The sequence below is a fragment of the Prosopis cineraria genome, unplaced genomic scaffold (genome assembly GCF_029017545.1).
Source record: "Prosopis cineraria cultivar Desert tree isolate PC_DT_omini unplaced genomic scaffold, ASM2901754v1 PC5, whole genome shotgun sequence".
In the NCBI taxonomy this organism is placed as follows: domain Eukaryota; kingdom Viridiplantae; phylum Streptophyta; class Magnoliopsida; order Fabales; family Fabaceae; genus Prosopis; species Prosopis cineraria.
The window spans coordinates 6398484-6513460 of record NW_026555336.1 but is presented as its reverse complement, the minus strand read 5'-3'; the positions used below and the strand labels follow the sequence as shown (position 1 = coordinate 6513460).

The following is a 114977-nucleotide window of genomic DNA, read 5'->3' as shown; positions in this document are numbered from 1 at the left end:
AATAAACTCTTGATAAAATCATCAATATAGAGTTTATCTACCACAAATAACTCCCATTAAATCCCATTAAATCTAGTTTAAGAGTCTCAACATTTAACCCTCTCCTATATTCACTCAATATAGGAGAAGATTATAGAGTTGCCACATGAACACATCAATTTCAAATCAAAGAATTTGTTTGAAAAGTTTAGGCCCAAGACTCATATGAAACTATTCAAATCACAATACAATAAAAGCAATACAAAGGGAAAGAAAATCATATATTTATCTATTGCATAGTGGACACAATCCATGAGCATTCTCATCTCAATTGCATGCATTTTCATCACAAAAATAAGTTAGGAATTAGTCCGTGGCCCATGGTATGCAGTGCATGTGCCGCGGCATATGACACAAACCACATGCTCAGCTTGTTCTGTGTCATGCGCCACAGCATGTGACACCATGCGTCACAGCACGCTTGTCTGAAATTTGTTGTCATTTTGACAACAAAAATGATGAACTTTTAGCATACGTCATTTTCACATATGACATCCGATCAAAATGATTCAAGTGCCCATAAATAGCTTAACTCATAAGCTAACTAATAAGAAAAGTTTGGACACAATCTAATAATTCGATTAAATTTTAGACATTTGAGTGCAAAAAATTACTTTTCTGAAAAATTTGTGCACTTAAGCATTCAAATCAATCCCTTACTCTCATTAAACCACACAAGATCTTGAATCAAGTTCAAAAGGACCTAATACGCCTAATTGACCATAATTTATCACAACCATACATATATATTGAAATTTGACGTTCTACGGCCAATTTCCACATTTCATATTTTCACACTACTCTGCATGACATGCCATTTCTTGGCATAACACAGCCTGTTGGGCCTTTTTTCAACACATTCATATATACTCATATTCATAATACATTTAATACTCAATCTTAGCCCTAAGTTACTCATTTTATCATAATTTCTCATTTAGGCTTAAGACTTACCATCATTCACAACAATTTCACACATATATACACAAATCATAACCCCTTAATCCATTTCATCACACATATATATAATTAGGCTAAGATTCCATAAAATAACTACTCAATTCATGCATGCAACCTTGTGGTAACTCATTTACACATATTTATACAAGATCTTATCTCAATTCATCATAAATTTCGAGTATACATAGCTTCACAACTCAAGCTACTCTAGACTCTCTTCTCTTACCCTGATCATTGCCCGGTCTTGTAAACATGTAACTATAGGGTGAGATAAAAAATCTCAATAACAAAATAACTTATTCTTATTGATTATCACTTGCGATAATATAGAAGTAAGGCATAGTATATCATTTAAATCTCATTAAAATAGCATTTATATTATATATCTCATTTCCATTCCTTTTCACCACTTTCACAAAACATTCATAATATCTCATAGCATCTCATAACATCATATCACATGATATAGCATGATCACCACCGATCGAACCTCCAAATCACCCCAACACCAAACTATAAGCTTACTTTAAACTAACATACACTCTCATTAGCCTTGAGCTCACCTACAGTGGTAGAATCACTTAGCCAAAGATGTTATAGTGCATATACAGACTATGGTTTCTCCCAATACACATAATGGGGTATCGTTGACTCTAACATCATATCACAAAGACAATAAAGAGTCTAAGATATCTCTAACACCACACCTCAATAGGCACTAAGGAGAACTTCTCCAACACCATACCTTATGAGGCACTAAGGAGAATTGTTTCCACCACCACACCCTGTTAGGAACTAGAAAAACCTTGCCATATGGTCTTTATTATGTCCTTCACTCGGGTAAACTCTCACCTTTATGATTATGCTTTTTAAATTATTTAAGGTTCCCATTCACTATTTTACTCATTTTCTCATACATATCATATATATGTATATATAAGCACATCATTTGAAATCACATTTTTGAATGCTTTTCTTCAATTAAAAGGTATTTCATGAAACATTTACACAATGCTATAAAATATGCTTAACCCAAAACAATTTCATGCACTACATAGCATACTAACATACATTACAATAAATAGTTAAATAAAAAAAGTTATTCGGTTATCTCAACCCTTTTGTCAATAGAAAGGTTATTCATGGATTCCAACTATCACAATAACTTATCTCAAGCTTTCTTTCTACTCACGCGTCCAATATACTAATCTAAACACATTTGGCACATTTTAATCATTTCATCTATTTTGACCAAAAACTCATATTTACTACCTAAGGCTATATTTATCCATAAACTCTTTTCATTTATCCATTCTAGGTCTATTACTACGCAATTACTACTTTATATCACCTAATCGGTCTTATTTCATTCAAATCAGATTTTTGCCCTAACTTTCTCTCTCTAACGGCCTAAATTGAGCCTACGAGTTTAAAGCTCTACCATTCAACTTTAAACCAATTGCGAACCTTTAATTTAAATTTCAAGAACCTTTTTATTACTATTGGAAAGAATTAAACCTCTCAAATTCCATCGATTCAATTTTCCTATAACTCATTTTTAGAGAAATTTATGTAGAATGGAAGGTAAGAGTTGTACGTAGCTTACCTGATAAGTTATTGATCAGAATCAACTTCTACTAGCCTAAAATGGCTTGTCCTAGCTCCTCAACCCTTCTCCTCTCTTTCTCTCATGTGTTTCTAAAATTTTACTTCTGAAAATCACTAGATTTCAAGAATTAAGAAGTGATTTTTTAGTCCATGCACTGCAATGCTTGTAGCACAAGCCACGACACGTGGCACAGTAAGATTTATTCTCACCATGCACACTTGCTTCAACCTAAAATGCACTCCTTCCACTCGTATCTATTCACACGACACACCAAAAAGTCAATTCGCCAAGTAATCACTCAAATCTCTAATCCCACACTAATTACCACTTCACCTTCAATTAACCACTAATCAAGGGATTAAGAAATTTAGGATGTTACATAAAATATCACCAATAGAAACCAATGTTGTGCCCTAGCAGAGCCTTTAATGTGTTCTTCTTGTTTTCTCCTTCCTTTGCTTTATTTTTCACATGTAGAATCATAACTGACAAATCAGATTTTTAACCATATACTGTGGTGCACACAGCCTCCTACCGTGGTGCGTGGCATAAAGAGGCCCATTGCATTTAAATCTACCTTTATGCACTGCAATAGATTGACCATACACTGCAGCATGTGGTACAGAGGGCATTCCTTCACTTTTTCTTTCTCTTTCCTCACTCGGGTAGCTCGTTGTTGATCCAGACCTACTTCTAGGGTTGAAATCATAGTTAATTACACTAATTAGGCCCTTTTTGGCCACAGAGCTCATTAATTTACTAACTATACTCATTAGATTAACTAATCATGCTTAATGTTCTTCGGATGTTACATCATTCAAGTACCGAATTAATCTTTTCCTTTTTGTCATCCTACTTATTTTCATGTGCTACTGTATAAACCTTAAAGAAGGGTCTGTCTTTTTTGTCAGAGTTATATAGTGAAATTTTAATTCATGTTTTGTATAGCCCTTAGGATTAATATTATTATGCGAGATGAACTCTCTTTTATTTTTGTGTTTCTTGTGCTCAATGATAGCCTCATGATTGGCCATCATATAATTAGTATTAAGATATAAGTAATGGATCAGGATGACTTATTGTGAGTCTATGAATTTTTAATTTTCTTGAAATGAATATCTTAGATGAAACCAAAGATCTGGCTAGTTAGAAAAAGGTGAAACTAGTCAAATGACAATAAATAATTAATTCAAAAATCATTCAATATTGGTAAAGGAATAATTACTTCAAGGATTGAGAATGCCACCCAGCTAAATTGGCAGTTTCAAAAGAGCATCTTTCTATTTCTTTACCTTGTATTGATTGTGCTTGAAACCTCTCTTATGTTTTGCAAATGCCTCCTGTTAAGTCCCTTTTTGCTTGTTTATATATATATATATATATGTATGTATGTATGTATGTATGTATGTATAGTACCGTAGGAAAAGAAGTTGAAAATTTTATATTTGAAGAACTAAGTATTGGTTTTGAATATAGTAGTTTATAATATTCCTAGAGAATATTAAAAAGGTTTTTTTTTATGCTTTCATTTAAAACTTGGATTTCTTATAATTATAATTCTAGCAAAAAGTTTCATCTTTAGACAACTTATTAGAAATTAGTGTATTATGACTCTTATAACTTTGAGTGAAATTCACATTACTATTTGTATATTATTTTTCCACCTATGAGTTTGAACACTCAACACATTTCAAGTCACTCAATGTACTAGAAAAGAATATGCATGCTTCATTTCTGATAAGGGTAGGCTAAGGGTGATGCAAAATGAAATATCGCCCTTACCTAATCACATATAATACTTAAATCCAAGGCATTATTTAGATTAACCCAAATTATATTACTAAGTTATATAATTTATAGAAATGGGATCCCAAGTTTTCATAGATTAAAACAAATCAAAATCATTTATTAAACTTCTAATTAGAGCAAAAATAATGTTTCGAAAGCATGTGATACCTCAGAGGAGTGAAAAAACTTAAAATCCATTTGAAAAATATTAGGAATTCAGAAATAGATGGTGCACCACAGGCATATAGTCATGCGCCATAGTTGTCCTACTTTGAGCCATGCACTGTGGCGTGTTGCATGTTGCAAATAGCAATTCTGACAGCAATTTTAGGGTATCTTCTGACGTGCCCTATTTCTTCGTCTGACATCTGAATGAGATGATCTAGGTGTCTACGAAAAACTCTTTTCATAAACTAGCTAATTGTACAAGTTTTACTTCCAAACAAAATCACATAAGGAAGTTGGATACCTAAACATATTTTTAACTATTTTTACAACTTAAGGGTATCCAAAACCCCACACAAGTGTCAAATGCCATTCCAAACACCAAGACCATACTCAGTGAATTCAGGACTACTTGTATAACACCACACGCACACAATTCCAATCATAAAAAATTTTCACCCCCTTAACACTTATAATATCAAAAACAGCAGGGGGTTTTGACCTTGCATTTCATAAACAACATCGCTAATTATGGTCAAATCATAATTCTTATACTTACACTAGTATTTTGGCCCTTATTAAATACTTTGCCATCTTACAAACAACATCTCAGGGCTCAAAATACATCTCAAACTTATTAATCAATACTATAGTGTAAGTGTAAACAAAATGCATCCAAATTGGTAATATATTATCTATTACACAAAATAAATCTAGGTAAGAGGCTTTATAGTAGGAATCCCATATTCTTAAGCCTCTGGAGCTTTTTTCCTTTTCATATCGAATCTAGAACCTTTAAAATATTAAAAGAAAGGGATAAGTCTAGATACTCGATAACCAAGGTACACCTACTCCATGCAAATGCATATCAATTGATTTTTAAAAAAACAACATAAGAAGTTGAATTCTCAAATTTTGTATTTAAATATGTCACAAGTTATACTTTCACTTATTAAGTTCATTTACATATTTCACAGTTCAAATCATGGGGTACATTGCCATCATACTCACAAACCTATGACAGCGACCCAATTCACAACTCCATGCACATTACCACAATGCACATAACCATGTGGCAATGACATACTTAATATCACAACTTGCCACAAATTTAACAACTATGCAACACTTCAAATGTACATAAATGCATGATCAATTTCCCTTATACCTTTCTTACATCTTTCAACTAAAATTGTAAACTATAATATCAAACAGGGCTCCATTCGTGTGTCTAGACTAGCTAAGCTCACTAATTATGAGATGTGACCTGGCCAAAAATCACATAAATTATTCTCAAGCCATGGTTTTCCCCACTCTTGAATCCGTAGGGTGTCATATACCCTAAGCTGATCTCGATAAATAAGTGGACAAATCTAATTTATAGTCCCTCGACAAATAGTGGGACAATCCCTCAATAAATAGTAGGATAAAGCTATGCCTTTGTTATCAAAAGGTAGCCATAAATAACATATGAATTTTTCTATTCCTCTCCTTAGAAAAACTCCTACCGAATGATCATGCAATATATGATACGCACACAATTTAGAATTTCATTTCTTCAATATTAACATATTAGGCTTATGATAATACGCTACTTAAGTGAGTATCAGTATTATTTTCATAAACCTTCTTTACTTAAACTCTAAATCTTATAACACATTTCAAATCCTCGTTAGGCATAAATATAGAAATCATATGTCTATATTACCATGTAATTATCACATCATATATCACAGACTTTTCATTTCAATTACATATCATAATTTGAAAATTATTTGAGTTCAACTCCACCTCTTAGTCAAATTAAAGTTAATGCACTATTGTAGGGTTTATGACATGATTTTCACATTTACAAACTGAATATAGGTTTCATCTGATTACCTCAAACCTTTAAAAGGTTAAATGTTTATCCCTTAATATAGACTTCCAAGCTTACTTTCCTAAGCCAAAATAGTGCTCAAATGATTAATCTACAATTAATCAAGTCCAATGTATTAACATTATCAAAAACATATTTCTAACTCTCACATTTTCATTTCTACAATACCCAATGCCTTTACTTCTCACATTTAGGCCTACTCATTGAGATTGTTAAGTCCCTTTAGCTCACAGTTTCATTAATGAGTCATTAAACCTTCATTAATGGCATTTTAACTTATCCAACTACCTTCATTAATGCCATTTTTAAATATTTATGGTGTTCACCAACCAACAACCTTTAAGACCATTAATACTAAGTTCAAATACTCTAAAAAAACTCTTATTATTTCTATTTTAACCAAATTCATATATCATATGGAATGAAAATCATCATCCCAACTAAACACTAACTTTAATCCTCATTAAAATGGAAAAGAAAGGGTGTAAAGGGGCTTAGGAACCTTACTTTAAGTAATTAGAAGCTCCAAAATGTCCCTAAAAGTCTAAATCCTCGAGCCCTAGCCAAAAAAGAGATGTTCTCTCATTTTCTCTTTCCTTTCCCTCTTTTGATTTTAGTCTATTCGCGAGCCACTTATTAAAAATTTTGGCCATGCATTGCATAGAGAGGCCCTTCTTCTTTATGTGTCACTTGTGCGCCACAGCAAACATGCTGCATGCAGTAACATGTGGCACATAGGTATACCCTTCATATTTCCTTACTTTTTGATGCTCAGGTGGCTCGACTTCACTTCAGACCTAAATTTAAGGTTGAAACCACAATCAAACATGCTTGTTAGACCTCTCTAGTCACACACCACATTAATTGACTCAATTACTCTTCTTTACTTTACTTAATTGAATATTAAATTTCTAGTATGTTACATGTAACATCCAAAAAAATTTAGCTTAAGGATAATTGGGTAATTAAGAATAAATTAGATAACTGAGAGTTAATTTAGATCAAAAAGTAATGTATGAATGTCTAATGAGTATATTAAATCCTAATTAGGGCCTAGAATTGGACATTAGGTGGTATAGGGCCACATTTGGGCCCAATTAGATATATAGTGGTTTGAAATCTAGAATTTTGACCTTTGGCTGCAACCAAAAATCAATTTTTAACCTCCAGACTCGCATTTCACTTTAAAAAAAATTTTGAGTAGGAGTCCTAATGTGAACGAAGAAAGCTCTGTGAGGATTTATTGTAGGCATCCAAGTGAATTTATTTAGAGCTTCTACTTAGTTAGATAAGTACTTATAACCTCTTTTCTTCCTCTCTTGTGCATTTTTATCATGATTTTTAGGTAGTTTATTTGAGACTCTAAAAATGGATTGTGAGTTTACCTAAAATTCTAACTTTAATAAGATTAATAAGTGTTTATTTAAGTGTCTAACCTGTAGATTATGATGCTATTATTGTTTTAGGATTTTAAAGTGGGGTTTGCGGTAAATCCTAGAGCTAATTAGTTAAGGAGGCTATGGGTTATTAGTGGTGTTAATTAGACTAATGAGAGTCTAAGTAAACTAATGAAACCTAAAAATGAATTTAGTTATGGATAGATGATTATAATAGAATTTTGAGGTGTGAGCTTTGATTAGAGTTAATTAAGGATAATTAGTAACTAATAACTATTGGTGTATTTTATTGTAGATTAACCATTGTTAGTACTATTAAGCTTATTAGAGGTTTTATTTAATATTCACGGGTACTCTTGATTGGTAAATTAAGAGTTGAGGTAACTAGAAATTTTAATTATTGTATATATAGTATCTGCAACTGTAAGTCATGCTAAATTACTATTGGCTTGAGATGGGTAATATGGACATGTTGGTTAATATGTTGACTTTAAGCTAATGTTATACGATAAACATGTCTAATAGTGATAAAGATGCTTTATGGCTATGTGATAACCTACAAATTTTGTTTATAAATGTGTTGAGTTATTGAGATATGTATGAGTATATATTTGCAAACGTTGACATAACTTGCATGATCATGAGGGGTAGGAGTTCAACATAGAATAGTAGAAGATTAGAATGGTAAATCCACGTGGCATGGCCTCTACTGAGTTTGTGTATAGTGGTTGGCATATTTCATTACTATATGTGCTTAATATTGTTAACAACCTACAGGTGTGGCATGGGTTAGGCACGATGCTCAATATCATTAATCCTAGATTGGATAGTGTGAATCGAGCACTTATGATACCCTAAAATTTAAGTAAGGGAACCCATGGTCTAATAATGAGTACAAAAGCCTTTAGCTGGTGGCCCCTCACAATTGCAGAGCGGGGCTAATTTAGTCGAATGGACTAGACCTATACAAGCTGTTAGCCCATAGGTTCAGTTAGAAGATATAAGGAGGGATATAAGATAGTTGTATTGATCATGTGGCATAATATTATGTGGTATGATGTTATTAATGTGTGATTGACCTATATGATACAAATTGCCTATTCATTTATATGTGCCATACTTTAATATGCTTTAATTAAGTTTCTTAGTTACTGGAATTGTTTAATCTCATTCTCATGTGTTAATATCATTACAGGAGATGAAAAGGTTAATGCAAAAAGGGGAGGCATTGACGCTACAAAACTAAAGCTTATCTTGTAAAGTCTCTAGCTAATTTATGTGTAATTGATATTATTTTCCCAATATTAGGGGTTTTTCATGCTGATTTATGTTTATTTGAAGTTCACTTGCAATAATAGTCTTAAACTTTGATTTTAGGCATTTTTAGATTGTCTTAGCTATAGTAGGATCCCAACCCCTAATCTGACTATGGTAGTATGCTATGATAGTTTGATCAAGTATATTTTAATAAGTTAAATGAGTTTTACATGTTTTGGGTGATTATTTAGCTTGAATGAAAAGAATTTCATTTTCTTCCCCATCATGTGTCTTATAGAGGTTGGGTGGTCAATTCTTATATTAGGAGTTGTTTGATGCTTGTGACTATTTAGACAAGTGTATTAGGATTTATTGAGTATGGTTCAAGCTCTTATGTGGGCTAATAGCTTATGGTTTGAGACTTAGGCACTTAATTGATAGTTTAGAGGTAAAAATATGAAATTATGGTTTTGGGTGTCTAAATTCTTCAGATGATGTCAGATTGACATGAAACTAAAACCATTAGATAGATTACGAAATTTTTGACTTGTAGATACTTGAATCACCTATGTTAGATCATATGTTTTGATTATTACAAAACTAAGAGAAGGCGTGTTTTTATGTGTGTAGATAAATAAAGAATCATGGATGAAGACAAAATTTCAAGAGCATGAAGAATTAAGAGGACGAAGATTTATAGGATAAGTTAGTTAATTCTCTTAGATTCAATGTGAAAACTTTGAGAGATTAATCACATACCATTATCATTGAAATGAATGCATCATATCTAGCTCATAAGTCTCATTTATGCATCTTAGAACTCATCTTAGTACATTCAAGCTTGCAAGTTATGTCATTTTATCTTGTAATAGTTCATATAAGTTGAGCTTTTCATTGTCTGATGAATCACACGTGATTTAGTATGGTCACAAGCGTGATTTGTCATGTTAGGCACGTCAACTAACGTTTCAAGCCTGAATCAAGAGTGACCCATGCATGATTTGTTACTTGTATTTTTGTAATGCCTTGGCATTACTTCTGTGCTCCATTTCACACAAGCAACCCTTAGGTATACATACTTGAATTATCATCTTGTGTTCTATTGTGTTTTATAAAATGCCATTTCATACGTGAATCAGAAGGTAACCATGCATGATTTATCATAAACTCTTTTGAACACATTTTGTCAAATTAAGTCTGAAGCCATTTCAAACCCAGTTTAACATTATATGCTTATATGATCTATCATCTATTATTTTAAATCTCTCGATCATGCTTTCCTTGCTTGAGTTTATTTTGGTCCCACACGTGATATGACTTATAGAATAGTTTAAATTTTGCAATTTGCCATTTCACACATGAGTATTATAGTATTCCATACGTGATCTATCTTCTTGAATGGTCTGAGTTTTGAAACAGCCATTTCACGTGTGATACTTTGTTGGTTTCATGTGTGATTTATCTTACTGAATTTGGCTTTAGCATTTTGCTATCCAAATCACATGTGAGAACATGAGGGTCATATGCAAGTTTTGTCACATAGAATATGTTGCATACTCTTATCCTCCAAAATACGCATGAGACACCCTAAGGTTCATGCTTGAATTGTCACACATGCATGCTTGGAACTTAGATAGCTCCATTTCACGCATGATACATCTTGCATGTAGGAAATGTCACTAACAGCTAGCAACACTATTCTAATGATCTGTCAACTACCAAAATTATATATGTAATACAATTGAAGTCTAGAATAAAGATTTTCATATTTGAGTGAACTGTTCATTATTTGAGCATTCTAAAAAACTTTCAAATTTTGCATAAACATTTAGCATTCATTTATTATTCTTAATAAAGTTTGTGAAAAAGTTCTCACAAGTTTGTAAGCTTTCATTTGTAATCTATCTACTCTTCAAGAGAGTTTTTCAATGAAAGTTTTTATAATTCGTTTAAAATCTTGAAAATGATTTTTTAAATGATTGTAATAACTTGCTAGACTGTAATAAGGTTTGTTGTTGAATTAGGACAAGAAAAATCTTAAAAGTTATACTATGATAGCAAGCACCTATTGAATCTTGTGAGTTAGTTGAAAATCTGAAGTGTGATCTTGAGGACTGAATGTAGGCTAAGTTTAGGCTAAATTAGGATAAATCTCGTGTGCATTATCTCTTTCCTTCTTGCTTAAGTCTTTTCACTCTTTAAGCTTTCAAGAAATTTTTAGTGTCACCCAATTCACCCCCTTTTGGGTGCCAGCCTATCCAATAACCTCAATTGAAGGTCCTAGTCAAAAGTTATGCATGTCAGAAGTTTATAGTTGGAAGTTGTCATAATAGTTGCTATCATGGAATTTTAGCCATGGCTTATAAATCATTGGCTATGGTCAAGGAGTGGCTAAGACCATTTGGCTGTAGCTAAAACGAAATTGGCCACAGGTAAAACTTCACTGGAATTGTTTGCCACGGCTTAATATGCTCTATCAACAGCTAAATACCCTTGTTAAGCTAAAATGACCCTTGTTATCGTATTTTGACTTGTTTTCAAATCTAATTAATTTTCATTCTTCCCAAACACTTATTACTCTAATTTATAATGGTTAAATGACCTTTTAAACTCAATGTTTAGATTAAATGATTCATGGGATCCGATCTCTATAGAGTTTTCCTTACTTAGCCTTTTGAGTTTTTATATAACTAAGGTTAATCCTTTTCTTTCTATGATATCTTTGATTATTGATTAAATTAGTTGGAATTATCATGGAAGCTTTACCTTGAGGTTAATTCTATGCTAATTATGTGTTTAAGTATTGGAGGTATTACATTACACAAAATGCTTACTTTAGCTTGTGTAATTGGTTTTTATATGGTAGAAACACTCTTAAAGTAAGGCCTACCCATAGATGACTTCCATGATTCACGCGAAAGCATGATAATTTTAAAAATCACAAGCTTATTCATACTAGTATTTGCTAGCTCTTAGCGAATCCTATATAAGTTCTTTTAAAGTAAATTATCTTTTCATCATATTCAATTATCTCTTTCTTTCGGGTCATGAAGTTATTTTCTTCTTTTTTCTTTTAAAAAAGTTGTACATTATAAAATTTACTTTTAGCTTTATCATCACTATCAAGAGATCATATTTTGCATATGATGTTTAGCTCATCGAAGATGTTGACAGTTGATCTAAAAGAATCTTGCAATAAAGTACTTATTTTGTTCTTGAAATAGTTTTCTTTTTTCTCCATTGTTACATAAACTTGTTTGCCTTTCCTCCCTCCTCCTGCTCTTATTTGGCATCTAATGTCATCATTTTATCTGAATTTGAGCTTTGTAAGGTCCAAAATGAGAAAAGTTCCCCTTATAAGGAACACTTAGATGACTATCATTTATGTATATTATGCATCTTGCACCATGCATAAACCCCCTCTATACAACAGCCATATGCTATAAAGACCTACTCAAACCTATTATTGTAAGCTATTTTTGGGTTTGTTTCCACTAACTGGTCATAAATCTATGGAATTAATATATAAGATTGGTTGTCTACCATAGATCTCTTCCAAGGCCTTCACTTTGGCTCTATTTGCTGTCAATATATTAGATTGACACCATATTCTATTTGCAGCTCACTCCTATTGTCATTAAGACGCTTGTTTACATGAGACCTCACATCTTTAATTACAATAGGCGATATTAGACTTGAACTTCTGCTACGGGTAACCATCAAATTGTCTTGTACATAATGTATATGTTCATTTTTAAATGTCTTCACACGTAGAAATGAAGTTTCCTTTCCCACTGCATATGCTGTGATCTTCTAAGGGCAACCTTCAATATCACATATTTCTGTCATCTTCTTTGTACTATTGTTCTTTGTTTGTGTGGAAACTTATGAGAAATGCTATATTTGTACAATGTTTTTCTAAAGACTTCAGCATGGGGAAAGGTCTGCCCTATGTCTGACAACAAATCCCTCCACTTAGAAGAATCAAGCTTTGACATCAGTGTAGGTGCACTTTGTACTTCATATGGTAATGTTAGAAATTCTCTAAAAGTTTGGTGGGCTGGACATTCTCTATCGCTTTTAAAGGCTATATGTTCAAAATCATGATCTTTAATAGCATGAGAAAGAGAGTTTGGATCTGAAAGTGATAAGAATTACTCCATGCTGCATTCATAATCCATCCAACTTCATGTGTCATTTACATTTACATTTACATTGACAATCACAATTTTGGTTATTAAAATAACAACTATCCTATAGCAAATGACAACTTTGTTTAGAGGAATTAACATAATAACTTATATTGGTGCTTACTCAATTATTGCTTCTCCACTATCATTTTCTTTATAACCTATATATACATGAATGCTTCCAACATTATACTTAAATAGAGTAGAAATTTCACCATCATCAACAAGGTCTATAAGGGTCATTTCATTAAAGCACAGTGTATTTCATGTCACTTAAATTAGTGTCAATGCTAAAACAAGATGATATTATTATTTTGAATTCTTGAAGTGCCTTTCTTATTATTTTTACCCTCACACTCTGCCCATTATATTGTATTTTACCTTTAATATTTTTTTACAAATTGTCCCTTATGTGAAAAATAAGAAAATAGTTCTTTAAGCAAAAGAAGAGGCCGTTTCTCATGCCATCTTGAAACAATGAAACAGCTATTCATTAACATATATATTTTCCAAACATCATGATCACATATATGTTATGTTTTATCCAACAACAATTATTCTTTTTATATTCATTAATTTGTATTAGTTATTCACAACTTTGGTTTATGTATTTACAACGGAACTGAAAATTATATATCATTTATCATTTATCCATGTAGAGTCAGCATCCATACCCACATTATTCTGGCTTACGCATGAAGAGAAAATGAAGACCTTAATCGTTTAAGCACATTAACCCACATCAACTTCAATTATCATAGATGGGAGAAGAAATTTTCAAGTAGGAGAAGAAATTTGCCCACATACAGCAAAAGAAATTTCCTATACCCCAATGTGAGCCAACAAAGGAAGAATGGTCATTTAATATATATATATATATATATCTCTGTTGTTACCCATGTACAACAGCTCAAAAAAATTAAGACAGAGAAGAGGAGGAGGAAGACCATAAAGAAGAGAAGAAGAAGAACATGAAGAAGTAGAAGCAGAAATGTATGCCAATTACTTTGTGTTGAGGCTTGTGATTTTTATTTTAATCAAGGGTAATTTGGTCATTTCTTTTAATTTCTTAGTAACAAAAAAGACCCTTGAGACTATAAGAAAATTATGTCATTTTGTGGGACTAATATGTCATTTAGATATTTTAAAAGGATTTTACTATCATTTTTTTAGAAAAAAAATTAGAAAGTTTGTCGATAATAAATAATGAGATAAGGATTATCAAAATATACAAAGTCCATCTAATTATAGGAGCATTATTTTGTTTTATCAAAAGCAGTGATTTTTTTTTTAGTTGTTGGTATTCTACAACCAAATTCGTTTTATTTCATGCATTTTTTCTTCAAGTTAGCTTTTTAAACCTAAATGTAGGACCTACGCCTTATGTAAATTGAGTTGAAAGGTAAATTTGTCCCAAAAATTTTATGCAAAGTTGAACTAGTATTCTTAAATTTTAATTGACACAATGCTATTTGGAAACGGTGCAATGTTTTAATGTTTGATCAATGTTGATAGTTTGTTAAACAATTTTGACCTAAATTAAAAGGTAATTTTTTTTTGGAAGTTTTTCAAAAGAATAATAGGTATCCTTGATTTCAATTAGTGCAATATTTTTAGGTTATCAATGTTTTAAATTAGAAGAAGGATTCAACCACCTCACCCATCATCAATATTAAAACATGATTTGTATTTTTGAATTTTGATTACAAGCCTTGATCAAGATTGAGTAAGCACAATACTAACTCCTATTCAAGCATTCCATGGACTTGCCCTTGAACAAAGTTCGAACTTGCTCTTACTTTACCCATAAACAAGTCTACACATGTGTTTGTGGGTAGATTTGGGCTTGCATGGGCTTAATCATGACGAAATACAAACTTGTTTGAACCTGCCCATGGACAACTTAAACTAGCCCAAGATAAGAAGGATGAACTGAAGTAACTTAGATTGAATATTTGTAGATCATGGTAACAAGGTCACTTTACCACTTATAATATCCATTTGCATATTTAAGTTATTAGTTAATGATTCTACTTGTAGCTCCATGGCAATTTTTTCAAGGCATCCCTTACAACTTATCCTTTGTAAGGATAAAATTGCTCCAATTAGAAATTTAGGATACCAATTGTCCTTCAAACAAACTTCCAACAAAACTACTCTTTAATTCTTAAAATTATTTAATTAATGATCAATGTTAGTCAAATCTTACTATATGGCAACATTGTATCATTTCTTAAACTATTAAAGTAACATTGTGTCAATTGAAAGTTAAAGATACTAGTTGAATTTGGTAAAAATCTTCTTGGACAAACTTTCACTATAACCTTATAAAATATAAAGTGAATCCTAATATAAATATCTTTAAAATAATATAATGGGGGTTGGATTTAGGCTAGTCCTTTCTAACATGATGAACCTAGAGTTGAATCTCCGCAAATGTCCATATTTAATACTTAATTATATTTCAAATGAAAAATTCTTGGATGAACCAACTACATATCATGTAATTTATGTTCTGTCCAATGAAAACATCCCAGATTATACTAATTCAATCAAATAAAATCTAACGTGTCACTATTTTTAATGACTTTACTTTTTGAATGGAGTTCCTCCTTAATTCCTTTTCTTTTCTATGTCTATTATCATCAATATTAGGAGTGTTCAATCTGAACCTGTACCGATTAGCCTGATATTGTCCCGATCATATCGGGACGGGACAGGAAAGGGGTCGGGACGGGATGGGACACGAGATTACTATCGGGACGTCCTGTCTCGTCCCGAATATTATATATATTATTTTTTATTTTAAATATATTAATTATATTAATATAATTTATACTTATATTAATTATATCAATTATAATTTTAATACTTACAATTCTTTTTTAAAATTAAAGTGCTTTTATATTGATAATTTTAATGGTATGGAGTAAACATGGCGATATCTTTTTTATAATATATTAATTATATTAATATAATTTATTCTTATATCTATCTATTTAATAACTTTTATTTATAACATATTTCTTGCTTATTTTTAGAAGAGTAATTAGCTTAGTACATCTTCACTAAAGTAGAAGAACAATTATTTGATATTGTGTTTGACTTGCTTGTTGTTGCTAATCTTATAGCATAAAGATCACTTATATTTTTTATTATAATATGTAGTTGTGATTAATATAATTCAATAATTAATTTTAAATTATTGTTATTTATGTACTTGTGTTATTTTGATTTTAAGCTTAATAAATTATATAATTTAAAATTTTAGTGAACATTATTATCCAGATCTTTTTTCGATATTATTTCATTTATCGGGACGGCAGGACGTCCCGATCTTGTCCCGGTCTCGTCCCGACTGTTAACGGGATGGGACGATTTTTCGAACGGGACAGGACACAGGACCAAAATTCAGTCCCGATTTTTTTTTCGGGACGGGACACGGGACGGGGGTGTCACAGTCCCGTCAACACCCTTAATCAATATTAGAATCAATTTATATTTATAATAATTTCACATGGCATGTTTTTATTGAATAGAGTATAGATAACATGATACACTAAATCTATGTAAGAATTTTTCATCTTGAATAGAATTGCTTTTAATAAGAGGACACATGTACACAATAAAATATTTAAAATCATAATATAAATAATTTATAAATAATATGAATCTCTCTATATTTTAAATATATTATTTAATTTTATGCAATCTAAAATACGCCATTTGATTTGCAAATTTATGAAAAGTACGGTTTGTCAATAATTCTAAACAAGTGTAATTTTTCTTCAAAATCACACACACATATATGATTTTAATCGAGTGTGGTCTGTTTAATTGAACTGCATGACTACTTCAATTTCGAAAGAGCATTATGTTATATTGCATTTTAAAAAATTAAAAAAGAACTTTATAAAAGACTAAACTAAGGAACTCCAAATGTGATTACAAAAAAGGCAGTTACACAGCCAGCTAGAATTGATCATGCACAAGTGGTCCCTTCATTTCTTGTCCTTTTCCTTTATAAAGTGTAAAGCCTTGTGGTCGTTACTATTTTGCAGTATTAATTTGTTTTTGTTTTATGGTTCAAACTTATTCGCACGATGACTCAAAATTTGCGTCCTTTTGTTGAAAAGGATTGGTAGTTTTTTAAAAGTTCATCTAAATAACACACCAATTTATTACCAAGTTGTAAATTTTTACCCACCATAGATGAGTATTATCACTCATATTCCGTTCAATTTTTAATTTTATATTTTTAAAATTTTTTTGTACTAAAAATTTAGATAAATTAGATCCTAAAAGCTTACTAGAATCAAAATATAAAGCTAGACTCAAAAATGTTTATAAATTATTAATTAAATCTTTATTAATTGATGATTTACATTTTTAAGAGTTCGTAAGATGGGTTGGCTAATAAATGAAGGGGCCACTATCCAATATCCATTCCATGTGAACCTATTAACAAGGAGAGAGGGGTCTCTCCATTTCCCTCCATTTCTCCAATCCCCACTATTTATATTATTTTATTAAATAATTTTTTAAATGATAAAATTAATAATTGGTGGAGATGGGGAAATGGAGGAAAATGGAGGGGAAAAAAGTGGAGAGGCCCCAAATCCATTAACAGGTCCGTGGGTAGGCAGGTCTATCAAGCAAACTTTAAAAATCTCTCTATCTAATCATCTAATCATGCATATTAAAAAAATTGGATTAATAAATAAATAGGATCTTAAATTATTGCTTGAAAATCATCCGTAATCGTGAACTCTTAAAATATATAAAATAAGTCATAAAATTTTAAATTCATAGTAAAATAAATCCTGATCATTAACTTTTTAACATCGTTATTGTTTATTCAGGTATTGTTTAAGGTTTATTTTTCTATAAATTTAACTCTGACTGTTACAGTACTCACATGGACAGTAACGGTTTTAAAAAAGTTAAGGGTTAGGATTTATTGTGTTATGAATTTAAAATTTTATGGTTATTTTACAAATTTTAAGAGTTTAACATCTAAAATAATTTTTGAGTAAGAGTTTAGGATTTTATTTACTCATTAACCCTAAAAAATTTAAGGCCAAAATAATGCGATATTGATTTTATTTATGAGATATTTTTAATATGTTTTATTAATATCAATAAAAGTTTTTCAATTTGTTAATTCTATTTAAAATTTTAATAAGTTTTTAACTTTGATTTTATTAAATGTATACTCTCTTATTTTTAAATATAAGAGAAAACAATTAATGCACACAGCTTAAGAAATAAGTTAAGTATAATAATAATAATATATTATATTATTATGTCTAAAATTACAAAAATTGAACAAAATTATCTAATGAAATAAATTTATCTAGTAAAAATTAATATTGACTTTTTGAAAGACAATTTAGAGAAAATGTAATAAATATTTCTTCAAATATTTAGTTTTGATTAAAAAAATAAAGAGACACATGATAGTTTCTTTTACATTTAAAAACGGAAGGAGTATTCATTATCTTCAATTTTATACATTTTTAATTGAATTATATCTCAGTTGAAGTTGGACTTGATTTCCTTATGTGATTTTTTTATTAGGGAACACGAACTAAAGGCCTCAATCCACCCCTTTAGTGGATGTTGCTGGATGAATTGCTGCTGGAAACCTTTGCCTTTGGCTCCAAAGTAATGAGGCCAATTGGAACTAGTTAATTATTTTTAAAATTATATAGTCTTTTTATTTTTACCTTTATTTGATGTAGTATCTTAAGGAAAAAAGTCTCATCAATTACATCCCAAAAGTTATTTTTAGAAAACTTTTATTAATTATATCTTGAAAGAGTCAAATATCTCATATATTTTAATATGATACTTTTAAAAAAATATTTTATAATATTGAATTGAGATTACTATAGAGTATAGTCTAGTAATATATTTTCTTTCATCAAAGGTAAAAGAAAAAACTTGGAATAAAAAATCAACGACGTGTCTTGAAAAAAAGGAAAAAAAATCATGATTTCTCTGTGAGGAGCAGAAGGAGAGTGTGTATATTAAGTTGGCAAAAACACTAATAAGTGGATGATTTTGGGAGATAATTGATAATTGATGAAAGTATTTCTGTGAACTGGATGATGTATTGCTATCTTAAGAAAGAATATCGGATTTATTTATTTATCTATTTTCGTCAGACAATTCATGCTTGAATTGAAGGTATAGTATACGATGGTAACTAAATCGAATCGTTGCTGGTAGTAATAATAATAATAATAATAATAATAGTAATAGTAATTCGAATCATTGGAACCTTGGTAAGTACTATTCCATTTAAATTATCAAGTTGTTGATTAATCTAATTAATGAAATAATAATGACAAGCGCCACTGAAGCATTTATAAGGCTGCCAAATCACAAAGCTACAAATAACATTAGGTTTGGGAGATTTGTTTTAGGAAACAACCGAATGGAGTGGGATGGTTAAGAAATCTAAACCATTATTTGTAACTTTTTTTTTTTTTAAGGAAGGAAGAAATGGCAAAGCAGGGCTTCTAAAGCCCTCCTTTGCCATCCATATTTTAATATTTTTTGTCTCTCAAAGTAGGGGTTACAGATAGAGTGGCACAATATAATTAATTCATTTATAAAATTACCCCCAACTTTCTATCCTAATAAAAAAAACTCATCTATTATTTTTGTTCTCCAATCATTTCTCTCGCCTCCTATTAGGGTTGTACATGGGTAAAATCAAGCCAAGCATCACCCTAGCCCGATGTGCAATTGGGCACCAAACTGTCCAGATTGACTCGAAAGTATTTTCACAAGTATTTTTTAATATATATATATATATATATAAAGTTTTCCTTGAAAAAAATATTATTATTATTTAAAATACATTCTTCATAAAACTAATTTCAAAATCAAAAGTAATTTTTTAAAAGTTTAAATGAACAACAATTGCCAATTATTTTTACATAATAATAAGTTAAAAATAAATTTTAAATTTTGAAAGAGCTTTAAACAAGTGTAATGATAAAAAATGTCTAAAAGATCATAAAAATAATATAATTCATGATGACTTTCAATAAAAAATAATGACACAAAATAAATATTATTCACAAAAAAAAAACTTGCATACATTCAAGCAAGGCAAGATTTGATCCCTACCGATGACGGGTCCCATGTGCCTCGAATGCTTTGTGTAAGGCTAGGTTGATTGGGCATTCAGGCATAGTACATAGCCCAACCTCCTACCATATTTCTCTTGCTCTTGCCATCTCTCTCTCTCTCTCTCTCACGCCTTTCAACACTACAACTCTGTTATGCTTTCCTCTTGTGCATTAAATAACTCTCTTACTTGCTTTCTCTTTTTATTCTTAATTCTTGAGTATCTTGCATGACTATTAATTTATTATTATTATTATTATTTGTTGCATAAATATTATAATTATTTAATGATAATTATTATTTTTTAAAATTTAGTCATATGGGTGATATGGGAACAAAAAAACTTTTTTGTTCCATTCATTTTATCATAACTCCTCCCAAATAATGGTCATGTAAAACTATTCCTTCCTATCATAAAACTCTCAAACAAAGAAAAAATTTGTTCTATTTCACTCCACTCCGCTTCATTTCATTCCATTCTATTAATGACCATTCCTTTTTCATTTTCTAAACTCCCGAATGTACTCTAAATTTGGAAAACTGCTTTTCAAAGAAAAAATTGGATAAATAATTTTTTTTCATAAACTCTACTTTCTTCTCTTAGAATAAACTTATAATTTTATTCCTATTTAAATAAAAAAATTTTAAATTTACATTATATTTTCTCTCATATCTGATAAATTTGAATAGGAATGATATTGAAAAATGCAATTAGTATATCATCAAATGCTTTATCTTAAAGATCACATAATTCTTCAAGAACCAATAGAGGTTGGGTTTAGCAGAAGGAGATAGTCCATCACAATATGGTGAACTAAAGTTTGAATACCCCATTAGGAAAAGTGCCCACGTTCAGTGTCTGACAGTACCTCGAATATGATTGCATCTTACAGGAAGATACATGTGCGATACCAAAAAAGATCTAAAAAATGCCTTATAATAAAGTCTGAAAGGAATTCCAATTAATATATTGAAATCTAGGCTAATGATCTTTGATCATCCTCTCCCTAGATGTTAGAGGTGGAGAATGATAGAAGGAGTTAGGCTTTTATTGTGGACTTTATTGTTTTGCTTTGTATATAGCTGTCTATTGCGAAATATATGATTGATATTTTTTTAATATAAGTCCAAGAGAAAATCATGCAAAGAGGCCAAGATCTAATCATGTCTAAAGCCATAAGGCTTTTACAGTCAAAGAACAAGTTGTCAAAGATAAAAATATCAAAATCTTCACATGATGTCTTTTGTGCTAGTAGATCGGCACATTTATTGGCTTCCTTATAAACATGGTCAACAGTGACCACCTAGTCTCTCATAGTAAGATCTATGATATTTTTTATAATCACAAAATGGGAATAGCTATTGTAGTAGCTATTATCAATAAGTGATAAAGTCTCCATGAAATCTAAGTAGACATTAATTTTGGATAATTTCTTATTCTAGCAAAGATTAAAGCCTTCTAAAATTCGCAAGAGCTTGGCTACTATGTTGGGGCAATACCCAAGATTCTTGAAAAATTTCTTAATTGAATTTCTCTTGTCATCTCCAATGATGCCTCCACAGGCAGCAGCATCATTAGTATTAACTAAGTCATCAATGTCAAGTTTAACCTAACCAGGTTTCAAAGGGCTCCACTTAACTTCATATTTATTGTCTTTTTTGCTTAATTGGTTGATCTTAGATTAAAGCTTTTAGTTGCTAATTATTTGTTGAGTATAGAAGGAGGCAATATTACTTTTCAAAATATCAGCTTCAGAGTAGATCTTCCTACATTTGGCTTTCCACATGTCCTAGCATGTTTAAGCAAAAAGTCTCTGCTAAGGAGTTCTTCTTGTTATTGAACTATTTGCTTCATTTTTAGCATTTCAAATTATCCAATCCTAAACATCAAGAGAGACAAAGGTATTAAGTTTCATAGGATTGAGTCCAGAGTGAAGTCGAGCCATTCAAATATCAAAAAGTGAGAAAAGCAAAGGAAATGGCTTTGTGCCACATGCCATAATGTGTGCACGACATGCTGCAGCACATGAGCCATAATAGTGCGCGCATGGCATGCCGTAGCACACAAGTTCACCAGAACGCAATACACTTCTTGTAGAATTAAGATGTGAAACTGATATGAAAAACAGAGAAAAGTAGAGGGAAAATGAGGAAGGAGAAGGAAAAGGCTTAGAGCTCTACTAGGCCTTCAATTTCAAGAAGGTTAGAGGCATTTTGAAGTTACCAAACTTTAAGAGTAAGTCTTTTAACTTTTTCTCCTTCCTTCCTAACCCATTTTCTTGAATTTATGATTAGGGTTTATGTTTAAGAGTTGATTTTCAGTCTATATAGGTTATAGTTTTGAGTCTATTGACTCAAATGGAGTTAATAGAAGTTGATTTGAGTATTTAAACCTAGAAATTATGGGTTCACACATCAATAGTGATTGGGATCTTTAATACCTAAAATGGGTAATAAATTGGAGTTATGAGGGCTATTGTGACATTAATGAACCGATATAAGTTTGATGATTGTTAATTGAGATTGATAGAAGCCATTAAACCTAATAGGTAAACTTAAATGTGAGGAACAAGGGCTTTAGATATTTTAGAGATGGTAGAAATAGAGGTTATATTATATGTATTGTAATGCGATTGATTGTGTGTTTGATTAATTATAAATTAATCATCTCACGCACCATATTAGGCTTGGAAAGTAAGTTTGAAAGCATATATTGAGGGATAAACCTTTATCCTCTCAAGGATTTGATATAACTAGTGGAACCTATCTTGTATAGTTATTTGTTAATTGAGTTTTAATATAAAAATATGTTTATTTTCATTTATGATTGCATTATGAATGTGAAAACATGTCATAAACCATATGACATTATATAAGTCTTGTTTTGACCTAAAATGTGAAATTGGATTCAAAATGATTTTCAAACTATGAATATATATTGGAATGAGAAGTGTGATGATATGTGATGTGATAATTAAATGTTAGTAAATAAATTGATGACTGAGTAAAGTGAAAAATGTTTGTGAAAACAATATTAATGCTCATTTGGGTAGCATGATATACTAAACCCAATGTGTTGATGTCAAGTAAATTTAATTGTGAAATAAGTGAGCATAAAATATTGCATGATCATCTGACGAGAGTTCACCTAGGAAGAGGAGTAGAAGATTCATATGGTACTTCATGACTACCTTCTAGTGCACAAAAGCATAGCCTTGTTTCACTGTTCGTTGAGTGATTGTCCCATAGTTTGTCAAGAGACTAGAGCTTAAATATCTCTGCCTATTTATTAAGGAGACTAGCTTAAGGTATACGACACCTTAAAGATTTAAGAATGGAAAAAGCCATGGTCTGAGAGTGAGTTCTGTGATCTTTAGTCGGGTCACACCTCAAAATTAGTAAGCTTAGATAGTCTGATCGCAAAAATGGAGCCTTAATTGATATTATAGCAGTTTCAGTCAGAAGATATAAGGAGGGTATAAGGAAGAATTGATCATACATATGTGTTTATTCGACGTGTCATATAGTTGTTAAGTTTATGGTAAGTTATGATAGTAAATGTGCCATTGTCACATGGTTGATTGTATTGTGGCAATATGCATTAAATTGATGGGTTGAGTAATTGCCACATGTTTGTGTGTATTGTGACTATATACTTTGTGATTTGAAATAAGAAATATGAAAACGAGTTAAACTGTGAAATTATAATGTGTGTCACATGTAATTGGATATTTTTGAATAGCAACTCACTCTTATGTGTTTAATTCAATGATATATAACTGCGTAGGATTGGTGTACCTTGATTACTGAGTAGTTAGACTCACCCCTCTCTTTCAATATTTTACAAGCTTCAGCTCCGGTGTAGGAAGGGAAAATGCTCCCGAAGCCTAGGAATCTAGAATTCCTTCTGTATAGCCTTTTAATCTCATTTTATTTTGTGTAATAGATTAAATATTGCCAATTATGGTGCATTTTGTTTACACTTGCATTATATTATTGTTTATGAATTTGAGAATGTATTTTAGACCTTGGAATGTTGTATGTATGTTGTTAAAGAGTTAATTAATAGGGCTAAAATATAAGTGCAAGTATAGTAGTTAATATCATATTGTTGAAATTAATAATGATTGAATTATGCAATATTAAAATCTCCTCCTTCTAGTTATGGTGTTAAATGGGTTGATGAGTAAAAGTTTAGAATGATTAGAATTATATGTATGTGATATGTTATATAGGTAGTTTTAAATCCATTGAGTGTGTTTTAGATATTGGAATAGCTTTTGATACAAGTGTGGGGCTTTGGATACTCATGAATTGTGAAAAGTGTGTTAAGTTGGAAAAATGTGTTTTGGTGTCCATCTTCCTTGTGTGATATAATTTGAAAATAAAACTCATGCCATTAACTTGTTTATGAAAAGAGTTTTCTATAAAATCTAAATCACCTCATTCGAACGTCAGACGAAGAAATGGGGCAAGTCAAAAGTTGTCTTAAATTGCTATCAAATAACAGCAAAAATGACTGTCTGACGTGTGCAACACGCCACGACACATAGCATAAATAAAGGGCAACTGTGGCGCATGTACACAAGCCATGGTACATTGCCCTGTTTTTCTTAACTTGTTATTTTTAACTATTTTTGAGTCTTTTCACTTTCATGAGGTATTTTATACTTCTAAAATATTATTTCAATCTCATTAGAAGTTTGCTAAATGAATTTTTGAGTATTTCAAATTATAAAAAACTTAGAATTCCATTTTTATAAATTACAAACTTGGTAATTTTTATTGGGGTTAGACTTTTGATTACCTTGGATTTGTAGAGTTAATTGTAATTAAGTAAATGCGACCTTACATAGTCAATTTTAGGGATCAAAGTATGAATGTGTCATTAATCTCTCTAATAGAATTGGGGTCCCTAAAAACCCTTTTGGTAAGTTTAATAATTCTAAACTTTAGATCATTCCAGTAAAAATGAATGAAACCCTCGGTGATGCCATCAATATGTGATTGACGTTTTAAAAACAAAAGAAAATCATACCCAAGGGCGAAACCAACCTTAATAGTTAAGGCAGCCAAATATTTTAAAACAAAAATATATTATTAATTTAAAATTTTTAACTTTATCATATTGATCTTGTATCATATAATTATGCTCTTTCTAGTCCCTTCTACTATAAGGTCCTTTCCAAAACTAAAAGTTAGTCTAAATTGTAAGATGCCCAGTCAAAATGTCAAATGATGCTTCAATATTTTACCTATATAATTTTAATAGACTTTTGTAACTTGAACAAAGCATGATGAGATTCTCTTTAATTAATTAGGATATAATTGAAATATTAAAATACTTTTTAGAAATGAAATAATCTAATAATTTTTATTCATCTGCATGTAAATGTTGAGAAGTTTGTATAAAGGATTTGAGTTGTGTATGTGTGTGTGTGTGTAAAAATTATAATATGGTAGGTTATTTTGATTAAATGGGCCATGGTTGTTTCTGGAGGAGGGTATCAAAAGGTGGTTTGTTGATTTGATCCAAGTGTGTGTTTAAGATAATATTGGGTTGGAGGGCGGGGCCCTTGGTAGGTCAACTCTTAGTCAGAATGATTATTGAATCGATTAAAATATTTGTTTATAGATTAATGAACGTAATTATAATTAAAATAATATCAAAATAGTCATAAACCAAACATTTCTTTTACGTTAATCTAGACAATGATTTAACAGTTTACTAGTTTACCTAAATGAATTGACCTGATTATGCTGTTAATATTAATGGAAGGGGGAGGAAGGAAATGAAAATTCTAATGACTTTGATTAAAAAATAAAATCAAATGATTTTAATTAATTTTTCTTGATCTTTTTAATTTACATTTTCTTTTTATTAAAATTTTATAATATCATTTATTCATTTTTTAAAAAAATCAAATTTATTAGAATCTTTCCTCTCCTCCCAGTCCCAACAAAAAAGGATAAGAGAGAATGTAAATACAAAATAAACTCCCTCTTCATAAGTTTTTTACAGAGTCTAATCCTTGAGGCCCTTGAAAGGTTTGGACATACTTTGAAATTTTAAGTATTAAATAAATATCGTTTTCCATTTACGGATTATTTTTGTCGTCTACTTGATGGAGAGAAGTGTTTTGCGAATATCCATCAGAATAAATTCTTCCCCTATCTGGTATCAGAAAAGGAATATCTTATTTCATGCCAATTTCCTTTAGCAAAAAAACTTGTTATTTGAAGTTATATTAAACTTTGATTAATTCAAATCAAATTGAGTCAACTTCACATAAAAGTAGCTTTTTTAAAGACATATTTTACATTTAGCCTCTTCCCTAGGATCAATGTTAGATAGTTCTGCAGAGAAATTCTCTAATTTTACAATACTGGTATTATAATAATCCATTAATCCTAAGCCTTGCTGCTTTGCAGTCTTCATTGACAGTTGTATAATTATCAATAAAAAATTTACACATCTTCGTTTCAGATTATACTCCAAATCTTATCCTCTTTATAAGATATAAAAAAAAAAAAAATTTAGTCAACTGATTTTTTTATCACTAGTTTTCTTATACTCCCTATTAAATATTAGTGATAAAAAATGTTATTAAAGTATGCACCTCCTTTGATATCTATTATAAAGTACTTATAATTACCTCACTAGAACCAAACAAAGATGATTAAATTATTAACTATCTAAAAATAAAATAAACTTCCCATTTTAGCCCTATTTAAATATTATTTTTTCCAAATTCGCATTACATTATGCCTCATAGCTAATGAATTTAAATAGAGACAATATTTAAAAAAATGTAATTAATGCATATCAAATGCCTTAAAATAATGACCAAAAAATTCTTCTAAAAAGGACCATATAATAAAAACTGAAGAGAGTATATTTAGTAGGAACAAATTCAGAAACTTAACAGGTCTTTTAAGGATTTCCTGGTAAAATATAAATAGAACTAGGAGTATATTATAATATCTCACATATGCGACTAAGAACTAACTACTACGAGTCCCTTCTGATGCATAGTGAAAGAGTCTTAAGAAATAAATTGTATTATTTATGATTCATGAATAGCAAGGCTTATTAGAATTCCGAAGACTGAAAAGGGAACATTTTCAACATCAAGTAGGCCATTGGTATTTATATGCATAACTGTACATGACATTCAAAGCAGTGTTCTTGATAAGATGAATACGATGATGGGACTATGATTATCAGGAGCCAATGAAAGCAATTGGATTATCATGCAGTTTAAGATAGCAGGCTACTGGACGAGAGAGGTCACATTCCCAAAGGTGTTTTCGCCACTGTATGTAACATAAAGGAATCCATCCTCATCCTTCTTCTCCTCGTATATTGCAGACATAATTGCACCTGCATAGTTGAGCATCAAAACAATTCGATTCTCTATCAACAATATAAATCAACATGAAATATAAAAATACTCCCCCAAGTCCAAATTGTAAGAACACATTCAACCAAACTTTGCATACCAATAAAAATAGTTATTTCCTTACTTTCATGAAAAAATGACATGCCTTTTCCCTTTTACCCTTAACCCTTTTATTACAAAGAGTGAGAAGTATTAGATGTATGATGGTCCTATATATATATATATATATCAAGTAATTAGAGAATTAATCACAGCTATATAAGTGTGTGGAAGTCCTTCTAAAGTAGCTTAAGCTATTTTGGTGTAAGTGACAAGCCTTAGCTTGTGATTAATGCTATTAGACGTATGATTAGTTCCTCATTGAGTAACTCAAAAATTGATCATAACTATACAAGTGTATGTAAGTCCTTCCAAAGTAAGCTATCTTGGTGTAAGTCACAAACCTTAGTTTGTGATTAATGTTATTAGATGTATGATAATCCAATCCTATGTTAAGTAATTAGAGGATTAGGGCTTGTTTGCAACTTATTCTAGATACAGTTTTCTATTCTCCAGAATAAAATAAAAAAAAAATGTTTGGTAACATGTTCTCAGAAAGTGTTTTGGAAAAAAAAAAAACCAAATATTGCTCTAAAAAACAGAAAAGCAAAAATATCTTTTAGGTGTTTTGGAATTATAGTTTTGGCGAATAAGGGATAATGCTAAAAATACCTGTTTTCATTATTTTTTTTTCCCCTCCAAATATCAGTTCTCAAAACAATAAAACAAAAACAATTTTAAACAAGGCCTTAATCACAACTATATGTGTTTGGTGGGTCCTTTTAAAGTAGCTTAAGCTATTTCGGTGCAAGTGACAATTCTCAATTTGTAATTAATGTAGAACTCTAACAAGAAGAAGTGTTTGGTTAGATTATATTTCCCATGCGCACAATAATTAATACAAGGGTAAATTTTGAAAAGATAATTCTTAGCTGCGAAAAAAGAGTCTAACAATTTGGACCAGGGGGAGTATACCGGAAGTAATCCACAAACCATGAACTTTGTGTAATGCACAGGGTCCACCTCATAAAAAAATTAGACAGCTATATGGTTCAACAAAGATTAACCTGTAGGTGGAAGGACATTGTCCACAAATATGAAGATAGCCTTCTCTGCACTTAATTTAATCCTTTTGCGGATAACATACACAAACTGTCCAACGGTCAGGTCAGCAGGGACAAGATATCTGCAATTTATTCATTCAGTTTGATGACATAAAAGATGCAGCAAGCATCCTATAATCAAGCATTGGAAGAATCAAATGCAGATGCATAAAAAGTCATCAAATATTCATTCAGAAGTTCCATGGAGGCAGCAATGTGTTGAGGTTGAATATCAACCCAAGCCAAATTAATCATAAAAGAAAATCATCTATATTGAGGATCAGAGTAATCGGGATTCATCAAGAAAAGAAGTGAAGTGATGTGAAGAGTTCAAGCTCTTCAGTCTGACTGCATCTCAAGGTACATGTATGGTTATAAAATATTATTTATTACAACTTTGAGATGTTCATGCCAATCTCAACATGATCAGATGGTTAAGCGCTTAAACACTCGATGGTTCACACCTAAGAAAAATCAGAACCACTTACTGAAGTCAAAAAATCCTTCAATTATTGTAAGCAGCCTATCATGCTATATTCCAAACACATCTTTATTTATCTGTTGCTACAAACTAAAGATATTATTATCACAGCCATTTAAGATGCTACAAGGCAAGAAGTATATATTCTATCGAGGTTTAACAGAGATAACATCAAATTCACCATAATATGTTCTTTTCCATTTGGAACATATAAGTGCGATAAGAATACAAGCATGAGAAAAAAAATAATCGAAGAATAATCTACATGTTAGATAATCTTACTTCTTCTTGTCAATACCGGGGATATCACTCCTCTCAGCCTTCTCTACAATCACCTTCAGGCATATCCAGAGACAAATTAACATAAAAACAGAAATGTAATGCCAGTAGTATACATCTCAAGAACAGCAAGAGCAACAAAGGATGCTTTTCTCATAAAGATAATTCAACAAATAGGTATAAATATTAGCTATAAAGAAATCAAATGTACATTATAAGTATAGTTATGTTAAAAATATGTTACACTTTACAGACCATTTTGATCAGAAATATTAATCTGTTTAGATAGAAAGATAGCATCCATAAATGGGAATGTATATACATCTGGAAATAAGAAAAATAAGAAAAGGAGGGTGCTTGGGAAAAATTTTGATAATAGCAATCATGAATCAAGAGATGTTTAATATTTATCACGATGCTAAAAATAGAAAATATACAGTTAAGTTAATTTCTGAGAGAATAGAGTGAACAATGGAGGATGATATATCATGAAGATCAAATACAGTGTCTTATATGCATTGTTCACGGTCAACTAAGTTTCTCTTCATCAAAGATTGCTATACGAGCTCTTCAATGAAGATAAAGGATCAAGAATCCTAATTTGAACAAGAAAATAAAAAAAAATAAAAAAAGGGAGATTTGGAGACAACATGCAAGTTTTAAACGCAATTTTTAGCTAAACCAATATATGCTTCTATAATTGTATTGTTGTCTAGATTACTCCCACCATGATATAAATTGTGTCGTGCAAATTTTGTATTAAAAGCCGTATACGTATTGACTCAGTTGGTAAAAAAGATAGAAGAAAAACTACGCTTCTACCACAATTAGAATTTTGACTCAGTCGAAAAAGAAGACAAATGACACTAGCAGCATATAACAGCAAATGAAAAATGAGTACAAGTTCTCACTGGGATCCTGTCCGGGTATTTTTCCCTAATCCTAGCAGCCTCAGTTCTTCTCTTCTCTGTAGGAAAAACAAACAATTTATTTTCTTATTTCTCAGCTTAGAAATCAGAAAAACGAAGGAAGAACGAGTAGATTTCACAGTGTATACCCAGATCATGCTCTTGTTTGAAGTAACTCTTAGCCATTCCTCCTAAAAGGCAACAAAATTCAGTCAATTCCAAGCACAAACAAAATCTTCATCTTCATCTTCATCGTCCGACAAAGGACATGCAATTAACAAAGTCCTCTGTCACTCAAAAGAACCAAAAAAGGTGGAAAATAAAAATAAAAAAGCACGATCTTTTATGGATTAAGAAAAAGACAAATTCTGTTGTCCAGGAGCAAGGGGTAAATATAAAAAAAAAAAAAAACGCTTGATTACAAAAATTTCCTAATATGATCCAGAACAAAATTACTCGTAATTAAACACAAACAAGAAAAAGGTAAAAAAGAAACATCAAAGCCTAGTGTTCGTCAGGGAACAAAGAGGGCCCGGAGTGCTATCCAGTATAAACAGATTCATCTTTTCTCAAATCGAAGATAAAATTCAAGAGCAAAAAATCGTTAAGGACAATGGGGAAACCTCAAGTGACTGAGATTTTGCAGAGAATTTACTCTGGAACAGCCGAGAAAGATGGGAGGGCTATGTCGAAAAAGAAATGAACAAACCCGCAAAAACTCAGCTTTTCACAAATTAAGAAATCAATAATACGATAACGATCAACAACACAACCTCGTGAAGACGACCAAATAGTTGAGCAGCGATTTTGATCAATAACTCCAAGATGCCCGTTCTTTGCTTGACGATGGAAAATAAAAATGACGGCTTGCTTTTTCAACGGCTTCAAAGGTGTTAGCTCAAGCTCACGCTTTCATTATTATTAATTTATTATTTTTAAAAAATTAAAAAATGTAAAAATACTTTATATATATATATATTTTTTTTTTTTTGAAAAGCTTCTGTACTTATAAGGCAACCATTATCCAATACCTATTAGTTTTATTTAAAAAAAAAAATCAATCTTTTTCAACCCATTAAATTTTATAATGTCACGCTAGTTTATAGATTAACCTCTTTAATAAAATTAATAGATACACATTTATTATTATTAACTTAAGAATATTATAAATATGTGGGTAACAAAGCCTTTTTTTAACTCAAAATTTTTTAACTGCTTCATAATTGAATATTTAAATAATTAATATCACATATTAATTTTAAACTTATGATGAAGGGGAGTGTTCTCTGTTTATAAGTATTTGCCCTCCCTTTTATCGAGGATAACCTCTCAAGTGTTTTGGTAGAGTGAAAAGTGAGATTCTCTCAAGCTCATTTATTTAGACGAGGATATATGGCATTATACTATTACATACCTTTTCAATGATTGAATTTTTAAAGGTTTGACACAACACATTCCTAAAGTTTGATCTTATAACCTCCCTTATTTAATAAAAAAGTGAACAATATTGATACCAACAAATCAATTGGAGAGAAATAAAAAATTCTAGATGATGAAATAAAAAATTCTAGATGATGATAAAAAGCCTCTTGACTAATTTGGCTGATAAATACTATATTATTGTTTAAATGTCTTTATCGGAACATTTAAAATTTTTAATTTATGTTAAGCTACGTTTTTATTATTTTGCAACATAATTGAACAGCCAAATATTTTTTTTCCATTTTTTATAAATGTGCAGTGCCTTTTTCCTACAAAAATACTAAACGAGAAAACCAGCTAATGCATATGGTTTTTGAAAAATTGTCTTCAAGATATTAATATTTTTAACAAATTATCTTTGAAGTATTTAGATAGGGTATTTTTCCTATGCAATGAATGAGGACGTCATTATGGTATATCCCCCAGGGAACTGTTAAGATAAGAGACTGTTACATTTGCATCATAATTGGATATGGTCAAAATTTGTGTTTTAATCTAATATTATTTTTTTATCTTATTTATAAATAACTTTTAATATTTTTATTGGGATCAAGAAAAAGTTTAAACTTTATTAACTGCACCTAGAATTTTAACAAATTTTGAACTTTACTTTTATTAAATATACATATTTTAAAAATAAAATACTTTACCATCTAATAATTTTTTCAAAATTTATTAAACGAAAAAATATAAAAGTAGACACAATAATCATTGCTGTGTCTTTTTTTTTTTTGAACGAAATAATCATTGAACGAAATAATCATTGTTGTGTCTAATAAATAGAATCACAACAAATACTCTCCCTGCTATATAACTAAATAGGACGAGAGCAATATTATAATGACAAAATTGTTAGAAAAAACTCTACCAAATATTGATTCGCCTAAAAGGACTTGGAAAAGTTTCTCAAATGACATCCTTCGATATCATTACTTTAGAGGTGAAAATGATAAAATTATCCTCATCCAATACTCTCTCCCTCCCTCCCTCCCCTCTCCCACTCCCCTCTGCAGCGTCATTGACATTGTTCTAGGAAACAACTCGTGATTCCAATGGCGGCGATAAGTGGTTGTGAGTCTGAGTGTAAAGGTCTTGATTTTAAAGATGATGGGAAAGCGAGTGAAGAATGACAAGCTTCTATCTTGGTTCGAACCTTAGAGCTTTTTCTACTCCCATAATTCGGTGGAGATTGAGGTTGGATCCAAAAAAAACTTCACTCTAGTTTTAATTATTAGCGTGCTTATTATGATGTCTGGTCATGTGTTTTAGGAGACATTAGTAGTAGCAGGGAAAGGAACATCAAAGATAGAGTTGCATTCCAAACAAAGTGAAAGGTAGAGATTATGGACGATGGGTACAAGTTTAGAAAGTATAGGAAGAAGATGGTGAAGAGCAGCCCCAACCCAACGTACATGTATATGTCTGCATTGCTATTTATTTGTTACAAAGGCATGATGAAATGAAAACCAAACCAAATATGAAAATTGCTTTTCTAAATCAAGAATTTGAGGTATCTCTGAGTGGGACAGTGAGGGAGGAATTTCTAAGTGCATGTAAGGAGGAGATAAAGATAGCAGGGAAGTTGGAGAAGGTGTAGAAGGCACTCAAGGGTGCTGTGAATGATTAAGAATTAACCTATGTTCATATGTGTTACTTGCTGGCTAATTTATAAATTTTAAAAGATAACTTGGACTAAATTTAGCTATTAGTAGCATTTATAGACCTTTTGACTTCCTTTTGTTTAGCACAAGATTTTGTTGGACCTGTGCTTGATTGTATATCGACCCCTTAGACTTTTGGGATAATGGCTTCCTTGACATATATCAAATCCCCTTCAATTCAGTGGACCTATCAAAAAATCTGACTGTAAGCTCTAGGTTTGTCTATGCCCCAAGCTTTAGGGGTAGTCTATTCCTGGACTCTAGACTCCACGATATTATTTCCAAGAATTAAGATCCTTACTGATCAAACATTTCTAGTTCTGTGATAAACCTAAAGTAAAGAACCTTTTTGTTACATTTGCTTTCTTTTGTAGCAAAGAGTTGTTGCCGAGTGAGTTCCGTAATGAACAGAGAGATGAAATGGCAGAACGTGAGTGAAGCAGCAATAGAACTTGAAGAAAAAATAGAGGAACAATAGTTGCTACTAGAATTCCTTTTGTTAATTCAACAGAGAAAAAAAGGGTAGTGTTGATGATAATCTGTAGCATACTGTTTCTGAAGCAACCAAGCAGCAGTCAATATTTAAAGAAGTTATTGGTTCTGATAAGTAACTGTGTTCATATGGGGGGATTAAATCAGTTTGGGCCCAACAGAAGTACCCTTAATCCAAATTAGTCATGCATTAAGGGATTCGATAATAGGTCTTTGCCTTGTGACAAAAGAAGGCAAGCTCTAATCAGATTAAGAGACTTAGAAGATTTAACATTTTGTTTGTAAGTGAATCACATGTTTTTTCTAGAGACGTTTTAAGTTAAAATACAAACTCTTTTATAAATAGGCAACATTCTTTCATAAGCTCTTGCATTTTCAATTAATTTGTCTTCATTTGCAGGAACCAAAAAAGTCAAAAACTAATTGGAGTGCTTGGAAATTTGGAAGTAGCGAAGCCAAAGAAGTTGAGAACTCTTTTGTTCAGGATGATTGTTGGAAAACTAAATCTAACGATAAAGATAAGCATCAAATATCAAATATGGAAGAAGGAACACAAGCAATGCCCAACTTTTGATAAATTATACAAGCAAGATTGCGAACTAAATCAGCAAAAGTCAAAGGAAGAAGCAGCGAGGAAGGAGAGAAAGAAAATAGAGTAGCTATGAACACTACCTCACTTATGCATTATCTTGTTGCAATGTAATTATCATATATTATCTTGTTGTGATGTAGTTATGCTATTAAGGGATGTAAAAACATATTATTGTTTGAAAATAAATAAATTTGTAAGTGTTCAATTATTTTTCTTGATGATTTAAATTGGTGTAATTAAGCTTTACATATAACAACAGTAACCATAGGTGATTTCACGAAAAATAAAAAAAATCAATAAGTGTTTCTATTTGTGCTTTCAAAACATTTATAGGTGTTTTCATGAAAAAAATGAAAAAATATTCATAATGTTCATTTGCATTTTCAAAATATCGATAATTGTTTTCATTAAATACGAGACAATTTTCAAAATATACAAAAAGCATATTCAAATATAAGGTGCATTTCATGTAAAATTTTGACATTAAGAATATGTTTTTCCAAATATGCAAAAAGCATATTCAAATATAAGGTGAATTTTATAAAATCTTGCTTTTTTTTTTAACTTGTATGACTCGATTTAAGATAAAGTTACACTCATCAGTTGAATACAGGAAGTTCTCTAACAAAAAATTTCAATGTTTGGCCTCCATCGACACAACAAATTTCAGGGTTCAATATTACCCCTAAAATCAAAAAATGATCATTTATATCCTTCAATTGTTAGGATTTCAATTTCATCTCCCTGCCTTCTATTTCATCAAATTTCACCTTTAGTGAAACCTACATTTAAATTTTTTAATATTTTAATGAGTCCCACCATTTCTTTTTATATTTTTAATAGATCTCCTTAGGGCTCAAGCTTCATCTCCTAGCAAGTTTTTGTTTAGGCTTGTAAAAATTTAAACTTCATGCCACAGCTCTCCAATGGTTCCAAGCCCAATTTTTCTATCATAATTCCTAACCCTGCCCTTAAATATGCCATTGCTAAATGGTGCAAGAACTCCACCAATCATTGTAGGAATGTGCTTCTAGTGTACTCTTCAACTTAACCATTCATGATGATAACAAGATAGCAATTAACGTACTGGGTGCTCTATCATTGCTACTCCACTTCGTTCAATCTAGGAACAAGCAAACAAGAGACCTTCAATCTAGGAACGAGCAACCAAGAGAGGGAATGAAGGGGAGAGAGAGAGAGAAGAGAGAGGGAGAAGAGATAGGTGCATTTTTTAAAAAAATTATAAAAAATATTAAAAAAATGAAGGTAGGGTTATGTAATTGAAATTCTTAACGGTTGATATATATAAATGACCCTTTATTAATTTCAAGGGCAACCCTGACTCTTTCTACTTGCTTGAAAGGCATTTTAAACCCTTAACTTAAAAAAAAATAAAAAAATAGGAATTTGCTTCTAGTGTACTCTTCAGCTTAATCATTCATGATGATAACAAGATAGCAATCAACGTGCTGGGTGCTCTATCATTGCTACTCCACTTCCTTCAATCTAGGAATGAGCAAACAAGAGACCTTCAATCTAGGAATGAGCAACCAAGAGAGGGAATGAAGGGGAGAGAGAGAGGAGAGAGGGAGAAGAGAGAGGTGCATTTTTTTAAAAAATTACAAAAAAAATATTAAAAAAATGAAGGTAGGGTTATGTAATTGAAATTCTTAACGGTTGATATATATAAATGACCCTTTATTGATTTCAAGGGCAACCCTGACTCTTTCTACTTGCTTGAAAAGCATTTTAAACCCTTAACTTAAAAAAATAAAAAAAATATTAAATGTGTCTCACTATTATATTTCATTATTAAAAAATATTTAAAATATTCATGTGGCTCCAATAATGCATAATTAATATGAGGGATATAGAGGGATTAAAATTTTAAAATTGAGAGATAAAATTAATTTTAAATTATATTTAAAGTCATCTGTAAATTTTCAAAATAAAATCATAACTCTATTGTTATTTGTATATCTCGTTGATATTCAATTATCATTTTCCCCGGAGAATGTCGATGCCTGAATAGTTGAAGACTTGAAGGTATGAATATTATTACCTGTAATGTGATAGAATGGGAAAGCGCACTTGGATTTGCCTTCGACGTACTTTGCGCACATTGTGAATTCGCTAATTCCCATATTGTCATATTGATTGGTTACGATTGCAGCATATTATTGTTATTGTTGTTCGCGGCATAATCAGATACTTCACCGGTTTCTTTCTCTCTCGTTGATCGAAAATCAGTTGGCTGTGAAGTTCGGCATATTGAAAGACCGACGCAGATAGAGTGGGAGGATGGGAACGAGAACCAATTTCTACAAGAACCCATCTATCTCCTACAAAAAACACTTTAGTCTTTCCTCTGTTCTTCAGAACCTCAGAGGTCATGCTTCGCTTCAATTTTTTGCTTTTAATCATTTTATATTCAATTTAGCTCAGAGTCAGGCATCTGGTTTTCGCAATTTGCAGCTTACAACATCGCTACTGGCAATGTTCCCTCCGAATCAGAGGAGGAAAAGCCCACCCAGAAACGTCGCCGGAAGCAGAGCCCACCGCAAACCCTTGAAGCTGACACTGAAGAGAATGACATCTCTATGTCACATCACGATTACATTGAAAAAAGAAGGCATCTATTCTTATCTTTTGCTCCATTATTAGTTTCAAATTTGATATTTATAGCCACATCCAGTGCAGTCTTTTTCCACTTCATGGTCTATGAACTTCTTTGATTCTTTCTACTTGGGGAATTCATTTATTTGTTCTTGACCAGGAAAGAAGTCAGTTCGTCTCAGCCTTACGAAAAATTGACTGAAGATGTTCTGGTAATTCAGTTAGTGGGGCTTGTCTGATATCTTTCAAGCTACTCTTTCTCTCTCATCTCCTGTTTTTGATGTTTTGGTTTCTCTGTAGCAGGGTAACCCTAATTCGGTCATAAGCTTGGTGGATTATACTAGTAAGTTTATGAAACATTTTACATCACTGATATACTGTTGCAAGATGAGGGTAGTTATGTTAGTTAGATGCAAAGAGAACGAAATTAGAAGTTGGGTAAAGCGTGTGAATTCCCCAGAATGTGCTGTGCGGTTAAGATAGGTAGTGTATATATGTAGTGATTGAGATGAAATACACTACTTTTGTTCATATTCAGTTTTGCATCCTGTTCTTCATTGGGTTTAGCTTTCAGCCTTTCTCCTCAAGCTTCAACTTATTGTTAATTTGTTTCTCGTTTAAATGAAGTAAATTGGAAACTAGGAAATCATATTTTGGATTCATTGGATTCCTTCAACACTTAACGGCCATTGATCTTTATTCTGCCTTCCTTCAGAATAAAATATACTATTTTATTCTGCTGAAGGCATGCATTGTTATAGTGTTACTCCTTGTGTGTTGATTTGTCCATGATTGGTTAGCTAATCAACCATGCTTGATTCTTTGGAAAAATTTAAAGAAAATTCTAGCAGTTAGCCATGTTTTTGTTAACCTTTCATTATCTTCATGGATGCTCAGGTGATGAAAGCCTTCCTTCAGAATGCGAACAAAAGCAGGATCTTCCAACTTCTGGTTTGTTTCTTGATATGCATAATTACAAGTTTTCGTTAGACATCTTATTTTTATTTCTATGTTAGTATCATAGTGTCCTAAATGTCTTATTTGAATTGTGGCATTACTCAGGCAACTTGAAAGAATTTGACGGAGTCAAAAGCAGAAATGAACAACGATTTCCTCTTCCTGGAGAACCAGTTTGCCTCATATGTGGTAGATATGGAGAATACATATGCAATGAGGTGAGCTATGTGATATTTGTACTGATGATAGCTAATACCATACATTTTGCGCTTTGTGCAATGACTGGTCCTTTCAATATTTATATTTATGTGCTTTGATAGACAGATGATGACATTTGTAGTATGGAGTGCAAAAAGGAACTCTTGGAAATTCTTCAACTCAATGAGGTGCTTTTATTGTCAGATATTTGTAACAAGAGTTCCACATGCTCTGCTTTCTAAATCTTCTCTTTTTAATTCATGCTGATCTCAGGGCTCCTCTCATGACCAAGTTCAAGATTTCTCTTCATCCAGACTTGATTATGGTTTAGTAGCGTCTGTCTTTGGTGAGAGTACATGGGATTATAACCGGCATCACTGGTCAAAAACAAGATCAAGCCTTTGTACTTATGAATGGTATATTTCTGCTTCAAACATCCCATCCTTTAATGTCAAAATGATCTCCTCTGGTTGACCATTTGGCATAGCAGGATAATACTAATTAACAAGAAGTCATTTATAATTATCTGCTCATCTACTCAAATAACATTTTCGATACTACACTGATATTGACCTGTTTTTAATACCAATTGTATTGCTTGGAATGCTCAAGGAACTTTAAATACCAATATCCCCATTCTTAGTTACAATGAGAGCATTTATATTGCTCACATTCATGGTAATGGATCTACTTCTATGCTTCCCTGGATTAGTATATGTTTACAGGAAGTTGTTTTGTTGTAGTTGGAAATGTTGTAAACCTGGACACCTGGCTGAAGACTGTATAGTGGATACTAGCAACAAGGTTTGTCATTAATGCTTTAGGCATAACGTTGTACCTGCCCTGCTGTTCCATTCCATGAATTTATATATAACAATGTAAAAGTCTGTTAAAGTTTCTTTCTTTCTTCCTTATTTTTCCTTTTGACCTAGGCCATTGTAGCAGATGAGAAATCGAATTCCATTCCTAAGGATCTTCTCAGACTGTATAGAAGGTTTGGGAATTTCTTTTTTATATTTTTTTGTTATTTATATCCCCCCTCTAATAATCATTTTCTAGCTTAATGTCTGGAATGTGGAACAACTGCTGTAGGAATTAAGTTTTTCTCTCTAGTTTCCTGCTAGGGTGCTCTTGACCTATTCTTCTGTAAAAAGTTATCACCTCTGAAGAAAAAGAGAAAATCCACTTTGCCAACTCTTCTTTCCTTGTTTCTTTGTCAGTTTTAAGTGCTACACTGAAGTGTGTGTTGTCTGGTTACAGTTGCATACACTTATTTTTTTTTATTTTGATATCAATTTGTTGGAGGCAAACAATGTAATCATAAATATAATTTGTGGCAGAGCAGAGATGAGAAAAATGATTTCCCCCCATTTTGTATGAATTCGCATTACACAAAGGGGTACTCTATTCGCTAATGAAAGAACAGAACTGGTTGATACACATCCCCAGAATCTCACTACATTTATGCCTCATTACTAGAAATTAGTTCTCATTGTATTTTCCAATCCCTGATTCATAGGGATTCCAACATAATTTTAATGACACATTGGTTCTTAACAATATTAGATGTTTCTATCCCTAACCAAATGTGCAAGGGGTACATCCAACTGGATCATTGCCGGTGCAATTTTATTTTGCACGGCGATCACTGAATTTTGTTATCTTATCTATTTAGACCAGTATGGTAAGAAGACTTTTACAGTTCTTTGCACTCGTTTTCTTGACTGTGATGTGCAGATGCCACCAAATTCGTAAAACAATGCTGGCAGCAAGTTGTAATGCATGTCGTGTCTCGTCAAATTTGGCAACATGCCTTGATTGTAATACTGTTTTCTGTGATGGGTAAGCTGAAGACTTGTATTCTGGTTATGTATTTTATTTCAGAATTATAACTAGCTTCTGTGTGTTAGAATTTGTTCACACCTTGCCATCATTGCAAAAGTTTCTTAACTCAAGATTTATGATTTTGTAATTATTGTGTGTGATGGTTATTAAGCATGTAAGTTCATATTCAGGAGAATGTATCTTTCCAGTGAGATGAGGGAAATGTTCCAGTTCTATACTCTTTTTTATCTTTCAATACCATCATGTTCCTATTTGTGAATGATATAATAAACAGCTTTTGCTGTCACATGGTATTCTAGTCGTAGTAGGGGGCAATTGAAATCCAAGCTGTTTTCCTCATGAAATTTTATAAACATGGGCCTGAATATTGGCATTTGATGCAATTCTAATTCATAACCTTATTTCTGATGCATACTGAAGATTGTCAACAGCATTTGATGACATGATAAAAGCATTGATCATAGTTGTCATTGCTTTTTTTTTACCCTTAAAAAGAAAGACTATAAACACATAACATTCTGCTGGATGAAGTTTTTTTTTTTAAAAAAAAAAAACTACAAGCACAGAGCATTGATCATAGAACCAGAGTGCACTTATCTTGTGTGGGTAAATTCTTGGACCAGCTTTAATAGCTAATTAGGTTGTTGATGATGATGAACTGGGGAAATATTGATTTTGTTTGAAAGTTAGACATTGAGAATACTTGATCCTTTCACTAAAAAGGTTTTGGAGTAAAATTGGACCTGGTTGCCTGTTTTTTCCTGCAACCTTTTCTGAGTTAGTAAACGGAGAGATGAAGTCTTGGTTTCATAGGCTGAGGATTTTTCCACCCTTCTCTTTGTTAGGATAGTTTTTGCATGCTTATGGGGTTGTTACTTGAGCTATTGATAGATATCTTGTAAGGGGCTTTTTGGTAGAAATGGATGAGATTGTAGCGTCCTTTTGGTGCCCTTTTTTTGTTTTTATGGTTGCTTTTTCTTCCTTTTGGTGCTCTTTTATAGCCCATAACCCCTAACTATCCTAGCTACCTCTTAACCCCTTTAACTGATCCTTATTTATATATTTGTTACATAACATAAAACATCTCTTTGGAAAGCATAGGGCTATGGCAATTTCCTCTCAAAATTAATCTTCGTTAGATGAACCATGGATTCTATCAGTAGCTTTTCTTTTTTAAGATATGCAGAGGGACTAGACTCCTTATTTGTATTAGTTGAAAAAGGAAAAAAAATTCTGCTCATTTGTAATTCCTTTCTTTCTAAAATCCTTGTTTTATATAAATTAGTTTTTCCTGGAGATTTACATTTTAAGTTGTTTTGGAGGACCAAAGGATCTAAAATACAATTTGTGCTGACTGAAATACCTCTCTGAACATGTTACTAGTTTGTTGCAACAAAGTTAAGATAGGTTTGTTAGTTTCTCACTCATGGCAATAACTTCAGTAGACATATCTTTGAGAGCAACTAGTAAATTATTAAAAGCTTTAGTTTACTTTGCGGAGGATATATGATAACTATTGAAATTTTAACAATCACATTATATCTATTGAAAATTACAAGTTTGCGTGAGTGAAGTTAAAATGATTGAAAGCGGGAATTAATATATCTAAACTCAACAATAATATTAGGAAGATCAGTTACTTTCTAATTAAATCTTCGTTTAGATAGGGAGGAAAATAAGGAGATGATACTATGAGGGAAAACTCCCAAACATGGTGTTTTAGCACTTTTGGGAGTTTTCCCTCCAAGTATTCTCTCCTCCCTATTTTTCTCTCTATCCAAGTGAAGGGTAAGAGTATTTTGGTGAGGATAAGTTAATAATTTTTTTTTTTTTTTTTTTTTGCCACAACATATTTTGTCTCAATCCTTCATAATAAATTACAAATGTAAAGTTTCTACTAATAATTAATGTAGTTTTTTGGTCTCTATCAATAATTTTCCCTAAAATGATTGCAGCAGAGTAAGTTAACACCGAATAAATGCAAGAATCTACTTAAATAATCATGCTCGAAGTACTATGTTTGGCAAGGAAGGTTACAAGGGTGCAATTAATGTGCATCCCTCCAATGTCTTTACAACCTTCTCTGTTTTCTTTTTTGCTAGTTTTGTTTAAACAATCCAGATAATTCTGAAATTCCTATTTTCCAGTGCAGGACACTTGGATGAGCATATACGAACACACCCATCTCATCAGCAATTTTACTCACACAAGCTTAAACGTCTAGTAAGCTTCTACTTTTTCTTGACCATTCTTTTTGACAGATTCCTGAGTTCATTGATTTGGATGTATTTTACGTGATTGGTAAATATCATGGAAGTTACATGATATATTACTTTCTGCCATTAAAGGTCATTATGCCAACTGAAGTTTTTCAACTTGATGGAAGATCTTATTTGAATACTTTTTTTTTTTTTGGGGGGGGGGGGCTCCGTATTAGTGTATTCAGATTCCTGGTGTCCTGATTTTCCTCAACTTTTTCCCAGTATATGAGGACACATTTTCTCTTTAAATAAATTATCTTCAAGCTGATAGACAGGTGGAATACATGGGATTTCTTGTTGTTCTGTATCATTGGAAGACAGCTTTTGCCTTTACGAGAACTAAACGTCAAAGTTGAAAAAAGGTTTTTTTTTTTTGGGTTTGTTGGGGGGGGGGGGTTGTAGTTCTACAGATATATGTTAGGAAAGAGGAAGACTGTAGCGTTATACTGCCACGCTAGACTTCTGTTGGAGTGTTAAGTGCGATTGAAATAGATCCCCTGAAAGTGCATTGCTACTGGAGTAAAGAGAGGAAAAAGAGAGGGACAGGTAAGTTCCACCTTCCCTAAGTGGGACTGGGAGTCTATAACGTATCTAGAGCTAAACATTTGAGGCACCAAAATGAAAGCTACATGACTCTGCAAAGAGTTGACAGTAACAATAAGAGCCGTTATATGCGTGTTCATGTTAAACGTAGTATGTAATATGTATGGACTATGGTGTTGTCCATGAGAGGTAGCGCCAATTATGAATGCTTAATCAGAATCCTGGTGGGTGGTGTATCCTATATGATGGTTCATATCTGTATTCGATGTAGGTAAAATGTTGCAAGTCAACTTGCAAGGTGACTTGCATCAAGGATCTGTTGGTTTGCCATTACTGCTTCAGTAAAGCCTTTGAAAAATTCTACGACATCTATACTGCAACTTGGTATGTGATCTCAATATCATCATTCTCCAATCTCCATCTTCTACTGAAGCTGAAGCATGCAATTATACAAAGAAAGTTCTCGTTGAATACTTCACCATATAATGTTTGATGGGATCTATCTATTCTATTCCCTTTCTTCAATTCTTTGTTGCGTCAATTGCTTGTAAATGCAGGAAAGGAGCTGGTTTTGCAATTATTTCAGGTTCTATATGCTGTGAGGATCACTTCGCCTGGTAAAAAAAATTTAAAATCGACTATTATATATTGTTGTCTTAGCGTGTTTGGTTTTATGTTGAAAATCACTAGGCAGTTTCTGCGGAAGCAGCTAACTGCCGACTTCCATCAAAACAGTGATTTTGATTATTTCCAACGTGAAACCAACATACTCCAAGAGCATGTCAAAGATTGTTTGGATGGAGAGAAAAATGGGAAGAAAATAGGGAAAAGAGAAAACTAGAAGGAGAAATTCCAAAAATAGTAATTTTTTAATCATTTTTAAGAGTTTTCTTTCCTTATTTTTCTTACCATCCAAACGAAAGGTAAGTGTCAAACGTTGGTGGTTTTGGCCTTATCAAATAATAACACATCATCATGGAACAGGCACAGGATGAATTGTTTGAATGCAGACGTGGAAGAGACTGCATATATCATCCGGAAGAGTGGACATAAGAGCAAATATACTCGACTCAGTGACTTCATTTTTTGATGATTGATACACTTTTTCCTAAATTATGATTTGAAGTTTCTCATCAGATGTACACAATATCAGAGCAATGAATCGTACATTTTGCTAGAATCTTTTAAATCTTTGAGAGGAGGGTAAAAATATCATGTAGTTGAGAAAGTTGCATGTTTGTATATAGGCGTTGAACTAATGCGGTTGAGTTCTTCCCCATTTAATTGAGGGGTCTAGCAGATCGAGTTCTTTGTTGGAGTTGGAGTAATCTAGTTTAGCTCTGGGATATTTATAGCTCTGTCCTACGCTTTCTCGATAACAATTTAATTTCCACGGAATGATTCGCTAATGATATTTTTGATCGATAAATTATTTTATTATTATTTTCCACAATAGAAAGCTTGTAAAGTTCAAGTGAATTTTAAATTAAGAATGGAATATTTGTGGAATTTAAATTCTTTATGTTGAACAAAAGATTGTTCTCAAATACATATATATATATATACATACATACATATAAATGTATTTAAAAAAAGAGAGAAAGAAAATGACCTGGGCAAAATGATGAGAGATTGCACGAGCAAGTGTGCGTCCGTCCGTGTGTATTTTCAACTAGTTTTTCGGGATCATAAGATTTTAGACTTGCAAGTAGTAAACCAGACAAGCAAATATTTTCCAATGATTTGATTTTTGCATCATTTTAATTTGTAATTTTAAAAAGATAAACAAAAATTTTTCATTAAAAATATTTTACAATTTTAATGACGGATCATTTAAATTTAAATATGATAAATTTAAAATAACTTTAAAGATAGAAATTGATTTTATTCCAATCAAATACTATTTTCTTTTCCATATATAGGTGTGTATTTCCTTTGTTGGTAAATGAATACTCATTTCATTTTAAAATATAAAGTATTTTTTAAGGAATTAAATATTTATTAAGATGTAATTATTATTTTTTTTTTTAATGGTATCCATATTGATAAATAATTTTATATTTATTGTAAGATGTTTAATGAAAGTAAATATAAAAAGATAAGATTAATTTAAAAGTAGGTAACTACTTTCTTAAAATGAGATTCAATTAAAATATTTTATATTTTTAAATGAAGGGAGTAAGTTATAGTAATTTTTACCTTTCTTTTAGTTTTAAATAATAATTAATATTTATTTTCTTAAATAAAAAATAATTAAATAAAAATTAAAAATGAAAACAATACCGGGGCTTTTATTTACAGAGGTAGCAAAGGAATAAACGAAAAAGTTTGTGTTGTTATCTTTTACTATTGGGCTATCGAAGAGCTGTTACGACTTGAGAAATTGATCGGAACTCTTAAAGGCAGAAACAAGCGAAAAAGATCGATAAAATCCGACTAGGTTATTCCGGTATCATCTGATAGCAGTGATTTCCAATCTTCTTCAGCCTAATTGTTATCTGCGCCTCTCAGGTACTTCATTTGTTCGCTTCGAGTGTTTCTCACGCAAATTCTGAAAGCAGGTTTCTCTCTTCTTATCTGCTTTTGGTGCGACTTTTGAATCAATTATCGCCAGATTGATATTATTTCTTTGAGAATACGAGAAACTCTGATTTCTAAAATTGAACATAATCGACTCGTCTATATATTTTTGTTCAATTTCCTTCGATGAATTTTTCCCCGTTCACTAGCGGTGACTTATGAATTTCAACTTTCCTTTCTACCGTTTTACGATACGCGTTTTGGTCTGCAGTTGATTTGGTATACAATTGATTATGGGAGGTCATGGAGGTCTGAATATCCTTCCCCAGAAGCGCTGGAATGTGTACAATTACGAGAACAGGGAGAAAGTACGGCGCGATGAAGAGGAAGCAGCAAGAGAAGAACAGTTGAAACGTGAGCAGGCGAGAAAGAGGGATGCTGAGTTTCGTCTGGAGCAGCTGCGGGCTGCTCGAGGTTTGGCTCCGCTAATTAAACCTCAGGAACCTGATGAATCAGAGCCAAAATCTGGCCACATTAATCTTTTTGAAGGTATTAAGATTTTTGACCCAATTAAAGGATTAGAAGATGACAGTGCTGTAGAAAGAGATGGGTCGAAGAAGAAGAAGATGAAGAAAGAGGATCCAAAGCCCAAAATTGTGACTCCAGATGATGAGAAATACAGGTTAGGTTATGGGCTTGCAGGGAAGGGGGTTAAGCTTCCTTGGTATCTCCAAAAACCAAATGATGACGCTCATAGTGATAATGGCTTTGATGATGATCACCCAAAGGATGAGAAAAAGAGGAGTGGGAAGAAAACATTGGAAGAGTTGAGGGAAGAAAGACTGAAAAGAGAGAAGCGAGAGAAGGAGAGGGAGGGAGCTTTGCTGCGACAGAAGCGCCAGCGCAATAGAGATGTTACTGGCTATAGGAAGTTTTCCAGGTAAATATACAAATATTGTATTCTAACTTTCTTTGGTGTATCATTTTTTTCCTCTTACGATTTAAATGATATGTCTGTGTTATATCTTTAACAATAACTTGTAATATCAGTGCGACTAAAAGTTTAAAGCGCATACAAAATTTTGCTTGGGAATTATATTGGGAAGAATAGATATGATTTACCGAAATGCATTTAAATTGTTTCTTTATTTTTTGTTATGTTTGAATGAATTGGTATGTTCTTTTTTCATTGATTTGATGTTTTTCTTTTTAAATTATCGGAGCAGGAACTCTTTTCGTGGTCAGTAGGTCGTCTTGTATGAGAATTAGCTTGTAAATTCCGATACCATTTTCTCAGCTTAATGGATACTTGTGTTATGGCAATGCTATGGATCTCATTTTATTTTTCTGCTTAAGGTTATGATTGTTAAATTTCTACGATTCTGTGGGCTTTGTTGAATTATAACTTGCCTACGTAGTGATTTTTGGAACCAAATGTGACATCATGCGTTCAATTCAAAAATAATTGGCTGGTGGTGCTGATAAACTTCATTGCCTCTTTCGTGTTTGTAGAAAATATTCATGAAATTTAAATTGAAGGTTAAGTTTTTACATTTCAGTGTTGTGGAACTGGATTGAAAACGTGAATGTGAGGACTACAAAAATAATTGGTGAGGATGTCATGATTGAGTTTTATGAGAGAATTCAACAGAGTTTGATATGTAGACCAATCTACTTTATTTGGTTCTATCAAAGGATTTGTTTGCAATTTGATGCATAGAGCATGCAAAAGGTGGATTATACATGTGACTGGCTGTAAATTTCACTAGGATTATTGTCCTAAATGGGAGTTCATAATTGGTTTTGGCTCGCTCTATGGTATTACGTTCTGATTTTTAGTATTTGATTTGCAGAAAATTTGATTTCAATTTGTAGTAGCATTAAGTTACATTTTTGTTTGATGCTGACTATTGGATCAACAGCATATTTTATTGTTGTTCGGGTGGTTACCACCACATCTGTTGTGAATTTAAATACGAAACAGGCCAAAAAGGTTTATCACTAAAACAATCACTGTAGTTGGGCTATGTTGCCGCCGAAATTGAACAAACCAAAGGAGTTTATATTCTGAAATTTTGAACAATTGTTGAAAACAGGAGAATGGTCAAGAATGAAGATGCAACATGATTTTCTTTTTTATGTGAAACACATCCAGTTTGTGCTTCATATCTTTGTATCCATTATCACAACAATTAATGGAATGCCTGGGCAGTGACCATTGCTGCATTTGGGCTTATGCAGAATTTGATTTACTACTTTGATGCACAAGACTTGTGAAAGTTGACGACTTGATGATTATTGATTAGAAATTTTGAGGCAGATTGGTATAGTTAGGAATTGTAATAGAATAATATAAATGATTGGTTATTCTATTTCCATTCGTCTTTCTAAACTGCTTTGGCATATTATTCAACAGGCGATGATCGAGGCAAGCGAATTTCCTGCTCCTTATCTAGTTGCACCTTGTTTTGCCCTAGTGAGGATCGAGGTAGCTCAATACATGGCAAATTGAAGGCAAATTCACTAGCAACTGCATTTCCACGACATTTCGAGAATATGAATATCACAACCTCATGAATATTGAGTGTATTAGAAATCTGCCCCAGCTTGATTGTAATTGCTTTAGGAATTACTTCCAGTCGAGGAAGATGATCAAAATTGTTTGTATTGACCCTGCAAATTGGAAAGTATGAAAATCAGCTCCACAGTGAATCGGGGGTAAATATTGGCTGGCAATTTTGATTACGCTGTTTTTCGGCTTACTTAACGTTGTACCTGCTGACAATCAGTTCCCATACTGAATAATCCGTTCACTGAGAATGTCACATTATATTGCATGGCATGTAATTTATTGGAACTGTGAAGATTTGAAGAGATGGAAGATAGTAAATGAGAAAAGAATTGGCCTTCTCCCTTCAGACGTATTTTGAGCTCCTCTTGTGATTTTGTCTCTCAGATTCACATCTTAAATCAGTTGCAATAGATTAGTAAATAACTTAGAAAGTACAGGACTGTACCAACAAATGAGCATGCCATGGCCAACATCGTTATTTTCCCCAATTACCTTGCCCAATACAGTACGTCTACCGTCAGATTCCGATTGAAAAACTGTTAAAAGTTGTACGAACATGAGTTTTAGATATATATGACTTTACAATCAATTTCTTTTGTACGAGTTTTTGAATGGCCAACAAAATAATCCACTCCCTACTCGGACGCAGGCGCATCATTTGCTGAAAACTCGCTCATGTTGCTTAGCGCCCCCTCCACCCCAAGTCATTTTCTTTCATGTCCTGTTCTAACTACCACGCATCATGAGTACGCAGCCAGCGGATAATATAGACATGTTCATTCTTCTTGATGAATCGCGTAAGCTGGTTGATTTTGTTATTTTCTGCGAAGTTGTCCACATTTTCTCCCAACAATAAGAAGCAAAATAATTTAGAACTCTACTTTTTAATATTTTCAACAATGGCCATTACTCAGACTGAAACTCTAAAAGGGATTCCACTATATCTCTTCCAAACAAGTGATGAAAAATTCTTATAATCAATCCCATAGGCATCGGGGAAGTGAAGGGGGCAATGGCCTGCTTTGAGTCGGATATGAAATTTCACAATGGATCACAAAATCTGAAATACTCTGTACCTATCTGTTAACCTATAGAGCTCTACTGTTACTATGGGCAAATTGGTGAAATAATTATTTGACCCCAAAAACAAAAAACTAAATTTCATACATCGGTTAATATTAACGAAGATACAATGACCACGTAAGCCAGAAAAAAGAACATGGCAATCTGAATGAAGAACTTGGGATTTTCCCTCATGTTTGGGGATGTCACTGCCCTGGAATACAGAAATTTATAGTATTAATTAAAAACACGGAAACTCCACACATTTAAAAGGGGAACAAATGCAAGCAGAGTACAAGAGAGATAAGTCCACGATAAAAAATTTAAAAAAAAAAGTCAATTCGAATTAAGTCCTAATTTCGTTTTATCAGTTGAGTAAAATGTCACCTAGCAATTCTCTGAGAGAGTCTATGAAATGGCAAGCTCTGTATGAAGACAATGCCAGGTCCAGTCAGAAGAGCTGTGACCGCATTGTCACCCTGCAATTTGGAGATTGCAATTATCAATACCAAGCTTCCGGGGGGAAATAAGAGTGCGTGCTGATAAAAAGAGTCTCAGTAATAGGAGTTACTTACCCCAAACATCACCTTTCTTGCTGGAGCATTGTATTTTGTTTGGATATTAACAGTCGTCGTGACAGCAGCAATGCAAGAAACATCCACGGACAGCATTTCACCAACCTCAAGATTTTTCTGTACAACTAACAAACAGAGTCCAATAAAAGGTCTGAGTAATAAATGAATTACAAACATGAAGAACAGTTTCCATAAGTATAAAGATCATGAGAGAGGTCAGGAATCAGGACGAAAGCCACAGCCTTTAATTGTATTTTTGACAGAAAATAGAAGTCTACCTGATCCACCCGCTACTATGAATGCAAGCCCTTGGCCTGATAGCTTCTGCCTGAGAAATCCCTACAATAACACAAAAATTATCTTGAGATATAAGATGGAGATGTTTGAATTTCAAAGTATCTCAATTTTCCAATATTATTGAAAGTACATTCCATACTGACAGATACCACAGTGGAATTACAAACCCTATTCCAAAAGCTAGTTGTTGAGGTAGGAGAACCAGCGCACTTAAATATTCCATTAAACATCTCATACTATTAATCACGGGACTAGGTATCCAATCCTATCCAATGTCCATCACATATACACACTAACATGCCCCCATTTACAATATTTATCTTTTCATAGAACATGGTTTGTACCCCACTGTCAGGCTAACTTCATAAGCACGTGTTAAGAAGTGAATCTTGCTTCAAGACAACAAATCCCAATGATTGCTTCCAATCTTTTTGGTGGACTTTTTGGGAAGTGAACCTATGCAATAGCGTAAATCATGACACTTTCAACAAACAAATGACCGATTTAGTCCACTGCAAATTACACAACAAGAAATCTTATCCCACTAGGTGAGATCAACTATATGACGTACAACTAATTTAGTCCACTGCAGATTATTCAAACAAAATACAGTGCTTTTCACATACAGTTGTTTGGATGTGTAGTGTAATGAGCCACATGATACTAGCATGGACTTAAATTAACGAAAAAACACAATCCAACCATTCTTTTAAATTGAAGCATGGATTCTTTTCTCGGTACAAGTTGCAACAAAGCCACTCTAAGAGAATCGTTATTATCATCAGCATCTTATCTGTCATTCACAATATCAGTGATGCTACCTCATTAACTCTAAATTAAAAAAAAAAAAAAAGTACATTTTCAACCAATGTGCTAATCGAATTCTGACATAATAATAAAATATATTCTCAGTTATCTATTTAATGGTTGGAGAAAAATTCCAAAGGATCATTTTAGAATACTGAAGGAATGTGAATCAGGCATTTCAGAATTCAGATTATATATGTAGTAATCGTGGCTCTGTGAAAAACTAAATTAAATTGCTCAAAAATAAAAGTCAAGTGCTTTGAGTGGGTAACAAGGTGGTGGATTAATATGGTAGAACCAGATAATGCCTGAAAACAAGTTAAAACAATCCCATGACTGTATCTACTGGTTTTCACTTCCATATAACATGTTCATAAACCAACCATCAAAACGCATATAAGCATTGAAAACTTGCATCAATCAATCACAGCAATAACCTCAAAAGCTGAAAACCAGGTAAACACATCCTAGCAATTATATTATTTGGAACAAACAAGACAATAATTTTGACATAGAATGGCAACCTTCAAGTGACATCAATTTATCAAATACAAAAAAAGAAAAAGGAAACAAATCTTGCATCCCTATTATCTCACCTCAGCACCAGCAACTACATTACGTCCCCTCTGATCAACTGTATTGCTGACCTTTACGTCATTCACAGAGCAAAGAAATGCATCTGGCTGCAGAAAATTTAAGTTTTGGTGAAATTCCAGCTCTCAGATTTAAAAAGAAAATCAACAAAATCTGACCCATAAATATTAAATAATCAAATATAGACCATCTAAAATACTCAAATAAAAATTATTGAAAATCTAAATGGAACAGCAAAAGCAAACACAACACATACCTGGCATAAAATCTCCCCATTAAACATTGCCAAATCAATCTGTATTCAAAATGCACATAACATGTATGAAAAGGACTTTCATCAGTTGGATAAGCTAAAAATGAGAAATGACAAGGCTTCATTAAAATATTTTGGAGGTCAGTGAAGGCACGAACTGGGAGAATTCTGGCAAGAGAAGGAGCAGCAATTCCAACAAATCCATCACTAGGTCCAGAATTCCGAAGAATAATACTAGTTATGGTCTTGCCAAATAACCACTGCCACATGCCTACTTCATTTTCTGGAATGTAGACATTTTCCATTTCAATGGATCCAGACATAAAGCACATGGAACCTACAAATATCAGTTTCATTTAGATTAATACTGAAACAAAGATAGATGAAATCAGAACATAAAATATTGATGTTAAATAAGGATGAAACAAAAATGACAGTGCAGGAGTATTGGAAATCAAAACGAAGAATATCTTGGGCAAACACCAAAGAGATCATCCACCCAAACCCACCTAAACTTAAAAAAAAAAAATCAGGTAATCACATATATTATTAATAAACCAACCCTGGCTTTTTCATCCTAATATGGTACTGAATATTTCTTAAATATCCAAATCCCTTTGCATGTTCTTGGTGTCGCACATGTGAAACCAGATCCCACAGTGGAATCTCAAGTCAAACTTTTTTGAAATTTATTTTAACTCAAATCTTCCCCATATTTTGATGGGGGGACTAAATTTTTCAATAAAACACACATATATATTATTGTGAATAAAAAAATACAATAGCATTTTCCCCCTTTGTTAAAGGTAAAAACAGACAAAGTGAAGGCCCCATGCCACATAGAAACTGTTTTGGTTTAAGAGCATCACCAAATAGCATCATCTAATACTTCTGCCTTTGTCTCATACCAAACTTTGCATCTTCCTTTGTGTCATATATTAGGATGATATGAGTCCCATGCAGTACCTAGTTACAATACAAATTTTGCTGCCATATTAAGGAACAAAAACCAACCAACTCCAGGGTGCCAGAAATTCATTAAATTCGCTTACGGGATTACTCATGGACCAAGAATCACAATGTAGAGGGTCATTTAAAAATCCCTTTCAATGAATTACACCAAAGCTTCATAGTTACCCAGATGCGTACAATTAATTTATATAAAAGAACAGATCTTATCAAACATAAGAAAACCAAATATATTGGTCTCTCATCCTTGTTTGACTCTGATGACCACCATAAAACATCAGCACGCATCATTGGAATAAACCTCCAAAGCATATCTATTAATAACCAGAAATCATGTTTGTGTAATATGAATATTAAATTCAGGTGCATTGTGTCCTATAACTTACCAGGCTTTGCAACAACTTTTTCGTGTGGCTTCAACATTATCTGCATTGCAAGAACCAAAGCCAAAACAGCATTATAATATTGTGAATAGATAACAAAGATAAATAGTGGCATCTTAAAATTAAGGCGTTCATACACTCACCTGAACTACTTGAGCTTCCCCCCCTAAAATCTGAAAAGGTATAACTGAATCTTGCGGGCTCTAAATAATGAAACAACATTAAATCCACTGTAAGACTATGAAGGAGACAAGATAAGAGCAGAGTTGTCTGAAGAATGTCTATCAGTTTTTCCAATTATTTTTTCCAGAAATGGGCGTGTAAAGAATCGTAAAATCAGGAAGAACACTACAAAAGGAGCATGAAGCACCTAGTTCAGATAAAATAATATGTAGCTCTCTCTTGAGCTGATTCTATTGTCATCATCTCCCTTCCCCCCATATAAAATGTCCCTCTATGCAATAAATGCACAAAAACCTAACATGTTGCAGCTTTTTTACATCTACAATAAGAAGATATGATATAGTTACATCAGTTTAATCATCAATGAAAGTTGAAACATGAATACAGCATGATACCGACATTCTGAAACCACAAAGATAGGAAGCGTTTGAGTGCAATTCAGAATTGCCGTGTCAGGCTTCATGCAAGTGTCCCGCATGTATTAAAACACTACAGTTCCATTTTTTAAGTATTGATGCTTTAAACATTTGAATGTGACAGTCAACTGCAATGACTAATGAATACAAGTGTAAAACCTCAATGAGCAAGTGATGAACAGAATATTTGAATGGAGATACTTAAAATGTATTCCTATACTGAAATTTGTGATGTTTACGATTGGTCAATTACCAGTCAGCTTGTCCCTTTTTGCTTCTATTTTTTTGCTGATCATTAAGTAAAGCGACTCCATCAAACTAAACCCCAAACAACAACCTAGATTACAAAAACTTAACAGTAAAACGGATCGCCCTAGTCAAACAATTCAATTCCGATAGTTATTGAGCTTGTCGAAAAGTCATAAATGTGGCAAATATCAATTAGGAATACGAATTAACCTAAGCTATTCTTGATTAGCAGAAAGCAAACGATTGAAGCTCAAGAGCGTGCATCGTCAAGCGCAAGAAGTGATGCCGGTACCTGATAAACGTAAGGCTGAAAAGGCGTCGAGAAAAACGGTGCAGCCATTGCCTAGACAGCAAATACGTGAACTTGCTACCAGAAAGAGATAAAGTCAATAATCGCTCAAATTTTCTATGATTTGTTTTCGCAATTTCCAGATTCCTCCATTAAAAGAACCAGATCCGGCTTCAAGCAATCGTTTCTTCTGTAAAAACGAAGTTCCTTCCTCAGATTGTACAGATGGAATCAGAGGCAGCACATTGTATTTTAACGAAAAGTTTTGAAATTGAACTTCGAGGTGGAAAAAAAAAATTCTAGGAGTATGAAACTCTGAATTACTAAGATGACCTCTCACTTTGATAACAATTTCATCGTATGTCTTCGGATCGGATGGACTTTAACTTCATGTTTGATTTGTTTCGGGCTTCTAGTAATTTCGCATGTCGCATCCCGCAATACTATTTGTCTGACTCTCTGAAATCCAATTTTTGGAGTACACGTGTTCTTTATTCTGATGTGGCTCATTCCTATTGGTTCGCAGTCTATTCCCTACGTGTTCAACACTTCGTATAGCGTCATAGTCTTCTTTTTCAAGGAAAAATGGCACTTGTTTATAAATAAGCAAAATTCATAAATTATAGTTCAGTTTTTGAAAAAATTATATATACATTACGTGGAACTAAGTAAGTTATAAATAAATTTTAAAAAATTAAAAAATTATTAAATTTTTTAAGATTTGAGTGCAATTTAAAATTAAAATAAAAAAATAATAATATTCTTATTAAATATATATACATGACATTATAAAATAATTTATAATTATTTCATCAATAATTTATAATTATAATTCTACTTTTTATAATTGTAATTTTATATATCCAATAATTAAATTAATCAACTTAATTATTAAATATATAAAGTTAAAGTTATAGTTATAAATTACTAATAATATAGTTGTAAATAATTATTAATATTAAAATTTTTAATAACGCATGATTGTTTAATTATTAAATAAGTGAAATTATAATTATAAAAAATTAAATTATAACTATAAATTGCTAATAAAATAGTTTTAAATTAATTATTTAATTGATGTAATGTATTTTTTATAAGAGTCTTATTGCCTTTACAGTATAATTTTTAATTACACTCAAATTTTAAAAGATCGACTGCGGTTTTTAAATTTTTCATGATTTATTTGTGAATAATTCTCTAAATTTTTTGGGACTTGATTGTAATTTGTGAGAGATGTTTAAAGATAATATTGCTCTTATTAGATTACAAGGATGAAGCCATGAAGGCACCTTATAGATTTTCTAAACATGCTCCTTCGTACACAATCCACACTCATCCCCTGGTCGATGAAATCATCTTAATCGCATTTGGAATCCATTGCTTCTGATATAGCATGAGATAGGCTCTCTCATCTTCCCTTGGCTCCAACTTATTCTGGAAACCCTCTCTTACTAATACAACCTTGTCCCATTTTCCTCATATTCAATGTAGAAGACGTGGATGGTGATGATTTGCGCAGAGTCAAAAGTGCTGATGAAAAGTGTGGAGCCTTTAAAGCCATCGGAGAAAGTTTGGAGGCTGTCTTGGCAGGAGGATGGGAGTTTGTGGAGTAATCATTGTAGTCATCAACAAGGGAGACCTACAAGATGATGATACAGTCAAGGAGGGGTTTAGAATATCCGAGGGTTTCGAAACAGTGAGGCCTTGCATTTAAGACAATATACAATGTCATGTGTCTGCTCCTTTCATACAAGCTGGCGTGAGTTTCTCAGCTCCATTCCCACGCATTGTCTTTGCTTGAACCAAGATGGCTTATGGTCGCTGCAAGATGATGATGATGATGATGATGATGAGTTGTTCTCTTTGACTAGGCACAGTTTCTTCGAACTAGGCATCGTGAAGGCTCGTCCTAAGGGCTTTTGGTTGCTAGAGTTTCAGATTCTTCATCAATCAAGATTCAAGTATTGTCAAGGTCAGCAATTTAATGGTAGGGACCATGAAACTGTTGGTGAGGAAACGTCTCCTCTTGTTGAGGAGTGGGAAGGACGTGTCGTGAAAGCGTCATTATTTGCAGCCGAATCCAGTGACGATAGGGGGGGTTTTTGGAATTCATCTTTCAGAGATAATTTCCATGCTTCTCACAAATTACACTTATGTCCTAATAGATTTGGTTGAAATTTTTAAATTTTATGAATTTTTGCAGTTTTTTAAGATTTTGAGCAAAATTTATGGATAGTTTAGCCCTTAATCCGTTCACACATGACAAACATGTGGGACCCATGACCTCTACCTAATAGACATTTTAACTTCTGGGGACTTTTGTATCATTTTTTGATGTTGATGGGTAAAAGTATACTATGTTTAAATTAAAAATATTAGTTACTAATATCTTCTCATAAAATATTTTATAAGTATTTTTTCACTTTAACCTAATTTAACATGTCGAGATGAAAATACCTCAACAAACAAGGGTATTATTGCAAATAAAAATTTAACATGAAAAATAAGAGAGGATGAGACCTTAACATTTGGCATCAAACTAATACCTTTAAATGGAACTTATATTTAATATGAGAGGAAGTAGCATTGTAGTTTCATTATCTATGTTAATTTGATATTTAAATTTAACAAAAAAATTAATATTTTGATCTTTCAAGTTTTAACATGATTATGGCTCGATTCTTCAACTTTATCTTATTGTAATTCAATTCATAAAATTTTAACTTAATGGGTTAAGGCTTGCTCTCTCATCTTTCCACCATTTATAAAATGATCCTTCACAGTCATAATTCATCTTGAGTCATTACCAAATCATCCTTGATGGTGAAAAAATGCAGTGCAAGGGGTTAAATTGATGGAAGATATACTAATTTGAATGTTAATTTATTCTTATTTAGCTACCCACATACATGCATCTCAAGTCATCAATATACTTTATGCATTAAATTGAGTTGAGAGTCAATTTATGTATATGTTTTAAAATTTAAAGGACTAACATGATAAGTCAAAAAAAATATTAGGGACTAAATTGATAAAAATAAAATATGAAAGACAAAATCAACAATTAAGATAAACTTACAAGATTGAAAGTTTCATGATCTCAAAAATCAGTATGTAAGTATTAATTAGAAAACATACTAAGGAGCTAGTAAATACAAGGTTAAAAAAAAATCGTAAGACCTGATTTATAAATAATAATAGTAGTAATAATAATAAACAACGTGAAAAAATGAAAAAAAAAAATATGGTAAAGAGTTAGATACCTAATAACTTGTAGAAAACTTAAAGCAAGGTGGTGCATCGGGGTCAAAGCATGACAAGCAAGTGACAACTTATTGGGTATGTTGAGTATTGTGGGAGCCACTCCCAGTGTCTCCATAATCGTCTTCCTCCTGCAGACACATCAGCAGTTTTTTTTTTTTTTAAAAAAAAGAATCCATCTGTCCATGTAAGTACATGAGTAAAAAAAAAAAAAAAAGCCAGGAAGAAAAACTCAATCTGTATTATTGAGAGGTTGTATGATTGATGAGAAATGTAACGAATGATCATATTTACAGACAAGACTAACCAACTCTCCATTCTGTTTATGATCTGCACATACCCATAAATTCATGGGGAAAGCCGTATGAGTGTGGTACATGAAGTTTAATGGATTTGTCTTAATCTTTCACTTTCTACCATTCTCTAACATTAATTTCTTAAAAAGGAAAATGATAAAAAAAACACTCTCAAAATATACAAATAACAATTAAATACTGTAAAATATGATGATCATATTTAGCTCTTAGAAACTTATCTGACATATTGATTTTTGATGAAATGACATATTTGTCTTCAATGACTATTATAAAAAATTAATTATTTTGATTGAGTTATTAATTAAAACATAATAAAAAATGATTATTTTTTTTCAAATTTAGTTGTTAATTAAGTGCAAGTAATTATTTTCATAAAGAAGTAGTCACTTTTAATCCGTTTATAAATAACAAATTTGTAGAAAGGAAATTATCATTTTCTATTATGTTTTATTTAATAATCTAGTTAAAATAGTCATTTCATATAACTAAGAGCAAATATATCATTTTGTCAAAAATAAAAATACCAAACAAGCCCTTAGGAATAAATAATTATACATGTTACAGTATTTGATTATTACACTACTTAAAAAATAAAATTTAGTGAGGAACAATGTCATTTTTCCTAATTAAATTACATTTCTAAATTTGTAACTAGAAAAAAGCTTGCTAAATTTAGTAAGAGATCATATTTCCCTTACTAAATTTTAGCGAGGGACTGAATCTCTTACTAATCCTATTCAAAATTCAATAATTTAGCGAGGGATTAGTCCTTTACTAAATATATTTATATTTAAAAATAATAATTCCACATCACTTACCATATGTATGTCATTTCATAATAATAGTAATTTGTTTATAAATAACAAATTTGTAGAAAGGAAATTATCATTTTCTATTATGTTTTATTTAATAATCTAGTTAAAGTAGTCATTTCAAATAACTAAGAGAAAATATATCATTTTATCAAAGATAAAAATACCAAACAAGCCCTTGGGAATAAATAATTGTTACATGTTACAGTATTTGATTATTACACTACTAGAAAAATAAAATTTAGCAAGGAATGATGCTATTTTTCCTAACTAAATTGCATTTTTAAATTTGTAGCTAAAAAAAGGCTTGCTAAATTTAGCAAGAGATCATATTTTCCTTACTAAATTTTAGTAAGAAACTGAATCTCTCGCTAATCCTATTCAAAATTCAATAATTTAGCAAGGGATTAGTACTTTGCTAAATATATTTATATTTAAAAATAATAATTTCACATCACTCGCCATGTGTGCGTCAACTTGTAACATGTCCACCAATAACCTCGTGCCCCATCAACCATCATGTCGCCTATCATCTCATGCCCTATCGCCTGCCATAAGTGTGACAACTCATGACATGTTATTGTCCACTATGTGACATATCACTTGTTTCTTACCATATTATATATTCATTATATTTCTGTCAAAGTCAATATTTGAATCCTTGACCTCATATCTTCTAACCTTTATACTCTCCTTTTTTGTTAGTTGAACTGAAAGGTATTTGCAGTCATTATATGAAAAATTAAATACATATTATTTAACTATATAAATATATCAAATAATATATTATAAAAATACACACATATATACATATTAAATTTTACTTTCAATTATTAATATGTTAAAAATATTTATATTTTATTTAAATTATTATTTATATTATATTTTTAATAAAATATTATTTTGTTAATGAAAATAACTTAAAATAAATAAAATATTAAGTATTAAATAATTTTATTATGAGTATTTTAGTTAATTTTTATTGTAAATAAAAATAATTAAATATATAATTAAAAGTCATTACCAAAAGTTTTTTTTTTTTTTGCAGTTATTAGTTAGGAATAGAATCCCCCACTAAATTCTTCACTAATTATCTTATTTTAAAAAGGAATTGACAACCCTTCACTTTTTTCCTTACTAATTATTTTATTTTAAAAAGAAATTAACATTTTCTCACTAATTCTCTTATTTTAGAAAGGGATTAGTAGTCTTTTGCTATTTTTTTTATTAATTATCTTATTTTAAAGAAAAATTGACAATCCCTCACTAATTTTAAATTAAGCTATGAAATCAATAATCCTCATTAATTTGATATTTTAGAGAGAAATAGACAATTTATTGATAAATTTTTTCACTAATTTATATTTTTGTTGTAGTATTATTTGCACATTTCACTTGCAATTTGATGCCAACAAAAACGAGCTGTGGCCTAGCAACATTGACTTTTATAATATAATATTAAGAAGAGTAAAAAAGCAAATATAATATACCTAAACTATATGTTCAAGAGTGTTAGAATTCTAGACTCACTTTTTGTGTAATGCTCCTCTTCAAATTTTAAAATTGATATAATCTGTTGCTCCTTACTATTAACAAAAATTAACTCTGACTATAAGTTAACAAAAAAATGATAAAAATGGAACTCAAAAAATATAGAAAAGGGCCAAAAAAATTACAATGAAGGATTAAAAAATTATAGACAATGATCCAAAAAAACATTAAAAAAGACTTAGAAAATTTATTAGCCCTTATTTTGTAATTTTTGAGGTCTTTGTTTTGTCATTTTTCAATCAATTAATTGTCAAATTTAGCTTTTGGTAACAAGAAAATCAAACTGCATCATTTTTTAAAAATTGAAGGATAATATTACACAAAAAGTAAGTTTAGAATCTCAGATACTTCTAAACCTATAATTTAGGAGTCAATTTACATTTTTACCCTAAAATAATTAATTATATAATGTTATTGAAACAATGTAATTTTTAATCCTTCAATTTTATCTTAGCTATCGATTTGGTCTTTTAAATTTAATTTTTATCAATCCAGTCCTTTAAATTTATTTCAATTATCAATTTGGTCTTTATTTTTTAAAAAGGAGGTAACATATGGATAATAAAATATTAATGACAGCTATGAGCTATGTAGATTAATAAAAAGAAATATAATTATTTAGGTAAAAAAACTTTGAATTGTAAAAAACAAGAAAACAAAACCTAGTGCAAGGGATTATACTAATAAAAAACTAAATTAATTTGAAGATTAATTTGTTATCATTTAACTACATATACATGCTAAGTCATTAATATATTTTACATATATTAGATTATGTTAAGAGTCAATTTATGCTTTAAAACTTAAAAGATTCATATGATATTACAAAAAAAAGGGACCAGGTCAATAAAAATTAAAAATTAAACTTAAATGACTAAATTGATAACCTAGACAAACTTGAGGGATTGAAAGTTTCATGATTCCATTATTTTAAAATATTTATAATTTATTTATATTGAAAAATTTGATGATAAAAATTTATAAAAAAATACTCTTTCCAGTTTAAAATATAATAATTTTCCCTTCTTGGCTTAAAATATAAGTAAACTAGTATATGTAAAAATTATTTTTTTTCCATTTCAACTCTTATATTTATCAACCTAGATTTTTGTGTAAAGTTATTTTTCACTTATCATAAAGTGCATCAGTAATTGGGACTAAGGATAAAAGGAGAAAATAATATATATTTTTATGATAATAGGGACTTTATTGGAATTCAAATTTTTCCTAAAAACTGTTTATATCTTGAATTGAAAAAGCATTAATTTAGTCAATCATGAATCTATATATCATTAGAGGCAATAATTTGGCTAAGTTTGATAAATAAGCCTGAATAAGCTCAAAAAATCTTAAAAAATGACTTAAAAATTTGGAAGATTTTCTTTATTTCAAGCTTATTTAAATTGTTTGAATAAGTTCAAAGAAATTCAAGTTAAATCTAAATTTGAACGGGTTTAGTCTAAATACCCAAATTATTTTTTAATTATTAATTAATAATATGAAAATAACTTTTATCTCAACTTTCATATAGCCTTCGTAAACCCTCTCTTAGACTTTCAATTTGCACATTTTGTACTTTTAAATGAAGTTTTAATGTTCTAACAATAGTGTGTTTTGATTATTTTTGAAAATATTTAAAAAAAATGAACACAAAAGACTAATTCACGTGCTTTCATTAGTATATTTTTTCCATGACTGGTCTCACTTTAATAAGGATGGATAAAATGAACGTTCGAGTGCTACGTTGCTCAAAAATCTTAATTTTTTAAGATAAAAATTAAAATTAAATAAAAAAAGAAAAAATATAATATAATATTTAACAATTAGTATATTTTGATCGGTTTGAATAAATTTAAGACATTAAGCTTGGGCTTGACTATAGAAAACTTTTTTATATATTAAAATATTTTAAACTCATTTGAATATACTAGCCTAAATAAACATGGCTCATCCTACGGGCTCTATGTATCATATGTAGGGAAGACATATGGTGTAGGATGACTACCTTGTATTTATATATTTAATAATTAACTACTTATTAAAGGAAAAATTATTCATGGGAAAAATTATGCTAGGAACTGTGGAGGTCAACTAGCCAACAGATATTGATTTAGTTATTAAAAATTTAATCATAATTCAAAAGATTATGAGATTAAATTTTGTTAGTAACATGCAAACTTTATTGATCAATGATTTGTAAGTACATATCTAAATATTTTTTAAATTAAAAATATATTTTGATCTTAATAAATTTATAAAACTCAACTCATTTAATAAATTAAATCAAAAATCTGCCACGAGTTAGTTACTGAAAAGGGAAAAAATGATTTTAACGGCTCCTTTCTTTCACGGTTGAAATTATAAGACGTAAATGTAGCTATAAGAGAAAAAAGACATGTCTATTTCTTTTCATCCTCAACTTTTTATTAGGAAGATCCTGACAAAGTGTTTAATAAGATTACATTTCTTATGCTCATATTAATTATTAATTAATATAACTATATAAGAATAATTTAAAAAAATATTAAGTATCCTAAATTAGACTAAAAGTTTTTTTAAAAAATTTTAAAAGTTGAATGGGAGGAGCTGTTATTTTATTTTTATTTTCTCTTGTAAATGAGTGCAAGTTCTTTTAAAAAAAAAAATTGAGTGCAAGTTGAATTTAGTTAATAGTCTTGTCTATCAACCTGATGGTCCAAATCTGAAGAGATTAATAACAGGAAAGCGGAAAGTAGATACGGAGAAAGTTGAGTGTACAGCTGTGAGCGTGGGTGGAAGAAGAAGCAGTAGATTTGCTGTCATCAAAGTCAAAACAGAAAAGTGACTATTAACGCGTGTGAAAGGAACGAAGGTTCCTTCATACAACAACTCTCTCCACTTCGGCTTTGACTTCTCGTTACCTGGATCAAGGGGACGATGGATCTGATCAGCTGCGTTGGAGAATGAATCAGGTATGCTGCATATTCATCTTTCTTCTTCTTTTTCTCCTTCTTCTTCTGGTTCTTTTCGTGTTTTGTTCAATATCAATACGATTTCTGTTTTTAAATTTAGTTTTTCATTTTCCATATCTGGTCTGTTTGCTCGTCTACTGATGGAAATTGTAAACTACAGAAAAGGCCAATCATTGAAGATATTTATTGTTGATTGCTTAGGATTGAACAAACTATTTCATATATGGAACGAAAATGGTTGGAGATAGCTACGAGTTGGGACTGTTAGACAAGGATTCCCAGATAAAATGACTATAGATAATTTCCAAATAAGCTCAATTTGATTTTCCCTATTAGGCCTCTGAATCCGGATCACGAGGCTCTTACGCATATTAAGGAAAATTACGTCATGACGTTATAGTTTTAGAGACTCCCTGTCCCTTGGTTCAACACCTAAGCAAATTTTAATTTGTGAAAAATTATATTAGTCCCACAGCAGACGCTTGGTTTAAATTTGGGTGTCTGACCAGATGCCAAATTTGGAGATTTTGAATTTCTGATAGTATTTTAATTTCAACGCCTGATAGCTTTTGAAATTACGGTGAGCGCTCATGCACTGCTCATGTATGGGAATTAATTTAGTTATTTCCTTTTAAAAAAGAAAACCTGCAAGAAAATAAGTGTCTGTGGTGCATATAAGTGCAAACTTTAGTGACTTATTGTCATGTAGTCCATTGTGAACCTTTTTCATCTAAATGTTTGATTGTTTACCTTTGAAAGGAAGTAAGTTGTCGTTGTCATTGTTCTTTTTCTTCATCTTGATATTTGTAAAACTTTCTAATTTCTAATTGTCAGTATGATTTGGTGGTCTCTAGGAACTTAGCATCCCATGATCTGATTCAAGCTCTGAACTCTGGAACTGGCCTGTTTTATTTTCTCAAGAGTTTAATATTCAGAAAGTTGTACTACTGAGGAGATTTTGGGCTCTACTGGAGGCATTAAATATCTGCTTTATATAATGAGATGAGAAAAGCATTACAGCATTCTGCTTTCATCACAATGAGAAAGTTATCACGGCGGTGCTCTAGGCACAAAATTGATTGGAGAAGATTAATATTTATTGGGGCCACTTTGGCAATATCTTTTATTTTGTTTCTGATGCTTGTAAACAGTCGTCAATTGGACAAAGATTACCTTTCTCCTCTTGAATCAGTTTCATTGAACCAATCCTTTAGCAACACCACACTGTCAAATGAATTTCTAGAAGAGGCCAGACATCAACAGGTTCACCTTAGCCAACCTGCTTCAGTTGTTTCACCTGATGTGTCTAACAGGTTGGTACAATCCGTTCCAGTTCAACTAGAGAGAGTGGAACCTCATCAGAGCAATATTTCTGTATCTGGGGAACAGGAGGACAAAGCGTTTGCCCGTAAAACAGCAATTATTACACTTTCCCCTCCTCATGGATTTGTCTCTTCCAGATCGCAGGTAGAAGTTGACGAGACTTTGAACTTACTTCTTTCTTCTTTTAAGTATGATGGGGGGAGGTGTCACAAATAATTTACTCGATATATATCTCAGAGGTACATACGGTCTATGTTACCTAATGAGGCCCTTGTATATGCAAGGAAAGAGATTGAGTACGCACATCAAGTTGTTGAAGATTCAGATCTCTACAGTCCTCTATTCAGGAACGTTTCTGTCTTCAGAAGGTACGATGTCATTAAAAAAATCTGCTTTGTTTTGCTTATGTCATGTTCTTTTGCAGAGTTCTATTATGATTTGCATGTGTTGATTACTGAGCAAATTGTCTCGCATATTAAAAGTCTACCAATGTGAAACCACATTGTGAAATTGAAATTTCTTGAAGTTTCAGTCCACAACTGGTGAGTTATTTTTCACTTCCGTGACTGTTCAAAGAAGAGGAAAGGGCAATCCTTTACCTTCTTGCTCTAAAACCCCCTTGATTGTAGTCAATGTGGGCTGACAGCTGTTTGCTGTGTAACTCTATGTATCGTGCTCATGCTACTAGTGAGTTCATAAAGGTTTTAATATGAATTTATAATCATGTGTATCAAGGAACCACTCAATGAAGCAGAGTTTCTAACTTCAGAACATTCTTCATAAAGTTCATTTGGTTTGGCAATGTGAAGGTGGCAATGGATCCAGGATTAAACTATCAAATCACCTTAGAGATGAAATAAAGCACCTACAAATGTTCAACCTCAGGGATTTAGCATATTGCAAAGAGTTAGAAGATTTGGGAAACACATCATTGTAGCATATTAGTCTTCCATTAGGGAACAGCTGTGGCTTTGTGTTTCGTTGTTCTTAACTCTATTCTTGTAGTTCATTTCAAAAATTTCTTTCTTGCACATTGGCGTCATGCATGTGAGGTGAGAGTAAAAAGTGGTAGTGGTGTTTACTGTTCATGACTCCTTAGTTCATGATTGCGGACATTTGCTGGTATTGTATAAAATATAGGAAGGTCTGCTGATTATGTCTTTGTATTGTACTGTGCCTTGCGTCATGCTAATAGCATTAATGTCACATGACACACTCCCCATGATTTTCATTGTTTTATCCTAGTTGAAAATTTGTGACAAGACATCTCAAAGAAATGTTGTGACTCAATTTCAGGAGTTATGAATTGATGGAAACGATACTTAAAGTTTATATATATCCTGATGGATCAAGACCCATTTTCCATAAACCTTTCCTCAAAGGAATCTATGCTTCTGAAGGATGGTTTATGAAGTCAATGAGAGAAAACAAGCAATTCGTTACTAAGAACCCCAAAAAAGCTCACTTATTTTATTTGCCATATAGTGCCCGTCAACTGGAGATGGCTCTCTATGTGCCTGGATCTCATTCTTTGAAACCATTGTCCATCTTTCTAAGGAACTATGTGAACAAGATTGCTGCAAAGTATCCATTCTGGAATCGCTCACATGGATCAGACCATTTCCTTGTTGCTTGCCATGATTGGGTATGTAGCATATCTCTGTTTTCCATAAATTTGCTGCTGAGTTGAATCCAATTATTTATTTGGATGGAGTGTGATAATTGTTTTGAGTCTTACAATTTCCCCCTTTTTTTGGGAAGAAGCTAGACACGATATTAAGGCTAATTAATAATTCCTTTTGTTGTGCACTTTGTTTTGTATGATACATTTTACCCTTTTGACTAGAGCCTAATTACAACTACAATACATCAACTTTAAAATGTAAGAAAGCACCCTATCTTCTTAAAAATTAATAAATGTTAATTTCCAATCGCATTTAAGGTCTGATTGCGTAGGGAGCATGTCACGAAATGGAACCCCTTATCCCCTCACCTACCCCAGAAATCTGTAGTCTTTTCCCTTTCACCATTGTGATTGAGCTCATTGTAGTCCGTGCACAGGAGATGGAAACACATTAAAATTGGAGAATTATAGAATTGGATTTAGCTCATACTCCTTCCGGTCCTTATTATAAGACATTTTCAACCGTTTCACACATGTTAAGAAAAGTTAGTTTTTTCTTGATATATTAAAATAAGTAATATGTACTTTTATTTTTATCCTTGGTTTTAAATAATAATACAATTACATTAAATATCTTCACGCTAATTAAAAAGGGGTAAAATTGAAAAAAGCAATTTAATTATTACAAGATGTCTTATATTTTGGATCAAAAATTAGTTTTAGAAGGTGGTTTATAAATAGGATCGGAGGGAGTATATAATAAGCCAATTTGGGGCAATAGAGGAGAGCAGCAAAAGAAGCCTAATCTTATTAGGTGGGGGTTAGCTATATGAATTGCACTATATCATTATGCTCTATCAATGGCTAACTCCTTGGATATATCCTTTACCAAAAGATTCTGGTCAACAACTTTTTGGGTATTCTTTATGGGACAATAGGGGAGAAATTGAACACGCACAAAAAAAGCCAGCGTTTTCCGTCTGGTCTGTTGACATAAAACAAAATAGCCAGCTAGCCTTCTAAGTTCCCCCTGTGAAAGAAAAGAACTGGCTATATTTTCTCCTCTGTTTTTGGTCTTTATGAGTCACATTGGTCTGATGAGAAGCTCTACGTAATCTTTGCAGGGTCCTTATACAGTGACTGAGCATGATGAACTGGCCAGAAACACCATTAAAGCTCTGTGTAATGCTGATACGTCTGAAAAAATCTTCATTTCAGGAAGAGATGTTTCCCTCCCAGAAACTACCATAAGGGCACCCAGAAGACCTCTTAGACATGTTGGTGGTAACAAAGTATCACAACGTCCAATTCTCGCCTTCTTTGCTGGAAGCATGCATGGTCGAGTACGTCCGAAACTTCTAAAGCATTGGGGTGGTGAAAAGGATGGAGACATGAAAATTTTTCAGCGTTTACCTCAGTTAGTTTCCAAAAGGATGACTTACATTCAGCACATGAAATCAAGTAAATATTGTCTATGTCCAATGGGCTATGAAGTGAATAGCCCAAGGATAGTTGAGGCCATATATTACGAGTGTGTTCCTGTGATAATTGCAGATAATTTCGTCCTCCCTTTCAGTGAAGTATTGGATTGGAATGCATTCTCTGTGGTGGTGGCCGAGAAGGATATTCCGAGGTTAAAGGAAATTTTATTGTCCATTCCCATGTCAAAATATCTTACCATGCAAACTAATGTGAAGATGGTGCAGAAGCATTTCCTTTGGAACCCAAAACCACTAAGATATGATCTGTTCCACATGATTTTGCATTCAATATGGTTCAACAGGCTAAATAACATTCAACTTCCACGGATATAATCATTCTTTGAGCATTTATCGGGCGGATGACTTTTGGAAGTGTTCTGTCTTTCTTGGCCTATGTGTTTTAAAGCTATTCACATGCTATATGCAGAATTTTGACAGCCTTTTACTGCTTCATTGTTTCATTGCTTGGAACTATATGGGAAAAAGCATTTACCCATTGGTTTCAAGACAATTTTTCTTACCCTTGAGAGAGGCATATTCATGCTTGTACTGTTATCTTTTGACGTTCACGTGCTGATAAGGAGACAAATCCTTCCCATCATAAACAAGCAGGGAACCCTAGCTGTCTGAAATAATGGAATGAGAATTAATGTGCTTTGCTGGATCTTGTTATATATGATACGGTTATACGCATCACCTTCACAGTGTCTTGCATTATCACTGACCATTCATTTCACATCACAAAGAAATGACGAGTTCAGATACAAATAATGACATACAAGAAAATAGCAAAGCTTGTAACGCCAGCTTTGCTTAGCAGTTACAGAACTGATTCTTCACATACACATAATTTCAGGTATCAATCTTCATATTGGGATCCTTTTAGACCCTAAAGAAAATTATTCAGTAAAATTCAAACAAGGAAAGGCACTTATGAACCCTAAAATGATCACCGAGCTCCTTATTTTTCTAAATCCGTCCTTGATCACTTGATTTTCCTGCTCTATTTTCAAAATGTACATAACAATTTTCTTTTGAAACTTTTAGGATCAAAATTCCCCACTGCTTCCTGGAAGCTCATCAAGTTCTAGATACTTGTTCACCCAATCCAACTCATGAAAGGGTCCTTCTTTGGGAGAGAAATCAAGAAACTCATTCACATCAAAGCTAACTTCTGAGTTCACAGTTCCAATTCCATTAATGGCTTCCTCAGGATTCTCCGCAAGAGCACTATCCCAAGTATTTCTTGGTGTGCTTTCTTGTGGGGTTGAAGTGTTTGGCTTCTTCTTCTTCTCTTCACTGTTAACTTTTTTGCACAAATGAGAATTCCAGTAGTTTTTAATTTCATTGTCTGTTCGTCCTGGAAGTCTCCCAGCTATCAAGGACCACCTACACAGAAAATTAATGTCACATACGAATACAATAACTCAATCCAACAACCACATCACAAGAAAAATTAAATTCACATAATGTTTCAGTGCTGACTCATTTCAAGTACTATGATGCCGCACAAGAATCAATGTCTTTAGGATTTAATATTATAATTTAAGGGATAGAGTTGGAGAGCATAGTATTTAATTTATGAGGCTTATGAAGGTGATAATAAAAATTGACTAAAATTGTCTCTACAATGTAGTGTCAATAAACTGTCATGTCAGGGCTGTGAATTTAGCACATCTTCCACACTCGTAGGAAATAAATATCTCACATAGATTGGCCAACAAACTTTAAAGTGTCCATTTGCAGTACTAAACCAAAGCTCACATCTATGAAGAGGGTATTTTGCTTGGAGTATGGATAATATGAATATAAGAACTACTTTCCCCGCTCCTATATACTCCCTCTATCTTCAAATATAAGAGAAATTGCCCTATGTTTTTTTTTTTTTTTTTTATTATAAACAAAACTACAACTTTCAAGAAGAATTAATTATTTTTTTTCAAATTGTCCCTCGTAAATGAATATTATCATTGAATTAGAAAAAAATAGACTTTAATTGTAAGGGTATTTTAGTCTAAACATATTAAATTCATATATAATTATTAGAATTATGAGAAAAAATAACTTTAGGTCCTATACTTTACTTGTGTTTTACTATTAGTACCTATATTTTTTTTTTAGTATTTTTGGTTCTTATATTTTTATTTTTCATTATTTTAGGTACTTCCATGAATAAAGTATGAGGATCTTGAAAGAACTTAAAATAATAAAAACAAAAGTACAGGGACAAAAATATTGAAAAAAGTACAGAAATCAATAGCAAAATGTGAACAAAATATAGAGACTTAAAATTATATTTTTCCTAAAATTAATCAACTTTTTCAAACTTTGTGAATTGGTTGAAAATTTTTTATATTAAAAAAAAGAGTAATATAAATCATTTTCAAATAACTCACCAAATTAAGACAAGTTAGTTAAAGTAATAAAATTATCTTAAGATTAAATCACTTTTTATTTTTGCCCATAAATTAAAAAAAAAAGAGTGATTTGATATATGAAAAGAGTGTTGTTATTAAAGATTGACATATTCCACTTACTTTTAGAATTTGTAGAAGGGTCTTTTCGAAATTGTGCATCAAAGATTCCCCGAAAAAACAAAAACAATAGAGAATGACTTTACACGAAAGACCAAGAAAAATCTTGTAGAATGTGACTAACAAGTAGGACAAGAGGGGGTACCTATTTCCGAGGAGTTTGTGAAGCCTTAGAATTAAATCTTCTTCTTCAAGTGAAATGTTGCCTCTCTTGATGTTTGGCCTTAGATAGTTGAGCCATCTCAGCCTGCAACTCTTGCCACATCTGTTTAAACCTGCAAAAACCAGCACAGAGCACAGAACCCAGAGAAGGTTGAGGAAGAAGTAGAAGAAGAAGAAATGAAGTGAAGAGCATATATATATATATATGTGTGTGTGTGTGTGTATATATGTATACAAGACTTGTCAGAGAGGGAGGTGAGAAAACCTGATTTAATAGCAATACTCTTCCACCTCTTAGCTCCATGGACTTCAATGCATTGAGCAAGCTTTCGATCTTCCTCGGGAGTCCAAGCTCCTCTGTTAATGAATTTCCTAGTGGGTGATTCAGTCTGGCTTTGTGGTGCCATGTAAGAGAATGAGAGACACAGTGGACGCTTTTGGAAATATGAGACTAATAAGGACACTGAGACTACAATAAGTTGAGTATATATTGGAGGGATAGAGAGAGAATAGTAAGGTTAGAAGATGGAGGAGGTTTTGGAAGAGATTGTTCAAATTTGAACGGTGAGTGGGTCAACGTATCTAACCTTCCATATGAACAAAAATGGGAAGACTCAACTACCAGTGGCTTTCAGATACGTTGCCTCCTGACTGGGAAGTGAGGATGAGGCATTCTGACTTGAGTTATCCATTCACATATATATTAATATTTTTTTTTTCCGGAAAACATAATTATTTGTCCTATACTTTTAACATGTGTTGGCGTAGGTCCTTGTATTTTTTTTAAAAAAAAAATTAATTTTTTAATCTTCCAATTTTTAACTCACTTGTAACTCAGTCTCTTAATTATGACTCGCTACTACTCAATCCCTCAACTATAACTCACTGCGATTCAATCCCTCAACTTTTGATTCACCTATAACTCAGTCCTTATTTTTAAATTTTTTTTAAAAAAATTCTTATCAAATAAGAGGGATAAAAATGCTCATATATTATTTTAAAATACTCTCTTCTTGCTCATTGATGTAAGATATAAGCTAACATAAAAAAAAATTAACAAAAGTTAAGGGACTAATTTGTAAGTGATTCAAAAGTTGAGGGATTGAGTCATAGGCGAGTCACAATTGAGGGACTGAGTCACAATGATTTATAATTAAGAGACTAAGTTATAAGTAACTTAAAAGTTAAAGGATTAAAAGATTAATTTTTTTTTCTTGTCTCAAGTCCCTCTATTTATCCCATATGCAACGTTAATATATCCTGAAAAAAAAAATTATAAGGTGACACTAGCGTTATTAAATATGTAGACATATGACTATCATCTTTAGTATTTGTATTAAGGTAGAGTTATATTTTAATATATTGAAACCTTAAACATGAAACAGAATAGGGAAGAGAACACTATTAATCTATTGCATTGTAACTACACTCGGTACAAATTAATAATATTAGTCACAGGTTAACATATTTAAAACTTTTATTGTCATATTATCGTGGCTTTGGGCATATTCAAAAGTAGAGATATTCATGTTGTATACAAGATAAACTAAAAGGACATATACCAAAATATGTTAAAACTATAGAAACTAATAGTTGTGTTTTTTTTTTAACCATCATTTCCTTGTTTTTTGGTTAATTTTTTATTTTTAATAAAATTAGTCTTTTTTATATAAAAAAGTTTAGGTGCCGAAAACTTGTTAAAATCAATACATATCTCCAAGCTCAAAAAATAATGTCTCTCTTTTTTTTTTTTTTTCCTTCGTACATTTAGATGAAATTAGACGAATGAGTCATAGTGGAGTAGCATGTTGCCTTTATTATATGAATCATGTAAAATGGAATGAGGTGTTTATGACTTTTTTAAATGGAACTAGATTTTATACCTATACATTTCAGTTGCAGTATAATTGAATAATGAGGAGAGAAGATTTTAATGAGCTCAATTTTTAAAAATTAACAGAAGATAAAATTTTTGATATAGATAAAATATAAAGGAGATAAGTAAATAAAATTACTCATAAATTTTAAACCATACTTATCTATAAAATTATAAAAATTATTCAATACCTACATTTTAAATGAAGTAAAACTTATGGATGATGTCCTACATTATAATTTGAAGAGAATATATTTTTTTAATATTAGTTTCACATTTACCGTTTATTTTTCACTGTGGGTCTCATCCACCTCATTATAAAGCCTTTTATAATATTTTATTTTTATTTAATATATAATAATAAAGAAAAGTAAACTAAAAAATATTAAAAAAATAGGTCAGACGGGGAAATATTAATGTAAGTCGGGCCCACACAAATTTTTATAACATGTTTTTTCAACATTAATAATGATTAAAATGTTTTTATATAATCAGGGCCCCCACAGATTCTTATAACCTGTCTTTTAATGCTAATACTGTAGAACAACAGCAATCCTCCGACTTGATAATTACAAAGGAGGGGGATTACGGGGCACTGTAGAAAACAGTAAAAATACGAAAGAACAGTAATTTAACAATGCAATTGACAAAAGTAAATAAGATTGCAATTCTTATAAATTTTATTTCCTCTATTTTTTAAAAAAGTCAGATATTAAAAAATATAAAATATTTTAATATTTTAATGTATAATTATTATATTCTTTTTAAAAATGCCTTTAATAAATAGAGGAAATTTTAATAAAAATTTATTGGCCACATTTATTTAAATTGAAAGCTCCTAATTTTTTAAAATTTCATTGCAGTTTATGAGTAATGATTTGATATTAAATTTATAAAAAATAAAAAAATGACCTTTCATTTAATTTAATATCATAATTATCTTACTTTACTTATTAATTACCTCACTTACTTGTTCATTTGCTTTTGAAATGTTGAAATTATCTTATTTGACTTGTTCATTTCTCTGGAATGAAATTAAGTGAAAGTTTGACAAAATGACTTTTCATTTAAATTAATATCATAATTACCTTATTTTATTTGTTAATTGCCTCACTCCACTCGTTTATTTATTTTTGAAATGTTGAAATTGCCTTACTTGACTTGTTCATTTCTCTGAAATGAAATTAAGTGAAAGTTTAGCAATGAATAAATGAAGTAGAGTAATGAATAATAGTCCATAAGAAAATTAAAAATAATTTAATTTAAGTAGGAACCAACATACAGTACAGGAACTAACAAATTGTCTTAAGATAATTTAAATACTTAAAATAAAAATATTTTAAGTAGAGCAATTAACAACATTTTGTAATTAAATTAATAAATGAAGTAGGATAATAAAAAAGTGAAACACTGAAGTTTTGACAATAATTTAAATAAGGGGTAATTTTATTATTTTTTTAGAAATTTAATATCAAATTAGTACTCCTGAATTATAGTGTAATTTTAAAAATTTAGGTGCTTTGAATTTAAATAAGTATTGTTAAGGGGTCTTTATTGAAATTTTTTTTAATGAATAAATCACTTTATATTTATTTTAAAATAAAACACCCTATTAAATAGGGACAGATATAAAAAGATGATATTAATTTAAAAATAAATAACTACTTCAATAGGGATGAGATTTAATAAAAAATTTCTTTAACCTTTCATTTGGATAGAAAAAAAAGTTGGGAGAAAAGAAAATGGAAGGAGAGAAAATGAAGAGAAGAGAAAACTAAAAAAAAAATATTATCACTCATGTGTTTAGATAGACAGGAGAAAATAGAAAGGAAAGAAAATGAACAAATACAATTATGACCGTAATAGTTTTATATCAAAATTTATCATGTTTCATATAATTATTTTTTGTAGCAATAAAATAAAAGCAAGAATTATATTAAAATTAATATACTCAAATTAGTCGTTAAAAATTATTATCAGCAAGGCTAATATATATTGCTATAATTTATTACACCGGAGAAAAATTAGGATCTTCACCTCTCATGTCTTAGGAAAATTAAAATTAAGGATGTTATAGAATTTTATGTGCAGAAAATTAAATGAAGCCATGATTTAACATAACTTCTGTACGGACTCCATCATGGCCCCTGACGCCAGTAGCAGTGGAAAATGCAAAGTTAAGGGACGAATATCCATGGAACCGTACAAGTTACACCACCAAGGGGGCAAACAGTTCTTGGGTAATCCAAGACCAAAATTAATATTTATATTTCGCCTTGTATATGCGTGTGTGTGTATTTTTTAGCCATTTATATATGATTTTATGTTAAGAAAAATTAAATGAATTAGAGACATTTTCATACTGATTCTCAGTGGCACTCTCTTTTATGTCGCCAATACTTTAACCTTATGAAATTATAAAATTTTTAATGAATTATATCGAAAATTAATATATCCTTTAAGTGTAACTTTTTCTGTTAACCAAGCATCTAGAAACACTTGGAAGGGGGGTTTCTAATCCCATGGTCGAGGTCATATGATATGGGCAATGTTTCAAAAGTGGCATTATTTTTGCTCTTATTTTAACCGTTTCAATTGGGACTTGAAAATTCAGGCCAACAAGAATGGCATTGAAAACGATTTTTTTTTTTTTTTTTAAGTGACGCCGCATCAATTATAACCCATCCTTTTTATTTTGTTCCCTTCGTTTTTTTTTTTTTTTGCTTGTTCCATCATGCTTCATGCAATAAGGTACTCCCTAGCTACCTGGCTATGATATTGCTACACATTACTATAAGTTGGAAATTGGAACGGAGAGAGAAGAATCATGGCTTCATTTAGTTCATAGTTATAAAATTAAAATTAGGATCTTTATATAATTTTTTGAATCAATGTTTGTAATTTTTGAGTCGGTTATTATAATTTGTTGATCATTTTTGTAATTTTTGAAGTCCTTTTGTATCATTGTATGATCAATTAATAATTAAAATTAACTTTTTCTAATAATAGGAGTCAAATTGTATCATTTTTAAAAATTAATGAAATAATTTATATAATAAATAAGTTTAAGATTTATGGTGCTATTAGATATAAAGTTGAAAAGATAAATCATGGAAAGTATGTCTTCAAACATACTTCTTTTAATTCTATTATATTATAGGACTTTTTCTAAAAACATTTAACGGTGTTTAATATAAGTCACATTAAAAATTATTAATTAATTTTTGTTAGTTTTATCCTTAACAAATTTTTAAAAAAACATTAATTTTAATTTAATGTTTTTACATAACTCCTCAAATGTTTTGTTTATCTTTATATTTAATAAAGACAAAGTTAAACTATTTTTAAATTTTAAAATAAATTTAATGAATTAACCATCATTCTTTAATTTCGGTGGCGATTGAAAATAAATTATAATGATGACGGGAGTGTGTAAAACAAAACAAGTACTAATGGTAAACTACATATATACGGGTCTAACTTGGCTGGTGTTTCATTCTCCAGGTTCTTTTAATTTAGATGCAATCTGACACTTACTGCTAAAACTAATATGGTAATATAAAGATCTTTATAGTTTTCTTTTTCTTTTTTAATGAATTCTTGTAGTTTATTTTAATAAAATCCATATAATTTGATCTATTGATATGTTAACATTTAAAGGTTAAAATTATTAATGAATCGATTACTTTTTTTAAAAAAAATACTTTTGAAGTCTATAAAAAATCTGATTTAATAATTTTGGTCAAAAAAATTTATTTTAATGCAATTTTTTTATATTTTTTATTTTCTACGAAAAGTCCATATTTATAAAAGTTATTAAGAAAACATAATATGATTATATAAATTTTGAGTTATAAAAATTATGTAATAAATTTCAAAATTATATAATATTTTAATAAAATATAAATTTTTTAATTTTATTTTTTAAAAGAAATAAATGAAGAATTTTAACCTTCACAATACATATCTAATGAATCAAACTATAAATAAAATAAATTATAGGAATCTAAATTTAAAATTCAAGAAAAATTAAGGGTAAGTGTTTTCAAAAATTATTAAGGGCCTGTTCGACTTTTTTTTCTTAAAAATTATTTTTTTCTGTTTACAAAAATTGTTTGACTAAGTGTTTTGGAGTTAAAAGCTTTTAAAATTATTTTTATTTTTTGTCTCTAAAAGAAAAAATTGTAGATATCTTAGAATTGTTGTCATTTTGTATTTTTAAAAAACACTATATATGATTATTATAAATTACCTTCAACTATGGATAATCACTATAAGAGGTAATTATCACTAGCCATTGGCGTAACATAACCAAACATATTTTCATCTTATTTGGTTTGGAAAAACAACTTTTAAAAATTAGTTTACAAAATAATTTTTAAAAATAAACGAAATGAGAAAAACTAATAAGCCCTAATTTTTCCTGTAATAAATGTAGATGCTTTTATATGTGTGTGTATGTGTATAACAAATTTAGACGAACCTAATTTACTTAGTGAACGTGTTTTTTTTTTGTGGTAAAAATAATAAATGTTTACTTTATCTTTAATATATTAGTAAATTTTAAATAATATTATTTTTACGTGCTAATTATCTTATACAGACATAGTTACGAATCTTATTATATACTAATTTTTAAGTTTACCATGTATTGTCAAGTATTCTAATATACAGACACAGTTTATACTATTTTAAAAAAACGCGGAGTATGTCTTATATTAAGTGCAATTAAAAACAATGTTTAAAACAAATAATATACATTTTTACTGAAATTAAAAAAAAATAATTTTTATTAATTTTGTACAAAGGTTGACTAAATTTTTAACTTTATCACTATTAAATATAGTCAAAAAAATAAAAAAAACACAATAATGACTAAAATTTTATGTAAATATGATCAAAATAAATATTTTTTTTATAAATAAAATTAGAGGAGCATATGTGTGTGTGAAAGTGCAGTGAAGCAAGAACGGTTCTATTAGCCAATGGATGGGGGACCCAAAGAAAAATAAAACATTGAATGGAATTAAAAATTAAAAATAAAATTTATAAATTTTTAAAATTTAACACTTTAAAACTTACTTTAAATTAATTAATCTCCTTAAAATTTACATGTCATTCTCAAAAGTCAAGCCAATATTACAACTTTCAAAACAACACGAGGTATTGAAAAATGGGATTTATAGTTGAATTGTCCGAGATATTATTTTAATAATTAACTGGTTCAATTGATTACGTTGACTCGATTTTTAATATTATGCAACACACACACATATGTACGTATAATAATTCTTAATTATGCTAATCATAGTTTTGAAATATATTAATAATTTCTTTTCTATATTATTAAAAAGTTGACCCCGCCCTTTTTTTTTATAAATCACATGAATTTAAAAGAATGAATTGTATTCTTTCATTCGGTTAGATTTTACTAAGATTAAAATATTTTTTGTTACTACAAAGATTATTTAAAGTCGAATTAATTCAAGAAATGCATTACGATTTAACAAGAGAGTTGAAAATAAAATGCACATGTAGTATAAAATTTATGTGAATTTTATAATTGAAAATATATAATACATGTATAAAACACTATAATAAAAAAAAATTGGAAAGTTGAGGAGCCATGTTTCTCACCCCACAATGCCACTAAACTAAACTAACCCCAAAACTAAACTAAACTAAGCCAAGTTTGCTTAATCATAATTTGAATTGGTCCAAAATGTAACCATGATAATGGTTAGATTGGATTTGGGTTTTTAAATAAAATCAAAGCAAATCTAACATTAGAAACCATTTCAAGAATTCGAAGTAGCCGAGTGAGCCACGACGATGAATGTAATTGGCAAAAAAAAATGGCGATAAAGATAATAATGATGTATTATTACTATTATTAATAATTATTATTGACATTAAATTAGAAGGGAACAAAGAAAAGAAGGGATTGATGGAGAGCCTGATTAATGAGAAAGCACGAGGTGGGTCCCACTGGTTAAATCCAGAATTAAATAGAGCCTGAACATTTATGCCACATTAACTAAGTGGGCTGGGCCGGTGATTGAACTTTGAGACGTGGCCCATCGGCAGCCGCTTGAATACAGAAACTACCATGTGTTGGGCCCCACTCGGTCTCCCTTGATTATTAATGTCACGTACCCAATCAAGTGAATTAAATGCTACCTTAGGTCAGATTAACGTACCATGCTCCGTCTGTTTCTTTGTCTCCTGAGGGAAAAATTATTTTTCATATGTCACGTCTTCGTTGAATGTCAAAGTAATCATTCTTCTCGTTCTGCCCATAGTATATGAATCTGGTTCAACCTACCTAGTTAAGTTGATAAACCATCAAATTAATGCCTTAATTAGTTTAATAAAATATTTTTTAACGTTTTTTGCTCAACTTTTCAATAATATACTCTCTTCATTTTTATATATAAAAGAAAAAATATATCACACAATTTAGAAAAAATTAATCTTTTAATCTTTCAACTTTTAACTCACTTGTAACTGAGTCTTTCAACTATGACTCGTTGCGACTCAGTCCTTCAACTATAATTTGCTGCGACTCAGTCTCTCAACTTTTAATTTACCTATAATTCGTTCCTTATTTTTTAATTTTTTTTAAAAAATATCTTATCAAATAAGAGGGATAAAAAAATGCTCATATATTATTCTAAAATACCCTCCTCTTACTCGTTGATATGAGATATAAGTTAACATGACAAAAAAATTAACAAAAATTTAGGGACTAATTTGTAAGTAATTCAAAAGTTGAGGGACTGAGTCATAGACGAGTCATATTTGAGGGATTGAGTTACAGTGAGTCATAGTTGAGGGACTGAGTTACAAGTGAATTAAAAGTTGAAGGACTAAAAGATTAGTTTTTCCTACAATTTAAAAAGGTTGGTTAATTATAATAATTATGTTTGAAAATAAAAAAAATTAAACTAAAATATCCTATGTTCATCAATAGAAGTATGCATTAATTATTTTTTATTAATATAAATTACAAAGGGCAATTCAAAAAATGTGTAATAAATGTTTATTAAAATATGTAATTTTATTTATATAAATAAAAGTAATAATAATAATAATTTCTCTTATAAATAGAGTAATATATTCTTATTTAAAGTGGAGAGAAAAATGATAGGTGTAATACCGCCCTTGTTACTTCAATACATAGCCAAAACCACCATCATATCATGGGATTAATCCAAACTGGCTATCATTTCACTATCAAAATATTTAATTATAGTTATAAATAATTAACCATGGTAAAAAATAAAAAAATATTACAAAAATCTAGTATGGCCCAATTATTCAAAAGCCTATTGTCTTACTCTTAAACGCACTTTACCATAGTAAAATAATTCAAAACTTAGTAGATTAAAGTCAAGAAATTTCAAATAATTTAAAGCTCAATTTAATATAAATGTAATAAAGAAGGAATCCCAAATTTTGTAATTTAAACCCATAAGATTTACGCAAAAGCAAGTTTATATTAGAGTTATAAAATATGTAGAAGTATTGGATATTAGTTAGATTTGAAAAATACTTAAAACAAGGTCAAAAACATCAAATTCCATTAAAAGAAGCAGTCTGCGATGGCTAAGAACTGGTGCAATATGCCAACTTTTTTTTATATTATACATTGCAGCACATTACACAAAACAAGTGATGACAACTTTACTATCAAATTGCAGTTTGGGACCCAAATTTTGATATGCCGTAAATCTTCATTTAATATCTAATTGAGATGATATAGGTGTTTATAAAAAGTTTATTCAACTAAATAGCTAATGACACTAATTTTCTTTTCATATTACTTTATATTAAAGAGTTGGATATATATATATATATATATATAATTTTATAAATAGAGTATCCAAAACTCAATCCAAGTATCAAAAGCTCAACTAAACCCACATTCAAAAGACATAAGACTAGGGGTGAGCAATTTACCTGCAGATCTGCAAACTCGTGCCATACCTGCCTGACTAGTTGCCAAATGGGTCAATCCATACCCGTTTATGGAAGGAGAAAAATGGATACGGGTGGGTGACTACCTATATCACCAAAAGCAAGCGAATAACGGGTAAGGATTTGAGTGATCCGTACCCGCCCGTATACCATTATTTAAAAAAATTGCAGTGCTCACTGCTTATAAGCCATGGCATTACCTTACCAACTCACCTCATGGGCTCACATTTGAGATTTCACCTAAAGTAGACCCATAACCCATTCACTCATTCAAATTGCCCGTTGTATTCATTTTCTATCCCTGGTGGAAGCACCCTGCAATAGTTCTTGTTCTGTAGGATAGTTGTTGTTGATCTGTTTGGTGTTTATTCCCTTGTTTATAAAAAAAAAAAAATTATTCCCAAGTTTTGGGGAAAAAAAAAGGATCCCCTAAATAAAGGTTCCACTTATTTTTGAGTTATTATATGCAAAAATGATATTCACAATTTTGTTTCTATATCTTTCTACTTTACCATATACTTCCTCACTTTTAATTCATAAAACACTAATTAAATTAAACCTCTTTTCGCATATACATGCAGGTAATAAAAAATTTATGAGTTTGAAATGTCAAAAGGGATAATTAATTTTGTAAAAAGTAAGCCTTAAAATAAATATAATATTCTACTATATTTCACAATATATTTCTAATTTAACTGAAAATATCTTATATTTACACTTACTTTTACATATATTCAGTAATAATTTTTTAACTATAAAATTTAAAATTTAATAATTAAGAATGATAAAAAAAATTAAATCATTCAAATTAAACAATTCCCAAATAGCAAACTTGCAACCCTAGCCCCTAAGTCGTCTTCTTCCATGTTTGAGACTTTGAGCTAGTAGAGAGCGAGACGCCAATGGTGAGCTGTCTAGTGCCCATTAGTCGTTCACCATTGCATCACCATCCCCCATTAGCCATCGATCGTCGACTATCAAGACTCAAGACTTCACCTTCGGCCTCATAAGTCACAGCTCACAGAGATGTAGTTGTAGACCTCAGTGTCCCATCGCCCTAACATGTTGTAGCTCGCCATCGCTGTCAACCCTTCAGCCCTCATCCATCCTCCCTCCGCCTCTGCCGTCAGCCCCTGCCTTGTAGCTCGTAGACATAATTGTCTGCCTTGTTTTTACTCTTCTTTGTTCTCCTATCGCCCTCGGCTTGTCGGCCATTCTAATTTAATTTTTCCTTATTTTATATATATATTTGATACTACCGAGGTCTGAATGTAAGAGTGTATGTTTCTGTTGCTGGCAATATATATCAAGATCCATTTATAAGTGTCACGTCTAAAAATGCAACACCGACGGCGCGCCTGAGTGGAACTTCAGTCCTTAAAAAAAAACTGATTTAAGGCAATTGCTATCAAAATTTTAAGATAGAATTTCAAAAAACCTCTAAAATAAAATGAAAAAGATAGTCTGCGAAAATCAAGATGGGTTTGGAGGTCACTTATGTGTGAAGAAAGTGTTAGGCATTCCACAACATTCGTTTACGAGAACGATTACCTTAGACTTATTGTATGAAAATTATACGGCCAATTATCTTAATGCCTATTCAATTGTGTATAAAATGCAAACAAAACAATTATTTAGTTTACAAGGGACTTGTTTCAAAATTAACTTTTGATACTTATGTACCCTTTTATAGGGATCAAAGTCCATGTAGTTTGGAACAGAGATTAGTTTCAATAGTTTTCTTCATGATTTTCATGAAAAGAGAAAGTTAAATGAAAATAATTTATCAATTGCAAACAAAACAATTTTTCTAAAATGTAGGTAGGTGTGTTTTAATTTGTAAAGATAATTTACCTTCACTTTCTCACTCCCATTTTATATTTTGAAAGCATTTTTATTGTTATACTTTTTCTTATTTTGCAGATTCACTTTGTCAATATAAAAAAATAATTTTAAATTTTTTTATTTAATATGCCTACGGAGACTTATTATTACTCGTGGACATAGTCATGGCAAAAAAAGGCAAGGTAAAAATAAATTAATTTATTTATTATTATGTTTATTTCTTGTGAGTCCGGTCATTGTTATTGTTAAAAGATAAAAAAAGCATAAATGAATAATAATGATTGTTTATTATTTATTATTATTATTATTATTATTATTATTATTATTATTATTATTTAAAAAAGGATTTTATTATATTTTAAAAAGACTTATTATTTAATTACTATTTAATCCATTTGATTCATTATTAACTTAAAAAAAAAAGATGAGTTTGAAATAAGCCATTTTTAGATAGTAAATCCTTGAAGATGATTTTAAACCAAATCCTATGGTAATTTATTATTACTCATAATTTATTGATTAATATCAAAATATCTATGGTGACTTGATGCCCTCATAGAAAGGAAAAATGAATAACTTGCCTTTCCACTTCTCAAAATTTTTTTGACATCCATTTTTTTAAATTATGATAAATAAAGAACAAAAAATATTCTTAATATATAAACACAACATATAATCAATATTGGTACACACAGAGATTTAATATCCCTTATAGCCCATTAAGTATAGACCTAAGTACTCATGGGAACTTAATATCCCTCATGGAAAAAAAATATAAAACAGATAAGCAAATGACCGTTAAGATATAGTTAAAAGATAAAATAATTAGCCCTAAGAAAAACAAATTATCATCTCTACAATGTTCAAGAGAAGGAAAAGATTATGACTTTTGATAACATGGTCAAATTATTTCATTCATCCCTATTTGTTAAGTTGTCCAATATTTTTTATGATTTTGGTTTTCATATTAGACATAATCATAATAGAGTTAACAGTAACTTAAGAGAAACTCAACCATAAAATTTAGAAATAACAAAAGGTCAAAATTTTGAATCTTCCCACCAGGTTACACATTTTTTTCATACCATGAAGAAAGTCTGAAAATTCTTTAACCATGATCACAAAGAAGATTCCATCACACCATTTGCCAAATAAAAGAGAAACAAAAATAAAACAAAAAAAAAGCTTTTACATTCAACAAATCGGTGTAAGAGTATCATATGATCAATCACAACAAGAACGTCCTTATGAGGCTAAAATACGTATAAGTCTCATGGCTTTCAAGTTCATAAATTAAGACCTAGGTTCAAGAAAATCACATTCCCTTGAAATAGAGCAAGAGAATTTCCAAAATTAATTCTCTAAAAATGCAACGCGAACGGCATTAAGTATAGACCTAAGTACTCATGGGGACTTAATGTCCCTCATGGCAAAAAATATAAAATAGATAAGCAAATGATCGTTAAGATATAGTTAAAAGATAAAATAATTAGCCCTAAAAAAAAGATTATGACATAATCACAAAGAGAAACAATATTTATTCAAGAGAAGGAAAAGATTATGACTTTTAACAAAATGGTCAAATCATTTCATTCATCGCTACTTGTTAACTTGTCCAATATTTTTTATGATTTTAGTTTTTATATTAGACATAATCACAATAGAGTTAATAGTAACTTAAGAGAAACTCAACCATGAAATTTAGAAATAACAAAAGATCAAGAATTTGAATTTTCCCACTAGGTTACACATTTTTTCACACCATGAAAAAAGTCTAAAAATTCTGTAACTATGATCACAAAGAGTTCCGTCACACCATTTGCCAAATAAAAGAGAAACAAAAATAAAAAAAAATAAGTTTTTACATTCAGCAAATCGGTGCAAGGGTATTATATGATCCATCACAACAAGAACGTCCTTATGAGGCTAAAACACATATAAGTCTCATGGCTTTCAAGTTCATAAAATCAAGACTTGAGTTCAAGAAAATCACATTCCCTTGCAACAGAGTAAGAGGATTTTCAGAATTAATTTTGTATTCTCAATCAAAATAAGACCATTGCTTTAAGAGTGGTAAACCAAAACATGATTTCAATAAGGCAATATCCACAACATATTCTTAAAATTTCCTCATACAACAACCAAATGTGCAGCAAGAAGCAAGTTTATATATGATTAAATTATAAAGGGGAAAATTTATTACAAGCAAAAAAATATCAAACTAACTAGAACATATGAATCCAAAAATTTCCCACTCCATCTTTTTTTTTCACTAAGACAACCCCCAAAATTCAAGTTCTTAAGAATAAATGGCAACAGAGAGACAGAAGAGCCACAGAACAAATGAAAAATATGTAATCTCACTATACTTGATGATGTTTCGATGCTCTTTCTTCCCTATATGGCATCTATGCTTTGTTTCTGCCTTTCCTTCTCTTAGCCTTCCAATCCTTGCCTACTCTCTTGAGTTGTTCCTTCTCTCTAGATCATCTCTTCTCCTTTTCTTTTTCAAAGCTTCCCCCTTGAGATCAGACCATATCCCCTTTATATGGAAGACAAATATAATACTAAATCGCACTGTGACTCAATTTGGCTTCTCCTTCCTCACACGGCATCGGATTTCATCTGTTGAGTTGGCCTTTGTCAATATTTGTCTTTAATCTTTCCTCTTCTTGCTCTGTTTCTTTGTCTAATCTTGAAAGCAGATGCAGGGAAGGACTGATTGGGGTTTGCGTGTGAGGGGAGAGATGTTTGAGTGGCCGACTCTGCCTTCTAACCTCTAAGATGCAACTATGGAGAGACAAAAAGTGAGCCGACTCCTTTTCTCTTCTCCGTGCGAGCGACTACGTCTCTGATCTTTCTTCTTGAAGAACTAAGAGGACGCATATGACTGAAAGGTTAAAGTTGCATTGCAGCATTTAAGTTTCAGTCTAAAATAAAAAAAATCCTTTTCTTTTTTTAATGATATTTATTACTATTTTTTTATATGTCACATATTTAATTTAAAATAAGAATATCTAGAATGAAGTATCTTATCTTAAATCTAAATTTTTTTCATTTTTAAAGTTTAAAAGGAAAATATTTTTTTAAAAAATTTTCTTTGATTTTTTTAACTATCAATTTTAAATTCTAATGTTTTGATTGATTTTTTTATTTTTTATTTTTATTTTTTAAAAAAGAAAGATTATCTAGAGTAGAAGATCTTTTCTTAATCCCAAATTTTCTTACTTCTTAAAAAAGTATCCTATCTTAAATCTAGATTTTTGTCATTTTAAAAAAGAAAATATTATTATTATTATTATTATTATTATTATTATTATTATTAAACTACTTGTATTAACAAATTAGAAAGAAGTAACATCCTAGCTAACAAAAAATTATCTAGGTTAAAAATAAAACCAAACCCTATTTAATTTAATTAATTTTTTTATATTATTAGAACTTTATTTTTTTGTTAAATTTATTATTATCATTATATTAAAAGAAAATGCCTAAACAAAATACAGTGTTCACAATAATATATATAAATAAGTGTCAAAAACTTATCTACTATTTGCACTATGAAAACATGTTTGCTATTTGCACCCATTTTAAAAAAAGGTAGAAATGGGTATCTGCGGGTATGGGCAAGTGGCCACCCATTTAGCCAAAAATAAGAAGGTACCAGATAAGGCTGTGGGTGGCTTGTACCTGCCCATATACAATTCTACTTAAGACAACCTGTGTAATACCACAATAATCAAATATCACACACATTTCAATTTCACCCCTCAACTCCTTGATCTCTAAAAGCATCCAGGGGAGGTTTTCAATATCAAATTGCAACATAATCAATTACAATTATCCGTATAATCATAATCATACTTGTACCAATATTTTAGCCTACCCAAATAACTCAAATCTTAAAACACATACTCTAAGGTTCAAAATATAACCTTTTCAACTAAATACACATATAGTGCAAGTACATGTCAAAATATGAAATCCTAGTTGAAAATATCAAATTAAATTATACATATACAAACTCAAAATACTAGAAGCATACAGTAGGAATATAATTCCTAAGCCTCAGGTGCATTTTCTTTGTCTTGTCCGAAGCTAGTTCTTGTAAAATGTTGTGTAATGAGATGAGCACAATCAATTAGTAACCAAGATTGTCTAATTTATGCGCATGTAAGTCAATCAACTATAGACATGTAAAGTGGGCAATTATAAAAATCATATTCACAACTATAGTGCAATGTTATGACACTCACGAACTTATCAACCACATGACAATTTATTAATGAGATGCATGATTAATAACTTTCTTTACAACCTCTTAATACTTTCAACTAAAATTATTGGTTATTAAATCAAACAAGGCTATGATTGTGTGAATGAATTAATTTAAGCTCACCAATTATAAAGAGCTACCTAACTAAATGTTACTACACTCACTCTCAAACCAAGATTTCTCCCATTTCTCAAAATAGTCTTCTCGAAAACAAGCAAAGACAAACTAGGTTAGAGTTTCTTAACAAATAATGGGACAATATCTTGACAAACCATAGGACAAGTGCTAACCATCAATTAGTGAATAGTAGCCATACCACATGAATTTATCACTATTCCTCTCCTAAGGCCAACTCCTGCCAACCATAATCATACAATAAGCGTATGATTGACACATTAGCATGCCTGTATTCATTCCATCATGCTCAATGCATTTAACACATCTTATACCTCAATCAACATCATCATGATCACACCGCATAATCTCATTCACATTCATCATTATTCAAAAAACAACAGAGACTTTTCATTTGAATGTCACATTGCCATTTCATCACTTTTAATGCCATAATTTTTTATCATAAAATCTCATGTAATTGCATATTACTCAAAATCACTTCAACCATTAATTTCAAAAGTCATACTTGCATTTAAACATTTTTAAAATGTGAATCTTGTCATAGTAAATATGAAGGTAATAGTTCACATGTTCAAAACAATTTCATAAAGTTCTATAATTAATCAAGCAACAAGGCATTCAAATTAAATTTTTCCATGTTATTTCAAATTTTTGTGAGGTTAAAGGTTACCTCTCAATCAAAAACATGCTTCACGAGCTATTCCCAAGCTCACAGGGTGTACAAAGTGGTTAATCTACAATTAACAACATTAATTATCGTTAATGCTAACACAAACTCACTTCCAACACCCTAATTATGAACTTTGATCACTCAAAAATCCTAACCTCTTGGATTTAATCACAACCAATAGACTCATTAACTCTATTTAACTTCTTTAAACTCAACTACCATCATTAATGGCCACCAAAAACTACCAACCATCACATTAATGCTCATTTTCATCCAAAAACAAGGACCCACTCACATGGATGAAATAAATCATCAACAATAAGAGCAAATAGCTTAAATAACTCCTATTAGTTCCTTTTAAACTAAGGGTTTGAACCCAAAGCCCTATAGCCTCAAAAATTAACTTCCCAATACAAACCCTAACTTAAAATGGAGTAGAGAGGAAGAGAAAAGAAAGGGGAGACTTTCCATGGTGATTAGAAGCTCTTAATCCCCCAAAAAGCCCTAGCAATCTCGTGCCCTAGTAAAGATAACTAAGCTCCCTTTGACCCTCTTCTATGTCCTCCTTTTTTCCTTCCATTTCTTCAAACATAGAACTCAATTATCTAATCTAATTTTGGCCATCTATTGTGGTGTATAGCACAAAAAAGATTGACTAAGCATTTCATTCTAGTTAGACCCAATAGCCCAATACAACTACGAACCCAATCTAAAGGTTATAGATAAAAACTCAATAGGTCCATTAGCCTCTCTAACTATCCCCAAATTCATTTATACTTAAATTTACTTAATTATCCTTTATTAACTTAATTAATTAGAGAATTGATTTTAAGAATGTTACAATAGATCTTCTAGCTATTTATGCAATGCTTTAGCAAGTGGGGGGTAAAATAAGAAGATTATTCTAACTTTTTGTTGAACACTTTATAATAAGGATCACTTTTTATGTTTACAAAACACCTTATAAATAAGACTCAAGGAGTAGTTAATAATTTTCATATTTTATCCTCCCTAGATTGGAAGAGGTTCCAAGTTTAAACCTAACATGTTTGTATGCATGCATGGTTATGTGAGTCTCTTTTTCTTATGGAGAAAGGTTATGTTATGACTACTTAAAAAAAGAAATTTACTACTTGTTGTTGTTATTATTGTTGTAATGTTTTCAACGCTATTAAATGAGAAGTAGATTTGGTAAAAATGTATCCTTAATACATGTGCAAGCTTTCCTTTAGAAGCAATCGACGATAATGGGTTCTAGACTTTTTAGTCTTACCTGTCTTCGTTTGATGCTTTATTGGGTTGTCGACAACAATTTGTTAAGCTCTTCTAAATCCAACCTCTTCTTATAATTTTCCATGATCAAAAGCTTCTGTGAGTTCTTCAGCAAAGATCTTTGATCTTGCATTGTTGCATGTTCTTGCCTAAGATGTTGATTTCTTAGTCCCTTGTTTTGCTTCTATTTCTTTTATTACTACTAGATTTAATTTCTCTCAACCAAATGGTGCTTGATTTAACTAGTTGAGAAAGTTGAATTAACTTATTATTTGGTCTTGAGTTCAAGTCCTATGATAAGTAGTCATGTTAAATAAATACGTTAAAGGTATCCTCAAAATATTGGTAAGGCCATCGTTAAAAATAATGATCTTATATAGCATGGGTTCAAGTTAGTTTGGGAGAGAGGTTGTAATACTCCTAGATTTCTCAGGATACCGAGCGACAGAATAAAAAAAAATTTAATTTCTCTCATTCTTTTTTTAACTAAAAGAATTGGACTAGAGGGTTATTTTCACTTCTTGCAGAATTTTTTTACTACTCCATTTGTTCATTATAGTTTTTAATAAAAATATTAAATATATTTAAAAAGGTGAAAAGATATTTTACAACAGTATATATCTTTGAGCCATACCTGAATGAGAGAAATTCAATTGTTTTCTCAATTTTTATTTTTTTAAATTTTAACTTTATTTATAGCTAACAATCTAACACTTACAATATTTCTTTTTCATGCATAACCAGATTTTAACCCCATACCCGTGTGATGCACAGGAGTTTAACATTTTTTAACATTCAAACCCTAAGAAATAAATCTTAAAAAATATCTTATATTTTTGAATGAATAGAGTAAGTTTACTAAAATAATATTTCAAACACATTTGTATAAAAAAATTAATGAAATAAGAGATAAATTAGTTAATATAATTTGTGTTTATAAAATTTAAATTTTATTACATATCTAACATCTATTATTTTTATTAAGAATCTTATGTCCACATATAATTTTTATTATAAATTCTACATAAATTATAGGTCCCACAATCATTTTCTTTATCATTGGTAATTACTTTGCATATCAAACACATATTATTTTTATTAAAAATTTTATATTCACCACCAATTTGTATCATGAATTCTACATGATCTTACAAGATATAAAAATAGTCATATTTTTTACACATTGTTTAAATTTTGAACTTGTATAAATGTTGGTCTCACACTCACATTTTTTAATGGTAGATCATACATCTACTTTTTTATCAAGTTCTGTAATTATACTATTTATTTTTTTAACAAAATCATTCATTAACTAATTTTAAGAAATTATTATTTTTAAAATAATTATTAATTTAATTTTATTAATTAAATTATAATTAAATTATAGGTCCATCATTCACTTTTTTATCATTAAAAATTTCTTTACATATCTAACATCTATTATTTTTACCATAATCTTTCAAAATATAAAAATATTATTATATCTTACACCTTGTCTAAATTTTTAAAATTTATAATTATATGCCCCCACTCACATTTTTTCGCTATAGGTCCACACACCACTTCTTTAAACCACATTACTTCAATTTTTAAAAAAATTAAATTTATTAAAATCTCACATTCTCTTCATTCCCATTAGATCCTCAATTCATACCAATTTTAAAATATATAAATATATAAAAAAATCTATAGCCTAACCCAGCTCTTGCACCTCTAGCTTTAAATTTATTTAGATTGATTTAACTACTCCAAATTTTTAAAAATTATTTTATTTTATTTTTCTCTTTATTGAGTCCATAAACTATGTTTTTGAATTTTTTTGGACAATTTATATATTTAATTTTTAAAAAGTTACAAAATTAATTTTTTGATAATTTAAATGATTTTTAGATGATATTTACATTTAAATACAAGCATTTTAGTCTAACACATATGACTTAATAGTCAATTAATGGTTAGGTGGATGAAAATAAAATCTTAAAAAAAGAAGGGAGGCTTGAATTTTATAACTGTCTCTATTAAAAAAAATGATCATATAGGCTTCCAAAAATAGAAGACATGTATCATTAATTAAGATAAAATAAAGGGAATGTCAAAATATTTTATACATTTTTAATTATAAGTTTCATATTAAAAATTTAATTTTTAGCAAGTCCCCCATATAAAAAATTTATAGTCGAGCCTGACTCTTAACACCTTTAGCTTTAGGATTTATTTATGCTAGCTTAACTACTCCAAATTATTTTATTTTATTTTTCTCTTTATTGAGTTCATTAACTACATCTTTGATTTTTTTTGACCCATTTATATATTTATGTCACACTTTCAAAATAGAGGGTGATTAGAACACACAGTTATAGTACCTGTAACAATAGCATTAGAAGCTTTAGCATCCTACCTCGTCATAGTATAAACTCTCGCCTGCCTCTCCCTTGAAGAATACTGTCCTCTCTTATCATTTCCCCTTCCAGACATACCCCTGTCAGCTAACGTAGAAGCAACCCTAGCAAGTAGGATAGGAGATGAAGTAAGGCAAGGAGAAAGTTGGATTCATCCATGGCTTGACATAGACTGAAGATATGGGCAATTTCTTCTCAAATGACTCGTCTACCCATACTCAAAGCATGCACTAGACATTCTATGGCACGGTCTCGAATGGTATTTTTCACAACTAGTACAACGATCTCTAATGTAACCTGATTGATTTGGAACTGATTGAGCCTTGGATCTAACATTATTAGAATTTTGTCTCACAATGGGATTGCTTGCTGATGGTTGACTTGAAAATTGATGACTCTTGGAAGAAGAACCAAGAAATTTCTCATTATGCTCTCTCTTGCGTTTCTTTAAAATCGCTTCCTCTTCGATTCACAATTCTCAATGCGCTATCAATAATCTCAGCATAGGTAATATCACGACTAAACATAAATGCTATATTGTCATGTATGTCGATGGGTAATCCATACACAAACCTGTGAATCCGTTCTGTCTCAGTCAATATAATATGAGAGGCAAAAGAAGATAATTTTATAAATTTCTAATCATACTCTACTATTGACATTCCTTTACTGCATTTTAAAGTCAGAAACTCTTCAAATTTTGCATCTTTAGTACTTTAAGGCAAATATCAATTTAGAAATGTAGTCTTAAATTCTTCCCAAGTTAAAGAAGGTACTCTACTTGCATGTAGACCTGGAACTATTTTTGCCCAAGTACTCGCTACTCGTTAAAGCTGGAACACTGTAAATTTAACATACAGAATGTCAGGGCATCTTAAGGCCCTACATCTCTTCTCAACTCCTTTAAAAAACTCAATTAGGTCCTCCTATATATCGGTTGTTGAAAAGGATGGTGGATTTAGTTTCATAAATTCCGACGGCTTAACTGCAAGATTTTCCTCTAATATATCATGTGTCAAAGGGGCTATCAGTTCTTTAGATTGAGAACTTACTTGTTTACTTCTAGAAGGAATATCTTGAAGAGACTTAAGGGTTTAGCCACCCTTAGCCCTAATCTTACTCTGACACCATCCTCTACCTCTTAAGAGTGCATCATCTATCAAAGAAATTCTACTAGAGGCTTTATTACGAGTGAATCTTGGTAGATACTCGTCATTTTGGTGGCATATTTCACTATATAAAGAAATAGAAGAAATATTTAACTCAAAATACAAATTTATTTAGCAAAGAAGTTAATAACAAGAAACAAACAATGTTTGAAAACTTCTTATAAAACTTTCATTGATGCCTCAATTATAATTATATTCGAGTTCATAATAATAATTGAAACCTCATTGAAAAGTTCTTACTTCACATAGTTATATATAAAAACCTTAGCTTTAATACCAAAATTGTCATGCCTCGAAAATAGAGGATGACCAACATGGATGTGAACCACTTCACACATCCCTATATGCCTCAAAATGAAAATACAATCCATTTTTTTTTCATTTTTTAAAAGAAGAATCAATCAGATTATATAAAAATTTTAATAGCTCAATACTAATTGTCATAAGAAAGTTTTAACATTTTTGTAAAAATTTCGGCAGAACCTCCCCTGTAACTAGGATCTCCTAAAAATTCTACAACAAAATTTTTTTTACAGATTATAGTATAAATCAGGAGCATAGCTCTTTTCAGCCAGGCAACTAATATACAAATCAAAATAAAACCTATTCATAATCTATGTGGAGCAACTAATCTTTCTTCTAAATTAAAATACATAAGGCTTAAATATTGACATAAAAAAATAACAATATCAAACAAAAATTTTACCCAATATAGCTATATAGCCTTTCAAAGGTTGGTGGTAGGATCAACGTCAGCTAGTAAATCTAAGACCAAAATAAATTTTTTCAATGAATAGTATTCCCAGAGTAAAATTTAAAAGAATTAAAATAATAAACTCAAATAATAATGTAAACTAGTTAAAAAGATAATAATTTATCATAATAAACTTATAAGTCTGTAAATCATAATCATCACCATAACATGAGAGTAAATTGAAAATAGTTTATTTTGTCATACTTAAAGAAAATAATTTATTCACAAATGAATCAAAATGATATAATTGTTAACCAAAACCATAAAAATTTTAAAAACACATATTATTCAACATTTAAAATTTTAAAAACTTAACAGAATAGCTAATAAATGTGGACACACAGTCCACGAGGGTAAATAACTAAACGTGGCTTATGCCATGAAAATAAATGTGGACACATAGTCTATACCAGTAAGTAACTAAATACAATTGAAGCTACAAAAATAAACGTGGATACACAGTCTACGAGGGTAATACTAACTAAACATGGGTACAAAGCCCATGAATATTAAACATGAGAACAAAGCCCATGAAACAAACTAGCTAATTTTTTTTTTAACCACAGCATGTTTGGGCTAACGAAATTGTCGTTAATAATAGTGTTTTGTTTAGAGTCCTCATAAAAATCACACTTCAAACATACAAAAAAAATAATTATTTTTAAAATACAAATGTATATTTTAATACCCAACTCGCATGAACCATTTCAAGTTTCAATTTAAGACTTGGCAAAAATAATATTTCATAAATAATGTACAAACTTGCGTTACATGAATAACTAAAAATTTTAAGAGTCTAATAAACAAAATAATTTCATAACTCTTCAAAATATAATTCTTGAGGAAATAAATGCACATATCACCATCTTACTATCCATCATCAATATTCTAAAGTTTCAAAACCAATATAATTCATAAGAGTGAAATATTTTAATAAAAAAAATCCATTAATAATAAAAATAAATTAAAGGGGATGGTATTCACTTATGGAGTTCAAAATTCTCAAAGGTATCCTTTTTTTAATTCTTGTCAAGTTCTCATTCTTCTACACATCCTATAAAAATGTAAATAAATAATTTTAATAAATTTTTATTTTATTGCACAATCTCAACCACCCACCATCAGTTACAAATTTCACAATCAAAATTCATGCTTTAAAGTTAGTCCAAGTACCATTCATATCACTAGTCTACTCCAACTTGTTTTACCCATGTGAATTAATTATTATTATTATTTTTCTTTCTTGAGACACAATCCTCTCTTAATCTTTACAACAAATACCTTAGGTGCATTATTTCTATTTCATTTTAAAACATCCAACAATTTACCGACAATCAAGGAACTCCAAATCTTCAAATAACTACATGTAAGCTCATAATCAAATTTTTTTAAAAGTCTACAAATCCATTCATTATTTAGTTGCTTCCAGACTAACATACTTCTCCTACTAATCATTTTATTGAATAATTATGGCATAATTACCAAGCTAAGACAAATTTTTTGTTCTAGATTTCAACATTCCTTAACCCTTACAATATTAATAATTCCATTATTTTCAAATAGAACTCCAAACTACAACATCATTTCCTTCCTTCTACACTTGCAATTACTATTTAATTTAAAATTCTATTTCCTCCTCATGCACGTATAGCCCCAGTAACAGGGGAGCCAAACTTTTTCAACTTCAATAATCAAATCATACATATGCTGACCAAGAGAAAGCAAGTCTTGAAGATCCCTTACTTCCAGCAATCGACAGCGCACATATAAGAAATAGAAAAGCAAAACTTACAACTGAATAGGGGAGAGGAAGAATGGATCATGGCATGCAAGCAAGGAGGAAAACCACATTAGCAACAGCAGACCCAACTCTCGACAGCACCTACAATAGCTTTGGCAACTTGGTTTATTCCCCACAGCCCGAACACAGTAACACGGACAAAGACAGAGCAAAAAATGGAAAGGCAACTAAAACAAGGAGCACGAACTAGTGACGCAGAGCACAAAGCTCACGGTTAAGTTGGGAAAGGAAGGACTCATGGGTAGAACTATCCTGCTCCAACGACTTGGTCTCATGCCAGCAACAACCCGAACACAAACGACAAAAACCAAACAGCAAATGGAGAAAGAGAGACAGAGGTGGTTGATGCAAGACTAAACCTCTTAGAAGTTTCTAAGTTGTGACACCTCAGTTTTCTCATTGGTGAGCCTTGCGATCTAGGAGAGGAACGAAGATACAGAGGGACGAGGAGACAAGTTGGTTCAGAATTCTAGATCTCTCTAGCTCTCTCTTGTACTCTGTAAAAGACTCAAATAAGGGAGAGAAGAAAGAAAATAAATAAATCTGATGAGGGAGGAGTATTTACATAGTTTCAAAGAAACTAAATAAAATAAAAATCCTCTTTTTATTACATCAAGGATTCAAACTCGGAACCTTTAAATAACTTAACATACACACTTTCATTCTACCAATACTTTATATTGTTATAATTATCCCAAACACAAGTAAAATATATTCTTAACAAGTTATTATATATTAAATAAGTGTGTGTGTGTTTGTTTTTAAGGCTATTACAATTTAATTTGTTTTTAAGGCTATTACAATTTAATTTTTAAAAAAGTTACAAAATAAATACAATTAGATAACAAAAAAAATTAGTAATTTAAATAATTTTAGGCAACATTTATATTTAAATAAGGGTATTTTAGTACAACATATATGACATAACAGTTAACTAATAATTAGATGGATTAAAAATAAAATCTTAAAAATAAAAAGGAGGTTTGTATTTTATAACTATTTATACTAAAAAATATTCATATAGATTTCAAAAAATATAAGAGAAGTATCATTAATTAAGATAAAAATAAATAACATATTTTACTCATTTTTAATTATATATCCCACATGTATCTCTTTTACTACATGACCCACTTAATTCTTTTCCTTTTTATTTACTATAAAACATTAAAAAATTGATAAAAAAATTTAAAAAGAGTTGAATGGGAACTATGATTCACAACATATTTAAAAAAGATAGGTACGATATACAGTACCCATCCGTAACAATAATAAATTAAAAAAAAGAAGAACTAATAACAATTTTTTTAAAAAATAAAGTCGCCCGACGATATTTACATAATATTATAGATTATAGAATTATAGATATAAATTAGCGCACATTAATCAATACAGGAGAAAAAACGAAAAGACATTTTTTGAAGTTACAAAATGTCCCACATTTGTTACCATGAAGAGCTTCTATAAAATGGGCCAAACCATTTTGCTTATAAGTAATTCATTCTTTTTTGCGGTTTTCACTTTTCAGAATTTTGTTTCAAGTTCCAGGGGAATCCATTTCCCATGGTTTAATGGGCCAAACCAAATCCAACCCGTGAGGCCCAGTAAATATATTTCCCCAATGTATTTGGGCTGATTTAGGCTATCACTCAATGTGGCAAGCCTTGAGAAGTGTCAGAGTGGTCATCGGTGATTCGGTGGGACTTACACAAAGGAACAATCAAATGCAGATACTGTAGCTGCAAAATCATCAACATTGTTGCTTTGCAAAGTAGTAACGATTAGAAAAATTTCCCATGAATGAAAATAAACGTGATTACTTAGTGAATGTTTGGTTTCTAATTTAAAAAAATATATCTGCATGTCCTTACAGTTTCACTCACTCAATTTTGAATTAAGTTCCTATAGTTTATTTTGTTTTAATTAAACCCTTATAGTTTGATCAATTAATATTTTTAATCCCTAAAAGTTAAAATAATTAAATTTTTCTCTAGAAAAACAAATTTGGAACTTTATATTTTTATTAAATGATTATATGGCTCTAGAATTAACTGTGTTTTATAACTCAAAATTTATATACTTACTTTGTCTTCTAAATATTTTTTATACCTAAAAAATTTTAATAAAAAATAAATGAAAAGGTCAATAGTGCATTAAATCAAATTCTATTTTTTCAATTTTTCCTAAAAATATTAAATTAAATCTTTTATAAACTCCAAGAGTATTTTTTTATAATATTTAATTATTTATTATTAATTTTAGCCTTTAGGGTTTAACCTATGTAATAATTCAAAACATACGGACTTGATTAAAACAAAATACGTTACAAGGATTTAATTCAGAATTGAATGAAATTATAAGGACATATAGATATATTTTTCCTTCTAATTTTTAAAAATTTTTTCTATTTTTAAACTCAAAAAAAAATAGAAAAAGCATTGAAAAAGTATTTTGAATTTATATGTTATTTCTAAAAATAAAATTTTTTTTATTTTTAAAGTGCACTTCATTTGACTTTAAAAAAAAAAAACAAAGAGGATCTAGGCCTGAATATAGAATTTTAAAAAAATGGGGACTCAAGTTTCAAACCCTTTTAATAAACTATAACACTCAAGAACTGAGGTTGTGTAGTTTCAATCCATATAGACCTTTCTTAACTAGTATATCAGCAGCCTTGTTCCCTTTTATACTAATCATTTTAGATCCTACTTAAATCTTTGCATTCTTCTTATATTTATAATTTTAGGATGACTATTAAAAATTATTTCTAATTACAGCTAACCACTATTATAAACCATTATTATTAACTACTCATAACTACTACTATCGACCAATTTTTTTACTCAAAAATTGTTTTTAAATTAACATGAGATGACATATTTTTTATTTTGTTTTGCTTTGAAAAATAATTTTTAAAAAAAAATAGAATAAAATCAAACAAGCTTTTATAACTCCTTTAGCAAACTTCTTTTCTTCTTCAATATTGGGAGAAAGAAAGGAAACGGATAAAGAGGGTGCTTGCCTCCATGATATTAATTTGCTTTGTAAAATGTGTTTATTTTTATTTGACAGCATGTGAAAAATTAATTCCCCACGCCCCACGTTTCTTGTAATATTTTATTTTTGGCCCTCCATGTGTTAACTTCTAGATCCATTCTGCAGGTTTTAAAATACCAAAAGTTTTTGAAATTTTTTTTTGAATATTTTTGCAGCTTATATTTGCTTTTTTTTGAAAAATAATAATAAAATCCTTTTAAAATATATAAATGATAATTTAATCTCTTGAAAATCATAATTTTCTTAAAGTCTCTAGAAATTTTTCTGTCATTAATGAATTTATATAAATTATCAAATTAATCTAGTTGAAAATAAATAATTCACAAGTTTTGTTTAAATATTAAAAAAAATTTTGCATGTTAATACCTTATTTTCCGTTCCATTGTTGTGAATATAAAAAGAAAAGTTGTAAATCTTTAAATAAAACTTATGAATCATTTATTTTTAATAAAAATAATTTATTAATTTATATAAATTTATTAATGATAAACAAATCCCTTGAGATTTCAGAAAAATTATTACATTTTGAAGGATTAAATTATCAGTTATACATTTTAAGAGATTTTATTATTATTTTCTTTTTTTTAATGATCAATATTAATGGACATTACTCTAATTTAACAAAACAGAGATTGTTACCGGGGATCCTAGCTCCTAGGAGAAAAAATTGTTAGGTATTTTTTGTGTTTTTTTTTAACTTGTGTATTTTTATGTTTTAATCCTTGAAAATAACTTATAAATTTAAATAGAATCAGGTGTGGCAGTGCACGTATTTAATTAATTTTTCCTCCACGTAGCGCCTGATTTCCCAACATTTGTTGTCTTGTAATTATTTCCCTTTGTATGTTCCAACATGCCTACGGATAAGTTGCCCATGTATTTCTCGTGATTATTAACGTCAAAATCCATGAATTTAAAGCTTTTTTCTTTTTTTCATCGTGTTGCTGTGTGCGAGTGGACGAGATTTATTAATAAAATAAAAAGACTTGTGAATTAATAATATAGCAAAATAGTAATATTGAAATGAAAAAGGAAAGCGACAGGCTTGCCATTTTAGAATCTTCAATAATGCAGAGCACTCACATCCGTTAGGTTCCTTTCGTGGGTCATTCTCTGTTCTGTCTCAGGTATACATTTGCATGAGGGAAAAGGGGACTAGCTAATTAATTCTCTCATCACTCAACTGATTAAGATTCTGTCATCATTAATTAATTGCTTAATTACCAGACTTTAATTTAACGATATTCTTTTGGCCAAAAAAATAATAATGATATCGTGTACTATGTCAAAATTTCGTTTCATTTTTTAACATATATGCATCTGATCTCTGCGGAATTTCTATGTCTGTTTTTTTTAATTTAATTAAATGATAAATTGATCCTAAACTATATGTCAAGAAGTATTTGAAACTCAAAACTTATTTTTAATATAATATTTTTATTTAATTTTTAAAAATAGTACAATATCATCTAAGGGCGAAACCAGCATGAAATTTCTAGGGGCCAAAGTTGGGATGCACAATTCTAAATAAATGACCGTTCATACATATGTACATGTAATTTATCCGTCTTATTGATAAAGCGGTTCTAACTTGTTTTGTCGGAATTAAGAAAAATCTTAAAATTATTAACTCTTTCTAAATACTTAATAAGTTTTTTAACTTTACTTTTATTTAACATACATACTTTATTGATGTGTGTTTTCTTACCAACATTTACCCTTTATTTAGATTGAAGAAACTAACTAGGAATGAAAGAAAATGAAGAAAGAAAACTCTTAAAAATAGTAATAAAAAAATACAATTTTTAAAATTTCTCCTTTTAATTTTCTGTCAATCCTATTTTCTTTTTACATTTCCCTTCATCTTAATGGAGTAAAAGAAAAAATTATGACAAAAAAATTAATGGCATGCCCATAAATAAAATTAAAAAAATCATTCTATCTATTTTATAAACAGAACTAGATGAAAATTAAATATTAATGGCTTCTTTTATGTCAATTTGCTCTCTCTCTCTCTCTCTCTCTCTCTCTCTCTCTCCTCCTCTCTCTCTCTATCTCTCTCTCTCTCTCCTCTCTCTCTCTCGCTCTGTGTGTGTGTGTGGTGTGTGTGGTGTGTGTGTGTGTGTGTGTGTGGTGTGTGTGTGTGTGGGTGTGTGTGTGTGTCCCAAAAACACCTAAAAAAAAACTTTCAACTAAACCGAAAAAACCTTTACAGATGGAGCCATGGTTGACATACATGCTACAAATACAAGACTTATACCTCTTTAAAGAAAATAAATAAGTTGGCCCCCCTCCGCGCACAATCTAATTCCGTCCCTGATATCATCCCCAACATTAACAAAAGTTATTCTTGACAATTACTTGATTAGGAAATAACAGAAAAAGATATTAAAATTACAAAAAAAAACCAAAAAATTAAAGAAAATGACCCACAAATTACAAATGATGACCCAAAAAAATACACAAAATGATGAAAAAATTATTAGTCCTTTTTTTAATATTTTTTGAGGTATTTTTTTGCAATTTTTAAGGTATTTTTCTGTAATTTTTGGTTAAATAACAATTAAAGTTAATATTTATTAATGATAGGGGTTATATTACACCATTTTAAAATATTGAAAAAAACATTGCACCAAAAATAAATTTATGATCCCAAACATCTTGGACTTATAATTTATAAGTTAATTTGTCTTTTAACCCTTTTTAATTTGGTAATTTACCATAAAAGAAAACACACCGTGTACAATAAGATTTATGATAAGCTATTATATTATTAAGTCGTTTAAATTCCGCACAACGCATGAAAAATGTGTTATTTTTATAAAAATGAAAATTCAACAAAATAGAAATATTTAAGTATAGTTTTCCTTTCAGACCAAAAAAAACTGTAGTTTTTCCTTGAAATAACATACCTTAGTCCTTTAAATTTGTCTCATTCATCAAGTTCATCCCTCAAATTTAATTTTTATCAATTTAATTTCTCATATTTTCTTAAATTATTATGTTAATCTTTTAAGTTTTTAAACACAAATTAGCTATCAAATTAATATTATGTGTACAATATGTTGATGATTTGGCTTGTTTATATGGCTAAATGAGAATAAATTAACCTCATATTTCTTCAACTTTTAAAAATGATATAATATATTCTATATCGTTAATAAAAAGTTAATTTTGACCTTTATTTAACTAAAAAATGCCAAAAAAGGATCTCAAAAATTATAGAAAATGACCAAAATAAATTGATCATTTTTTGTAATTTTTTAGGTCATTTATTATAGTTTTTTTAGTTTATTTTGATCATTTTTTGTAATTTTTTGGGTCAGTTATTATAGTTTTTTAGTCCTTTTTGTAATTTTTAAGGTTTCTTTTTATTATTTTTTGATCAATTAACAGTTAAAGTTAACTTTTGTTAAGAACAGGAGCCAAATTGCATCATTTTTAAAAGTTGAGAAATAATTTGCACAATAAATAAATTTAAAATTTATAGTTTTACTTGACGTAAAGTCTAAGAGATAATTTACTCATCTACCCATTCATATATATCAATGAAAACTTTTCTTGATTAGGAAAATATGAGGAGTTAAATTAAGATTGCAAATGCCCTTATCCATGAATGGCTTGAATGTATATATCCCTATGATCTAAGTGCTCAATATAAAAAGTTTTACCAACGTGAAAAATCATTCATATAAAGAATTTTAATAACTTGGCTACTACAAATAGAAGTAACTATTTTAGAAGATATAATTATTTTTTACTATAGAGATTAAGCACATATCAGTTTTTTCACATGTAAAATGAACACAAAATCAAATAACATCAATATTATAAAGGAATATATAACTTCACTATGCTGAAAGTAAATAATTTTTGTACATGTTGGGATAACAAAATAATCAATTTTAAAAGAAAAAATCATGGTTTTTTGAAAATATATCAAAACACCAATATTATGTATCAAAATTAATTATAAATTTAAAATCATGTTTATCTCTATTATAAGTGACTCATAATAAAGATCAAGTTCTGGTGTTCCAGGAAAGCAGACTAATGATGTTTGTTATCTATGTGGCATGTATTACCGCAAAGGTGAATAGGAAGAAAGCACCAGATGATGAACCTTGTCGCTCCCGAGAATGAATCATATGCTCATGTGTTTCTTTGCTTAGGAGTGGCAACACTCATAGAAATAGTAATAATAATAATAGTAGTAGTAATGGTAGTAGATAGGGACGGATCCAGGAGCAACTATGCGGGGGCCCAAAATGTTAAATTACATAATAGTGGAGAGCAAAAATAATTTTAGCATTTTTTTAAGTAAAAATCATGTAATTTTTTGCAAAATTTTTGTGACATTGGGGGAGGTACCCATCCATGCCCCCTCAATCCGTCCTTGGTCGTAGAGAAAACATAGTCCTTGATTTATATATTTTTATTGATTTTTTTTAATCTTTATAATTTTTTTAAGTGCTTTCAATTATTATAAGAATTAAAACCATTAAAAATATTAAAATTATAAGAATTTAAATAACAAATGTTACCTAATTTTGCTTAAATTATAAAAATTGAAAACACTAAAATAAACTATAAGTACTAAACATAAAACTTGATAAAATTATAAGAACTGATGATTATATTATTATTATTATATAATAATACAATTCTTAAAAAAACAAACCTCATTTTAGAGCTTTTAAACGTGGTTCTATCTTTATATTTGAAAAAATGTGGTGCTAAGTCAGATTTGGAAGTACTCTCCTAGTCTTATTTATAATGTTGAGAGAGTATTTGTCTTAATCATATTTATAGAGCCCTTTAAAGATTATTGCATTTATTTTTACCTTTTTGTCCCTGTTAAATGTTAAAGTATTTTATTTTTAAAATATATATATTTAATAGAAGTAAAATTCAAACTTGTTAAATTTTTAAACAGAATTAATAAAATTTAAATTTTTTTATTCTCATTAAAATTATAAAAATAATTTATAAATATGATTAGAGAAAATATACAAAACTAAATAGACATTGGCACACTTGTATGGATAGATGTATATAGATGCACCGACAAGAGAAGTAGAGGAGGCGTAGAAAATTAGTGTATGTGGGAATTCCTGGAAAGAGACGTGAAAGCTGAAAATATTGTCAATATTAGGAAACATGCCTCCCATTATTTTTTTGTTTCACTCACGTCTAGGCAACAATATGCATATTTTTTAAAAATTTTATTTGATTTAAAATATAAGGTATTAAATAAGTATTATATATATTTTTAATTACTCTTACTTTATTGAGTAATTAATGAAATAAGTTTAAATAAATTAAATATTATGTTTATTACACTCAAGGATAGATTGAAAGTTGTGAAAATTTTCAGAAAATTAAGATTTTAACCAACCTATTTTTTAAAATGTAAATTAGTTAACAATAATTTATATTGTAGTGTGGAGAAAGTATCAAATTTTCAAAACAAGTAAGCAAACCTCATAATAATAACTAGAAAAAAAAAAATATGACTATGCTATCAAGCGGGACCACCAGTGAGTTATTCTTTTTTTCTCAACTTTTTACTATCGTTAGGTAGATTTAAATCTAATGAGTGACATAAATTCATTTATTCAATGAGTATCTTATGTAATACAATAATAATTGTTAATTTAATGGAACAATTACTAGAAATTCTGCCTTATGATATTTAAAAAATATCAAATCTTAGCTCTCAAATTAAATTAGCTTGCAAATTAGATCAAGGGTTGTCTCACCTTTTCCAAATTTTTGGAGGGGTTGTGTAAACGGTATTCTGATCATGATAATTATTTTACATTTTTTAAGTAAAAGTACATTGATAATTTTTAGGTGTTGATAAAATCTAATAATTATAATTAAGGATATATATATATATATATATATATTTTCATTAAATAAGTGAAGTTAAGTGATTCATTAAATCTAAATCCTCGCATTTGTATGAGTCAGTGCATGGTGCAAAACAAATGCTGGATTCTAAGCTTGCCTTGTAAGTTTGTCTATGTAGTATGCAGTTTCCTCACCTCTTTTAAGAAAATTTTAAGAGCCATATTATCCTCTTCAATTGAAAGATAACTTTTTCAAAGATATTTTTAGAGAGAATGGCAGTTAAGTTTTAAGAAAATTAATTAATTTAAGTTAAATTTTAATTAATTTTAAAGTTCAAACAAAGTCTTTTGATCCTTTAGTGATAATAAATCTCATAACTCTTGAGATTTATAAGTTTAGTTCTTAATTTTATAACTTTTTTGTGATGAATTTGTGAATCAATTTCTAAATTTTAACAGAGTACACAAATGTTCATCTTTGTTGAGAAGTATTAAATTTAATAGCTCTAAAAATTTGCAAGTTCGACTTTTAATTTTATAACTTTATTGTTATACATTTGTAACTTGTTTTTAAAATTTTAATAGAGAACATGTCTAATGTGAAAAAATATCAAGTCTAACAATGTCACTGTTGAAAATATTAAGTTTAACAACTCTATTGTCTATTATTTATTCTTTATTTTTTTATTGCCTATTGTTTATTTTTCAACCCTGTTAAAACTTAGAAAACACAAATTCATCACAATAAAATTATAAAATTAAAAATCAAACTTGCAAATTTTTAAAACTGTTATACTTATTATCACTAAAAGATTAAGAGACTTTGTTGATACTTTAAAATTAATTAGGAATTAATTAATCCTCTCAAAACTTAACTATCATTCTTCTCTATTTTTATGTACACGTAGACTTGAAGTCAAGTCACATTCCTAAAGCAAAATGTAATCCCATTTATTAGGAGGACCGAATCCTATTAGTAGTTTCCTTGCTTTATTTCCTCGAAGATTTTATCTTTTTTTATTATTAAAAGTCAAATTTATATCATAAATAATAAAATGATTAGTACACCCGCCAAATTGTAGAAAGAACAAATGAGTCAAGTAGAATGCTATCATAAAAAATATTTAAATAAAATTTTAAACATCACATCTTTACTCAAATTTTCAAAACTTAAATTTATGAATTATTTTATATTTATTTTTATATCTTGTTATCAAGTTCAACACTGAGCATGTAAAATTTCTTATACATCTTGACATTATATTAACATTATTCATATAAGTTACAACAATATACGATATAAAATTGGAACTATCCATAAAATATCAGCATGGTCCCTTCCAAGGATTGCACACCTAATATATGATAGAAGATATTTAACGAGTCACACTATTTTATTCACTATTATAAATATAAGTCACTCTTCAGTCTTCATAGCTTCTCAATATGGATTTTCTTTTTGGAAAAAAATCATGAAATTTGAGCCCTAATCTTTTTAAAAGTTTTTGAGTCTCTTTCACATTTATTCACAATCATTAGTAGTATAATAAAATGATTGAAATTATTAAATCTTTTAGGAAAAAAATTATGTATAAGTCTCATAGAGCAAACTTATTTATAAATAAGTTCTGTGAAATTCGAAAGCCACAGCTAAGTTTCTTGAAATCTAAATATAATTTAAAATTAGGCTGTAAAGATGATAATACCCCTATTAAACAACATTACATCAATCAAATGATTAATACACAACTACTTCATGAGCAATTTACAATTATAATTTTATTTTTTTATAATTGTAACTTTACATATTTAATAATTATACAATTACTATGTATTACTAATAAAGTTTAATATTAATTATTTACAATAATTTATTACTAATTTATAACTATAACTTTAACTTTTTACAATTGTAACTTTGCATATTCAATAATTAAACTGAATTATTAATAATTTATAGTTTAACTATGGAAATATTTAAAGTTACAATTATAAAAAGTTAAAGTTATAATTATAAATTATTAATGAAATAATTGTAAAATTTTTATTGATGTAATGTATATATGTTTAATAGGAGTATTTTTATTATTTTATTTTAATTTCAAATTATATTTAAATTTCAAGGGACCTAAGTATGATTTTTAAATTTTATAAAACTTATATATAAATAAATCTGTTCTATAGGATCAATATGTAATTTTTTCTACTCTTTGATACGTTGTTTCAACAACAAGAATTTTCTCCTTTCTAGAATAGAAACTGGACGTGTAGTACAATCTCAGCTTTGCATCGTCCACCAATGTGCTTGGGCCCTGGCTCAAAGCTATTCTTACAACCACAATCATTCAGTCATGCATTGTTATTTCATGGGGGAAAAAAACTCCTTTCATTTTAGAATAATTATTATTTTAAAATTTTAATAAGATATTTATTAGGGAAAAATTTAGGTGCTTTTTCCTTATATACTTCTACCCAAGAAAATAAAAAAAAGTAAACTTTAATGCGTTGATAAGATTAATAATATGAACGTATTATAAAATGAATAATATATAAAAGATTCACTTGTCTTAACTTTATTCGAAACAATCATTTTAAGTATATATAAAGTTAAGTATATAAGTTTTTTTATTAATTATTCCTTAAACTATAAATGTATTTAATATATAATTTTGTGAAGAATAATAAAAATGATATAAATTTAATTTAAATACTGTTGAAATTTTTTATAGCAAATTAATTTAATATTTTCTTGATTCTTTGTGTGTTATTATCATATTATGCATAAAATTATTTTCAAAAAGCTGAGATACTGTTGAGTATTTCACAAAATAATTGATATCCGCTTCCACTTGGCCTAGGTTCGCGAAATTTAGAGTACTTCAAGTTACATTCCCACATTCAGATAAAGTTCTTCTTGATTTAGTCGTTCCAAGTATTATGGGTTGCATCTTTTCACAACGTAACACTTATTTGGTTGAGGAGATCTCCTTTTGATAGACTCTGCTTCATTTGACAACTTTTTTGGCTTGACTCTTTGTTTGTTTAGGCCTGACACTTTGTTTCCTGTTACTTTAGGCTTTAATCAAACATCACCCCATTTTGGGCCCAAACAAAGTGAATAATGAACTACAATATTCATATAGTTTTGGAGCAGCATGATTTCTTTTAAATTTTCTGTCTCTAATATTTTAGAACTAAAATATATTTTTAAATATAAATAGAAGAAGAAGCAAAATTGAAGATAAATTTTGTATGAATAAAAATTAAAGAATGAGACCTGATGTAGGACAATATATAATAACATAAAAGGCCAAGATAAATAATTGAAGATAAATATTGGAATGTAGTGTTGGCAGTATTTGGGTAGAAAATGACGGGACTGCCCGGGGTGACGTGGAGTCTTAGAGTTGAGAGATGATTGTTAGGTCCTTAAAAAATGAATTAATGATGGTTAAATTTCACATAAATTTTTTAGAAAAAATAAACTAAAAATAGAAATTAAATTATTATAAATTCAGAAATTTTAAATTATAAAAAAGTATTAAATACTAAATGTAGTTATTAAGATTGGAGTTGGCTTCTTTCCATTTCCTTCCCTCTCCATTCCCTCTTCACTTCTCATCTTAACCATTGGATCTATTTTTGAATAGTTGAGATTTGATGTTTTATAAAATTATTATTATAATAAAAAATAAATATAATAATAATTTTATAAAACATCAAATCTCAAACATTCAAAAATAGATCAAATGGTTAAGATGAGAAGTGGAGAGGAAATGGAGAGGGAAGGAAATGGAGAGAAGCCAACTCCTATAAGATTGTATCAAAAATTTTATTTATAATTATTTAAATTATATTTATAATTTATTTTATAAAAAAATTATTAAAAACTTAATTATTAATTTATTTTTTTAGATCTAACTATCTTTCTTCCTCTAGGCTTAGGGAATGATTAAAGCATGCCAGACGGCTGCTTTCCCATGGTCTCATTTGTACTCCACTTAATGCCAATCCTCCATCGTTCTTGTTTTTGACTTCATCCCCTCTTAGTGGACCCCACAATTCCAATCAATTTTTGGCTTCGTTAGTTTCCATTTTTGTTTTTTTCCCCCTCCTTTTTATTTTGATAATAAATAAACCATATAGAATTAAAAAATGAGCAGGCTCGACCTATATGAACTTAGTCTTTGTAGGCTCAGCTCTTAAGAGCTCAGACTCTTAAACTCAATTTTTTTAAAATACTTCATTTTCTAAGTTTAGCCCTTATATAAAGGACTTAGAGTCGAACCCGTAAGCTCTTATTATTATTTTTTTATTTTTTAAAATTTTTTAAAATTTAATTTTTTTAATTATAATATTTCATATATTTTTTAAAATATAAATTATAATATTTAAAAATTTAAAATAAATAATACAAATTCTAATTTTAAAGTATAAGCATATATTTTAAAATTTAAATTCAATTTAAAAATTTAAAATATTTTATTTTTAAGGAAAAAACAAAAAAGAGCATAAAAGGGTCACTTGAGCCTAAGCTCATTTTTTCAGGGTCTATCAAGGCTGGCTTGAAAGCTTAATTTTTTTTAAAAATATCATATTTCATACCCGAATCCTTATAAAAATAGCATTAAACGGGCGCTTATCCAAACTCAATCCTTATTTCTAACTCTAAAACTATGTAATATAGTAAGAGTGTCTAGCTGTATTATGAGAATGAAGTTATAAGAAGAAAATTTGAAAGATGAAACCCAACTATAGACAATAGGGCATTCTTTATAAAGATATTTGCTGTTTCGAAAATTCTTTGAACATGTACTTCCCAGGCACAGCTCGATAAGGCTTGTGTTTTTGCACCCTTTCTTCACTGGCCAATTTTTCATGTGATCAGCTATGATATGGGATCCGGTGATATTTATTTTCATGTTTCATTTTTGCCATAAAAATATCATTGAAAAATTATTAATTTAATACTATAGGAGTTTCAATATTCGTCTATACCATTAATTAGAGCTTAAATAAAATGCTTCAACTCGGCCAATCAATAAGGTAGGTATAAGAGGAATTTCTTTTTTTCACACAAACATGTAATGGATATAAAACATAAAGCGTGTGATAAAAAGTCAAATGACTTACTTTTTTTTTTTCTTTCCATTTTTACCTTTTTACAACTTTGGATGGGTAGCAAATAAAATGTAACTCGAGAGGAATTTAAAAAAAATGGTACATTTAATAAATGTAAATTAAATTTTTTTCTTTTTTTAGACAATATCAATAATTCAACTATCTTTCTTTAGTTTTGAAAAGTAGTTAGAACCGACTTATAAATAAGATCATATGAAATATCTTAATAATAGGATCAAAAAATCATTATCTCCCACTCTTCCAAATAGGATAGAGGGAGTAAATTCTTAAAAAGATTAATAAGTTTTACAATTTGTTCTTCATTATTGGTAAAATATAGTGAATAGGGGGTTAAATAATACAAATATCTAACAACTTTTTTTTTCTAAGAGCACCCACTATCTTTAAGTAAATAAAGGTATGAGAATATCTATAAATTTACCGTTTAAAAAAAAAAAGAAAACAAACATAAGACACATAAATATCCAAAAAAAAATTTCTAGAAGCTTTTGATATCCTTAAATTAGATATATGAATACCCATTAACTTTATAAAAGATGTTATATAATCAAGTTTAGCCCTAACAATTCGAGTTTTTTGGGTTAGCTTGAATATCTGAATTATTAGGTATTATATTATTTCTATTTTATTAGTCAATTTTAATTCTTAAAAATAAGATCTTCAATTTTAATCATAAAAAAGAATTTATGTATTTGGACTAAGCTTGTTCGCATTTAGACTTAGATCAAATTTCTTCAAGATTATTTGAATAGACCGAATAACCTTGAAATAAATGCCATTTTCTCTTGTCCATTCATAATATTTTTAGAACTTACTCAAACTTACCCGTTAGGTTGGTTTAACTGAAATTACCCACTTTAACATTTTTCAATCCTTTAAAGTAATTTGACATTGACAATAAAATTTTAAAAATAGAACTTAATGAATACTCATGTATCATTGTTAATTTTACGGTACAAAAAATTTTTGGAAAAAAATTTATAGATATTTTTATACCTTATATTTAGTTTTTTTAAAAAATTATAAATGTTAATAGACGCAGCAGTACACGTATCAAACTAATTTGTCCTCCACGTATTTAAATTACAATGACTCGCAATTATTCCTTTCGTACGTTCCAACATGCTTCCTGTATCCTGGTAAGTTGCCCATATATTTCTCGTGACTATTAACGTCAAAATCCATGAATTTAAAGCTTTCTTTTCATCGTGTTGCTATATACGAGTGAAGGAGATTCATTAATAAAATAAAAGGCTTGTCAATTATCAATATAGTAAAATAGTAATATTGAAATGTAAAAGGAAAGGGACAGGTTTGCCATTTTAACAACTTCAATAATGCAGAGCACTTACATCCATCAGGTTCTGCTCGTGGCCCCTTGTGTGTTCTGTCTCATATATACGATTGCAAGAGGACCACTCTCCTCCTCCGATTAATTCTCTCACCACTCTACTGATTAAGATTTTTATCTGTCATGTCGTCATTAATTAATTGCTTAATTACCGGACTTTAATTTAAGAAAAAATATAATAAAATTTCTTTAAAATATATAAATGACAATGTAGTCTCTCAAAATGTCATAATTCTCTTGAAATCTCGAGAGACTTTTCTGTCATTGATGAATTTATATAAATTATCAATTTGTCATTGTTGAAAATAAATAATTCACAAGGTTTGTTTAAATATTTATAATTTTTTTCTTATATTTACAACAATGCAACAACAAATTATAATTTCACATGTTAAATTTCTTATTTGTTGTTGCATTGTTACGGATATAAGAAGAAAAGTTGTGAATATTTAAATAAAATTTGTTAATTATTTTTTTTAATAAAAAAAATCTAATATTTTATATAAATTTATTAATGATAGAAAAGTTCTCAGGAGCTTTAAGGGAATTATAATATTTTAAGGGATAAAATTATCATTTACATATTTTAGTGAAATTTTATTGTCATTTTTTCTTAATTTAATGATGACATTTTGTGCTATGTCAGAATTTCTTTTTACTCCCCCTCATCCTGTTTACAAAACTTGAACATTACTGAATTTATAATCAATAAGAGTAAATTAATAAGTAAAGTTATCGAATTAATAATTAATGTTGCTACATATTTGACAAATTGATTGAAGAACTGATATTCAAGTCTTGTATAATCATTGATAAGTCAAGTCTTATATAATAATTAAATTAACAATTAATATTAATGCTTGTCTAACAAATTGATGTTTAAGTCTTGTATGATTATTAATAAGTCAATTCATATAATTTACAATTTATATTAATAAATTAACAAGTATGGTAAAATTAATAGTTAATAATTCTGTATTTTGAATAAAATTAACAAGTGAAAAATATTTTAGTTTTTTTATTATTAAAATTATTTTTACTTTAGTCTTTTGGAATGAATTGAGGTTTCAGATTTTTTTGAAACCCATTAATAATTAAGTCAAATTCTTGGTTCTTAGTTAAAATTATCCCAAATAATTAATCTGGACCATCCACTCACTGATGTAAGAAGAAGAATAAAGGTATCTTCCTTGCTGCTTGAATGCTGCAAGACGAAGCACCGAAAATGGTCCAGTCCTCCAATTATAATTGTAATTACTTTTTCGTGACATTTAATTATTATTATTTTTGGTCCTTTACCGAGAATATTCATTTCACCTGAGTTTTCTTTTGACTTGTTTTTTTTTAAATCTTTTTACCCTATGCATTTCAATCTTATAAAATACTCTTTTGATCCTATTTATAACTCACTTTCAATATGTTTTACAATATCAAGAGAGATTTTAAAACTTATTAATTTTGTCTTAAAATTTAATAAGTTCTCAACTTTTTTTCTATTAAATATACATCTTTAATAACATATTTTCTCTCTCCAACATTCAATGAAGGGTAAACTAAAAAATTTATGATAAAAATTTAATAATGTGATTTATAAATAAGATAAAAAAATCTTTTTCTCTACCCTTGTAAATAAGACCAGAGGGAGTAGGGTGCCCAAACTGGGTACTGCTGTTATTAGTTTAATTAACTATCATGATTATGCAATAATATTGAATTATTGAACTTGAGTAAGTTCTAAGCCGCTAATACAAGTATTTTAATTGAGCTTGAGGAAATCTAAATGCCACGAACAAGTTGATTTAATTGTTTAGTTAAAATGCAATGTGACTTACTAACCAAGTTATGTTTAGTGAAGGTGATTAATCTCTTATAAAGTACTAAACCAAACGTTTGATTTTTTGTTGAAAGAGGTACGCATTACATTTAGTATTTAATTATGTCTAGAACAAAATTAACTCTAAAAGGATGATACATATGAATAATAAAAAAAAATAAAGTAACTTTTTGTGATATAACAACAAGGATGATAGATCTCTCCTAGCAAGTATTTAATGTGATTGTTTATTTAAAACTCAAAACTTGCTATCACTCATTAAGCTAACACTTCTTCTTATCTTCTAAACACGCTCATAAGTAATTAGTACTCCTTCCTTTTTTATTTATAAAACAAACTATCATTTTTAATTTTTTTATATAAATAAAATCATATTTTTTAATAAACATTTATTATAAATTTTTTAAATTAACCCTCATAATTTCATTATTCATAGTTGCGAGAAACAATTAATGAAGGCTCGATTAATATAATTAATAAAAGATATTGTAATTTAATTTTTTTATTTTCATACATAATTAATATAGTTAACTAATTTTTTAACCTGTGTGATATAATTTTTTTTCTCTTACAAATAAAAACTGATGAAGTAAATAATAAATACAATGTGACTTTTAAAAAAAGCAATTTTAAAATTGAGAATTCATGAATTGTATGAAGTTTAGCATTAATAATATAAGAAAGAGATGGAAGATTTATATTCTCCCTAATCTTTATTATAAAATACTTTCAATCATTTTACTCATATTAAAAAAATTAATTTTTTGTTGATATCATAATAAATGAGATGTACTTTCAATTTTATTTATTTTATTTTATTTTTTATTTTAAATAATAATAAAATTATATTAAATACTTTCATACTAATAAAGAAATTAAATGATAAAATTAAAACAAGTGACTTGATTGTTATAAGTTGTTATATATTTTAGATTAAAAATTACTTTCAGAATTTATCTTACAAATAAAACCGAACCTGAGGAGGAGTATGTTATAAAAAATAATAAAATGAGCAAAAATATTTAGAGAAAATTTAACGAAACTCATTAATATTATTTTTTAAAATAATTTAATCTCCACTTTTCAGATATTAAGTGAATTCAGATATAAAGCGAACTAAAAAAATCATATTGGAGTGAGAGATGAGGAAAAGGGTGGTCCATCCAACTCGAGACGGAGGACCGCTTCACTGGTGCACGCTTACGCAAGATTTGCATATCCCTTTGTTCACTGTGGTCCTTTTGTCTGTTTTAACCCCCTTTCCTTTTTCCTTTTCTTTTAATTCTATAGAAATATAACTTTATTTGAAAACATTTCCTAATTGGATCTCATTTTCTGAACGAGGGGAAAAAAAAATGTAACTTCATTTTACAAGATGAAAATAATACCTTGTGTTACATTAATCTCTTCTCGTACAAGATGAAGCCTATACAACCCATTCACCAAAAATACCCTAATCCTTTCATTAAATAACTACAACTGTAATTTTGTGGTATTAAAAAATAATACTCTTTTTATTTGAAGTTATAAGATGCTTTTAGAGAAAATTATACTTCCTCTATTTAAAAATATAAAATATTTTTAATTAAATCTTATCCCTAATAAAGTAGTTACTTGCTTTTAAATTAATATTATCTTTTCATATTTACCTTTAAGAATGTTTTAGTCTAAAATTAATATAAAGTAATTTATTTATTAAAGGTACTTAAAAAAGATAAAAATTACACATTAAAATATTAAAAATATCTTATATTTTTTTAATAGAGGGAATATATATCAATAAAATTTATTAAATAAACTTTACAACTTTATTTTTTCAAAAACAAAAATACTCCCTTCATTTCTATGTATAAAGTTTTCTCTTGAAGTTTATCTTGTCCTTACACATAAGGGGTGTCATAATAATTTTGAGTAATTGGACAATATCAAAAATGTCCTTCCTATAACACTCTATTTATGAAGAAATATTGAAGAGGGATAATATAATGAAAAATATAATATTAAAAAAATATTATTAATATAATATTATTTTTATCAAAGTGTTTTATATTTTAAAACGTATAATTTTTCTCAAAAGTATTTATAATTAGAGACAAAGGGAGTGCTTAAGATTTTTTTTTTTCAAATAAATCATATTAACATAAATTCAAGATTTGAGTTAGTTATAGTAATTATTAAAAGTAAATCACTCATTCTTTTTCAAAAAAAATACCATAAATCAAACCAAGTGATAAAGAGATACTCTCTCTGTTCTAAATTATGAGACACTTATAAAAGAATTTTATTATCCTAAAATATAAGACACTTTGGATAGATTAAGATTTCGTTAAATATATCAATTTTAATATTATCCTTTCTCTCTTTATAATTAATTTATGTCCCTTTTTTTTTAATATATTAAATGATGGGTATTTTTAAAAGTTTATATTTTTATTTTGAAAAAAAGATTAAGTGTACTTAATGAGATTTATTAGTATTTAAAATCTTATCTAAAAGTATTTTATAATTTAAAACGAAATGAATACTTCCTATTATCAGCCTCCAACTATCTCTTGTTGGAATTAATGATAAATAGTTAATTTATTAATTTTGTCTACAAATAATATAAAGTTACAATTTTGTTTTTATTTAAATAATTTTTTCAAATGGACATTATAGTCTATCTCATAGCTAATGAATTTAAATAAAAAATTTTAAAAAATATAATTAATAGCGCATAATATATTTCTAAAACGTGCGATCAGAGTGACGTCATATTTCACAAAGTGATTCCTTTACCCTTTTCTTTTTAAAAAATAATAATCCATAACCAAGCCTAAAAAGTAAAACCCAGTGCAATTAAAATTCTATTCATGTAAACATGTGAGTTTAAATCTTAATGTTACTAACTTATTATTTTTACAAGGATCTTAGTTGTATTTTGTAAGGATCTATATATAACTACCTTTTCAACCATAAAACTTGGATTGATCTCATTTAAACTTTTAATTTTCTAAAAATTTCTTTTTTTTATTAAATCACTTTTGATTTTTTTTTTTAGAATAAGAGTAAAGGCAGCCAAAAAAAAAAACAGAATCACTGTCATG

The 114977-nt window shown here is 29.7% G+C and overlaps 7 protein-coding genes across 16 annotated transcripts; 4 read left to right on the top strand and 3 right to left on the bottom strand.

Moving 5' to 3' along the window:
• Positions 1-27473: 27473 nt before the first annotated feature.
• Positions 27474-31529, bottom strand: LOC129310523 (autophagy-related protein 8f-like). Of its 3 annotated transcripts, none has more exons than XM_054952382.1 (6): positions 31414-31529; positions 30790-30831; positions 30644-30699; positions 29736-29788; positions 28937-29055; positions 27474-27811 (listed from the first exon to the last, which is right to left on the bottom strand). In XM_054952382.1, the coding sequence occupies exons 2-6, from the start codon at positions 30824-30826 to the stop codon at positions 27702-27704; spliced, it is 375 nt and encodes a 124-aa protein (XP_054808357.1). In that variant the 5' UTR covers positions 30827-30831; positions 31414-31529; the 3' UTR covers positions 27474-27701. The 3 variants fall into 3 exon arrangements, with proteins under 3 accessions (XP_054808357.1, XP_054808358.1, XP_054808359.1); XM_054952383.1 differs by having other exon boundaries at positions 30790-30828; positions 31414-31512; XM_054952384.1 differs by lacking the exon at positions 31414-31529 and adding an exon at positions 31264-31285.
• A 1599-nt stretch (positions 31530-33128) lies between these two features.
• LOC129310707 (uncharacterized) lies at positions 33129-35017 on the top strand. 2 transcript variants are annotated; one of them, XR_008593172.1, is made up of 2 exons: positions 33129-33316; positions 34676-35017. XR_008593172.1 is itself a non-coding variant. In XM_054952624.1 (2 exons), exons 1-2 carry the CDS (start codon positions 33466-33468, stop codon positions 34932-34934), a joined length of 330 nt encoding a protein of 109 aa, XP_054808599.1. In that variant the 5' UTR covers positions 33129-33465; the 3' UTR covers positions 34935-35017. The 2 variants fall into 2 exon arrangements, 1 of the variants encoding a protein (XP_054808599.1); XM_054952624.1 differs by having other exon boundaries at positions 33129-33536.
• Positions 35018-36864: 1847 nt separating this feature from the next.
• LOC129310923 (uncharacterized) lies at positions 36865-44628 on the top strand. 3 transcript variants are annotated; one of them, XM_054952817.1, is made up of 16 exons: positions 36865-36913; positions 37118-37256; positions 37343-37499; positions 37644-37695; positions 37784-37826; positions 38381-38434; positions 38546-38658; positions 38761-38826; positions 38912-39054; positions 39382-39442; positions 39571-39632; positions 40376-40480; positions 42631-42706; positions 43559-43671; positions 43845-43904; positions 44272-44628. In XM_054952817.1, the coding sequence occupies exons 2-16, from the start codon at positions 37169-37171 to the stop codon at positions 44375-44377; spliced, it is 1299 nt and encodes a 432-aa protein (XP_054808792.1). In that variant the 5' UTR covers positions 36865-36913; positions 37118-37168; the 3' UTR covers positions 44378-44628. The 3 variants fall into 3 exon arrangements, with proteins under 3 accessions (XP_054808792.1, XP_054808791.1, XP_054808793.1); XM_054952816.1 differs by having other exon boundaries at positions 36875-36913; positions 37041-37256; positions 44272-44627; XM_054952818.1 differs by lacking the exon at positions 36865-36913 and having other exon boundaries at positions 36938-37256; positions 37787-37826; positions 44272-44627.
• A 1000-nt stretch (positions 44629-45628) lies between these two features.
• LOC129311232 (uncharacterized) lies at positions 45629-48727 on the top strand. The gene is made up of 3 exons (XM_054953369.1): positions 45629-45798; positions 46079-46747; positions 48224-48727. Exons 2-3 carry the CDS (start codon positions 46101-46103, stop codon positions 48228-48230), a joined length of 654 nt encoding a protein of 217 aa, XP_054809344.1. The 5' UTR covers positions 45629-45798; positions 46079-46100; the 3' UTR covers positions 48231-48727.
• Positions 48728-49295: 568 nt separating this feature from the next.
• Positions 49296-54802, bottom strand: LOC129311230 (uncharacterized). Its single transcript, XM_054953368.1, has 10 exons — positions 54460-54802; positions 53463-53522; positions 53323-53362; positions 52126-52304; positions 51971-52009; positions 51717-51803; positions 50295-50355; positions 50017-50141; positions 49829-49920; positions 49296-49655 (listed from the first exon to the last, which is right to left on the bottom strand). The coding sequence occupies exons 1-10, from the start codon at positions 54505-54507 to the stop codon at positions 49541-49543; spliced, it is 846 nt and encodes a 281-aa protein (XP_054809343.1). The 5' UTR covers positions 54508-54802; the 3' UTR covers positions 49296-49540.
• An 8345-nt stretch (positions 54803-63147) lies between these two features.
• On the top strand, positions 63148-68440 carry LOC129311200 (probable glycosyltransferase At5g03795). 5 transcript variants are annotated; one of them, XM_054953318.1, is made up of 5 exons: positions 63148-63348; positions 64203-64815; positions 64909-65039; positions 66157-66316; positions 67420-68440. In XM_054953318.1, the coding sequence occupies exons 2-5, from the start codon at positions 64351-64353 to the stop codon at positions 68107-68109; spliced, it is 1446 nt and encodes a 481-aa protein (XP_054809293.1). In that variant the 5' UTR covers positions 63148-63348; positions 64203-64350; the 3' UTR covers positions 68110-68440. The 5 variants fall into 5 exon arrangements, with proteins under 5 accessions (XP_054809293.1, XP_054809291.1, XP_054809292.1 ...); XM_054953316.1 differs by having other exon boundaries at positions 65968-66316; XM_054953317.1 differs by having other exon boundaries at positions 64183-64815; positions 65968-66316.
• An 85-nt stretch (positions 68441-68525) lies between these two features.
• LOC129311202 (transcription factor MYB3-like) lies at positions 68526-71089 on the bottom strand. The gene is made up of 3 exons (XM_054953321.1): positions 70738-71089; positions 70456-70585; positions 68526-69165 (listed from the first exon to the last, which is right to left on the bottom strand). The coding sequence occupies exons 1-3, from the start codon at positions 70877-70879 to the stop codon at positions 68826-68828; spliced, it is 612 nt and encodes a 203-aa protein (XP_054809296.1). The 5' UTR covers positions 70880-71089; the 3' UTR covers positions 68526-68825.
• Positions 71090-114977: the final 43888 nt, after the last annotated feature.

Bases quoted from the DNA above. Each gene is read 5' to 3' on its own strand.
- LOC129310523 (XM_054952382.1), bottom strand. From the start codon at position 30,826: ATGGCTAAGAGTTACTTCAAACAAGAGCATGATCTGG. The intron at 29,056-29,735 runs GTAAGATTATCT...AATAAATTGCAG, and splicing joins CCCGGTATTGACAAGAAGAA to ATATCTTGTCCCTGCTGACC. The intron at 27,812-28,936 runs GTTAATCTTTGT...TCAACTATGCAG, and splicing joins CAATGTCCTTCCACCTACAG to GTGCAATTATGTCTGCAATA.
- LOC129310707 (XM_054952624.1), top strand. From the start codon at position 33,466: ATGGACGATGGGTACAAGTTTAGAAAGTATAGGAAGAAGATGGTGAAG. The intron at 33,537-34,675 runs GTATATGTCTGC...CTTCATTTGCAG, and splicing joins AGCCCCAACCCAACGTACAT to GAACCAAAAAAGTCAAAAAC.
- LOC129310923 (XM_054952817.1), top strand. From the start codon at position 37,169: ATGGGAACGAGAACCAATTTCTACAAGAACCCATCTATCTCCTACAAA. The intron at 37,500-37,643 runs GCATCTATTCTT...GTTCTTGACCAG, and splicing joins GATTACATTGAAAAAAGAAG to GAAAGAAGTCAGTTCGTCTC. The intron at 38,659-38,760 runs GTGAGCTATGTG...GTGCTTTGATAG, and splicing joins GAGAATACATATGCAATGAG to ACAGATGATGACATTTGTAG.
- LOC129311232 (XM_054953369.1), top strand. From the start codon at position 46,101: ATGGGAGGTCATGGAGGTCTGAATATCCTTCCCCAGAAGCGCTGGAAT.
- LOC129311230 (XM_054953368.1), bottom strand. From the start codon at position 54,507: ATGGCTGCACCGTTTTTCTCGACGCCTTTTCAGCCTTACGTTTATCAG. The intron at 53,363-53,462 runs GTGAGTGTATGA...CTTGCAATGCAG, and splicing joins GGGAAGCTCAAGTAGTTCAG to ATAATGTTGAAGCCACACGA. The intron at 50,356-51,716 runs GTGAGATAATAG...GTGTTATTGTAG, and splicing joins ATGTAGTTGCTGGTGCTGAG to GGATTTCTCAGGCAGAAGCT.
- LOC129311200 (XM_054953316.1), top strand. From the start codon at position 64,351: ATGAGAAAAGCATTACAGCATTCTGCTTTCATCACAATGAGAAAGTTA. The intron at 64,816-64,908 runs GTAGAAGTTGAC...TATATATCTCAG, and splicing joins TTGTCTCTTCCAGATCGCAG to AGGTACATACGGTCTATGTT. The intron at 66,317-67,419 runs GTATGTAGCATA...TAATCTTTGCAG, and splicing joins TTGTTGCTTGCCATGATTGG to GGTCCTTATACAGTGACTGA.
- LOC129311202 (XM_054953321.1), bottom strand. From the start codon at position 70,879: ATGGCACCACAAAGCCAGACTGAATCACCCACTAGGAAATTCATTAAC. The intron at 70,586-70,737 runs GTTTTCTCACCT...TGGTTTTTGCAG, and splicing joins GAGTATTGCTATTAAATCAG to GTTTAAACAGATGTGGCAAG. The intron at 69,166-70,455 runs GTACCCCCTCTT...TTTTCTGTGTAG, and splicing joins CACAAACTCCTCGGAAATAG to GTGGTCCTTGATAGCTGGGA.